Below are 144,179 nucleotides of genomic sequence, written 5' to 3' on the forward strand. Positions count from 1 at the left end.
CCCTGGTCTTCGCAAGAAGCCTCCAGGTTACGTTGGGTGTGGAAAGTCCTCTGAGAGCTGAGATGGCGCCTCCTTCGATCGGAGTTCAGGTTTGCATGGCTTAACCTGCAGCACCCAGCAGCATGTCTGGGACTCAGGAGACGCTCAGCAAAGGACAGCTGCAGAAGAGGGGTTAGAGTGATAGGTAAAGCAAGCTGAGAAGAGAAGAAGTAATGAAGTAGGCTGTGGCCCTTCTCAGCTCTTCATCAGGTCCGGAGAGGGCACCCGCTGAGGCTGAGGCTAACCCTTACCCTTGAGATGGTATCTGATTTCAAGGGTGCAGGCTCCCTCAGGGCACCCACTTTGAATGGCTCTGTTCGGTAGAGTCCGGTTTTGGAACAGGTGTCAATTTGTTACATATAGTTAAACAGACCCATGAGCACCTGTATGAGTGTTTGTGTGCATCCATACACACATCTATGTACATCATCTCTTTAAGTATGATCAAGACTTAAGATGGAATGATTTTCTCTGCAGGAGCCAAAGGGAAGAGAAGAGAGCCATCTCTGAGACCCAGATGGGAGCCCGTGGTTGTGAGGGTAATGCTAGTCCTGCCCCCCAGGCTCTCTACCCAACCACCTTTCTCTCTTCCTTCCAGGTCCCTGCCCACTGTGACCTTCCCCCACTCTTCCTCCCTTTCTTCACATGCTTGTCTTTCAAAGCCTTTCATCATTTCCTCACGATGGCCACGACCACAGTTGTTCAACTCCTTCCTGGGCTGGGCAGGGACAGAGGGGGTTGAAACACGGGGTCATGGAAGCCATACCTTGCTGGGCTTTGTTATTTAGGTGAATGTGGTCAGGACAGCTGGGTGTTGGTGTCATTAATCAGTCAGTGAACAAATATTTATCATTTCCATGTTCTAGGGCTGTGCTAAGTACTCACTGTTCTTTGTTGTCTCTGCTCATTAAGTGAATAAAGGGGAAACAATAGAAGATGGTTCTTCATCAGATCCCTTCATTGGGCTGAAGACAGGGGTTTGGACAGAGCCATCTAGGGCTCTGATCCTGACAGCCACTAACTAGTTGCGACAAGACTTCACCACCACCCCGACACACCCCTACACCCCACCCCTGCCCCTGCCAGGGAGGCCAGGGACTGCAAGGCTCTCATTCTCAAGGTGGGGATTTTCCACTGTGCCAGCAAAGGTGCCAGAGCCTGACAGGGACAGCCTGGGGCATAGGAATGCCTCGGATACAGTCTTTTCCAACTTGACCTTCTATAATTCTAAGTTATTTCTGTCAATAAGTGGCCAGAATATGGTGGTTAATAAGACAAATGGAATTCAAGCAAGCAATAAAAATATTTCACTGCAATTCAGGCAAGGAGAAGAGAGTTTTGATTCAAATTAGTCAATTAAAATTCATGTGGGAGAGGCTTGGCTGGCTCAGTTGGTGGAGCATCTGGTTCTTGATCTTGGGGTTGTGAGTTCAAGCCCCACGCTGGGTGTAGAGATTACTTACAAATAAAAAAATCTTAAAAAAAATAAAATTCATGTGGACGGTACCTTGGTAAACGATAGAGGTTACCATTCAAAAAATCAAAACAGTGATAGAAGATGCACAATATTCTGAGAAAGGTATAGGACTAAGACTTTATTACCGTAAGAAGGATTCAACTTATTAATGAAGGGTTCATCTAGAATGTTCTTGGAATTATTGTGCAAGCCTTGTTTCCCCATCCAGAGTCTCAGACCAAGCCCTGATTCTGAAATGTCAGTTACTGCAGTCATGGGACTGAGATGGTTTATAAGTTTCCCTTGGTCGGATGAGAAACACATGTAGTTCAAATTGTACAAAGAAATTGTACAAAGACGCAGGGTGACAATAAAGGCATGAATACAGGATCAATACCTTGATAAACTGTGTTCATTCAGGTAGAGTAATTTGTCTTTGTGATGCTGCCTTGGTTGTACTGCGTCACCTTACCACATTTAGCAGGCTGGAATGTTTGATTTACAAGACTTGTCTACCTGTTTGAAATATTTTGCTTATTAGATTTGTAAGTCTTCCCTGCCAGAAGTTGGAAGCATTGGAGAAAATCAGGTATTTAACATTTCTAATTGTAGGTAGAGATGTCTAATAATCTTTGATGATTTACAAAGCCCTCCCTGATCTTTGAGTCCCCTTCTTTCCTCCTACAATGGTGAATGGTGGGTTCATTTCCCTAGCGTGACAGAACTATATGCCTGCCTTATCTCTGGAGGTATCACTTACATCTCCATACTTCCAAGACCTGTGACACTTATTATGATGAGGCTCTGTCCCATATAGGAAACAACAAATGACAAAAACCCTCATACATAGTTGGAATTCCTCAGCAAGGAAGGTAGGGAATTTGGGGAACGATGAGAAGACTGGCCTACTCTAATCACACAGGCTATCTGTCTGAGAGCACTATGGAAGTAGGAACCTGGAGATAAGGCTCTCATTTGAGTGTGAATGAAAGGTGAACTCTACCTGCTTTGTGAGTTTGGGCAAGTTTCTGAACATCTCTGAGCCTGTTTCTTCATCTATAAAGCAGGGATAGTAATACCTAGCTCAAAGGATTAAAGTAATGTTTATAAAATGCTTAGCACAGTGCCTGCACATATGAAGAGTTCAATCCGTGAGCCTTGTCTGTTCCTATTATATGAATGGCCAAGGAGAACTAGGAAATTCCTAAGTGTAATCAAGGGGTTAGGACTGTAGTTCAGGTCAACAAATACGTGTTGACCGCATGTTAATGTTGTAGTCATACTGCTGGGAATTTATTCATATTTGATTTAAAAATTTTTTTTTAACATTTATTTACTATTATTGGGAGACAGAGAGAGACAGAGCATGAGCATGGGAGGGCCAGAGAGAGGAGGAGATACAGGATCTGAAGCAGGCTCCAGACTCTGAGCTGTCAGCACAGAGCCCAACGCAGGGCTTGAACTCACAAGCTGTGAGATCATGACCTGAACCAGAGTGGGATGCTCAACCGATTGAGCCACCCAGGCGCCCCTAGAAAGGTTTTGTAAAAAGTGAGTAGACACTGTTAAGTGAAAGAAGTCAATCTTAAAAGTCTACCTACTGCATGATTTCCATTCTATGGAATTCTGGAAAAGGCAAAACTATGAACACAATAAAAGGATCAGGGGTTTCCAGGGGTTTCACGGGAGGGAAGGAGGGATGAGTAAGTCAGTGGAGCATAGGCTTGGGAGTGGGGTTTAGGGCAGTGAAACCATTGCATATGATACTGTAATGATAAATACATGTTACTGTACATTTGCCCAAACCCACAGAAAGTATGGGACAAAGAGTGAACACTGATGTAAACTATAGACCTCACTTAATAATAGTGTATCAATATTGCCTTATCAATTCTAACAAATGTACCACACAAATACAAGATGTTAATAATAGGGAAAACTGTGAGGGTGAAAGTGAGGGAATATGCTCTGCACTGTACTTTCCTTTCGATTTTCGTGTACCTGACATTGCTCTAAAGCTTAGTGTATTATATTTTTTAAGCAAATAGAATTTTCCAAATTCATTTTATCTCCCAGTCCTAGTTCCTGGAGATTATGAGACTTTATTTTACCAGCCAAAATGCAAGTTTCTCCTTCATGTTTCTAGACTGCTATGTGTTTCTATTCATCCCAGTACCTCTGCATTATATTTTCCCCAGAGGAATGCAAACTCTGTGAGGGCAGGGACCATGCCTAAGTCAGCTTTGGGAGATCCTGTCAGTTTTCTGCTCAGACCTCCCAATGGCTCCCCATTCCAACTGCTTTACATATATTAACTCATTTAATCCTTAGAACAACAATCCTTAGGAAGTAGGTGCCCTTCTTACTCCCACCAGATAATAAGAAAACAGAATCAGAGAGGTTAAGAAGCTTGGGCAACTGAACAAAGCTGGTAACTGGCAGATCTGGGATACCAACCCTAGGTAGTCGGACTTCAGAGTTTGCAGAAAAAGTACCAGAAAACTCCCAATTTTTTTATGCTGTAGGTCACACACATTTTTGGGTTTGTGTAATGATTTTAGGGTACCTCAATTATGTCTTTTTAAAAATGTTTACTTTTTTTTGAGAGAGAGAGAGAGAGAGAGAGAGCACAAGGAGGGGAGGAGCAGAGAGAGAGGGGGACAGAGGATCTGAAGTGGGCTTTGCCCTGACAGAAGAGAGCCCGATGTGGGGCTCGAACCCACACACCATGATATCATGATCTGAGCTGAAGTTGGACGCTTAACTGAGTCATCCAGGCGCCCCTCAGTTATGTCTTTTTATTTTTTTATTAATTAATTAATTAATTATTTTAATTTTTATTTAATTTTTATTTTTTTTTATTTTTATTTTTAAAATTTTTTTTCAACGTTTTTTATTTTATTTTTGGGACAGAGAGAGACAGAGCATGAACGGGGGAGGGGCAGAGAGAGAGGGAGACACAGAATCGGAAACAGGCTCCAGGCTCTGAGCCATCAGCCCAGAGCCCGACACGGGGCTCGAACCCACGGACCGCGAGATCGTGACCTGGCTGAAGTCGGACGCTTAACCGACTGCGCCACCCAGGCGCCCCAGTTATGTCTTTTTAAAAATGCAGCAATAGAATGGAAGAAAAAAGGAGAACTATCTTGCAAAGAGTAGGAGTGGTATTGTCCTGTGAAACTTCTGTAGTTTTTGTATATTACATGCGTGTGTATTTGTGTTGGAAGCCATGTAAAATGTATTTAGAGAGCTCACTGCCTTAACCTGTCAAGAGAGCCATTACCTAAGGTAGCAAGAGGTGCTCCCGGCTCCTGCCAGCCACACCGGGCTCCTGCCTCCTTACTCTGAGAGCACGTTGGCTTTGTTCTGTGCATGTGCTGGCTTTGCCTCCGCAGCTCTTGCCCTCCTCAAACCCAGTGATGGCCAGAGGCAGAAAAACACCATCCCTTCTAGGGAAACCCATACCAGACATCCCCAGCAGATCGCTCCTCGACTAGAACAGATAATGTCCTTACCAGCCAGAACTGGGTTGCATGCCCACTATAAATGAGGCTCAAGAAAGGAGACTGGCGCTACGATGCTCAGATTCCACCCATGTGATACAACTCTGGCCAAAGGCTGCCAGCAAAGTAAAAGGCAGAATGGGTGTTAAGCAACCTCAGTAGAACCCAGGGGAACAAAATGTTTCAAGTGATTTTCTGTCTCCGTAGAGATGGAAGTTTAGGGCAAACTACCCTTCGACTCATTCATTCATTTATTCACTCAAGTATTTACTGATTACCTCGTGTGTGCCTACACTGTTACCAGGCCCTGGGGACACAGAGTTAGGCAAAAGAGACACAGCTGATGCCTCTTGGGGAAAACTCTAGAAAAGGAAAGTGTAGTTGAGTAATCTCAAGGTTATCCAAATATAGAGCACAAACTCCTGTCTTAAAGGGAGAGATTTTAGACCTTCGGCTCCAGAAGCTCTTTGTTGTAATATAAAAGGTCATCTTTGTTTCCATTATTCAGATGTGCTTTACTAATCCTGGCCATTATTGCTTTTTCCTGGTGGATCTATGGGTTATTGTCCTAATCATTTGTCACAGGAGATCAGAAGCCAAGATTCCAAGATGGTTTGAAGGCTAGATAGTTGAGCTTCTGTTCACCTCAAGCCTTGAAGAGGAATTGTACGGGACTACTGATAATGTTATTCTGTACTGGAGAGCCCATCCTTTGGAGATGATTTTGATTTTGTTGTTGTTCTGGTGTCTTGGCACCAAAGGACAAGATCACACCCTGTGTGGGGGTCAGCATTCTCCCCTGTGTGTAATAGACATTGTCATCGTCAATCATTCTAGATATGTGAGTATGGAGGCAGGGATGGACCCCAGGGTATTTCTATCGCAGCTAGGTCAACTGGCCCCTGCAACAGGGAAGGCAGGCAAGGAAGTGTCCAGGAGAGGACCCGTCTGCAGACCCAAGAGCAGTGATACTTTGCTTTTAAATTCCCTCTTTGGTAATATCCTTCGCGTGTCACTAAGCCTTCAGCATAGTCTTAACAAACCTTATTTCCTGATCTTAGCAATCACCTTATGGAACCAGAGATAGGGTCAATATCAGGTTGGACAGAACGGCACAGGGGAGAGCAGGAGCAGTCTGTCTTGAGACAAATGGGCATAACTGGGGAAGGAGAAAGTAGTAGTTGGATCCCAATGACAAACTCTAATGACAAGCAACTACCCAGAATTGGTCTGCAGACCTTGTAAACACTCTTTAAGCATTTCTCAGAAATACCTGGAAACAGGAGCCTGGGAAAAGACAGTATTTGTGCCATGAAAAGAGATGGAGTTGAGGCCACAGTGATTTGGGCATTACAGGGATGTGTGAAGTTTGGACATTCGGATTACCAATCTATTCTTTCCAGCGCTCACAACCACCTGCAAGATGATTGTATCATCTTAGAGGAGAGCAGGGCTCAGGGGAATGCCACCCTTAGGCTACAGGGCAAGTAAGCAGGTGGAGTTGGGTCCAACGTCAGTCTATTCCGCCATGCTACCTCCCTGGATAAAACTCACTTGGGAGCTTCCTTCTGAGACCTCCGAGAAAGAAAAGCTCATGTCATTTTCTTCCACTCCAGGGCCAGACTTTGGGAGAATAACCTGAGGAATAGGTGGGGAATGGCAACTACAGGAAGAAAAGAAGAAAAAGAAAACAAACAAACACCTTTCACTTAGAAACTGAGGTCTCTTGTATCGTGTAACTTCCCACTTCCTCATGCAAATCAGCATCTCTTTTTTTTCTCCTTCAAATAAAGTTCTCTTTTCCCTTTTGAAGCCAGTCTCATACCTAAGCCTTCTCCCTTCCTCTCAGACCTTGATCCACCTGTCTCTCTCTCTCTCTCTCTCTCTCTCTCTCTCTCTCTCATACATTATATCTTGTCCCTGCTTCCCATCCCTATGCATATAAATATCTTCTCATCTTTCCCAGTTTAACCCACTGCTTCAAACCCATATGTCCCTCTAACTATGCCACAATTAACTTTCCTACAGTTATCTGTACCTTCTCATTCTCAACTGGCTTATACCTCCATTTATGTCACCCTACGGTCCTGATGAGTATTTTTTAAAGTCTCTTAAAATTAAACTCCGGGCACATGGGTGGCTCAGTCATTGAGCATCTGACTTCAGCTCAGGTCATGATCTCAGAGTTCATGAGTTCGAGCCCCATGTCGGGTAAGCTTGAGCCCCAAATCAGGTGAACACGAGCCCCCTTTCAGGTAAAAACACGAGTCCCACTTCGGGTGAGCCCCAAATTCTATCTATCTCTTTCTGCCCTTCACTCACTTGTGCCCTCTCTCTCTCTCTCTAAGAAAAATGAAACATATAGAAACATATAGAAAAATGCATAGAACTGGACAATACAAAGAATGATCACACAGTGAACACATTTATGTATCTGCCACTATGTTAAGAATGAGGACATTCCAGCACCCAGAAGCCCTATGGTATCCTTCCAGTCATTATTTCCTCCTTCCTCCGTAAATCTGCCATCATCCTGGCTTTTCATACTATATATATTAGTTTTGCTTGTTTTTAACTTTATATATTGGTGGAACCTTACATTATGTGTTCTTTCATGTCTGGTTCTTTGGCCCAATGTCACATTTGTGTGACTAGCCATGTTGTGTGCCACAGTGGTTTATTGATGTTTTTCACTGCTGCATAGTACTCCATTGTAAGAATATGCCATAGTCCATCCATTTCACTGTTTATGGACACTTGAGATTATTTCCAGTGTGAGGCTATTTCAAGTAGGCTTTCCATGAATATTTGTGTATGCCTTTTTAGTTGTACATGTGCACATATTTCTTTGCCTGTTTTTAAAGGGAGGAAGTGATTTGGTCTGGACCGCCATAAAATAGGTTGAGAAAATTAAGGCACGACAATATTCAACCGACTGGACATGTTGATCATGAACAACTGTTGTACTTACACAGAGATGCATAAGACACCAGCCAAGAGGAGATACTTGGGGAGGAGGTGTCCTTGTGTGTGGGAACACACAGAGAATAGGGAACAGAAACAGACTGTATAATTAAGTACAAAATTGCATATGCCCAGAGTAGAGGCCAACTTTTAGAACCTCCTGGCAAAGACTAGACAGTTTAATACCAGGGCTGGATTCTCCACTCCTGCTCACCCACCCTGTCTGTGACAGGAGAGGTACCTGGAGGCCATGCGTGGGTGACAGAAAGGAGGTGTAGGTCTGAGGGTCCTTTCTATGGAGCCCAGACATATTTCTGCCAGTGTCTTCTGCCTTGTGCCTCTCACACGTGAAACTGAGGCTAAAACCTCTGTGAATGCAGAAACTTCAGATAGACTCTGCACACGCCCCACCCTTCCCACCCTACAGGTGCAGGTCTGGGAGGAAGAGGAGAGCCAGGCAGGAGGCCCAGAAGCAAGTGGGGCTTATCAGATGCAAATTTTCATGTCTGACAACTAAAGCTTGAAGTCTCTGCGTGTTCGTTCGGAATTCAATGAGTACGAGAAGGGCGGAGGAGGAGCTGAAAGGCTCTATGGGGATTTCGGATTAGACCAGGAGTGTGGATAGCTGCAGCTGACATCACCATCACCACCCTCATCATCACCATCACCATCACCATCCCTTACATTTGTATCACATGATAGTCTACAAAGAGCTTTCTGTTCCTTAGCGTTCACATGTCTGTGGGCTGGCGGGGCAGGGTTTACTCCCACTTTGCTGAGCTGCCCAAGCACACTCTGGACGCAAGTCAGGGTCAGATCCCTAAGGGTTCCTCCAGTCCCTCCTCGGGAGCCCGAAGGGCTGTCGTTGGCTCGTTGGTTCTTAGGGAAGTGAAATAGGGAAAAGAGCGAGGGACACGTGCCCTATGGGTGCAAGGACACAGAAAGCATAGGACACAGAAGGAAATGGCCAGAGGCTACAGCAGTTGCGAGGTGGGGAGAGATGGAAGGGTGGAAGGTGTGCCGACTCTGAGATAAGTGGAGCCACCTGGAAAGGGCCCCGGTGCCCACAGGGCACTCCCAGCCGGTGCCGAGAAGGTAGGGCGTGACCGCGTCGCACCCGCGCGTTTGGGGACTGCGGGCTCAGGCAAGTCGAGCTTCCCGGGGCGCCCCACTGAGGGTGGGAGCGCGGTGGCACCGCCCCCTCCCGGACGCGCGTCGAGCGCCCTCTGTCACCCCACGCCGCTCCGCCGGGGGCGGGGGGGGGGGTGCCCAGGGCAGAGGCGGCCCGCCCAGGTGCGCCGGGGTTTGGCCCGCCGTCCGGAAGGTGCGCCGCCGGGTCCCGGGCCTGTGCCCTCGGCCTCCCCCCCCCACCCCCCCGCGTGAAAGCGAAAGTGCCGGGTCCGCGAAGGGCGAGCTCCGGGGGCGGGGCCGGCGCGGACCCGGGACGGGCGCCGGGCACTCGCCGGGCCATGGATGGGCTCGGCCACCGCCTCCGAGCCAGCCTGAGACTGAAGCGCCGCCGCGGGGGTTAGTGCGGGGCCGGGGCGCGGGGGCGGGGAAGCCGGGGGCCGGGCCTCGAGGCTGGCGGGGCGGGGGCCGGGAGAGAGGGTGGGGGGGAAGCTTGTGGGGGGGGGCGACTGAGGGCCACTAGGAGCGCAGGCCCGGCGCCAGGTGAGCCGGAGAGGGGGCGCAGGTGGAGGGGACGTGGCGAGGTGGCGCCGGGGTCGCAGATCGGAGGGGCGCCCAGGCCCGCGGGGGCGAGGGGGAGGCGGCGGGCCGAAGGAAGCCGTTGTGGGGCCCCGGGGCCACGTGTCCTCCCAGCCAGGAAGCTTGTGGTGCAACCGCAGTGTGCTTGAGGCGCCCTCCTGGAACCCCAGCCCCGCCCCGCCCGCTGCGCTCCACGGAAACTCCGCTCCCCCGACGTGACCGCCCCCACCTGCGGGCGGCGGGGCCCCGGAGAGTGTGGCCCCCGGCAGACCTGGGAGTGTGCCTGCTCTGCGGGGCCTTAGAGCCTGCGAACCAGACAGGGCACGCCTGCCCTGGCCGCTGACACCCCCACCCCCAGGTGAGGGGGAAAGAATTCCTCCCGTCCAGGGTTGTGGGGACTCCAGTAGAAGTCACTTCCTTTCTTCCTAGCAGGGGCGCTGGGCTTTGCAAGAACACAATTGGGAATTCATTCATGTTTTCATTCATTCAACAAACATTTATTTCGGCTTGCCGGTAGCCAGACCTGAAGTGAAGTGTCCTTTAGATACTTTGCCCAGAGGTCGCACCTTCTGAGCAGAAAGGAGTCGGTTGGAAGGTAAATCGGGTCACTCCCAGACAGCCTTCTAACATTGGCAGTTGAAAAGTCCCCTTCCTACGCCAGGCCCCCGAATTGGGCAGATCTGGGTGAGACACAGGTGCTCCTTCTGCCCTCCCTCCTGCCAACCCCCACCCCCCTCACTCCCAGACTATTTCAGAGACAGGAATGGGGGCAGGGCTCTGGACGGCAAGGGTTGGCACAGAGTTCGGCCATTCTGACCTCGCTGGTGTCCTCCTTTCTCTGGAGAGTACTGGCCTGGGCTTTCCTGGACTCCCTCAACCCTCAGAAGGCTGTGTGAATGGCAGAGTTCTGCTTTTGGCAGCCCAGAGGAGACATTCCAATTGTTCCCACCCCAGCCCCCAAAGTGGGCTGATCATGGTGTCTGGGCATCAAGGAGGAGCTGTGAGGTGAGCAGCCTGTGTTCGCTGTCCTGAGCTTGGCCACCTGTCAGGCCAGGACAGTGTGCTCTCTTCATCTTGCATACCATCCTTCACCTTTCTGGGGAGTTCCCGCATCTTCTTTTCCCTTTTGGCCTCAGGGCAGTTGTGTGGTAAGAAGTGTGTGTGTGGGTGTGTTTATGTGTGTGCACGTACACGCATGTGTAAATCATCCTGGTGGGAAGAAGTGGCAGTGGTAGTGGTCCTGAGTGGAGAGCAGCTGAGCTAGAAAAGGAAGAGCCAGCCTTCTACGTCAAAGTTCTAAAAAGTCCCCTTACCTATAGTCTAGCTGGTTTTGTGACTTTAGTCAGGTGGCCGTGGGAGGGGCTTCCTGGTGGAGGAACAAGTGTAACCAGACTCTCGACTTCCCTAGAAGGGGTGGCTCCCTCCTCAACTAAAAAACTCAGGACTGTGATTGCACTCCAGGGCACCAGGGATTAAATGAGATGACCTATATTAATAGGATGAATGTTTTCCTTCTTTTTTTTTTTTAACTTTTTTACATTTATTTATTTATTTTTGAGAGACAGAGAGAGACAGGGTACAAGCGGGGGAGGGGCAGAGAGAGAGGGAGACACAGAATCCCAAGCAGGCTCCAGGCTCTGAGCTGTCAGCACAGAGCCCGAAGCGGGGCTCAAACTCACAGACCTCGAGATCATGACCCGAACCGAAGTCGGACACTCAACCGACTGAGCCACCCAGGCGCCCAGAGGATGAATGTTTTCTGTTCAGCTTTTCTCTTCTGTTGATAAACCTCTTTGAAAGGGAGAAGAAAGCAATCCTTTTCTGGATTTCTTGGGCTTCAGCCCAAAAGTCTGGTAATCTCTTTTGTTTGATTTTGTGAGTTTTGCTGTTCTCCTGGCTCTGCTGATAAAGCAGGAGGAAATGGGCTGAAAATGCAACCCAAAGGGTTCAGGGAAAGGCATAATTTCCTGAGGTTCTGGAATGGTCAGTGAAAAGATTTGGGTTCTCAAAGACCTTTGTAAATGGGAGGCAGCCCACATTTGTGGAATGTTTGGTGTGTACTATATCTAAAAGGCAGGAGCATAGACATGGGACTCTCATAATTCCTACCCCCCCCCCATTCTGTTAATAGTCCCTGAATAGCCCCTGACTTGTTCTGTGACTCAGTTTCCCCATCTGTATGAGGAAGATGCTTGTTCCTCAGGTGGTGAGGGTTGTACAACAAGTCTGTGCAGGTTGTAAGGTGTGGTGACAGTTCTGAGTATTCTGGGTCATTGTCCTCACCATGACAGAATCTGTCACATCCTTACTTGTGGGTTCTCCCCACGAGTCATGTCTGGGGCCCCTGAGTCCTGGCTTTTACTAGTCCCACAAAAGCCAATCTGGAGCTCTTAAGAAGAAGGCAGCCATCTCCCCCTTTCAAGCAACCCACTTTTCCTCCAGCGGGCTGCTAATTCTTTGCTGGAGTGGCAAACACTGATACCAAACCCTTTTGCTTCCTGGTCCCTTTTAGAGTCAGCTTTCTGACAAAGTCCTCTCTGAGCCCGGGCATTTACTCATTCGTAGGTGACTTATTGTTATTTTTCTCTCTTCCCCAGCCTCCTAGCTCTAGATACCACTAGAGCCCAAGGGGCCACCTGCTCTGCTTTTAGCTTGGGCAGAACTATTGACCTGGCTCAATGGGGAAAAAAGCCTGAGCAGGAGTGGGGGTAGGGCAGAGATCACCCAGTTGCTTTCCTTTGTCACCGAATGCCCCTCAAGCTGCTGAGGCTACTGGTCCGTCCCCTACTGTAGGCCAGGGAGACTGTCCTGAGTCAGTGCTTCCTATTTGGGAAGTGGGATCCTTTGCTGGAGCCCTGGAACGGTTCCCGTGAGAGAAGTCAGACTTCGGATATATTGCAGGGGTGGGGGGATGGGGGGGGGTGCGGTGAGAGATGCATCGCTGTAGATCATCCTGAAGTATCAGGAACTCTCCAGCTCAGAGATGGATTTGTTCTCTATTTTACCTCCAGGAGAGGAGGCTTTTACGTTCGTATCAATTTCCAGACTCTCTCATGCTAGAACGGTTTTTTTCCATTTAGAGAATTCATGGACTGGGTCTATTTATCTTAATCAAGGGAGGCAGTGGTATGCTGGCTGTGGGGAATATTTGGTCCTATCCTCTTGCTTGCAGTCCTGAAGTCCTGGAAACTCCTGAATGCAGCATGGGGCCTTGCAGGGGTTTGGGGCAGTAGCGGACCAAGTTGAGATGTGAAAGGTCAGGAGTCAAAGTTACGGGGATATAAGATCCCTGTCCTGGGGCTGGTGAAGTTCCGGTGCCCACAGTCTGATGCTCTTAGGCATTCTTCACTGTCCTGAAATTGTAAATAAACCCGTTGCACAATCCGCAGCCCAGAATTCACAGCCCTTAGCCCAGAAAGCAGCTGGGCCTTGGAGGTGTTTGCTCACGACCTTTTCTCTCGCCACACCCTGGGGCTCTTGGGAGGAGCTGAGGTCTGAGCTGCAGTGCCAGGATGCTGCCTCTGTTGGTGCGGGCCTTCTGCTGCCTTCCTGGGTCCCGTCACATCCTTCTTGCTCAGCCATTGGGTGCTCAGCATGGAAACTGCCGTCCCCTGTTTGGAAGGCAGCACATGGCTTGGCTTCACGGAGTTGTGGTTGGAGACTGAAGCGGCCCCTCTCTCAGACTCTCTGTAGCCGGTCTGTAGGAGGAAAGGGAAGCACTCCAATGCCCTGCAGGTTCGAGAAGATGGAAGGACAAGTGGTAGGCACGATGCTCAGGCTGTTCCGCAACCGGCTGCCCCGACTCCGAGCAGGTCTGGACTGGATTACCCACTTCCTGTTTCCTAGGGTGACCCTCTTGGATGGGGCTGTTTCTTCCTCGAAATGCTTCTTCCTTTTCTTACATGTAGAATCTTTATAGTTTGACCTCCATCTGGTCCCCCGTGTGACTAGACCAGAATACTTCCCCTACTGGATTTTAGAGCTGGTCATGCCCCACCATGGGGGGGTTTGTGTGGTCACAGGCACGTGGCTCTGGGACCTGTTCTGCTTTGGATACATGTCCGCTCAGGGCTTACTCTTTCAGGTACTGCCCTGGGCACCTGTGGGTGGGCACAGTCTCTGCCTCTGGGGCAAAGGGCCTCCCAAGCGGCTCCCCAGTCCCTTTCCTTGGCGTCCAAATCAGTGGCTTCTGTCCCCCTCTTGGCTCCCTGGGTTTTCAAATCTCCCAGGGCAGGCACGGAAACTGCCCAGTTGGTTCTGACCCTGTTGCAGGCCCCTGAGGAGCGGGGAAGGCTCCGGGGACCTTAGCGTTGGCCTGGCGGCCCCGAGATGCACAACTTGCCGGGAGCCACACAGGCTCCACCTGGGGCATGGGCTGCGGAGATACCAAGTGGGGTCTGGTGTCTTGGTTTCAGGAAGTCGCCAGGACAACCTGAGGGAAGCTTCGAAGGAACCAGAAAGGGCCCCGGAGCACTGTCTGTCCACCTTTGCTGGAGGGCAGCACTTCTTTGAATACCTCTTCGTGGTTTCCCTCAAAAAAAAGAGTTCAGGGCATGACTATGAGCCCACCATCACCTACCAGTTTCCCAAGGTAAGGACTGAAGGAGGGGGCAGGGGGAGCCCGGGTTTGGGTGTTTGAGAGGGGGGCGGTGCCAGGGCTCAGGTCTAGAGCCGCCTTGCGCTGCTCCGCTCCTGTTTCCTTCAGGCCCAGCCCTGTTTCCTGTTATCACCCACAGAATCTAGGTCTGGCTTCTTTGTGAGGACCTGACCTGGGCTCCCTGGCCGGGAGACCAGGCTGGTTCTTCTGCCCCTTTTGGGGCCTCCTAGTTCTTCCAAATTCCATCCTTAGTCATCCTTCTCTGTAGAGAAGCTTACCTTCTGCCAGACCTCCTTGCCGGCATCCCCTCCCTGGGGTGGGTGGGAAGGAGAGGGTGGGGCAGGCACACAGCTGGTGGGCAGGCTCAGCCTGTGGCCACAGCCCAAACACCAGGCTCCTTCATGTCTGCTCCCACACTTCGGTCAGGGGCGGGCGTAGGGCATCCTCATTGACCCTGCCGGCCCGGCAACTGAGCTGGCCACCTGTCCTCTCTAATGGGGTGGCTCTCTCACGTGGCCCCTCCAGGAGGCCAGGCAGCCTCTGGGCCTTTCTATACCAAGTGAGGCCCTGGCCCTCTTCCTGCCTATGTGGGTCCTTAGGATACTGATGTCTAACTCAGGCTCGTGTAGACTCAGCCGTGGGGCTGGTCGGACCCTGAATGAAGTCTCTGTGCAGAGTGACAGGCAGAGGCACGTTGAGCCCCCATGCCAGCAGGAAAGCTTATTCTCAAACTGCTTTAGAGCCTCAAGAGCAGCCTGCCAGCCCTCAAGCCCTCTCCTCCTGCCCCTGCCCCCACAATTCACTGGGCTTTTCCCCTGTTTCCTATAGCGAGAGAACCTGCTCCGGGGCCAGCAGGAGGAGGAGGAACGGCTGCTCAGTGCCATCCCCTTGTTCTGCTTCCCAGATGGGAATGAGTGGGCACCACTCACTGAGTACCCCAGGTAATTGCCCGGGCCTGGGACAGAGGAACCTGGGACTGGGGGAGAAGGGACAAGTGTGAGCCATGTGGGTCCTGTGGCTCCCTCACTTGGTGTGGATGCCAGTTCTCACCAGCTTCTCTCCTGATGGGGAGGGGCTGTAGTCAATCCATTTATAAACATCTCTCCTGGAGTCCCCCAAGGCCAGGGATCTTAGCCAACTCGGTCAACCAGCCTGTCACCTCTGTCCAGAGAAGGGCGAGGTTCTCTCACCTGTCCTGGGAATGACAGTCGCCATGTTTTGGCTGCTTCTGGAAGAAGCTGGACTCAGCAGAAGGCCTTTGGCTTCAATGAAGGCGATGTGGCAAAGTCCCTTTCAGCATCAGCCCTGGTTTTTGGCTGCCTGAGTTCACATTTTGGCTTTACCACTTTTGAGTCGAATGACCTTGGATAAGAACCACCTTTGCGGCCTCAGTTCCTTTGTCTTTCAAGTGGGGATCGTAATTGAACCTACCTCAAAGGGTTGTTTCGACAATTAAACGAGGTGGTGCGTTTAGAGCTGGGAGCCAATAAGCACGTAATAAATTACTGGTGTTATTATTACTCTCAGGATTAATCAGCAGCTCCCCTCTGCCCCCCTGACCCTGCTCAGCATCTCTCTGAGGCTGTCGCCTTCCTGTTTTAGGGTCTAGTGGGCAAATGCAAACCATGTGTGTGCTCTTCTTCAGGGAGACCTTTTCCTTCGTTCTGACCAACGTGGATGGGAGCAGGAAGATTGGATACTGCAGGCGCCTCTTGGTCTGTGCTGCTCAGAACTGCCCCCTCCTCTCTGCAGCCCGCTCGGCTCCACAGCTGGGCTTGCTCAAGCTTCAGCTGCAAAAGCCAAGGCTCCTTGGCAGTGGTGGTTGCGGGGAGCGCACGGCCCAGCACCTGCTGCCATGTTAGTGCCCTCTGCAACCCTGCAGGAACGGGGACACTTGCCCCTCCTTGCCCACCCAGGGGACCTTTGCTGGCCATGCTTTGGTCTCTTCTCTCCCCAAGCTTCTGACATCTCCCTGTGTGGGAGGCTCCTGTCTAATCCCCTCTCCACCTTCTGTACCCAGGCCTGGCCGCCTTGGCCCCCAGAGCCTCCCAGAGCATAGACTGGGGCTGGACGATGATTCTTGGGTCTCAAGAGGATTCTCCAAGTCACTTTTACAGTGCTGTCCTCCCTCCCCATTCCCTCATCTCTACAGCACACTTGCTCCCTTTCTGTGCGGGCCCCACCTGGTGCTGGTGCTGACGGTGGCAGGGCTTGGCCCCCTCAAGGCCATCTTCTTTCGACTGTGGTGGCTGTTCTGGCCTCCCTGCTGCCTGCGCCACGAACAGAAGCTCTGCACAGCCAGGGGCTTCTCTGTCTGGCCCGCCTTTCCCCATGAGTCCCCTAGTCCCAGCCACCAGCCGTGTGCCCCGTCAGCCCCAGTTGGGAGAAGCCCTGGGGAGGCTGCGGCATTGAAGGAGCCTGTCTGTCCCTCCCCAGCCCGCCGGCCGTGGCCCTCGCCTTCCCAAGGTTTACTGCATCATCAGCTGCATCGGCTGCTTCGGCCTGTTCTCCAAGGTAGAGGTGGAGCGGGATTCCTTGGGGCCTGTTTGGCCTGTTCAGCCTCCAGGTCGGCCTGGCCGCCTGACCTGTCTGTGCTCCCTGGGCCCTCAGTGGACTTCTTTTCTCACAGCCGGGGTCGATCCTAGGCACACTTGGGGAAATTGAGGCAGAGAGGAGCTTGGGCTCAAGAAAACTGGGACTTTCTCCCCTGCAGAGAGCCCATGCTCCCCCTCTGGTCAGGTAAGAAAGCAGCTGGAGCAGGACAGCAGGGAAAGCCCCAGGTTAGGGGGCGGGAGTTTCCCGTTTCCTCATCTGTCAAGGGCGTACAGTGATGGCTCACCTCCCTGGCTTAGGGCCTGGCACGAGGCTCGAATGAAGCAACATGAGAAATGCAGAACACTGAACAAGTGTGAAGACGGCTGCTCTACAGGGGGGTCCCGAGACTCCCCGTGAGCCCTCTGAGGGGGGAGGTCCCTAGGACTTCTGGAGCTAACTGCAGGGCCTGTGCACCCGAGTCAGGCCTCAGAATGGACAGGCATGTCTTGGTGGCCACGAAAGAGCTTCAATGTGCTCTGCCCCCAGCAGGATCTTCAGAGGGTGAGGGCAGGACGCTGTGAGCCTTTGCTTGGTGGAGTGTTCATCTGGGCTGGGTTCTTGGGGATGCAGTCTGGCCCTGGCCCTGGCGAGTCTCCGGTGGAAGTCGGAGGGCAGAGTAACACCCAAGAGGCCCAGGGTTCTAGGCTCCCACTGCACCCAGCATCCCAGCGTGACTAGACATGGTACCACTGTGTGCGGTGGTTGGCTCTGGGATGACTGCCGGGGGGGAAGGCGGTCACGTGGTGCCAGGAAAAGGGAGGAACGGACTGGTAGGGAGAGGGTGAAAGGAAGAAGGCTACAGGCCTCCTGCAGGAGAGAAACAGCAGACTGGGCTCTGCTGGGGAAGGGAGGGAAGCCTAGAAGGTCCACGGGGATTGGCTGGATCAGTGCAGGGCGGGAAGACGCACGCACAGGGGTCTCTGCCACTTCCCGGTGGCATCCCTCTGAGCCGTTTCCTTGCAGATCCTGGATGAGGTGGAGAAGAGGCACCAGATCTCCGTGGCTGTCATTTACCCGTTCATGCAGGGCCTCCGAGAGGCGGCCTTCCCTGCCCCCGGGAAGACTGTCACCCTCAAGAGCTTCATCCCCGACTCGGGCACTGAGGTGGGTTATGGAGTGCGTGAGCCCCAGCTTCGGTGCTACCGCTGTCACAGTCATGCCGTCCCCCCCCCCCCCCCCTCCCCCCCGGTTAACACACCCAGACTGAGCCAGGCCAGGACCGGGGCCTGACTAGAAGGATTGACAGAGCCGAAAATCAAACCCACGTTTTCTGACCCTCCCAACCTGATGCTCCCAGGGACCTACTTACTGTTCGAGCCACCAAGACTTGTATCTATAATAAATAAAACATGTAAGCTAAGGTTCCTGGTGCTAGAATGGACTGTGCCCCCAGCCCCAAACAGCCATTTCTCCCCATTACCACCCTTATCTTCCCATGTGTGTGTCTAGTATCACTCCCTCATGGCCTCCCATCTGTCTACTTGTTATCATCCCTCCCCACCCCTGTGTCCCCACCCATGCCACACGGGGATGCTGTCACTGCAGGCACAAGGCTGTCTCTTCCAGTCCTGCCCCCTGGGACTGTGGAAGGCTGGCCTGCCTCTCTGAACCTTGGCTTCCCTATGTAAAAATGAGGGGAGGAGCTAGGCCTTTTCACAGCCTCCATAGAATGCTTGCCCTACACCAGGCCATGCAATTTTCTGGATACAACTCGGTGAATACAATGAATAGGATTCCTGACCTCCTGGAGCTTAAAATCTAGTGGAGGAGACAGACGCTAAATAAGGAAAGACACAAATAAGTATGTAATTTAAAGTGACGAAAGGGGAAAAACCAGATGCTCCATGTGAAAATGATGGAAACACACGTCCAATTAGGCGGGCCTCTGAGCCGGAGGGGGGAGGAGACAAGCAGAAGGGTGACCTGACCTGTGAGGACCCTCAGGCAGGAAGAGCAGACTGGAAAGGGGGACGGGGTCGGCATGACCCTGAGAGCTAAGGGAAACCACCGAAGTGCTTCCAGCAGGGGAGAGGCGGGATCAGATGTAGCCAGGAGAGTGGAGGGGAGGCAGGTGGAGACCCAGCGTTCCAGGGTCTGCGAGTTTTCAATGTGGTGACACCTTCTCTCTCTCTGGTTCCCCTGCAGTTCATCTCCCTGACACGGCCCCTGGACTCCCACCTAGAACACGTGGATTTTAGATCTCTGTTGAGCTGTCTCCGTTTTGAGCAGATCCTTCAGATATTTGCCTCTGCAGTGCTGGAGAGAAGAATCATCTTCCTGGCAGAAGATCTCAGGTGGGTCCAGCCGCTGGGCCGCTTCCCCGGCCGTCTGGCTCCCCTGGGTTGAGGGGACGGACCGGAGGGTTCTCTAAGGGAATCAGCCTGTAGGACCTTGATGCCCACCCTCCTGCCTCCAGGTCTGATTTTGCACTAAGCCTCCTAGAGAAACAGCTGTCGCAATTCCCCTGCTTCTGCCTCCAAACTTGATTGCTGCCTAAGGGTGAAGAAAGATCCAGATTTGGCTCCAGGCAGAGACCAGTCAGGGTGGGTGCAGATGTGATTCTGCTCCTGATGGCTTAGGGAGGGGAAGAAGGCGTATATAGGTTTGGAGGTCAAGAGCCCATCATCCCCCCCCTTTTTTTTTTAAGTTTATTTATTTATTAGAGAGAGAGAGAGAGAGAGAGGGAGCGTGCAAGCAGGGGAGGGGCAGAGAGACGGAAAGAGAGAATCCCAAGCAGGCTCCATGCTGTCAGTGCTTAGCCCAACACGACGCTCAATCCCACAAACTGAGATCATGACGTGAGCCAAAATCAAGAGTCGGACACTCAACCGACTGAGCCCCCCAAGCTCCCTAAGCCCATCATCCTTAATGGCAGACACATCTCATCTATCCGTTTTTTCACTCATTCAACAAACATTTATTGTGTGTCAGCTGTCTGCCAGATGCCAAACGTCAGGAAGATACAGACAAACAAGACATGGTCTTTGACCCTAGGGGATGTAGGAATCTGTAGTGGTTGAATGCACAGGTGTTGAAATCAGCAGGGCAAGGTTCAAGTCCAAACCATTCTTCTATCTTTAACTGTGTGCTTTCCCTTAGGGTAGTTTCTTGACTTCCTGAAGTCATAGTCATATCTGTAAAATCACAATAAGGATCGTGCCTACCTCATAAGCTTCTGCCGAGGATCAAATGACACAGTGCACCACCTCCCTGCCGGGCATACACGTAGCCCGGAGTGTTATATTAATTTCAGGTGTACAACATATTGATTCGACAGTTCTATACGTTCCTCGGTGCTCCCCAAGATAGGTGTAGTCACGGCCAGTCACCCTGCAACATTATTACAATGTTGTGGACTCTCTTCCCTACGCTGTACTTTTCATCTCCGTGACTTGCTTATTTTTATAACCAGAAGTTTGTACCTCTTGACCCCCTTCACTTATTTTGCCCATCCTCCCTCCCACCTCCTCTCTGGCAACCACCAGTTTGTTCCCTGTATTTATGGGTCTGTGTCTGCTTCTGTTTGTTGTATTGTTTTTTAGATTCACGTAGAAGTGAACTCATGCGGTATTCGTCTTTCTCTGTCTGACTTCTGAATTTTTTTTTAATGTTTATTTATTTCTGAGACAGAGAGAGACAGAGCATGAGTGGGGGAGGGGCAGAGAGAGAGGGAGACACAGAATCCGAAGCAGGCTCCAGGCTGTGAGCTGTCAGCACAGAGCCTGACACAGGGCTCGAACTCACAAACCATGAGATCATGACCTGAGCCGAAGTCGGTCGCTCAACCGACTGAGCCATCCAGGCGCCCCTGTCTGACTTCTTTCATTTAGCATAGTACAAGGTCTAGGTCCATCCATGTTGGTATGAAATTGAAGGGGCGCCTGGGTGGCTCAGTCAGTTAAGCGTCCGACTTCAGCTCAGGTCACAATCTTGCCGTCCGTGGGTTCGAGCCCCGTGTCAGGCTTTGTGCTGACAGCTCAGAACCTGGAGCCTGCTTCCAGTTCTGTGTCTCCCTCTCTCTCTCTGACCCTCCCCCGTTCATGCTCTGTCTCTCTCTGTCTCAAAAATAAATAAACGTTTAAAAAAAATTAAAAAAAAAAGAAATTGCAAGATTTCATTGTTTTCGTATGGCTAATATTCCTTTGTGTATGTGTATGTATCAACTCTTTTTTATCCATTCACCGATCGGTGGACACTTAGGTTGTTTTCGTATCTTGGCTCTTGTAAAAGAGTGCTGCAGTAAACCTAAGGGTGCATACAGCTTTTCAAATTAGTGTTTTTGTTTTCTTTGGATATACACACAGCAGAATTATTGGGTTCTGTGGTATTTTGGTTTTTAACTTTTGGAGGGACCTCCATACTGTTTTCCACAGTAGCTGCATCACTTTCCATTCCCACCAACAGTGAATGAGGGTCGCCTTTTCTCCACATCCTCTCCACCACTTGCTATCTCTTGTGTTCTTGATACAAGCCGTTCTGATTAGTGTGAGGTTATATCTCATTGTGGTTTCCATTTGCATTTCCCTGACGATTAGTGGTGCTAAGGATCTTCTCTGTGTGTCTTCTTTAGAAAAATGGCTATTCAGGTCATCTGCCCATTTTTTAATCACATGACTGTGATGATTTTTGGTGTTGACTTGTGTGAGTTCATTATATATTTTAGATATTAACCTTTTATTGGTTATGTCATCCTCAAATCTTCTCCCATTCTGTAGGTTGCCTTTTCATTTCGTTGACGGTTTCCTTTGCTGTGCAAAAGCTAGCTGTTATCCTTCATGATAAGTTCACAGTTGCATATATCCCTGTACATAGTCAAAGAAGGGGACTGTCATGTCTTGGTCTGTGCCTCTTACGGGCCTCAAGTCTGAGAAAGACATGGGGAGACATATGATAGAAGAGGAGGAAAATATCATAAAACAGTAGGAGGCTGACCTTTTATTCATGTCTGGGGAGGGAGAAAGCCAAGGATATTGGACTGACAACTCTGGTTCTATATTTTAGGGAAGAAGAAAACGAGGTTAGGTTAGGGGCTCAAATGTTAGGCCAGAGGGTCAGGGGAATGTCATGGGTATTAGGGGAAAGGAAGCGTGTAGGGCTTGAGGTCTCTGGGCTGAACGTTCTATAAAAATCAGTGACCACCAAAAAGGCACTCGTAGGCTAAATCCTTGAGGGAAGTGGTGGCATCTTCTGCTCTGGAAATAGTGTTCCCACTTTCAACCCTGTAGAAAAATACGAAGTTTCTCTTGTGGCTGGAGCTGGGCTTCCTCCTTTTCCCCTGAGATCAGTGTTTGGGAAGTGAAGGTGATTCCAGGTGCCTGCTGGCCTGGGCACGGGCCAGGGCAGGCAGGACTCGCCTCTCAGGTGCTCACTTTCTCCAGGGAGGTTGCCCCCCTCCACCCCCCCACCCCCCCCACTTCCTTCCCACACTGAGCTTGTCAGACCCCTGAAGCACAGGCAGGGAGGAGACTTCCAGTCAGCCTAAGCCCGGCTAGACCCTCAGGGACTCAATCTTTGTGACTCAGGAAGTGCAAGCTCCATTCCAAGAACTGAAACACGGTTTCTGTATCTGTTTTGATTGGCCTCGGGTTGGGTGTTGTTTGGAGAAATGGGGAGCCACGGAGAAGCTGTGGAGAAGACAGAGAACGGGCCGTGTGTGTGTGTGTGTGTGTGTGTGTGTGTGTGTGTGTTGGGGGGTGTGGTGAGGCGTCTGCCTGAGCTGTGACCGAGGCAGGATCATCCGGGGGAATGCTTCATTGGAAGGGTGGAGGGGCCACCTCTGTGGGACTTTCCGGGTAGGAATTGCCGGGCAAAGGTTCCTGGAATCTAGGAATTTCCCAAGCTCGCTCTGGCACCAACCTGTTAACTTTAAATAACCTCCGGTGGCCAGAGGGAGCCGTGAGAGGTAAAGACTACATATGGGTGAGGGTGGATAGCCACAAGGAGGAAACACGGCTTCGCCTCTCTGCTGTGCCTCACTGTTTACGTTTGTCTCCTTAACTACACTGTGAGTTTGTTCAGCGGGGTCAGCGCCTTGTACTTCCTGGTGTCCACATCCTTAGCGCAGTGGTGAGCGTGTAGAAGGGCTCACTCAGTAAGCTGCTGGAGTGAAGGCATTTCCTCTTCCCCCCTCTCTGGAGCCACTAGTGTTTTTGTGCAGCAGGGAGAGGGGGCACCAACTGGGCGGGAAAAGAAGGGTCAGACGGAGGCCCCATCCTGGATGAGAGGAGCCTCGGCCGCTCCTGGCTTCTGTCCCCCGCGCTCCCTCCCCGCAGCCATCGGTAGTCCCGAGCTCTGCGACCGGCACAGCTCTAGACTTGCTCCTGCCGTGGGCGGGGGCCGTGGGGGGTGCATCGTGGCGGAGGCGCAGGGAGGCCCCTCTGACTCGTGTTCTCTGTGCCCTGTCCCCAGCACCCTGTCTCAGTGCATCCACGCTGCCGCCGCGCTGCTCTACCCCTTCAGCTGGGCGCACACCTACATCCCCGTTGTCCCCGAGAGCCTTTTGGACACTGTCTGCTGCCCCACTCCCTTCATGGTCGGAGTACAAATGCGCTTTCAGCAGCAGGTTATGGATAGCCCCATGGAAGAGGTATGGTGCAGCAGGAAGAGGGCGTCGCTTGGAGCTGGGCACACCTGGTTTCGCACCTGGGCTCCGCCACTAACAGCCGTGTGACTCGGAGCAAGTTGCTTACCCTCTTTCAGCCTGAGCTTCTTCTCTGCAAAATGGGGACGGCAGTGTTCAAGTGCTAGGGGTTCTGGGGGAAAGAGCCTGCAGGAAAGCTCATAGCCTGGTGCCTAACGCATGGTTGATGCTCAGCACGTGGCTACTTCCTCCTCCCGGAAGATTTCCTTCTGGGCTTAAGGGGCGGCTTATTCAGGGGTCGTCCAGCCGTCCTAGGTCGGTTGGCTCCAAAGGGCAGGCCCTGGGGTGTCCCATCACTCATCTGAATGGACAAGCGCAGCTGGTCTATACCCCACCACACCCCACTAGAATTCATTTGCGTTCCTTGCAAGGGAGCTAATGTAGCCCTCCTGCAAACGATGAGCCTTGATAAATGCAGATTTTTGAGGCGAGAGTTACCTTCTTCTTTTTTTTTTTTAAGGTTTGTTTACTTATTTATTTATTTGGAGAGAGCGAGCGCATGTGTACATGAGCAGGGGCGGGGCAGGGAGAGCGGATCCCAAGCACCCTCCACACTGTCAGTGCAGAGCCTGACGCGGGGCTTGAACTCAAACTGCAAGATCATGACCAGAACCGAAATCAAGAGGCCGACACTTGACCCACTGAGCCACCCAGATGCCCCACAAGAGTTCTCTCTCTGATTACCTCAGAGCTCACTTGGCTAATGAGGATATAGGTCCAGATCCCCCTTGGTTTTGTCAGCTTCTGGCTTCTTGGCGGTGGCCCAGACACGCCCAGAGGGCTGCATGGTGAAAACGGGCATTGGTAGCATAAAGCTATCTCTAGTGTTGGAAGAACAACTCAAAACATGCACTCTGCCTGTTCCCAAGATCGCCCGTTACTATAATCTCAGTTATGAGAGTTACTTAGGGATGTCTACACTGGCTAACCGTTGACTTCTGTGCAAAGGGCTGACCAAGGGAAGAGGTGAGGTCTAGTAGGAAGCTACTGAAGAGGCAGGAACCAGCCTGAGGGGGAAGATTTCCCCCATTTGCGTAAGAAACAATGGAGGTCCCAAGAACTGAGTTGACTTATTCGAGGCCACACAGGCAATGATGGAACCTAGCACAGATAGAACCAAAGCCCCTCTTATACAATGTGTTGCTGGGAAGTAATGAAGTCAGCTACTTCCCTTCCCGACTTCCCTGGCCTTCCCAGCCCTCCTCGTAAGTGCTGAGTAGACAGGACTTTTGAAGGAGCCTTTGCCATGTGACTAACTGGGTCAGAGTATTAGCCCCACGTTTAGCAAGGACTTAAAATATCCCAACCCTAGGAGTTATGAAACTTGCTGACACTGCAGTTCCGACTCCTCCCTGACAGCCAGGCAGGACGACACCCCAAGGCCTGCTGTGCAAGAGCCTTGGCCTGTTTTCGTCCTCAGCAGCTGCTCTGCGAAATGGGCAGGGGCCAAGGAAGGGGGAAGGCCAGGGGCCGCTGGGACTGTGGGGGGATTCTCTGGCGGCCCACATAAACTCTCTGGAAGGGATTACTCAACAGACCGTAATATAGCGATTACTAGAAAGATTCTGGGGAACAACTTCACAAAAAAAATTCTTCATGCGTACTCTTAGCTCCCTGAAATGAACCGCCTTCCCTGAATGAAGGCATGTGAGCCTATGTAGTCAAGTGATTTCAGGCCTGGACTAGTTCAACGTTTTCTCCCCTGATAATGGATATTTACAGTGCCTACTCTGTCTTTTGGCACACTTTCCGGTCCCTCTTTCCTTTTATTTGGAAGAACGGAGCATAGAAGGGATCATTCACCATATTGGCAAGACCAAGAGTCCACAAACTGCAAAGGGGGGCCCAGCAGGCCTTTAAATGACCAAGCCAGGCTTGTGGATCATGGCAAACTGTTGAGCACGTGCCCTACCTAAAGGGGGCAGCTGCACTCAGTTCCATCTGAACGTGGTCCTTTAGAAACACGGACCAACCAGGGGTGCCTGGGTGGCTCTGTCGGTTAAGCGTCTGACTCCAGCTCAGGTCATGATCTCGTGATCTGTGAGTTCAAGCCCCGTGTCAGGCTCTGTGCTGACAGCTCAAGCCTGGATGCTGCTTTGGATTCTGTGTCTCCTTCTCTCTGCCCCTTCCCTGCTCATGCCTCTGTCTCTCTCTCTCAAAAGTAAATAAACGTAAAATAAGTTTTAAAAAAATAAGGAAATGTGGACCAACCAGTGTTAGAGTTCCTGACTTTTCAGGAGTCCTAAAACCAAGTTTAAGTGAATTTTCCCATTTTGAATATTGGAAAACAACTCAATTGTTTAAACGTACTCTGAGGATCAAAGAAACAGATCAGCAGGTTGGAATCCCACCAGCAGGATGCCAATTTGTAATCTCTAGTCTGGACTGAGGGCCCCTTGGACAGTGAGGGAGCCGGTAGCAGAACTCAACTGCCAGCCCTGTGCGTGCCTTCTCTGCAGCCTGCAGATACACACACGGTTTCCTCACCACTTCTCCTTCCCTATTCCTGTTGCCCTGGGCTCATTTCCTTCTCTTCCCATTTCCCGTGGGAAGGTCCAGAGCTCCCAGAGAGTTTTTAAACTAGGACGCCAGGAGATCATACAGAAAGTTGTTGCAAGCATCAAAAGATCAAAAGCCATCCACTGCTGTCCTAAATCTGACCAGAGGGCAGGGAGTTGAAGGAGGGTGGTGGAGAAAGGGATGCAGAACGTAGGACCCATCTAGGCTTGGAAATGGGCTCTACTAGTTGTGAGACCTTGGACAACTTTCTTGTTTGTTCCCTCACCTGCAAAATGGGGATAGTGCCTGCCTCTCCAGGACCGTGGGGAGAATTAACTGAGAGAAAATGTGCAAAGCCCGATCGTGTGTGCTGTGTGCTAAATGTTCCAGATCTAGAAGCCATTCCTGTGATCCGTGTTTCATTAAGAGTGACTGGCTGTGATTTCTCCCATGTTGTATTCCTTCCTACCTTAGCGCTCCTCCCCACCCCCTTCCTACACCCTCATTTCTTTTCCCCAGGAAGGGAACTGGGGTTTCCAAGGAGGGGAAGGGTGAGAAAGGAGGGTGTGACGCAGGAAAGGAGAATTGCAGTTGCCGATCTTGTTGCCATTTGGGCTGACAGGTACGGCCACAGGCAGAAATGCAGGTGGTAAGTGTCCCTGTGGTCTCTGATGGGAAGAGGGAAAACCATTCGCTCTCTTTATTTCAGGTCCTATTGGTGAATCTTTGTGAAGGAACCTTCTTAATGTCAGTAAGTATCTGGGCTCCGACCCCCCCTGCAGGCCCACCACCTGGTCTATCACACTCGTCTCTCCCGTGCTCCACCTCCTTCCACGTAGTTGAAGTGCATTTGCTGGGGGAGAACCCACGCTAAGACCATTCTATGAGGCGATCGGTGTTGATGCTTCTAAAGCAGGGATGTAAACCCAGTACCCCAGGGATATAGAGAAGACTTGCTAATGTTTGCACTCAGACTCAAGACCCAGAGGCAGTGTCTGTTGTTTCTCTCTTACATGGCCAATTATTTGGGGGTAGAGTTGGGGTGTAGAATTCACACCCTCTTCACGCTATCTGCCGATACACCTCCTGTGAAGACACCGCCTCCCTGACAGCTTGACGTCTGAGCTCTGTTCTGTCCTAGGTTGGTGATGAAAAAGATATCCTACCACCCAAGCTTCAGGATGACATCTTAGAGTCTCTTGGCCAGGGGATCAATGAGTTCGAGAGTAAGTCCTTGGTCCTCCTTATTTGGGTTTCTCCACAGAGCCTGAGGGCAGGATTCCCGACCACCCCTGCCCAGACTAAAATGGACTCACTCAGCAGTCCTGGGCCAGTCCCAGGTGCCTAGATTCTAGGGCCAGTCTGAGTGCAAGATGTCATTCTTCCTAAGCAGGGGTGGAGAACCCGTACCCAATCTCCTATTTTGATCGGTAATTATGAGGCCTACCCTGGCTGCTTTCCTGCCGTGAAAGCCACCTGGAGGCAAGAGTGGGTGGTTCTTCTGAGACGGCCTCTTGTATATCTCCAGCAGCTTCCGAACAGCTCAACGAGCATGTTTCGGGCCCATTTGTGCAGTTCTTTGTCAAGACTGTGGGCCACTATGCTTCCTACATCAAGCGGGAGGCAAACGGGCAAGGCCGCTTCCAAGAACGGGCCTTCTATAAGGCTCTGACCTCCAAGACCAACCGCCGATTTGTGAAGAAGTTTGTGAAGACACAGCTCTTCTCCCTTTTCATCCAGGAAGCTGAGAAGAGCAAGCACCCTCCTGCAGGTATGTGGTGACGGCCCCTATCATTCCAAGCCCAGAGAGGGTCACTGCCTCCAAGTCAGGTGTGGCCCGAGGATGAACAGCATGGTGTCTAGAGGCCCACAAAATAAGATGTAGTCTTGTCAGTGGGGTTGGAACAAAGTAACTTGAAGCCTCAGAAAATGCCTCTGGGCTGCCATTTGGTAGAACTTGCTCTTTGTTTTAATCTGGAGTTAATTTCTACTAACTATTCTATTTGTAGCCCCAGATTGGGGCCAAATTGAATACCTGGATCTCCAGAGGCCTGTGAGAACATGGGAGTCCTGGTGGGAATGTGGGTGTGGTTGCGGAGGAGACAGAGAGGGTATATCTGATCCCCGTTCCTGACCTCATCGTCGTCCACCTGGCCGGATTATATGCCTCTAACACCGGCTTCTGAACCCACAGGCTACTTCCAACAGAAGATACTTGAATACGAGGAACAGAAGAAACAGAAGAAATCAAGGGAAAAGACTGTGAAATAAGAGCTGTGGTCAAAAGCAGGGGACTGGACTCACGGGTCAGTTTTGGACTTTGGCCCCTGCCAGCACGGTGGGATTGGCAAAGCTCGTGGCCCCCCAGAACCCACGGCCTTCTTCCGAGTCCTGGTAACCAGGTCTGGCGTCAAGCTGGTGTCTTGGGTTTGGGATCCCTGGAATCAGCTTTCCCAGGACCGTGGAAGGCTCGGACCTCCGTGCTCACGGAGCTGGGCTCAAAGCTACATTTTCTGCGCAGGTGACACAGCACAGTAGCACAGGTGCTGTGGAGCCTTAGAAGTTGCTGTGAATGCCCTCTTCCAGGAACCACTATGATGAAGTCCTCAACAGGGAAAGTACTTGTGGCCCAAAGGCTCAGTCTCTCCACGTAAAAAAGAGGTCTGTGGACATAGGAAGATAAGAATAAAGATGAAAGTCTTGTTTACGTGTTATCTTTGGCCTCCACGCTGGGGAGAGAAACCAGGAGCACAAGGCAAAAAGATAGGAGAATAAACTGCATGGGGAGTGGGAGACCTGGCCACTGTGGCCCAGAACTTTGGGGCTGTGTTTGGAATGGGGGTCAGCTGCTCTGTTTCTAACAGGAAGGGTGGGGATACCGGGAGAAGCGGCAACGGCACTGGGACAGGGCGGCAGTTCTTGGGTCTGGTCAGGTGTGCCTTCCAGAATCCGGGAGGAAAGGCTGCTAGCCACCGAAGTATCTGCATTCCAGGGAAACTCGAGGTAGGAAATTTCAGTTCCCAGAAGCCGGTGAAGAGCTCTACATTGCTTCCATAGGCAGGTCTGTCTGCCCATCACAACTGAAGGTTTGGAACCTTCAGTTGTAGACATCCAACTTCCTACTTGGTTATTTTGGGAAACCAAGTTCAACTCTTTTAAAAATTAAAAAAAAATTTTTTTTTAAACATTTATCTTTGAGAGAGAGACAGAGTGTGAGCTGGGGAGGGGAAGAGAGAGGAGACACAAAATCTGAAGCAGCTTCCAGGCTCTGAGCACAGAGCCTGACGTGGGGCTCGAACCCATGAACTGTGAAATCGTGAGCTGAGCTGAAGTCGGATGCTTAAACAACTGAGCCACCCGGGCATCCCTAAACTTTTTTCTGAGTTTGTTTATTTTTTGAGAGAGACAGCAGGGGAGGGACAGAGAGAATCCCCAGCAGGCTCCATACTGTCAGTGCAGAGCATGATGCAGGGCTCAAACCCATGAACCATGAGATCATGAGCTGAGACGAAATCAAGAGTTGGACGCGTCACTGACTGAGCCCCCCAGGTGCCCCCTTAGACACCAATTTCAACTCTTTAGCTAATGGTGGAGGGATTGCTGCATTGCTGTTTCCCCCTTTCAGAAAAGAGTATTATAATCTTAAGGGTCCAAAGGAGTCGAGTGGTCACCTGGTCCACCTTCCCTCTGTACTTCCAATGACAGCTTCTGTTTCAACACTGAAAGGGACGGGAAACTTTTAGAAGCCTCTTACCTTTCAAAACTCTCATCTTTTGAATGTGTGTGTGTGAGCGTGGCCCTCGGAGGCCCCTGAATTCTATACGAAGAACACAAATGTTTTCGGGGGGTTCAGCAGACACACGCTGCGGGCGGCAGATGTTCCACTGTTCACCCACCGCCTGTAGCGATGCTGCTACTCTTCACGGGTTCTAAGAGTCAGCGCCGTTCCTAAACCTCGCTGTACCTCAGAAGGTTTTAGAACATGGATTGGAGTCCTGGGAAGCTTTTGAAAATACTTTCTGAGGCCTCATCCCAAACTGACTAAAGCATCTCTAGAGATAGGACCTGGGAACCTGTAATTTCTAAAGCTCCTTCAGGTGATTCCGACACCCAACTAGGTATAGGATCAAAGAGGAGGCGGGCCAGCTGAGGTTGACTATAAGTGTACCCTTGATCTGATGACGATGTACCTGGAGCTAAGAAAGCACACACGGAGTATCTGAGCATTTTTCAGATTCCCTTTATGGCTGAAAAAGATTTGAGCATCTGGGTTTATAGCTTTAGCCCACAAAAACCTACTATGGTGTGAGGAGAGAACACTGGACCAGGATTCAGAAGATACGGAGTCTAGTCCCTATTTGGAAAAGGAACAACTGTGTGACACTGATACACCACTTAGCCTCTCGGCAGACCTCAATTTCCACTGCAGGTAATTACCATCTGCTGTGTCTATTGTACTACTCAAGGAGGGCAGTAGGTGCAACTGTTCCAAATAAGTAGAATTATCCTTCTTCGTCCTAACCTTCAAAACTACCCCAGATGCTGGAGGAGTTGCTAGCCAGCAAAAACAATGAGAGATTTCTCTCTACTGCTACAGTCTAGCAAGGAACTTGAAGGTTTCACTGTCGCTCCTATTCAAGATTACATGGGATTAACGGAAGCATTAGAAGTGCAAGAGAGCAGAGTTCCGACTCCCAGCTGAGGCAGAACGGCTGTTGTTTACCCATGATTACAAAAACAGGGTATAAATACAAATCAACAGGAATCTATACAAATCAATAAAAAGATACCACTAGTTTCTTTTCTGCTGTCCCCCTCCATTCAAGCATCTGGACTATACATACTGCGGAAACAGATCCGGCTTATAGTCACTGAAGACAGCTGGTTCTCATTTCAAACTGTAGCATACCGAGGAGGCAGAACAGGAGCACAACTTTTCGGTAACTGCCTAGGGAGGCCGAAGCCTCTCTCATTGAAAATTCTGGGGAAGGGTTTGAGATTCCTAAAAGATTTATAATCTGAAGGGTGACAAATGCAACGAAAAAAACCTATCAAGAAGGAAAACGAACACAGTTCCATATTTTAAGTTAAACAGAATAGATCGCAGGACACATAATGACAAAGCAGATGACCGAATTTCCTCATTTATTAAAGAACAGAAATAAATTTTGCTTAAAAAAAAATGACATTAAAACTTAGTCTATCTTTCCACTGAATAAAATTGAGAAAAAGGCTGGCTTTCAGGTCATATATTTATTTAAAAAAATAAAATGGATCAACAAAGTTACCACATTATTCTGCATGCTAACAGGAAATCCCAAGCCCATGAGAGATACCATTTCTTGAGCAATAAAAAAAATTACCTCCTCAACAATGTAAAGATAGGAAACCTTTCAATTCAAATTCAAGGTCTTTATCACTAACTCCATTGCACAAGCTAGTAGGATATATCTGTGCCACAAGCTGAGCTCCTTAGTAAAGAAAGCTTGAGAAGAGACTAAACAAGGATGTCACTAAAAGATGATGATTTGTTAAAATTATAAAGCAACCATCTTTTGGCCTGCAAATATTCTACATGAGAAATCTCCACCACTGGGAATCTGCTCCCCAGGACAATTTTATTCTGAATCCAAGATAATTACAAACACATGGCAATTTTTCCTGCATGCTTCCTTGGGCCAAACCCTGTATGACAACATGTACAATTACAGGATGGGATTGAAATTCCCATTCTCACACAGGATAGTTAAGGAGTGTTACCAATAACAAAGTAAAGTTATACAACATTGATTATTATAAATTATATTTGTTCTTATCCACCCCATTCTCCTTAATATGTTCTGATTCTTTCCTGCAGAAAACGTGAGTTTCCTATATGACACCAAGTATGTCATTAGTGATGATTAGAATGAGCTGTCGAGACCTTGATTCTGAAGACATGTATGTGCAGGTGAGACGCAATCTGATTGCAAACACTGACACAGTAGCGGATCAAATCAAAGAAGGAGAAGACCTGGAAAGAAAAGAGAGTGTCAGATTCTCAGGACCTGCTTAGGTGATTCCTAAGCTTCCTACATAAGGAGTGGCTTCCTTCTTCCCTTCTTTCCAGACATGTCTTCAATTCCATACAATCTAATACTTCAAGTTCCTCATGGATTTTTCCTTTACGCTAAGAATCAACAAACTCTTTCTCAGAGACACAGTAAATATTTTAGGCTTTGTGGACCATACCGTCTTTATCTTAGCTGCTCAACTTTTGCCATTATAGCATGAAAGCAGACACAGACAATACCTTCATGAACGGCCACGGCTGTGTTCCAGTAGAACTTTATAAAAACAGGCCTTTGGCCCACAGGATGTAATTTATCAGTTCCTGCTTTACAGTCAGAAATCTGGAATTTTTGAGCCCAGATGTAGGACTAATAAGAATAATGCAAAAAATGGCTCAAAGATGAAGCCACGAAGAACTCTTTACAAAGTCCCATAAATATGGTTTTCTGACATTCCAAATCATTACAATCATAGTATCTATTTTCCAGGACTGACCCACAGGAACAAGAAAACAAGTGGCTTCCAAATCATGAAACAGGACACAGAACGATACTTACCAGGGCAATCCAAAGTACAATATATTCATCGATAAAGCTGTTAAAATATTGGTCCAGAAACAAAAGTGCTGGGCCTATGAATGCTGTGTCATGCAAATGCATTTCACTCTTAGTCATGTGTGCCACCTGAAAACAAAAGAGAACCCGTGATGCAGGCACTCTCATACTAGAGCAACCGTGAGTCACAGTAAATCAGTTTTGTGCTCAAGTTTCAAGTTGTGTTCACAAGTTTTGAGAATTATTTGGCGATACTGAATAAAAAGCTAAACTTCCAAAAAAAAAAACAAAAACCCCAGAAAACTGACAAGAATTATGTGTGAGAGCTATACACCACAGGGACAGACCATGTCAACCAAGCCCCCCCCCCCACCCCCGCCCCAGAAGATGCTTTTCATAAACACCCTTAATTCGAGGTTACAGATGGAGACTGAAGAAGGCAGATAAACTAAAGCACCAAATGAAACTGTAGCAGAAAGAAGGGCTGTGGAGGTCCAAGAAGCTTCTGGTAACCTCCAGTTGTAGCTTCACAGAAGAGTGAGAACAGTTCCCATGTTGATGTCCAGGGATCTTGACTGGAGGAGAGCAAACTCTAGAGCTGCTCAGGAAGCTGTGGGATGAAAGCTATGGCCATAAACCCAAAATAAGAGGAATTTTAAACACAAAACAAAGAAAAACTTTAGTGCTTACCACAAGCTTATTAGTGATTTTAGCAGATACAAAACCAAACGTCAGTATATAAAGACAGGGATGCTTTTCAAAAAGCTGAACTGCCGATTTCTTATAGATCATTGCAGCTAATGTAATCACTGATCCAATATGGAGAAAAGGAGAAAGGACACTTGTTCCCTGTGCAGAATAAAGAGAAGAGAGGTACGAACTGTCAGATACAACATGGATCTGTTGTAAGGCAGATCAACTCACACTTTTAAGAACCTCACGGTGCCTGACAGCCAGCAGTTTCTGTAACCAAATACTGAACAGCTAGTGAAGAAAGCAGCAGTATGGGTTGGTCAGGCACAATCTGAGGATTTTACTTACGCTGTCAGGCTTATTTTACAAAGCAGATCATACTTTTAAAAATACATTTGTGTATAAAGGCATGCATGTGTGTCTGTGTTACATGCACAAAAAAAATGCACGTAAGCATATACAAGTATGCATGTATAGATAAAAGTGAGTTTGGGATATTACTTTTGTTTAAGACTGAGCAGAAAGTCTAAATTAGCAAATGTTTTATACAATTCAAATGGAAAGCAACTACAAAACCAAGTCCTAATATAAACAATTGTGGGGAATCTTAAGATGTACTCACTGCTATCGTTGATCCATTTTTTCCAACACCACCTGTGAAGATTACACGGAAGTAATTTGTACAGGAAAATATGGTCCCTGCTACAGTACAAAGTGCAGGAAAAATTTTCATTTGGATATTCAGCACTGGAATCTTTAATGGGTGGAGAGAAAGAGAACAATTAAAATATATACAAATTGAAATAAGAAAATACAACACATGTTTGGTTCATATTCCCATATATCCTCCATATTCCTTCCAGTTTAGCAAATACTTAAATTCATGAACATTTCCCTCTTTCTATTAGAAGCAATATAACAAAGAGACGAGGCTATGTAGAAATTAATCTCATTTCTCACGCCAACCTTTAAAAAAATTACTGATTCAACTTTATTAAATTGTGTCACAAGCTAAGTAAAGTTCACCTAATGTATCCCAGAAGTCTGGCAACAGTGGAACAGGCTGTCTTCTGGACTTTTTATAAATGAAGTGTACTTTGCTTGTTTCTTTGTACATTTTTGGACCTCTGCCTTTAAATCTGTACTTTGTTACTAATTGTTATGAGAGACAAAGTGTGGAGCATAAAAGACTAGAAATATCTGCAGCTAGATTAAAAAAGCATGCAAACTAGAGAATGGAAGACAAAAGCTGTACTCAGAGGAGTTCTCAACTCCAAACTGTTAGGATACAAGCAACTAGAAAAAGCAGAGGGCAGCCAAGAAGACATTCATATGCAGGGCAAAAAGACGTCAAGCACCATCCAAGCAGGTACAATTGTGTATCCAAAATTTTAACATGTTAAATTTTCAGAAGAAGCAAATAATATATTTTTATAGCATACTGAAAATACAAAAGCATACTGAAAATGCAGATTAATTTACCTAAAGTGGGGCGGGGGAGAGCGGCTGAGTGCACTGGGATCAAGTATTCAATCTTGCAAGTACAATATCCATCATTTAAAATGAAATACACTTGTGCTAACTTTTTAAAATCATTTAAGATTTTCTTTCTGTTTGCACCTCTCATTTAGCCTTTCTGAAGGCTCATATTTTGTCCAATATGGGTTGAAAATAAAGCAACATAAAATGATATATTCTATTAACAGAAACAAATGAGTATAAGTACAAAATTCCAGAAGCCCACAGGGTTTAATAGGCAATGAGTTCTTATAATGAAAACATTTTAACTAGGGCTATTTATACTTTTTAGGGCTACCATTTAAAAACCAAATAGGACATGTCACATTTCCTATTTTTTTTTTTTTGTATACATAAAACCCAAGTAAAATTGGTAGAGACAACAATCCTAATGTTTAGATACTGTATTTCTTCAAAACTCTGAAGAACTCAGTTTGTTTATACAACTCTATGACCTCTTGCAAAACTGCAGCTCTGAAAAAAAATTGTAATCAACTGTTCAAATTTCAAGTTGTACTGTGGCAGTGTTTAATTTTCTAAAATGAAATAGGTCAACTTAAAAGTTAAGCCCAGAACTTTACAGAGCATCCTAAATGGTCTTCTTCCTTCCCTAATTCATTTCTAAACCCTACAGCCCAAATTCAACACTTGTTTACAGTGAAGGAGAAAATCCACACCATGGTTGCTTTGAGCTCTAAGATTTTCCTGCTCTGGTTCAGAAAACTAGGGATATTACAATCTTAATCTGATGCACCTGAATTAAATTTAATACCCTGGCTAGTTTTCTTTTTTCCTCCAGAGACAAAGGCCCTGTATGGCAATGGGGGAAATACTATACTCCCTCAGATTTCAAAGGAGACAAAGCATTCATCCATTACAGCGGCATGCCTGTATTAGGGCCAGGGTATCGAGTAAGTGCCAACTCTGGCGTAGCAGTCATCTGTGCCACAACTGAACTGAGTATTACCACAACTATAATTAAAATTTGGTGAAAATGCGGTAGGTTCATGGAAACTGTTGGCTATTGAAAGAAGAAAGAATAAACTGAAATATTAAAGAAGCCAGGCAATTTAGTAAATGCCTTGAACCACAAAATAAGTAAGCAAGCTACAGACTTAGGAGCAAAGTATCATAAACATTCCTAAGACCCTCTCGGCTTCCATCATATAGGATAGCTATATACACCAAACCCTAAGTTTCTGAGTATAGGATTTTGTTTGCATTGATTTTTTATATTCTCTCTGGAGCCATGCATATTGTAAGTGCTCTATATACACTTGTTGAAGATTAAGATCTTCTCCCTTTCTCTTACCCTCTATGTAGAATTACTGTTATGGGAGAATAAGAAGACATATCTTGCTCCCACATTAAGAAGGAAAAAGAATGTTAGCTACAAGAAAATCTGAGGCAAAGTGAAGGGAGCTGGAAGGAAAGGAATCACAAGCCTTATCAGGCAATCCCTTAAAAATCAGCACCAAATGAACCACTTATAAAAAGCACCAAAAGCGTTGCCATTTTCACCTCCCACCCAAGATCAAGGAAGGTGGACACATTCTGTCTTTTCCCAATCTTTCCCTTTCTGGCCTTCTCATCTTGGAACTCGCCCAAGGTAGCTAACATGCATTCACTCTACAGAAATACAAGAAAGCTATATTGAAAACATACCTTTATCAGAGCTCTGGGTCATGGTGTCTGCTCTATAGCCAGGGGCAAACCCTCTGGATTTATGCTATCAAATTATGCATCTAAATAATATCAATCTAATGTAATTCATTTTAAATTAGGTTAGAGATGGAAAAGCAGGTATTAAATCTCAGATTTACCAGATTACAATGGACACGTTCTGATTCAATAGTTTGGATTAATATAGAGTATCAGTTACTAAACTGTTAAGACTAGTTTTCTTAGGGGCATAATAAAATGTTCTTATGGGCTTTGTAAATTTCAGCTGAAACACAAAGTGTCATTTTGAGGTTAGATACTACTAACCTTCTTCCAAACAATGTGGCAATGCCTATTTAGAAGTACTTTGAAAAGAAGTGATTTCCATCAAACTTTAATATAACAATAATTACAGCATCTACCAAGTATTTAAAGAAAATCACCATGTCTAAATTATTTAAGTCTAAGTACACTTCTTCAGTCTAAGGAATGAGACACAAATAAATTACACTGCATAGTAAGTCTTTATTTAGTTCTGCCTAAGGAATTCTGAAACTTCACCTGTGGTCTCACCACTTGACTTGAATGGATTCCAGAAGGTATCTATCTCATGGTTTCCTACACATTTAATCAACTATTACATTTAAAAGAATCAAACATCAGGGGGTGCCTGGGTGGCTCAGTCTGTTAAACTCTTGATCTTGGCTCAGGTCATGATCTCATGGTTCCTGAGTTCGAGCCTGCATGGGGCTCTGCACTGACAGCATGGAGCCTGCTTGGAATTCTCTCTCCCTCTCTCTCTGCCCATACCCCACTCGTGCTCTCTCTCTTTTCTCTCTCAAAATAAATAAAAACAAACTTAAAAAAGAAAAAAAAAAAAGAATGAAACAGCAGTGAAAGTAACCATGAGGGGATTGCATGTGGGTCCCTTTCAAGTGAGGATGATTCTCCTTAAAACAAAAACAAACAAAGAAAAAAACAGTGATAGGATAAAAGATAGTTTCAAGACATTCCAAAAGAATATATTCTTCTGGGAAAAGCAATACAGAAAAATTAACAATATGGATTTTTGTTTTGTTCCTTGCAATGTGTAAACCCATGCACAGACTTTTGTGCATGAAAACAATTTTTCCTTAAAAAAAAGAAAAGAAAAAAACCACAAACAACCCAAACCAACAGAACTAATTACAAACTTTGGTAAAAACCCACCTCTCTGAAGAAAAAAAAAAAAAAAACCAAAAAAGCAGCAAGAAATGGGTAATCCATAGGCTGCAGATATAAATCACTTATCTTTGCAAAACAGCTGATATTCTGAAATCAGCTTTATAAAAACAATTGTATATATTTTTTAAAGCCATAGATTTGCTTCCTAACTATCAATGAAAGCCTTTTAATGAGGATTTGGAAAGCAGTGTCCATTTCGTGCCTTCAACTTCAAGAGAGATGAAAATTTGATGCTCCAAACGGGTACATTTTCTCCATTTTGGCACACAAATTATTACATGTAATCTTTCCTAAACTAACATAATACAATTTGAAGCAGTATATTCAGCATTGAACCCATAGGGCCAAATAAAAAGAAAAAAAGAAATATAGTGGTCTGAGGTCAATTATGGGACTCTCTACTGGGAATTGCTCAAAGAACACAGAATATTTCTTTTAGCCTCCAAATATCACCAGAGAGGTCAGGCCCTTCCCTTTTACTTTAATGATGGTAACAGCAGGGCCACTAACAAAGGCCTGGGATCTGCATCTCTCCCGCAACCTGGCCTCACTCCTACTGCAGTTAGATTGTTGGGCCTGGGGATTTTACTTCAGTCTCGGATCTGAGAGTTCCTACAGTTACTTTTTAAAACATATAATAAAAGAGGATGATTATATTATCTTAATTATCTATAAAGATAGGGCAAACGATTCGATCCTTTTAAAAGAAAAAAAAAAAAAAAAAACAACCATCACTTCTGTTAAGTTCATGTATATAAATCCTAGTGAAAAAGGTAACAAGGATACCTGAAGCAAATTCACCACCAGGCACCACTTTAAAAATATACGCATACAGGGGCGCCTGGGTGGCGCAGTCGGTTAAGCGTCTGACTTCAGCCAGGTCACGATCTCGCGGTCCGTGAGTTCGAGCCCCGCGTCAGGCTCTGGGCTGATGGCTCAGAGCCTGGAGCCTGTTTCCGATTCTGTGTCTCCCTCTCTCTCTGCCCCTCCCCCGTTCATGCTCTGTCTCTCTCTGTCCCAAAAAAAAAAAAAAAAAAAAAAAAAAAAAATATACGCATACAGCCTATAACTTCATTTGCAATAATGCCTTATGTATTTCCATACTGATAAGGATAATATGGTTTATATACCTGACGCTGACTTGTTTTGCAACGATCAAGCCAGAAATCACAATTTTTGGTAACTGGTATGATGAAACTGTATAGGTAATTTATATAAAGATATTCAAAATAATTTTGGAGAAGGGGAGACTTTGGTATAAAACACAAAGTCTATGAACATAACATAGTCAAGAGATACAAAAAATTTAAGTCAACATACAATTGACCCTTGAACACCACGAGGGTTAGGAGTGCCTACCCACCCAGCCCCGTGCAGTTGAAACTCTGCCTATAATTTCTGATTCCCCCAAAACTGAGCTATTGTTGACCAGAAGGCTTACTGATAAGACAGTTGATTATCACATATTTTGTATATGTATTATATACTATACACTTACAGGAAAGGATGCTAGACAAAAGAAAATGATATTAAGAAAATCATAAGGAACAGAAAACACATTTATGGCACTGCACTGTATTTATAAAAAAAAGTGTATAGTTAAGGGACCCTTGCTTTAACAAACCTGTGTAGTCCAGGGGTTAACTGTATATATAACATATATTTATTATATATATTTATATATTTTATTATATTTATTTATATATTTTATATATATTTATATATGCTTAACTTGCTGGAAAACAAGAATAATAAAATTCTCTCCCTGTATCTATGTATCTCTCTGTATACCTATATCTGAATCTATGGAGCTCAGATTTCACTAAAATATATCTTAGATTTCACTAAAGACCCTATCAGCTTTTGAGACTCGTGTGTAGGAAAGATGTGAATTTGAATGATATTACATACATGACTAGATAGCTTCAGAATTTTCCTGGCAGACTATGGATTATTTTTATTCCTTTATCTCCTCCCTCCTCACAACCCTATCCTCCTGACAAAAGGTATTGAACAGTTTCTGGTAATGAATACTCAGGGAAGTATGTCAATTACACCTCCTCAAATATCTGATTGACCCTCATAAAGTGAATTAGGTATGCGAAAGATCTCGTTCCATAAATTTCCCATATACCTTAAAATTAATCTGATTTTTAAGAATTATGTTTGTTTAGGAGTAGTAAATCCTTTGGTGAGATCACACCAAATGAATGGCAAATTCTGAAAGCGTGGTGGTAGTGATCAGCAGTAAACTGGACCAGACAGCACAAACAACTGTGACTCAGATCTGGAAGAAGATCTGGCAATTGTAAGAGCAGCTTTCACTTAGGGCTTATTACTTGATACACACGGTTCTAAGTGCTTTATATGTACTACTCATTTAACAAAAAAGAATAACCCTATGAAATAGGTATTGTTACTGTTCTCATTTTACAGAGGAGGCAATTAAGCCACAGAGAGCTGAGTAACAGATGACGTTCACACAATACGCAGAGGAGCCCGACTGAACTCAGGCAGTCTGGTTCCTAAGCCTGTGCTCTTGGCTTGCATATTATACCTTTCATGTACCCTGTTTTGACGTTTTGTGAAAAAAAAGAATGTGTGTTTACAGGTCAGGTTGAAAATCAAGGTCCTGGCTTGTTAAAACCATTCTATGGCACCGATTTCAATAAGCATTTATTCTGTTTTAGGGCTAGTTTATTTGCTACCCCAAATTTGTTATTCAGCTTTAAGCATATGATAGAAAACTAGTAGACTCCTATAGCTCAGAAAGAAAAACAGTCTGATTTGATCTAGTCATTGGTTAACCAGCTATAGTATCCGCTGTCTCCTCAGATGTAAAATGGGATGACGAATAATAATTCAGATGGCCTTCCAAAACAATAGTCCTGGAATGGACCTCAAGTTCCACCTGACTCCAAGTAGTAAAATTCACCACGACCCAAAGAGAAGTTTGTGTCCTACCATTGCTGTGGCTTTTCATTTTCAGAAAGAGTAAAATAGTTTTACATATCACTCTTTAACTGGATTATCCTATATTAGAAAACACAAGCAAAAGACAACATGCATTACATGGGATACACAATGTGAACAAAGTTACCATAGATTGCCAAAAAGGTGGTCCTCCAATCACTGCCAGCAAATGCATGATTATTATGAAGATTTGCACTTCAGTCACATCAATTCTGATTAGGTACAAAAAGCCAAAAAAGCAGAATTACTCAAAACAATTTCAAGTTAATTACTTGCGAGCTTAGCAGCATTCCTCTATCATGCACAATAGAAAAAAATCTCAAATATTGAGGAAAGGGGAGAAGGAGGTGTCAAAAATTTGTTATGAGCAAAATCAAATAAAATCCAGAGGCTTTTAATTTAATTTGATGAATTTCACAGAGCAATAAAAACCCCTCCTTTCCATAGGAAATTTCTGACTCACTGAAGTTGGGCTGAAACTATAGCTTAACCTTTCCCACCAAAAAAAGGACAAAAAGAAAAAAGGAGCAGGGGCAGGGCATGTGTGTGTTAAATTTCGAGTGTCAAGCAGAGGGGACTGCATTACACTGCTATAGAATATGAAATCTTGAAACCAGGGCTTTGTAGTACCAAATAGAGGAAATGGTGAGTTTTTACTAAAGTAACGTAAATCACTCAGATCTTATAAAACTTACTGCCCTTTAGTTATATTCACTTAATGCCTTCCATAGTAGGGGTGTGAAAAAAAAATTTCACCCAGCTCTCAAATTCTTACACTTATTAGGTGAACTACCCTAAGATTTCTGGAAAGAAGAACTGAAAAGCAGCCAAGAATTAGTTTGAGGTTGCTGAAAATGATCTTACAGTCAAGAAAAGACAAACCTGGTACAAAAACAGGGCAGTAGAAATTAGAAGTCTGAAAGTCTGAAAAAAAGAATATGGACAAAAAGATTGAGGAGCAAAGCACAAACTGACATTCTTTTCCTTCTACAGACCAGCACTTTACATAATCTTGAGATTATCATTCCAGATTATTGGATCCAAAATTAAAATTCTCACAATTTATCCTACAGATATACTTGCACAGTGTTTGTACAAGGTTATTTATTACAGCATTCTTTATAACAGCAAAGCCCTCAATGAGGGAACAGTTAGAGAAATTAGAGTACTTCCACACAATGGAGTATCTGGTAGCTTTGAAAAAAGAGTGGGTTGCTCCCTACAAAGTGATATGGAAAAATATCAAAGATATATTAGGTGAAAAGAAATGTTGCAGAATGTATAAGTGCTATTGTGTGTGTGTGCGTGTGTGTGTGTGTGTGTGTGTGTAAAAGAAGAAAAATAATATTCTCTATTTTTGTCAGTAATTACATAACAAATTTCTGGAAGGATACATTGTAAACTAAGAACAGTGGTACCTACTGGAGAGGACAGTGTGGGGATGGACCGCTGGGAGAGGAGGATGGGAAGGAGACCATACACTGCATACGTTTTTTTATAATGTTAGTTTTAAACAAAGTGAATAACTTATATTAAGGTAAATTTAAAAAAAAATTAGTCTAAGAAAAAAAGACACCAACAACAGCAAGGGGATTCGATTCCCAGAGCAGAATGGAGCCCCCATTTCTGAAACTGACACTTAAAACATATAATGTGAGCTAGATATGCAAGTTTCCATGCCCAACATAAATAACTAAGTTGATACCAGTCTCTCACAACTAAAAAAAACTGAGCTTTGTTTGCTCCAGATTTTTTTTTTGAACAGAAGCTTATTAAGTTGTAAACATATAGTGATGTAGTCATCTTTACATACACATTTATTGGGGAAAAAATGGACCGAATTAGGCTAAAAAGAATCTGTAGAGCTGACCTGATGAATGGTGTTGCCAATAAGGGGAATTACACTCAGTAGCAGATTCAGGAGACTAAGCAGGTGTCAAAGATGATCGAGTCTGTCTTGGGTGGAGGAGGGTAGACATCTTACAACATTTTGCTGGATATATGAAGTAGCCTTTTGGGAGGGGAAGGGCCAGAAGTATAGAATTACAAAATAAAAATGGAGGGAACCTCATGCAATTAATCTTTGTACCCTGGATGAATGTAAAAGAGAATGGGGAACATGAAAGATCTTTATAAAGCTCAGACTGGGATTCCTAGGGAAAGTTTTATGGGTTTGCCTGTTTAAAAATTTTAGAAGACAGAATTTCCTAAACCATGCAGATACTGTCATTGTATTTAGATCCACGATGCCTTAATGTTAGGAGGGAAAGCCAGGGAAAACTTACCAGTTATAGGTAGTTAAGAGTTTTTTTTCCTGTTTGCTTATTTGATTTAGAGGAATACTCAGTACTCCCGGATGAGACCCTCCTGCACTGAATCATGGCCTATCCCCACTCCTGGAGGTGTGGCTCTAAGCTTGACTGTCAATGAAGAAGGGTGCAGTAAGAGGACATCCCTAGAGATAGGAACTAAGGGAACTAAGAGGGACAGGTGGCAGAAGTGATTAACAATGAACAAAAGAGTCAATGAATCTACTTAGACAAGAGTTGCTTATATGGCAGTCCATTTTCCTACCTTTCCACTAAGAAGTCTCCTAGTGGATGAATTTATGGTAATATAAATTCATCATTTACTACTTTTGGCTGAGGGGGAAAGACAGTTATCCAGAAAGGAGAATGTTATGGAAAGGCAGGAATGTGGCATTTCTGTAGTCACTTTCTTATTATTCATTTCAAAATAATAATATGGGTGGGAAATTCCCAAATGTTGGGACTACTACTCAAAAACCAAAAAAGCATCCTCCAGAACTACACTAAAAATAAGCCCTTCAAGATACAAAGAATATGTGGCAAAGGAGCATCCAAAACACCAGAGTGATTTTTTTTTTTTTTTAAAGACATATGGGAAAACAAATCTCTTATCTACAGCATTAGATTTCCACAGCCTAAAAGTTTCAGAGGGGGGAAATTAGATGAGAATGCACTTAATTTTCTGTAACCATGAAGGTATTTAAATATTCTGACTTGTTTGGCTTTAAATAATTTCCTGTTTCTATTTTAGTATAGGTTGTCAAAGTACAGAAAGAACTTGCCCAGTTGCTATGTATAATCTCTTCAAATGACAACAACAAGCCAGCCATAAACAACATTCTAATGGCTGTCACGGAAGAAAAATGCAAAGAAGCAAACCAGCTGTGGAGACTAAGCTCCCCCATTCTTTTGATGGGGAGGCTGTAAGTGTGGCAGTCAAAATAACTGAATATTTGAAATAAATCCCCTGGGCCCATCACTCCTAGCAACATCTTAATGGTCTACTGACTAAGAGGTAAAGAGATCATGGTATCTTAAATGAATAGGAGTAATTTTAACTTCTAAACAGGGAACAGAAAATCTCTCCAGCTGGGAGTGAGGAACTCCGAGGGTCTCTATCACAACAGAAAGGCAGCCTAGGTCAGTTATTACATCAGAATTAGAGGTTTAAAAAGTGATTAAGGGGTGTAACAACCTCAAACTTCCTAAGTTAACTGACTATTAATAAAATTTCTATTTTAAGTTTCATTTTCATTGTTCAGTTTTGAGAGAGATACTTAACAAATGCATCTGATTTGAATTCCAACAAGACTCAGGAGTAATGGGAATGTGAAGGGATTTAAATGACATTCTGTGAAAGCTGGTAAGCATGCTAATCATCTTTTCCCTAAAATTTTTATGTCTTTCCACTCACTCTAATATGAGTTAATCTATTTTTCTTCTGTGTCACATATGCATTCAAAGAAATATTTGCAGTCAATGTATAAAAGCAATGTTGTTGTTGTTAAACTCTACACAGCAAATGTAATTGTATTATAATTTGGGTTGGTTGTTGGCTTGGTTAAGAGAATATGCACTAGGGCTAAATTCAAGTGTCAGAGAAACCCAGATTTGTACAATTTGACTTGTGAGCTATTTATTATTTAAAAAGAAGAATTTTGTTTAAAAAGACATCCACTGAGGGTGTCTGGAACCCTATTCAAAGATTAGATTGTTATTAATTACAGATTTGCACTTACTTGTCAATGGATCTGAAGTTGTAGGGAACTTCTGCATGACCAGAACATTTATTATACCAGAAAAATCATGGGTGGGGTGAAGTCTTGGTAGACTGCAACCAAGACTGACCTAGAAACTGACCATACTGCCTTCCAATATTTTACTTTCTACCCTTGATAATGAACAATCTGGGCATGGCAAGCTTAATGTTAGGTAATATTAACCAGACAGCTGAATGGTTAATGATATTAACTATGATATTATAGTTAGTTAATGATATATAACTATGATATTTTAAAACCAAGTGGTACAGGGCACCTGGGTGTTTCAGTCAGTTAAGCATCTGACTCTTAATTTCAGCTCAGGTCATAATCTCACAGTCGTGGGATTGATCCCTGATTTGGGCTCTGTGCGGACAGCATGGAGCCTGCTTGGGATTCTCTCTCTCCCCTCTTCCTTTGCCCCTTCCTGTTCGCACATACACACACACTCTCAAAAAGTGTTACATACAGAGAAAGTCTAAGCATCTACTTTTGAGATAAGCTGAATTATTTAAAACCATATTTATTATCTACCACAAGAAGGACTAAATGGATCTTTAGATTATCTGAGAAGACTAAAAAACACCACCCGCAACAACAACCCATCCAGTGATTTTCGAGTAAGAAGAAAAATAGCCAAAGGCTAGAATGTAAGTCCTCTAAAAGGAGCTAAAGTTTAGGTCTCACAATTCAGGGGACAGCCTACCCTTATCACCCTTGGAAACAGAAGAATTAGGAGAGTCCTCTCACCTCATTTAGTAATAATCGTGATGAAGTTAAATGAAGGGATCATGGACCTATTCTTCCTCTCAAACTAGCACAATCAATTCTGGAAGAAATCTAGCAACTTCTGGGAGTTACTAACACAGGTCTTAAAATCAATAAAAATAATAGTGGTAACAAACACTTACATGCCAGTCACTAAAGCTAGCACATTACATTTTGATACTCTTAATCTTCACAACTATCTAGGAGGTAGGAACTATTGCCACCATTTTATAGATGTGGAAAGTCAGATAGGTTAATGGACTTTTCCAAGGTTACCGAGATAATAGGTGGCAGAGCCTTGAAAGAAAATGTAAGTGTTGTACCTACATGGTGCTAAAACTCTGATTTTTAGTTTACTAATCAACTGGAGTAAACATCTGTGCTAAGTTTTTACCTTGTTATCACTAAGGTGTCCATGTATGATGTTTCTTGTATTCTAACACAACTTTCTGTAAAATGGTAATAGCATTCCAAGTTTAGATGCTAATAAATTAAATTAATTGGAAACAAATTATAATGAACTCTTTCTTAAGCTTATTTTCCCCCTGAACTCTGAAAAAATGGAAAAAGAAAAACCCACAAACATCTGACAGTCTCATTGCAATGATCAAACCAGTTAAAGCAACAAATATTAAAAGCAAAAAAAGTCTCTGCAAGTTAGCAACTGGTAAAAGAACAGATTTGCATTAGTTTCTAGAAACATTTTAATAGGAAAGGTTCTATAAATACAGGTACTTTTTTATCATACACAAACAAGGTGAAAGTAAGTAATATAGTCAATATCCTGACTATTAATTTCACTAAGAACACTGGGAGAAAAGACCTTTGGTGAGTACAATTAAAAATAGTAAATGAGCTATCAAAAATTGTCTACCTAGACAACTGCAGTGAGCATAAAGTTTTAGGTCTTTGGAGAAAGAACCAGAAGACAGGTTATGGGTAGAGGGGGACTAAAAATGACACATTCTGAACTATGCACATTATTCTACCCCAGGAAAATAGACCCCACAAATAATTCTGCAAGTACATTGTAAATTCAAATGAAAAAAATGGCTTTTGTTTTGATTCTAAATCATGTCTATAGTACTTTTCAGTATTCTCCAAAGTCTAAGCTTCTTTTGAAAAAAAGATGTAAACTATCCCTCACTATTAATCTGTCCCCAAAGATGTCTCTACTGCCACTGAATAAGTGGATTTACAATGCTGCAAGATACCTTTCAGAAAGAACTCTGCTACCAGACTTACTCTATCACATTATTGAAACATTTTGGAGCATGAGGATTCAATATAGGAAACCTAATGCAGCCCCGTATTGCTAGAACAATATGTTAGGTGTCCATATGAACAGTCCCCAAACACTCCATGAACTGCAAAATAAATGGAATTTAAGCTCTACTTTGCTTGTGAATAAACCTTTCATACTAAAGTGTGAAAGATTCTGGACTATTCTACTGGGAAACTATTTCCTAATAAATATTTTTGAACTTTTAAAAGTCATAAAGTCTAAATTATAATTTTAACATGAGAGAAAAAAAAGATGTATTATTTACTCAGCATTAATTAAGGAAATATGTATTTACTAAAAACAAACCAAACCTGAAAAAGGATGTTATTCAACAGATGGCTATAGTAACATGAAAAGCAAAGGATACTTAGTTTTAAAAGCACAACAAGAGAAGAAAACAGTAAACAATACAAATAGGAATAGCTTCTAGCATTAATTTTTTTAAAAACTAAGATCGTTGAAAACAGAAACAGAAGAATCGGTACTAGATTGCTTAAAGAATATTCTAAAGGAGTTAAGGGAATAAACAGAATCTTTCCTACATTACTATTAAGCATCTTCTCAACTTGCTTATCTAAAGGGAAACTCTGCTTGCTTTATTGTTTTCAAAATATAAATTAAAAAAAAAAAATCTAGTTAATGGTGGAAAGGTATTTGTTTTAAAAATATTACAAAGAGCAAAAATGATATTAGGTACAGTAGGGTAAGTGAGAGAGATAATTGTTTCTAGCATCAAATCACCAGGAATATTATTTTCAAAAAATTTTAATAGGGTGGATTTTTATTGCCCTATATATATTAAAATTATTTGTTTTCTAATAACCTGTTTGTCTGTGAAATACCACCAGAAGACTTTTTATTTTTTTGTATTTTAATTACTCTGTGCATGACAAAGGTGCTGTCTTTATTGAGTTCACGCCACTGTTCATTGGACAGCATGAATATTCTAGCAGTTACCGTGAAGTTCCAGAACCAAGGTCCCAGGGTTCCTGTGAGAAGCTGGCATATTATAATTATGATCTGGGACTCTGTAACATCGAATCTATGCATAAGGAAACAAACATTTCAAAATAACTTTACTCAGAGCTTTTGCCAAAGAGCCCTACAGGTAGCAAAAACATTTAAAAAGTAGCATTACCCTTATAAAGACATCTAAAGATTCAATAACAATTTATACAGTACTATTACTAACCTTATGCAAACATGTATATTTCTTACCCAAACCAAAATAGTAGAAAAGTGTAAAAATTCAAACTATAACACATTGAATACATGACTTGTAAATAGGCAGCTGGAAACACTAGAACTAAAAATGCAGTTAATTCTTAGTTACCTAAGTAGTGAACACTACTTGCCAAAGAATCACATTAGCTGTGACATAGGTCCCTTCTCTGCGAGAACCTATCCAGACTTCTCTGTCGAGGAGTGCTTCCAGAAGCCCCAGTGTACAGTTATCTAGGTGTTTGAAAAACCACTAATCATCTCATACCCCTTCACTGCCCCACATCTCATCATGCTCCTGCTTCTGCTATTCAGTAAAAAAATGCACACGTATGTGAAAAGGGCAAGGGGGAAACTATGACTTCTTTGGATATGGTCAGAACAAAATAAAACTGGTCAGCTCCTTGTCACGTTTCCTGATAATTTCTAGTCTAAAATCTTATCCTTCTTCCTCTTTCTCTTTCCTTAATTCCATACCAGCATTATAACTCTCTACTATATTAGATTAGTTTATTAGTGGTAAAAATAAGTAACATGTCTAATGTGATCACTAAAGGAGGTTGGCAAAAGGAGTGGCAGTATAGAACAGACTTCAAATCAAAGCCATGTAATCAAAATTAAGAACCTAGGAATGCTAAATGTGATGGAAACAGGTCTAAGATTTTACCCGATGATCTTAAAGTCCAAACTGCAATCTAGGCTTTACATTAATATAAACAGTTGTTTTAAGATCTTATCTCTAACAATTTGATAAAATTAAAATAGGCACAGTCCAAATGAATGACTTACTAACAAAAAATACACAGGGAAACTAGAAACTGAAAGGAAAATCTTTGATAGTTATTAGTTCACATGGTAAGTCTTAAACTTCTAAAGGTATGAATATCCTATATGGGCATTAACAGGGAGCTTCCTAATTCTTAATCCACAAAAAGTGGATTATACATTAGCAGTTTATAACATTAACAGTTTTTAGTTACTATGATATCTGCAAATACTTATACTTTAGAGATTTCTTGGGTAAGAACTGAACTGGATTTGCCAGACTACCAGAATACATAGCCTATTAACTTTTTTCATTTAACTAGAAAAGAAAAAGTCAGAAGTTATGTATTTACATAGTTTTAGCTAATGTAAGTGTGAAAAAATGAATGGAAAAATGTACTAAATACTTTACGTGCTATAATTATAAATAGTAAATACACTGAAAATAGCATCTGTAAAATTAATAGGCTCATAGAAGGAACCTTAGATACCATCAAATCCAAAACTCTGACTTACAAATTAGGAAATGAAAGTTCTCGGCCTTGCTCAAGCTGATATACAGACAATAGTCTGGAGGTAACACTTGAGGCAAGATATACTGATCTAGTTCAATTTATTATAATTTCTTTCTTTTTTCACTTGTGAAAAGTTTTGTTATTGTTTTTTTTTTCTGAAATGATAATTTAAGAGTTCTACCTTTCACAGTGTGGAGGATTTCTTTAAGGTCAGTATTTTGCATAAATAGTTTTATTAGAGATTGTCTAGAATTTCTAAGCATTTGATTTCTAAAAAATGATTCTACATATACATCTACAAATTATATATTTTAAAATATCTAGATATACACGGTTTAAGCCTTAAGAGAGGAAATGTGAACTCTTCCATTTAGTATAACCCATAAACATTTTAAAGTATATTTTACAAATGTTTACAAATGAACTTCGATTCATAATTCTCATCTTCTTCGGCCGACCCAATTCTTCTGTGAAGTTCTAGCCTCTGAGCCCACTTCCCTCCCCAGTCTTTCAAATCCAAGTTAGTAAAAACCCTAACAGGCTAAGTTGGGTCTAGAAGGGTCCCAGTGAGCAGTACTCATCTCTATCAGACCTCTACTTGCTTGGTCCAGAAACACTGTCAGAACAGGGGTCTGTCTAGATGTGACAGGTACTAATATTCTCTGTACAAGGCAGCTTTCAGTTGTGATCAGAGCAAAATGCTGGAAGATTTAGTCATAATATCAGAGATGATGTATCCAAAACACATTGACTTTCTCATAATATCTGACTTTGAATGGAAATTACTTAGTTAAAAATGAATTAACTATGGTGCCTATTTTTGGTCAAGATATGAGCAAATTTAATAGCCACTAAAATTAGTGACACTAGGCGATTAAGAAAAATCAATATCTCTTATTTGACAAATATGCTATATAGTTATTAAACACACAACAACCTAAATTGATCATACATAAAAAAGAAATCCTCATGATTTTTTTTCATTTGTGCATAACCACCAAAATAAAACAATTAAAATAAAAATATTTTAAAACAAAATTCCTAAGGTGCCTAAGGGCCGCTTTCATGTTTTTCCAAAAAGGAGTAAGAAAAGTAAGGGATTTAAAAAAATTTCTTTAGTCAGGGATGCCTGGGTGACTCAGTAGGCTAAGCATCGACTTTGGCTCAGGTCATGATCTCATGGTTCCTAAGTTCAAGCCCTGCATCAGGGTCTGTGCTGACAGCTCAGAGCCTGGAGCCTACTTTAGAATCTGTGTCTCCCTCTCTATCTGCCCCTCTCTCTCCCCTCAAGCTCTGTCGGTCTCTCTCTCAAAAAAATAAATAGTAAAAAAAAGTATTTTTAGTCAAATTACACTTGAAAGGTTATCTTATTCTTTTCTAATTAAACAAAATTTAGACTTTCTCCTCCACACATATAAACTTTACTTCAATATTCAACCTATTATACATCAGCCTATTCTACCTGCTCTTGAAAAGAATGTGAAATCTTAAATGGCATTTTTAAAACTTCTTTAGGAATATCTCTATTATTCCATATGCCCCCATTACATTGGAAAAATATCTCCTTAAATGTGAGTACTTGCAGCACATTTCTTTGAATGTTGAGATCTGCTTTTATTTAAAAAAAAAAAATAGCGTTGCCTTAATATGAATGCAGGATTTCAGAAAATTGTATTTAATTTTCCAAATCAAAACCAATCCCTTGTAATACTAATATGTAATTTAAATTGAGATATTAAATTTAAACTGGCTCCAATATTTGTGTATCTAGTTTCACACCATTACAAAGAAGCACTATAGTCTCAGTGGGACAGTGTCTTCCCACCTAGTCCCTCTGCCTGTTACCCTAAACATTGTTCCTGCATTTTCATCAGTCTAGCTCCGTAGATCCATCTCTCTCTCTTTTCTCCCCCAAAAATCTTCAATCTCTTCTCTAGCCAATTTCTTCTGTGTAAATTCAAAACCCTCCTTCCTTTGCACCTATGTTCTTTCTTCTAACAGATGCCTTGCTTCTTCCCATCGCAGCCACACATTCTGTACATCACCTGTACCACATGCTTATTTAGTCCCTTCACTTCCCATCCCCTACAATCTGGCTTCTACCCCTCCACTACAGAAAACTACTCCGGATGGCCTCAGATCGCCAAATTTAGTGTACAATTTTCTGTCCTCATTTTGAGTCTTGGCAGCATTCAGCGTTGTTCTCTTTAGAAATCTCTGGCTTTTCATTCTGGTATGCCTCCTTCTCTGGCTGTTCAATAATTTTCATAGGCTTCTAAGCTTGCTTTCTAAGTTTTCTAAGCTATTTTCATTCTATCTGGATGCCTAAAATCCCTCACATACATGTGCCGATAGAACTCGCCCTTTCACATAGGTTCTTCTGCGTGTAGGGCCTTTCTCTACCCCCCATCCAGCCACCTAGGGAGGGGAACTGGGAGTTACTCCAGTCTCTGCTCGCTCATTCATTCCCCACGTGCAGATAGAGATTACGTCCTACAGTTTCTACCTCTTCAGCCTGTCTCCAGACTATGACTTTCTCTCTGATAGCACTGTCATCACACTAGTTCAGGTGTGAGCATTCCTCATGTTAATTATGTCGATGACTCCGACAGGACCTCCTTACCTCTGTACTAGCCCATGCCAATTCACCCTCCGAATGCTGCCAGACTGCTCTTTCCAATTGTCCTTTTGTCATTTTCCTGGTTTCGGTTTTGTAAAGGCTCCCCACAGATTCAGGAAAAAAGCTCGTATTTCTTGGCAGGACATAGAAATCCCCTGATTTTCTGGATCTTCTCCAGCCTTATCTCCTGCCACTCCCCTACAGGCATCTTTGGTCTAACAATATGGAACTGCTCACAGTTCTCTAAGTGCATATTTTATCAAAGGAATACACCACAAGGGACATTCTAAGACTGGCAAATTGAGAGCTGTGCTAACAAATCGCTCCTAAAAACACTGTTTACTCTTCCCCTACTTCCATGGTTCACTCCCTCTCCTTCCCTCAGTTCCCATACTACATGGTTGGTGCTGCTTTACTTGAAAGGGAAAGAGAACTTATTAGGGCTGATGATAAATAAACTTTCAAAATAAGGGCTTGCAAGTTAACTAAGAGATAATAACCACTGAAACAAACTATGTCAAATCCAGATATTACAAGTTCTGCTATTTTTGAAAACAATCACATCACTAAAAATTAAAACTGAATTAGGGCAAACCAAGTGATCTTGGAAGTCCATTATGTTTTGTGGTTTTACCAATGCAGAGTAATACTATGAAAACTTGAGATATAGGCTATAAAAACAATTTGAAAAAAACATCTGCACACAGTATTTTCAATTACTGCTTTTTTTTTTTTTTGTATCAGAAATCTACAATATTTCCTGAGCACTGATCATTTTTAAACTGATTAACGCACAAGCATACGAGTTTCAATTGGACATGCATGTCTACTATTGTCACCTTAAGATGGGCCTTAAACATGTCTTCTAACCCCTTTATTATAAAATTCTTCCAGGACATGTCTTTTAGTTAACATCCAAAATAATAATTATTGTTACTGTCATAAGTTAAGAACATCTTAAGTTCTGTTTAAATAAGTTTAGCAAAAACAACTTGAACTGAATTTGTTAAGGAACAGCTGGATTTCTGTGCATTTGGCTCTTACAAGAGCTAGAAAACTAAGTTTACTAGGGATCTAAAATTTAAATATCCATTAATGATTCATCTTAAAGAGACTAGGTTAAGGTGTTCTATCATTTGCAATCAGAGATTTTATTTGGATATTTCATGAAGTATTCAGAGTCTTTTCTCAAGTTCTTTCTCTTTTACTTCGACACCATGAAAAAAATAAGACTAACTCGAGCCGTGTAAATCGGATCTGTGGCAATTAAACACCAGTTGGTGAATTTCACCCTTTACCTTGTTCCAAGATGAGTTTACTCATTAATATTGATGAACAAGTACTGATCAACAGGTAGGAACTATACGTTTTGGAGTCTGAAAGGAGTTTGTATTTCACTTTTTAAATTCTTGGGCATTTGTTGGTGGTAGTAACCTATATGGTGTGTTTATGTCAACTGAATTACTAAGAGCTTAGATTTTTATAGACTCACAAATAATATGAAAAGAATAAAATCTAATTCAGCTATTATATTGAGAGATGAGAGTTGCTCTCTGCTGTCATAAACTATCTAATCTTTCCTGAAAATGCATTTTCGTATGTCAAAATAAAACATGGAGTTAAGGTAAATACAGGAAAAATACAGTGAATTTATCTGAGGGAAAGACAAGTGGGTATGAGCGAGGAGGGGCCACTGCTTTTCATATTATTTTAAAAATATTGGTTGGGAGGTCCTAATATTTCCTTCTAAACAGTGTGATAGACGGACAGAGACCATTAGGCAGCTACAATAATGAGAGTTTTAAACTTCTATTTGCTAAACTAATTTAGTGCTTTGATGAATTCCTAATACTGAGATATGTAAAAGCAACATTCTCCATATCTGAAAGAGAAAACAAAAAATCACTGTTAAGTGTTACTTACATTCCAAATCGCAATGTTCCAGAAACATATGTTTGCCAGTGTGCACAATAGAACATGAATGTTCCAGCAAAACAACAAAAAAACATCCAATCAGGGTTTGTCCCCAGCTGCACTGCAATACAAGTTCCAAGAACCACAAAAACTGCAAAAGAAAGATCATGATAATAACTGAACAATCTCAATAACCAACATTAACTGAGCTGGAAATGCTTTTAGATGAAACAAAAAAAAGAAAAAAAAAAAGAAAAAAAAAAAAAAGACGTGCTATGAATGTACAATCTTGTTTCAGGTACCTATGGTTCCAGGAAAGCAGGATATAATCTTTTACATTATCTTTCACCCCATAATTTCACTTCCATTTTTCACTATACCACTCAGTGGAACCAAAGGTCTTGAAAGCAACTAAAATACTTGAGCATTTTTTGGAGTATCCTCCCAGTTTAGTGATAGTGATGAACAGTAAAAAATTACAGGACAGAGTAAAAAGAAAGACTTCCCCTGTGCCTCAGTTACCTCATTTGTAACATGATAAAAACCAGACAAAATAAATCAATATTGTAAAGGATTTCAAACAGTGCCTGAAACATATTAGATATCGCATTAAGTGATTATTGGCGGAGGAATAAACACTAAAGACCTACATAATTCACAAAAGGACTGATTGTTTTTTACATCCATAGCTATCTTTTCATATGTAGCAGATATAATTATGGGTGACTTATACAGAAAAACATGTCCTATAAAAGTTTGGAACTCAAAGTACACCACAAAAAAGATTACCACTTAAAAGAAAAAATAGGGGGGTGCCTGGGTGGCTCAATTGGTTGAGTGTCCTACTCTCATTTTCGGCTCAGGTCATGATCTCTCAGTTACGAGATTGAGCCCCACATGGGGCTTCAGGCTGAGTGTAGAGCCTGCTTGTGATTCTCTTTCCTTCTCTCTCTGCCCCTTCCCCTGTGGTACACACGCACGCAAGTTCTCCCTCAAAATAAATAAATAAACAGGTAAAAAAAATAGGATACACTTGATTAAATTAGGTGCCCATTAAGCCTTTGTATTCAGTAGAAGTCTTGAGTGTTTCTTGAGTCCTTTGAATTATGAGTGCTTAGCTATTCATTCTCCTCTACTTAGGAAGCTGTTGTCAGGACACGCTGAAACAATGACTTTCACAGGAACCTACATCTGCATATCTGAGTTCAGGAGGTAAAGCTACCATGGGTTTTTGTTTCTTTAAAAAATATTTTAAATGCTATGCCAAATGACAAGAAACCAACAGAAAAAAACTAAGTAAAAATGCGTGTTGTGAGGGCATGGGGTGTTCCTACCAGGAAGGCTAGTTAGAAACTGTCATTTAGTTTCTAAATCTCTTTTTTCCCTCCAAATACTAAAATAGTATTCTTAAAACAGTACAAGATGTATTGCCTATAACCTAATATATAACTCATCTATTGACAGCACTTTAGTAAATATTTTTCTTTCCAGTCTTTAAAAAAAATTTTTTTTTAAATATTTGAGAGCAAGTCTATTATGAGTGAGGGAGGAACAGACAGAGGGGGAGAGAGCAGAGGGGGAGAGAGGGGGAGAGGGAGAGAGAGAGAGAGAGAGAGAGAATCCCAAGTGCTGAAAGAGTGGAGCCTGATACCGGGCTCGATCCCATGAACCACACGGTCATGATCTGAGCCGAAATCAAGAGTCAGATGCTTAACCGACTGAGCCACCCAGGCACCACTCTTTCCAATCTTTTTATCCAAGCCCATTCATTGCCAGTTATACTGCAAGTCTACAACATAATTTTAAATGTCTACAGAATATCCACATAAATATAAAGACCACAGATTTCCTGGTCTCCCACTATTGTACTCTTGTCTACAATTTATGAGATTTTTGATGATAATTATGTCCTAAGATTTTAAATATCACAGGTGCCAAAAGAATAATATTTAGGCTAAAAGTAATTTAAGTAGAAATTTAATTTCTAAATCTCCCAATACAGCCAATAATGAACAAATATTAATCATATTTATAGTCTTTTGAAAACATTAAAATTTGATATAAATCACTTATTCTGATACCATAACACCATAAACCTTTTATTCTAACATTGTTTATCATATTAATTTTATCACTATTAATCATTAACACTAAAAAATCAACAATACCTGTTGATAGTGAATCACAACCATGATCAAAAAGTTCTCCCAAAGGAGAACTACTATTGGTTCTTCTTGCCTGTTTCCCATCTATAGCGTCCAAAGACTGGTAAATGAAAAGGCCACATGCACACGCAATATATGCCCACAGAGGTGCCTGTGAAACAAAAGACACAAGAATTACTAAGACATTTTCGTTACTATGTTTCACTGATAATGGTTTACTTGCAGATAGTTTGTCTTCATTCTCCAGAGAAGTACAACTAGTTGGAAGCTAAGAGAGAGAATGCAAGGGTTACATAATGAAAAACTTTCTGAAACAATCAGAATTGTAAAAGAATCACATTCTTTGCTTTGGAGGGCTGCTCACCGCAGATGCTGGATAACTGCTTTGTAAGGTTATCTAAGAGATTACGCTAGGTAACGTCCATAAGATTCCTCCTAACATTTAGTTAGAATAACTAATATTTAGATGCTGAGTCAATTAATGAATAATCTAGTACAGTTTCTCCCAAATTGGATTTTGAGGATGTTTATAGGTATTGCATGAAGAAAATGAATTCCATGCTTAACACATGTGGGAAACACTGGGTTAAACAACATTAAACATTTCTTCACTGCAGGACTCCTTCCAGCCCTTAATGTTGCTAATGCACACTGTGAATATCCGAGAAGGGAGACACAACATACTGCCATTTTCTAAACTCATTTGAGCACGTAACCTATTTTTCAACACACCTCATCAGTGTTCAATGGAACAACAGTAGGGAAATGATGATCTAGCACACGGAGTGCTTAGAACATTATTTTTCAAATATTTATGGTCACATTTTCAAGGAATAATTTCTCTTTTCCCAGGCAGAAACTGAACCACTAATACTGACTTTAAATGCTATGTGTTAAAAAAGGAGAGCTTCTATTCGGTGTGTTCTCTTTAAGAAAGTAGAAGAGTGTTTTATATCACTTTTCACTATTTTCCCATGCCATGAAAAAATTTCTATGATCACAAGGTACTTTCTCAGATATTGGTTATCAAGTTAAACTGAGTATTAAGTGCTCAGAGCAGCAAATTAAAACTATGCAGAGCTGCAAATAATATTCATATTCTTCACTGCAAAGAGGCTGCTCTCAGACATCTATTTAGTTACCAATATTAAAGGTAAGGATCTTTTCTTAAACATTTTCTTTAGAACACTGAAGCTATCAAAAGGACTAGAGTGTAAGCCTCCCCTACGACAGAGTTACAAACCCTGAAAGCAATCACTGTGGTTACATAACCATACTTGATGCGCAAGTTCACTGAGATTGGTTAACCTCGTGTGACTAAGAAGCCCCACCTTCTAGACTTTGAAGCTACTGCTTTTTGCCCCTACAGGAATCCAGTAACTCTAGAGCTGCACTGTCCTACATAGTAGCCATTAGCCATGTGTGGCTATTTTAGTTTAGATTCATTACAATTAAATAAAACTAAAAACTCAGTTCTTCAGCTACACTAGGCACATTTCAAGTGCTCAACAGCCAGACGTGGCTATGGTTACCATCCTGGACCATGCATTTAGTAAGTCAGATCAAAAGAATTTCATTTAGCAATATAAAACAAAAACAAATGAACATTACAACTAAAAACTCTTGGGGTGTGTGGGTGGCTCAGTCGGTTAAGCGTCCGACTTCAGCCAGGTCACGATCTCGCGGTCTGTGAGTTCGAGCCCCGCATCGGGCTCTGGGCTGATGGCTCAGAGCCTGGAGCCTGTTTCCGAATCTGTGTCTCCCTCTCTCTCTGCCCCTCCCCCGTTCATGCTCTGTCTCTCTCTGTCCCAAAAAAATAATAAATAAACGTTGAAAAAAAAAAAAAACTAAAAACTCTTATGGTCATATTTCAAAAAGTTTTAATTAAACCTGATAGAGCTCTTACTGGTGACAACATACAGCTCAGTTAGTTCTAGTTTTCCTGTGTATGAAATAGCTAATACCAATTTCCTTAATCTGTCTTAGGCTGCAAGGGTAACTCAAGCATATGTAACATATATCAAGCTGCAAGATAAATGCCAAATTAACTTATGATAGTAAAATCAAAGCTACTAGCTAAGGAGACTTAAGTACGTAGTATCAGAAATAAATCACAAGTATATTTTGGTATACATATAAAAAGGGATGGGGCACCTGGGGGGTCTCAGTCGGTTAAACATCTGGCTCTTGATTTCGGCTCGGGTCATGGTCTTGGGGTTGCTGGGTTTGAGTGCGGTGTCGGACTCCACACTGACAGCTTGGAGCCTGCTTGGGATTCTCTCTCTTTCTCTCTCTCTGCTTCTTGTGTGCACGCATTTGCAAGCTCTCTAAATAAATAGATGAGCTTTTTTCTTTTCTTTTTTTTAAAGGGTTAAGCCTATAGTTCTACCTTAGTAATTTGAAAAATAAGGACTGATTTTCCTTTCCCATCTACTGGAAAGTTTTTTTTCTAACAAAAAAGGCAAACTCTGCTGAAACCATTACAATAGTGACATTCTTTTCTATTAGAAAGACTAGTATCTGAAACTCTAATGTATGAAAAGAAATCAGTTGGGGCGCCTGGGTGGCGCAGTCGGTTAAGCGTCCGACTTCAGCCAGGTCACGATCTCGCGGCCCGTGAGTTCGAGCCCCGCATCAGGCTCTGGGCTGATGGCTCAGAGCCTGGAGCCTGTTTCCAATTCTGTGTCTCCCTCTCTCTCTGCCCCTCCCCCGTTCATGCTCTGTCTCTCTCTGTCCCAAAAATAAATAAATGTTGAAAAAAAAAAATTAAAAAAAAAAAAAAAGAAAAGAAATCAGTAACATAAATATATGGAAAGTTCACAATATCTGGAGACATGAAATTTAATGCTCACCCACTGGAATAAGGCCCAAAGGAATTAGAATCATAATGAATGAGAATGTCCCTGGGTAATAAGTTTATGGAACTCTCTGACTCCAAAACAGTGATAAAGAAAAAAATATCCATGCTTTCATATATAAGTATTTTATTAGAAGAAATGAGGAATGGGAGGAAAATTGTGGAGAAGAACATATTACATACTTAATCTTTTTGACCAATGAAATAATAATTACTTATGGAGCATTATATGTTATGTACTATAAATGGATAATATTACTTCTTTCAGTACCACAAAATAAAATTTCAAAGAATAAACTGTGACTTAGAGAATTTATGTAATTTACTGAAGATCACAGAGATAATAAGAGCATATCATGGAAGACAGCCATGACCTATTTTAATGCACTGTGATCTAAAGCTTAACAAGGATTTCTACTGTGCAGCTATAAATGTATCCATGCCTAGCCTTTGTGGGACACTACCTTCCCTTGCAGAGCACCAAACAGCAGCTCAGTCGTGTTCTACCTTCATTCCTCCTAGTAGCCATTCTGAAAAGTTCTATTTGATTCAACTAGTTCTCATTCTGGAAGTTTCCTCAAAGATTTAAACTAATTCTAAGATTATTCCAATAATTCCAAATCACTTAAGCACAGAGGCTGAGGAAAAGTATTATAGGGAGCATGGTACCTGGTACACTCTGGGGTGTTCAATAAATATTAGTAGCTGAGCTCTACCTTTAAACTTGCTCTCATTCCCTGACCCCTATTGTGGAACTAGCTTAGGATTGTTGGAGGGCTTCCATTAGAATTAACACACACCCCTGTTGTTCTGCTGTAACTCTAAGGATGTGTGAGACCTGAACCAAGTTCCTCTGGAAGTGGCTATCAGGTCCTCAAATAAGTCACAGGTAAAATAGTTCAAAGGACATGTGATAAAGAATCCCAGGACACATTTAAACAATCATACTGGTTTTTAAGTTTCCTGATTGATATGAAGCAAGATAGTTAAGGAAATGATAGAAAATCAGAAATATATTCACACAATCTGTTTGGAACTGTATTTGTACAGGAGAAGAGGAATTAAAGTATTCAAGGGTGATTAAGAAATGAACTGGAAGAAGGAAAAAAATGTGTTTCGTAAGTAACTGTGACATTCAGTAGCCATTTACTTTAAGAGAGGTATGTAGGGGCGCCTGGGTGGCTCAGTCGGTTAAGCATCTAACTTCGGCTGGCTCAGGTCATGATCTCACAGTTCATGAGTTTGAGCCTTGTGTTGGGCTCTGTGCTGACAGCTCAGAGCCTGGAGCTTGCTTTGGATTCTGGTTTTCCCTCTCTCTCTGCCCCTTCCCTGCTCACACTCTGTCTCTCTCTCTGAAAAATAGGTAAATATTAAAAAGAGAGAGAGAGAAACAAATGAATTGATAAAAACAGAAAGGGACAAGGGGTTGGATGGTGATAATTTTATCACAAAGAATGAATAATCTGAAAAGACTACTTAAAAATGATTACTTCAAGCTTAAAAGAAGAGAAGGAATCCTTGTGACCACTATGATTTCATATGGTTCAGAGTCACGTTTGACACCTTTTGTTGAGAATCACCTTGTATCTTCTTGGTGTGACTGATCATTCGGAGGGGCACAACAAATGTTATGCCATCTACTTAACTACTTTAGTTCCCTTTTTATCAAGGAAGTTTCAAAACCAAAGAGATAAACATCAATTTACCTATTCTGATGAAGAGCTCTAGTTTCAGTTTTGGTTTTAAGTAACGGGTACAGAGGGTAAAAAGCGGGACCAGCAGTAGACAGACTTGTACTGAAGGGCCCAAGCAGAGAGTCCTTGTCAGCAATAACTGCTGCTCTTCTTCAAGGCAGCCATTGCAGGGTACAGAACAGAACTTCTTTCGCCTTGTTAGAATAATAGAGATATATCTGAGGTCTATAGGTCACATGTATTTACAGGACGAGAAAAGGGATATTCAAACAATTCTCACTGGAATGGAGACGAAACCACTTTTTAATTTTTTTTAATGTTTATTTATTTTTGAGAGAGAGAGAAAGAGAGAGAGAAACAGAGTTGTGAGTGGAGGAGGGGCAGACAGAGAGAGAGAGGGAGACACAGAATCCAAAGCAGGTTCCAGGCTTTGAGCTGTCAGCATAGAGCCCGATGCAGGGCTCAAACTCATGAACCATGAGATCAAGACCCGAGCCGAAGTCGGACGCTTAACAGACTGAGCCCCCCGGGTGCCCTGAGAGGAAACCACTTTTGATAAGACTGATTTACAGCTGTGCCATCTCACTACCAGAGCCTTTTTTCTCTGATCATTTTCAACTTTGCTAGGATTTCACTCAGCAATTAAAAAATTAAAAAAAAAAAAAAAACAGCCATTAAAAAAACTTTTTTGTATTGAGATTTACTGATTTTAAAAGGATTACCTTACATGTTAATCTCTGATGACATTAATATACCTACCAGAATCAGACTCCACCCTTTGCTTCTGGTTTTCATAAGCGGAGTATACAAAATAGACTGTAGTTATAAGATTTATTAATAGTATGTGTGATACAATCTTTTAGAACAGTTGATAAATAATTGTCAAATCATCTTATCTTTAGCAAAAATGACCTAAAATCCCAATTACATCGTTTTGGGTATATAACAAATGCTCAAATCTGTTAAGAAATTCACCTTACCTGCTCTGTGGCTGTGGGACAGTAGAAGACTAATAAAACAGTTGTACAGATGTTTATTGACAATCCGATGATGGTGATGAGATTTGGGGCAATCCAGGAGGGAACTCTTCCAACTAGCCATTCCCAATAGCCCTGCATCAAGGGCTCAAGCAGGGACCGTCCAGCACTCTGATATCTGTGTTCCTCTAGCCGCTTTAGTTGATGTCTTGACAATGGTGGTGTAGGTAACTGAAACAATTTATTTAATACACACCCTGGAGTACTCATATGCCCGAAGCCCATAGGGGACTCCGGGTGAGAATCTCCACATCGTTTCCTTGTTGACCGATGCCCACTCATGGATCTTGGCTGTCTTTTATTTGAAGAGAATAATTTCTTTTGTTTCACAGCTTTTTGTGGCTGGTCTTTACCTGAAAAAAGAGAAAAAGATGTATCTATCAGCCACTATTTATGTCAATGTCAGTAAAGTTTAAACTGGTAACAGACTAATGCATATCAAACAGGGATCAGAACACCAGGGACCTGTTTTTAGTTCTAATTCTTACTAAATGTGTGAGCCAAAAGAAGTCATATAACTTCACTTTCAGGTGAAAAATATTAAGGGAATTAATAGTAATATAGCTCCCGAAACCTTATAGTTTGTCTGACTGAATTCAAAGCTCTCACTTTCTTTTTTCTATCTCACTCTGATTTCAGTAATATAATGGAATAAACCTTAGATATGATCTAGTCATTTCACATGTATGGACACTGAGGTCCAAAGGCATACCCAAAGATAGCTAGCAAATCAGTATTAATATCAGAGGAATGACTTGAATAAAATGGGTTTTAAATCAGATTATTTATTTGATGCTAATAGCTAACATTGAGCACTTACTGTGTACTAATGCTTCAAGCATGTTTCACATATTAACTCATTTAATCCTCACAATAACTCTAGGTCAGGATTATTAATTATCCCCATTTTTACAGAAAATGAAACTAAGGCACAGGGGCTAATTAACTTGTCCAAGCTCATAGAGCTGGTAAGTGGGGTTCACACAAACACAGGGCTTCTGTCTAAGCTAAACTGAAAGATAAAAAAACTTATTAGTGGAATGGGATATTGAGAGTATTTTAGGCAGGGGTGAAGAGCAGTAACAAACCTAACTTTAAGAGGACAGAATACATGTATTAGCAGAGTGACCTGATGAACTGAGGTAGTAAGAAAAAAAGTATAAGTGTATTAAGTGATGACTGTTCATAAAGGACCTTAAGTTTAATCCCAAAAGTACTTGCACTTGACTTAGAAAAGATTAAAGATAACATAATTATTGTAAATCACTAAGCAACATAAGAAAATGACAAGAATATATTCAAGACTAAAGGGGAGTCATGTATATATGTGTGTATATGCGTATGTATGTGTATATACATACATACATGCATATATATATTTATACATACATATATGTATATTTATCAGAACAAAGAAAGTGAGAACACTCAAAAGTTAGTATGGTGACCTCAAACATTTGACGAGGGTAGTAAAAATGGAAGTGTGAAAGTCGAATCTGTATGTAACTTCTATTTAGAAGGAAGAATCCTGGGAAGGCACTTAGGAATTAGATATGAAGGCTGGAGGAACAGAAAACATGAATCAACAGTCAGAGACTAGTGGTACTACTGTCAAAAAGGGAAGTGAGGAAAGTAAACCAGTTATTGTGGCTTGAAGGGTGATGGAAGGGGATTTAGGGATGGAGGTAAGAAATACACAGAAGTAACTTTTAAGCAGACATGCTTCAGACAAGATCAAATACCTGGAGTTTGAGCAAGAGATGAAAATTTCAAGTTATCAACTTAAAAGTTAAAGTCTAGTTCTTTTAGAAAGTAGAAAATTTCTCGAATGGATTGTGAAGAAAAAAGGAAAAGAGTAAGGAACTTTGCAGGAAATTCATGGTTACAAAGCAGAAGAGAGGGAAGCCATAAGAGGATTAAGGGGGGAAAAAGAAAGGAACAATTTCAATAGAACTAAAAGGGTAGTGGCAATGAACCAAGAGAGGTATACTTCAATCTTCTGGTAGAAAGCTATCCAAAATGCAATATGCAATTCCCAGAAATGTTGCACCATGGGAATAAAGAATGTGATACAGGGACTAGGACATCTCAGCAATGGACCCGGTATTAAACATGTGCAAGACTTCTTCCTCCTATTCCCATACACATCAAATTCTAAAGGTTCAATGTCACTAATGATCTATAGTGACATCCAAAATCTCAATCATGTATCTCAATAACTGGTTCAGAAAAGTTACTGTAATCATCAACTACTTTAAATACATTTTCAAAAATCTTAGAATCGCCAGTGCTAACTAAAGTGCTCTGAAGTATAAAAATACTGAAATAATTTTTTAAACTAAGGCAAACCAAAGATAATATCTTATTATTTCAAAGAATTCTTTCATACACCCAACTGTGTCACAAAGCAATTGATTAATGCCAAACAACTGGTTTGTAATCATTTTAGAGAAAGTGACAGGCCACCAAATACTTAGCCTTATAGTAGTCATATTTTCTGTGGTCAAATGATTCATCTTCACATTTGGAAGCTATAATAAATCAGTTCTTATAGAATTCAACTTAAAATGGGAAGAAAAAGTCTAGTCAACTCAATTTACATTTTATTATTGTGGTGTTCCATTTTCCTATTGTAAAAAAACACACACACACAAACCAAAACAAACAAACAAAAAACAGGTGACATGCTGAAGGCACTAAACAACTACAAGTAACTGATCCTAATGGTTTTAAATTTGAGCATTTGGCAGGATTATATGATACACTGATACCTCCCTTCTGAGTGTTTTCCCTCTGTGCCCTACATTTTTTTTACCTTTTATTTCTCTCTTTAAAAAAATCTACATTTTGACAAACCTTTCTAGATTTTTACATAGATCTAGCCTTTGCATAATTCATAAAAGAAAAAAGGCCAAGGAGTTTTTAAACACTGCGATTTGGCAACATTGTCTCTCTGTGAAGCTATTAGCAACAAGATTGCAAATATAAATTCGGATACATGTAGCCCCTGACATACAGACACCTACTTTCACTACATTCAGGTAGACACAGAGGTTGTCGTAGCTGACACAAGCCCATCTCTACTCTCCCTTCATCCCATAACATCTGGGACCTAGACGCTACTGCAATTCAAACCATCTCAAGAAAAAAACAGGAGCTTTTGCATTTTAGCTCATGAAAAGCAAGCATATCTCAAGGGAGTGCAACAGGGTAGGTGACTGTAATAGGAAGATCGAACTTTATATGGAGAGAAAGGGAAATAGGATGTGGGATGGGAATACGGAAAGGAGAAACAAATACTACTAAATTATTCTAGCCACTTGAAATTTTTACATAGAGTCAGGCCTATGCCACACTAAAGGAACTAAAACAATTAATGTAAGGAGTTAAAATCACTGCTGGCTAGCCTACCAACCACCAGTCATAAGTTTTTATGAGAAAATGAACTCCAAGTTCCAAATGCATTCAGCCTATATTGGTGCAGTAAACAGGACAGACAACGGGAGTCCCGGTTCCCATGTCCAAATGGAAAATAACTAAAAACAGGTAAATGAGCAAACAGCATTACATACTATGATGAGGGCTATGAGGAAAAGAGTGTGCAGCCAGAAAATAGTTAGGGGTGCACATTTTAGATAAGGTAATTGAAATCTATGAAGAGGTAGCATTTGTATCAAATTCAGAGGAAGAAAAGGAGGTAGCCATTCCAAAAGCAGGAGAAAGAACTGTCCAAGGGAATAAGCCCTGAGTCAAGTCTTGTTCAGGTATCTTTGGGATCACTGTGACAGCAGTAAATCAGATGGAAGTCTGAAAAGCCAGACAATGCAGAGGTTTGTAGGAAGGAACTGAGGAAGGTTTATAGGTAAGGAACTGAGAATTTATTCTGTTTTGAAAGGCCATCAATGAGCTTATAAATTTGTAATTTTGTAGCACAGCTTATTAACTGGGGATATGTTTCATAAATCATAATAGTAAAAGTGAATATTTTAAACTGAAAAACTTCCCATTATCTGGAATCTAGTTTACTATAAATATTGATCACAGGCCTACAGCTATTGTAACCTTTCTACTTGTAATCAGCAAATTCCCCTTCCTGGCCCCAGTGCAATATTCCTTTCATAGCACTTACCACATTTTGACCTTTTTTGTTTGTTGTACTGTTTTTGGTCTTTTCCCCACACTGGTCTATAAGCTCCACGAATGCAGAGACCACACCTGTCGCAACATTCTTTTCCAAGAATCTTATACCATACCTAATACTAAGTGGGTAATTAGGACTTATTTATGGAACAAGGAACAAAAATGATTTATGTAGTATTTAATGAGCACCTAGTTATTCTTGACCCTGAGGAAACAGAAAAACTGAAGTGTGCCATCCATTCCCCCAAGAAGCTCAGGGCGTGTGTGCGTGTGTGTGTGCGTGTGTGTGTGTGTCTTATAAACAGCTAGGTTACAATGTGCTCTGAACAAACTGTTGTGGGAGTCCAGAGGAGGGGGCACATATGGTCTAACAAAAGATTTTCTCTGTGCAGACATGAATATTTATATGAAAAGCCCAATGAAGGTACAAAAATATAATCAGAGATGTTTAACGAATACCTTTACTAAAATTACACACATTTTGTGGACATACATCTACGGCATAGAACATCTGTGCTTATAGCAGCTGAGGATAATGGCATGCTGCCTACATTATTCCTGGGTTCAGCTTTGGGGAACATCTGACAAGCATCCCACTAAAAAAGGAATCTCCAACTGCTCTGCAGAGCATAAGGTAAGCTTACACAATATCCAACCTGAAGTGTGAAATTCCAGATTTCCCACCCCCCACATCTCAGGGTGCCAAGTTTTGAGCTGCACTGATTCAGCAGTATGTTTATAGTCTTTTCACAGAAATTGGTGACAACACAGCTCTTTCCGACCTTTATGGCACTACTAAAGGAAAACTGTAATGGCCAACACTATTTGGGCGGCAGAGCAAATCATAAAAGGTTAAAAAAAAAATAAAAGGAAAACTAATAGGATCACAGGATTACATTCAGCATTATTTAACAAGTGATAACAGAACAAGTTAGCAAAAACAAAAGCCTTTTCAGCAGACTTGGAAGCAAAAACAGTACTGCGTAACACAATTTAGATCTACTGTTTTGCTGAAGCGAAATCTTGCATTCCTTAAAAAAAGGAAATGACTTCCTCCAGAAAAAAAAAAAAAGCAAAGCAAAAGCGTGCCATTTTATAGATTATTTTCATATTCCATCAAAAGACAGCACAGCATGACCCTCAAAAGAACATCACCAAGCACTTTTAGCCAGCTTAAAGAACATGTCTGTCTACTGCCTCCTAGAAAACAGACTATGCAATAAAATGTAATTTGGGTTATAACAAAGTTTAGAGTTACACATCTCAAATGAATAAATGTTGATAATGTAAATTTCAGGAGAGACTGGGTGTGGGAAAGAGAATAAATTTATGAAACCACAGTGGTGAATATTCAGTAATAATCTATCAACTGGACAAGAAATAAAGGTGCCTCTGTCGGAACGGGTTAATACAAAAGGCAGATTCATCGAACTTATTTCTCAATTGGAAGCATCGTAGGGACAAGTTGTACAAGGGGCTTTGACTGGTTTTTCCCAGCACAGAATAAGCGGCAAAATAAATGCTTTTAGAACTTGGATAGCTGGAACTTTATGTGAACGCCAATGGTTCTAAAGTAGTAATGCTAAATGTCCTTACGACAGTCTAACTTGTGTTGTGAGTCAATTAAACACAAGCATTGAACACATTCCTACTAGCTCGAGAGTCGAAACGGAATCTCTACTCTCTGGCTACATACAAGACACTAAATTTGACTATCATAATATGGATTCATTAATGAACTAAAGAGACTTCAAGAAAAATTACATATCCGATACCAAGGATGCAAAATAGCAAAACGACACAGAAACGCCAAGCACCGAATTGGAGAAAACAGGTTAAACGCGGCTAACTGTAATCCCATTCATCCCAGTGATCCTGGGAACACCGGCAAACACTACCAACCCTCCCGTCCTTCCTCCTTCCAAGAACGCTGCTGAAAGAAACCCTAGCTGGCGATCTCGGAGCTTGTCAATATACACTGAAATTTCTAGAAAAGTTGCTGATGAAGAAGCGTGGCCCAGCCCGCATTCCAAAAAGAAGGCCACCCCGGCACCGGATGCAACACGCCGGTGGACTTGGCAGCACCTGGGCAGGAGGGTGTGGACCTGACTAGGCAAGGTCGGTTCCACTCGGGCAGCGCCTCCACCCCTCGGCCCGCCCAGCCCCGGCCCGCCGAGGTTCTCCGCATCCCGACTCCCCCTCAGCAGCCCCCGGGCTCCCGCGCTGGCACTTGGCCACCTCAATCTCTCCACCTGCGGCCAGAGGAGCAGGCGCCCCTCGCCTTCCCCACAACCCCGCGCGCGAGGGCAGCCGGCGCGAGGAAGCACTGCGTTCGCCTCGCTCGGGTCCCTACACACCAATATTCAACGCCCCACCCCAGAGCATGCAGCTCTCTCTCTCCACCCCGCTCGAGAGTCGTGCCCCCAACACGTCGGTCACACCCGGCCACCTTCCCCAGGCCGAGCCCGGCAGCCTTACCCCGACCCCCGAAAGCACACGGCTAGAAATAAGACCTCCTACTCCAGGCGACTGAGTGACTCTGATCCGCGGCGGCCCGTTCGCGACACTTTCGCGATTGCCGTAAAGGGAGACAGGGTCGGAACGAGCGGCGGCGCGGGCGCGCTCCTCGGGGCGGTAAGCGCGCCCCAGGCCTGGCCTGGCTGCTCGGGAGCGCGCCCCGGAGGCCCGCCCTGTCTTCGTCCGGCGGGACCGCTCCCGACGCGGCGGCCAGCACTAGCCGGCCCATGCAAGCAAGGTAAGCCGAAAAGGGGATGAGGGCCGGCCCCAGACCGCTGTCGGAGGGTGTGTCAAAGGATGGGATAGGGCGGGTCGGAGAAGTGGAAGCCGCCCGGAGCCCGCCCGCCACCCCCCTCCCCCCCCCCCCAAGGTGGCCCGCGCACGAGTCGCGTGCCAGCTGGCCCTACGCTGTGGGAAGCGCGGGAGAGGGACCTGGTGGTGGTCGGGGCGCGGGCGGGCTCCGGGGGACCGGGGCGGGTGTGTGCACTGGGCTTAGGTCTCCGCGCTTCACCTTTGCGCCCCCATCCTTGGGCGGTCCCCCTCCCACTTCCCTCCCCCTTGCCCCCTATCCGCGAGCCGGGCCAGGCTCCGCCCCCCGCATTTTTCCTGGCCCCAGGTGTTAGTCCGAAGGCTTTGCACCTCTGAAGGAGGCAACGGTGTAAATAGTGCCTTGGTTTTGTTTTAAACGGCTACTGAGAACCTTCGCCTCAGTCCCACAAAAACTGCAATTTTCACTCCCAGGTTCAGAGTTCTTGGTAGGGTGCTTGGGGGCAGGTTTGAAATTGAGATCTGTGTTGACCTTGTGTTTACCCGAAGCTTGTCCACCACGCGCAGTTCTGCCGCGGGGCGGAGTGAAGGGTGTGTGAGCCCATTACGGAAAGGTAAATGGCTGGTCCTTTGTATCCTCACACTGTGCTTTCTTTGCATTAGGATACATTTGAAAAACAGGAAACACACCAGGGAAATTTTTCCAGTTCTCCCAAATTTTAATTTATAAATTAATGCCCTTCTGTAATTCTTGTGGCATCATCAGATTCTCCCCTATTTCTCTCCCTATAACATTTGACCCAACGTATAACAAAGTTACTTAATCTTTTAGACTCTATAGGATTTAGCAATTACAAGACTATCACATTTGCTAGAAGGCCAAGTTAGAGTTTAGACAAATAACCGTTTTCTGTTTTGCTTTGGGCCTGATGGTTCCATAGAATTTTTTTTTAAGCTTTCTCTCTTTTTTAGGCTTTCTCTCTTCAGTTGGAATATCTAGAATTTACTTTCTTGTTGTTTCTTAGCAGTCACCACTTAGAGGAGACCGTATAAGGAATTCATCTTATTACCAGTGGCATTCAAACATTTGTGAAATTTAAGAATTGTAACTGCAGTTCTGATTCGTGGATCTTCAAAGAAAGTAGAGAAGGTAGGTGAGAGACGCAACAACATTTTGTTAATCACTCTTACTACTCTATGAAGATTATTCCTGCTTATTTTCAAAGGTTTCCTTAAATCATTAACCATTAAAATTTTAACTTTATTTGCTTGGCACTTAGCCAGCCATACTTCCAGCTTTCCACTGTGAAAATACATGAGCAAAAGTAGTCTTCCTTACCAAGTCAGTGCACTTAAAGTTTTCAGTTGTCATTAGCAAATTGGTAAATCATTTCAAGCCCTGCTTCTCATCTAAACTGTCAGTTTAAACAATGAGAACCCTCAAAGCCTAAGGAGATACAACTCCAAGATGATTCACACATGCAAAGAATTGAGTGTTGTTCCCCATCCCTGTGGCTAGTTGTACAGAATTGATAAATCAACTCTCATTGTTAAATTGTGTGCTTACTCTGTTCTACTCTAAGGAACAACCCTTTGATATAGCTGCTTTCCAAATCAGAATACTGTAACTCAGAGAAGCTTAGTAACTTTCCTAAATCACACAGCTGGGACTTGATAAAGCTAGGATTTGCACTTGGCTAAATGTCACAACTGATTTCACAACTGTGTTCTTTCCATTGCATCACACAAATTAGTGATTTTTTTTTTCCTCCTCTCACAACTGTGTGTGTTCTTTCCATTGCATCACACAGACTAATGTTTTATTTTGCTTAATAATAAACTATTGTTCTTTCCTCATTTTTGTCTTTCCTTTTGTAGGAGGAAACTCAGTGTTTTTCCTTTCATTTTATCTTTTTTGAGGTCAGTGAAAGTTGTCTAATGGGAGAAAGGATAGGAAAATTGACATCCTGGATTTAAAATATTACTTAATTTCTGATGGTACAACATCATTATAAAACACACTAGTACACTTATCTTGAGCACTGAGTAATGTATAGAATGGTTGAATCACTGTATCGTATGCCTGAAACTAATATAACACCGTATGTTAACTATACTAGATTTAAAATAAAAAAATTAAACATACAATTATCAACTCTTTAAAGAAAAATAAGTTATTAATAATTCTATAACATAGTGTTCTGCCCATGAACAAATATTGATGCCTTGACTTGAAATTGTACATGTTTAAAAGAATGCAGTTTGAAATACCCCTTTACTCTCTTTGTATGTAGATTTCAAGATTTACAAAGGTGCAGGTTTGTGCAGATTTGAAGACGTATCTTATGAACTTGTAAAACAGGTAATTCATCTTTTGCATTCTACAAGAGGAACAACCATTTATGGACCATCTATGACAGTATTTCACTTATATTAATTCATTTAGTTCTTGACTAAACCTCTGTGCAGTGGGCATTATTTTAAACAGTTAATTGTAAAAGATAGCCCTTATTATGTACTAGTAATGTGTTAGTTTCTTGTGCTATGTCAGTGCAATCCCTGTGATAGCTATGTAGCATGGTACAATAGAACTCTCCTATTGATAATGGAAAATGTTTTATGTGTTCACCATCTTCCATGGTAGCCACTAGACACATGTGGCTTTTGAGCACTTGAAATGTGGCTAGTGTGAAAGACTGAATTTTAAGTTTTATTTTAGTCATTTGTAATTTTAATTTAAATAGCCACATTTGGCCGGAGGATTCTGTATTGGAACATAGGGTTACTCTGAGGTTTTAGAATCTGGATAACCTAGAAAAATGGTAATACTGTTTGCTGAAGTAGAAAAGTCGTGAATCCTTTTGGGGTTTAAGATAATTTGGATTTGGCTGTTTGTTCATTCAGAAAATATTTAGTGAGGGGTGCGTGGGTGGCTCAGTCATGAAACTCTTGATTTTGGCTCAGGTCATGATCTCATGGTATGTGAGATCGAGCCCTGGATTGGGCTCTGCACTGACAGCTCAGAGTCTGCTTGGGATTCTCTGCCTGTCTCTTTCAAATAAATAAATAAACTTAAAAAAAAAAAAAAAAAGAAAAGAAAATAGGGAGTGAGTGATTACTATGGGCAAGGCCCTCTGCTATGCTTAGGTAGTAGAGTCTCTTATCAAGGATTTTATCCACTTAAAGACACTCTCCTTATCTGTCCTACTGCAGAAGATAATAGCCATGAGAGATGTGCAAATCTAGCGTTCTCTGAAGGAGTGCTTATTTCCAGATGCAAAGAGATAAGGGAAGGTTGTGTGTGGAAGATGGTATTTGAGCTCCATTGTAAAGAATAGGAAGGATGTGGGCGTTCAAAAATGATTAAAGGGAGAGGAGGTTATGCTTCTAGAAATGAGATGGACATGATGTTGTGAAAATTACTTTTGCTAAAACACCTAAATGTTGGATAAATTATATTAGCCTTTAAATGCATAGCAGGCGTGTAGAACAGAAAGGAAAATGCCCAGGGCTAAAAGTCAAAGAGAGAGAGCAGAAACCAGAGTAGTAAACTAGCAATGTGTCTTTTGCGGGGAGAGGGCATTTGGCTGATAGCAGAAATGAAGCACAATTAGAGTCAGCTCATAGGCTCCTCTTCTCCCCACCACCCCCCCCCCCACACTCCCCCCAAAGTAGGGAGGTATAATTCATACCCCTTTAACTTCTCAGGTATACAAATCCGAGAGGCACCATTCACAGGGTAGTTTGTGTAAATGTGTTTCAGGGGATGACCTTTCTCATAAAAAATAAAATGTAAAGATTTCTACTTGCAACTGTACAACTCACGGCCTTGGAGAATCACCTTCCCCCTCATTCAGCCAGGATCCTCAAAAATCCACACTCAATGAAAGGTGGGCTAGGAAATGTATCTCCTTTCTGGCAAAGGAAGATCACAAAGAAATTTTCACCCAGATCCAGGTGAGGGAGTAAAGCTCCCCCTTGAGAACCTGAAGCTACAGGGTCTGCCATCACTCAGATTCAGGGCTCAATTTACATATCTACATGGTCTGAAAAACCTGGAAGTCAAGAAATTAAAGTTGGCCTAGGTTGGTAATGTGCCAGAGTGTCTGGCAAAAATAGTTATAGACCCTCCCTGGAATGATTCACCCTTTTTTTCTTTTCTTTTTTTAATGTTTATTTTTGAGAGAGAAAGAGACACACACAGCATGAGCGGAGGAGGGTCAGACACAGAGAGGGAAACACAGAATCTGAAACAGGCTCTAGGCCCTGAGCTGTCAGCACAGAGCCTGACACAGGGCTTGAACTTGGGAATGGCAAGATCATGAACTGAGCTGAAGTCGGACGCTCAGCCGACTGAGCTGAGCCACCCAGGTGCTTCTGGAATGATTTGCCCTTAACCTAAGCCTTTTAGAATTCTCCCACTTAAAATCATCCAAATACAAGTTCATGGTCAAAAACTATAAAACAGGTACAAGGGGTGGTGGAACCAACAAATATGAAATTAGATTCCTCTAAGGATGTTGCATTAGAATTACCCAAAACAAATTAAAATAATGTTCAAAGAGAAGAAAGGAGAAAAATTAAAGACTTTAGAAGCAGTTCAAACTTTCTAGAAATTGAGAATCATTATCCCAGAAACTTATGCCGGGGAAAGCACTATAGGAATGTGGCAAGGAATTGTCATGTTTAAATTGATGAAAAGCATTGATAGAATGTTAAAGACTCAGAAGGGAAAAAAAGAACAGAAAGAAGAAGATTATGATAATTCAGGCAGGAAATTACTCAAACCATGTCTATAATGGTGACTTTGGGGATAAAGGAAAAGAAACTTATTTAGCAAGATTTAAATGTACATATTTAGCAACAAGTCAGATGATCAGAGTAAATGACAAGTGAAAAATGGCTGAGATTTCATTGTTTGGAACCTCAGTCTGAGATGCGGACGCTGAGTGTACTGGAGGGTTGTGTAGATAGGAGTTGTTCTTACATTGTTCATGGGAAATAATTTCTGTCCCTCAAACTATGAGAAGATACCCCTCCAAACATGAAATTATTTTCACATACAGAGGAGTAATTGCTTAGAATTTGAAAGTATTTCTGTATTTATTTTTGAAAAGTAAATGCATTCAGATACATTAATGTCTTAAAATTCATTATGATTACTTAATATTCTCCGTCTGGAGTTGAAGAAAGAAAGTGGTGATGTGTGTTAGGTGTGTATTTAGGTGCTCTTTTTCTTCCCCCTGCCCTTATGCATGTAATGGTGAACAAAACAGTTGGTTTCTGCTGTCTCAGAATCTAAGGTTTAGTGAAGATAAAACCAAGCAAACTAGGAACAGTTAAGTGAGATAAATTCCCTGGTTGGAGAAGTAAAGGGTACTATTGGAAACAAAGTAGGGCCACTCAGCTGAAGCTGGAAGATCTGGGACTTGAATACGTATAGGAGTTAACAGGTGGTTGTAGGGCTGGGGGGATGATAGCACAGTGTACATGAAGGTCTATGAGTGTGCAAGAGAGCATGACCCATTTGAACATCTGAAAGAAGTTCGCTATAGCAGTAGAGCATAGTGATTGGTGTTAGAATGGAAGGCCTGAGTTTGAATTCTGTCTCTACTGAGTTCCAGCTCTGTGACCTTGCACAGTTTTCTTTGTGTCTGTAATTCTGTTCTGAGAAGTAAATGAGATCATGTAATTAAGATGCTTAGTAACTTGGTGACACAGAGTAGACACTGTGTTTACTTTTGTAATGATGATGAAGATGATAACTAGAACAAGGAACTGGGAACAAATAAGTAGTCAGAGATGAATTATGGAAAGGTAAGTAGAGATCAGATAATACAAAGACCTTGTAGATCGTGTTAAGGAGGAAAGACAATTTATAAGGGCACAGGGAGGCACCGAAAGATTCTTGTAGGAGAATTAGGTGGTCAGATTGGTATTTCAGAATTAGAAGGATCACTCTGGTTATAAGGTGGAGTCTAGATTGGTCATGGTCCACACTAGAGAAGGACCATTTAGGAGATTATAACAATAATCTGGTCAAGAAATGATGGTATTTTGGGTAGAGTAGTGGCAGGGAAGATGGAGATAAAGGGTAGATTTGAAGGATATTTGAGAGATTGAATAAACATTACTTAGTACTTGATTATGTGTGGAAAGATGGGGGAGAAAGGATGTTTCTGAATATGGCAAGTGGGTGAAACTCGGTTCCATTTACCGAGAAATTGAAAGCAAACAGGTGTTAGGAGATGGTATGGGGGATGATTTCAGAAGTGGGACAGCTCATGGTGATAAGTACAAGATTGTGGGAGTGGATAGCTAAAGTAGAAGAGATGAAATACTTGTGAATAATCTTTTCTAATTTGTTTTTGTTTTTTTTTTCTACTTCGGAAGACGTGTTTGAGATGTGGTGGTTTCAGCAAGGTCTCAGTTTCCTTCCTTCTGCCCTAGTAATTTGGACAGCTGCTGCTTTCATATTTTCGTACATTATTGCTATAACACTCCACCATGTTGACCCTGCTTTGCCTTATATCAGGTCAGTGAAATATATCCTTTTATAGGAGACTGTTTCATTCACATTTTAACATTGAAGCCATTTGCAATTGCACCAAAAACCATAAGATACTTAGGAATAAACCTGACCACAGAAGTCAAAGATCTGTACTCTGCTTCATAGAACACTGATGAAAGAAATTGAATAGGACACAAAGAAATGGAAAAACATTTTATGCTCATGGATTGGAAGAACAAATATTGATAAAATGTCTATAGTAGCCAAAGCCACATTTAATGCTAACATTTAAAATTCAGATTTCATGTTTGACATTACAACAACCAAAGGGATATAAAAAGGAAGTTATGTTTGGTTCTTTCCATGTGATAGAAAAATGTGGAGATGGAATTAGATTCACTTAGTGAACTAGTTAGTGAATTACGACGTTCAAGTGTCTTGTTTTCCAAATAAGTACTTGAGGTTGTCTCAGAAGAGAGATGTGGAATTATTCTCCCCTTAAAATTCAAAAATGCTGCAAACAACAGTAATAGTATTAAAATGTAATGGTAATGGCAACTATTTCTTGACCCACTGTGTACAAGGTAATGTTTCAAGCATTCTTCAGGTCTTAAATAATTGAATAGTTACAATTACCCTTTGAAGTAAGAATTATTACCACCATTTGAGAGAGGAGGAAATGAGGTCCAAGGTTAAGTTATTTGTTCAAGGGCACATGATTCAGTAAGTGATGGAACCAAGGTTCAGTTTGACTGGATAATTTGATTCTACAGGCTCTGCTCATAATCTTTATGACATGTCGTCTCGATCTTTCTAACACATTAAGTATCAAAATTTATCAGTAATATTTTTGAAATTTCAAAACTAATAACGACATTAGTATGGGTACTCAGTTGCATGTGCTATGTCAGTAACTCTCTTTTTTTCCCAATTATAAAGGCAATATATACTTATTCTAACAAATTTTAAGCAATACTAGACTGATTATAAAAGTAAAAAATGAAAGTCTGTTTCAGCCCTCTCCAGTCCCTGCCTGTCCAGAGGTAATATAATGGTTTTGTTGATTTCCTTCCATTGTTTGTTTTGTTGCTGTAGTTGTTTCACTTGTCTATCTCCTGAAAAGTAATCTTTCCAACATAGAAAATAGTGAACTTTTAAAGGATGATAAACCAAAAGCCTAAATTTACCTTTTAAAAATATCAAGAAGAGATCAGAATGTTACCATCTACATCTGTTCTCACAGTAGCATGCTGTGGAGTAAAGGATATCAACAAATTGGGTACACTTTGGGAAGATGTACAAAAACCAAAGATACTTTAGAATTTAAGGTTCCAAGTCTAGGAATAATCTGATGAAGAATCACCACCGTTCACCACTCTGTTAGCAGAATATGTAGTTTAAGGAGCCCGTTCATTCTTTAGTAACTCTTTAGCGAGCATATATCTATGATTCCTGAGCATCGTCAGCATTTTTACTTCCCCTTCGAGAACTTGTCTGCTTTCACTTTAAAGAGCTTTTAATCATTTAAGAGGCCACTGGGTTCTTCAGAGTTTCAGTTCTGTGATGGTACTGCATGTGACTTTCTGATACATAGTACCCTAGACACTTCCTTTTCCATCCCTGTTGTTCTGCCTTTTTATTTTCCTGCTAATGACCTTAGTAATATTACCCTGGGATCTTTCTCCAACATTCTAATATATCTAAACTCAGTAGTACTTAATTTTACTTCTCAGGCTCGTTTCCTTCATCTGAAAAATGATTGAGTTAGACTAGATGCTCTGCAAACTTCCTTTCAGCTCACACACCCTATCTGAAAGGTTTAGTTGTTAATAGTCCCAAAAGACATAACCAAGTGTAAATTTCACTCCAAAGACAATTCCACTGCACATGTGCTTCAGCGGTTCCACTGCACATGTTCTCTTAGCGGTTCAAGTAGTGGACACTTAGGTAGAATGCACAAGACTAGTACTGGGGCACGAGGAGAAATTATTAGAACTTCTGTGTGTATTTTAAATCTCAATGTTTAAATTTATATAATACATACATTTTGAAGTTACACGATCAGATTTTTTTTTTTTTTTTTGATAGTGTATGATCAAAATAATTTGATGACCACCGGGTTGGGGCATCATGCTGATGAGGTGATGGACTTGGCTCTTTTCACTTGTGGGCCAGTTTATGTCATTCTGATGCAGAGCCAAGGAAGGAGCACACTTAGCCAGTCGTCTTGGAAATGCATGCTTTTGTTTACTTATGGGATAGTTCAAAACTGTAGCATCACTTGAAATACAACTATTGTGGATTATTATGGATATTTTTTTCTGATTATAAGAATATATATACATTATTTTTAAAAGTTTGAAAGGTAGAAGAAACAAACAAAACCACAATCTCCACCTCCTGAAGGTGATCAGAGTAACAAAATCTTTTGTTTCTGAAGATACATTTTAGAGTCAGAAGGAACAATACTTAGAATTGATATTTGATACTTTAGTTTTCCTGAACTTAACCCAACTTAACTCGCCAAACCTTATTGATTCCTTACCAGACACGAGTTTCCATTTCGTTTTTAATCCCATTACGTTGTGTTAGTTGAGATCCTTCTTATTTTCGAAAGAGCCTTTGAAAGTCTTTGTCTTTTTCATCTTTACTGCAGTTTGAAGGAAGGGAAAGGAGGTAACATTTAATACGCATCTCCCCTGCGTCTGCTACTTTGCTAGATCTTGACGTGTATGACCACAGTTTCATTTCCTCTTGTTGGTCTGACGAGGCTGGGAGGGAATTAATAGCCCCATTTTGCAGATAAGGAGCAGTCAGAAGGACTGAAAAGAGCATACCCAAGGTGTTGCAGTAAATGGTGGGTGGACTGTTGATCTGGATCTGTGTATTCCACACTGCCCTGAAACACAGGCATGTAAACCGATGCATTGCAATACATTGTACTAAGTGATTTCGATAGAAGTCTGGACAGAATGCTTTGTGAGTCTGCACTCTGCTAGAGGAGTTGGCTAAGGCTATGGAGGGGAGGGGACTCAAAACTGGTCTCGCGTGGAAGCTCCAGGAGGGCAAGGGCTTTGTCTCTTACTAACCACTGTATTCCTGTCCCTAAAATACTGTCTGGCACTTAGGAGGTGCTTGATAAATGTTTTTTTAATTAACAGGAAATGATTAAGTATTAATTGAATTATAGGCAGCATCAACAACAGATGCCAAAAGACAGAGTTGTGAAAGAACCTGTGGTGTTTAGGGAACGAATATTCCGGTGAGACAGATGAACACACCTGCCCAGGATGGAAGTCAGGAACACAGCCCTAACATACCCAGCATGTGCTTTTGTCTGTGTGTTTTTCGAATCATTTTCTGTTGATTTCTGTTATGTGAAAAAGAAATATGCTAAAGCGATACGAGAAAAAGTGAACCAGGTAGGATATTGTGAGCTCAAACTGTCATGTTTTCATAAAATTATATAAGAGCTGAACTTACAAATGTATAAAAAGACAAAGGATTTGAAGTAATCCCTGCTATTTTTTATTCTTTAGAAAAAATGCACATGTATACCTAGTGTGAGAAATCCACATACCTTCTTTTTTTTCTTTCAGTGACACCGGTACACTGCCTCCAGAAAAATGCTTGTTTGGGGCAATGTTAAATATCGCTGCAGTTTTATGTAAGTGATGGGAATTATTTTAAAAATTGAAATTAATAGCTAAATTAATTTCCTTCTTTAAACACTACTCTGTTCGTTGTTTTACTTTCTGTTTACTGGAGGGACTGTTATCACTAAATTATTGATCGCAGATATGTTTCTTTTAAAAGAAGAGCACTTTCTAAAAATGCTAAATTACAGAAATCATAGACATATCTATGAGGCTATTTAACTTCTCATCCAAATAGAAGTTGTAAAGTACAACCAAATATTTCTTGAGGCCTTAAGTGGATTTCTTAAGGAACCAATAGAGGACAGAAAGCTGTAAACACACTGCTCACAACTAACACCAACTAAATTCATTTGGGATAAACAGCTTAGAAGTTTGAGAGCAGCAGTGGAACCACGTTTTGATTTTTGAATGATGTTCTAATGCCAAAAGAATGGAGTTCTACTGGATTTTACATTCCTGTTTATTTTTTTGAACCAAACTTCATTAATGATTTACTAAAATATTTTTTCTCTGTTTTGACTGTTTTAAATATTTGCATTCTTCCATATGATATTTATTACTTGCTTCAAAAATTGAAGTCAAGGAAATGATTCAGTGCATAGAAATTCTTCTTATGACTAAAGTTTTCAAAAACTTGTCTACAAAAGCATATCTCTGTTTCCTTTTCTATACTTCTGAGATCCTTGATAATATTTTTGCCATGGAAAATTTGATTTGATTTGACTCTTTCTTGACTAACAAGGATAGTAAAATGGGTTGTTGTGTGGTTTTTCCCCCTGTGTAATTGACTGCTATATCTCATTGAGCCAAATTGTAATAATTTGATGAGAGTGAGGCAAATCATCTTTTAGTGTTTTGTTTGCCTAGACTCATTTTATCCATATTTTAGCACTAATTATTTTAGACTTTAATGCTAATCATATAGAATAGTTTGTGTTTTATATAACACTTATCATTAGACATTTTCAGAAAACATCAAACTTCTCTCTTAAGTTTTATCCTGAATATTTGTAAATGTGAGGCCCACAGGAGGCCAGTGCCTTTGAGTCACACAGAGATATTACTAGTTCCATAATGCAACCTTAAAAGTTCTTTGAAATCGACAGCTGATTCTGCTTTTTGTTTTTTCTCTTCTCTCAAATAAAATGTAAAAGGAAAATCTATGATATGTGACCTTTGTTAACTGTTGGCAACTTTATTCCCTGGTTATTTATTACTTTGTTGTCATTCGGATTATCTCTTCCCAGGCATTGCTACAATTTATGTTCGTTATAAGCAAGTTCATGCTCTGAATCCTGAAGAGAATCGTATCATCAGAATAAACAAGGCTGGCCTTGTACTTGGATTACTGAGTTGTTTTGGACTTTCTATCGTGGCAAACTTCCAGGTTTGTGCTTTAGCCCAGCATAGGTATTTTCCTGAAGTACCTAAATTAAAACATGTTAAAAAGGAAACCTGAAACATTCAGTTACACAGTTACTGTTTCTTTGCCTTGACAAAGTAGAATCCCCTACCATTAAATTATTTGGCCTTCTTAGAGATCACTACATGTACAATTAGAAAAATTCATTCTCAGTAAACTGCTGAATACCTATAAATTATTCTGACCTTTTAAGGATTCACAGAACTCTTTATTTATAAATTATCCCTTTAAGGGTCCACAGGACTCTTTATTTATTAGACTCTTTATTACTACTTAGTTGGTGATTACTCCAAGACCAGAGAGAATTGATATAAATTATAAGTGACCAAATTATAGACTTAAACTTAAAAAAAATATGCCTGACACCTATTTTGTATTTATATTCTTGTTAAGATGTTCTCATTGATCACCTCTCTTTCTAGGTGTTCAGCCCCTTATATGAGTAAGTAAAGGGAGGATATGGAGCTCTTCCAGCTTTTTCTCAGGGAATTCTCAAAGTGGCAGTCAACCTTCATAAACATTTGCCAACTCTTCACATTCCTTTCTATTGACATTGTTTCAGCCACATCCTGGGCACATTGTGTCTTTTGATTAATCTCTCTACAGTCTTTATAAAGTTTCAGTTTAGACGTTTGATGCCCTATTTATACACACTCATCATACAAATATACTTATAGAGGCATATTCATGCATCTAGTGTAGTTATTTTTGGTTGATGGATGGCTTTCCTCCCACAATGATTTAAGGCCTTGACACTATCCTTCTTTGAGCTCTGCTGTTCCCTAAGTCCTTAATGTCTTCTGCAACCAGCTGGCTGAAACAATCAAAGAGAACATGCAAAAATCACACCTGCCTCTTTACATCTTTAACCTTAACTAGAATGAGTCACATCATTCTAGTAACATGTATTTGCTAGACACAGGGGTGCTAGGAAATGAAGTCTTGCTGAGCATCAGTTCCTGGGGCAATTCTAAACCATGGAAGGGACATACAATTTTTGGTGGACAGCTACCTAGTTGTCTTTGCCACAAATAGGGTCCTGCCTTCCCTGATCAGTTTCTTTCTTTCTTTTTTTTATTTATTTTTATTTTTTAAAACGTTTATTTATTTTTAAGAAAGAGAGACAGAGTGCAAACAAGGGAGGGGCAGAGAGAGAGGGAGACACAGATTCCAAAGTAGGCTCTGGGCTCTGAACTGTCAGCACAGAGCCCACTGCAGGGCTTGAACCCACGAACTGCAAGATCATGACCTGAGCCGAAGTTGGATGTTTAACCGCCCAAACCGTTCAGCAACCCGCCCCCCCCGTCCATCAGTTTCTAAAGCTCAGTGTTTAAAAATATGTTTTGGAAATTTTTAGTGTACGGATAGTGATTCTTTGCTCTGCTTGTCCCTTGATCAATTTAACAATATTTGTCACCCCCATGTGGGAAAATGAATCCCAACCTGACTTCCACACTTAATATGTTACTTCTATTAGTAACTAAAATTTGTTTATGCAATCCAGTAAATTCCAGTGACAGTTCCTGATTGCACTCACACACACTGCCTTTCTACCTTTATCTCATTCACCTACAAAAACAGTTGATATACTTTTTTGTTGTTGTTTTCAGCTTTCATTCTAATTCACTTCATCACCTGAGCCTTATAATTTTGAATCAAATTCCTTTTTCTCTCTTGGTCACATCTCTTTTCATGCAGCTTTGGACCTATTGAATTTCTTCTACATCCTTCCTTGATGGCTTCATTGCTGGGCCCTGTTTATAAGCAGACTCTGTAATAGTACCCAGATATCCTTCCTTCCTTTCTCACATAAACTGTTACTGCTTATTTTAAGTGGCGAGTGCATTGCCCCCTCTTCCCACTTCTCTCTTGCAAAAACAAACTCTAGCTGATTGATACAGGAAAAAAAGGTCCACAAACTAGATGTTTACAGTTCTAGAGCTTGACTTGGAAGAGACTCTAGCGCTGTGTTTTAAAGTAGGGACTTACTGGTCTTACCTCTTAAACATGTCTTGAAAGCATCTGCTTCTGTCCATTTTCATCTCCACTTCTCTCCCTACCATCTCCTTCTCAGCCAGTTCAGATTTCATTCTCTTTCATCTGGACTACTGCCATAGTTGCCTGAATACTTCCTCTGCACTCACTCTTGCAAGCCTTTCATTTAATATTGCTCTGGTATAATCTTTTGGACTTATATATACATCCTACTCTGTTTCTCTGTACCCCTGCTTAGAGCTGTACAGCTCCAAAGTTTCATGCAAAGACATAGAATCAAGAGAGAAAAAGGAGTTTGGCAAACTGCCTGCCAAGCTGCTTAATTAAGTCAAAGGTCTTACATGATCTGGGTGCTGTCTACCTCTTTAACCTCGTCCTGCATCATTCCCCTTCTTTTTTTTTTTTTTTTTTAGTTTTTTAATGTTTTATTTAGTTTTGAGACAGAGAGAGACAGAGCATGAGCAGGGTAGCGGCAGAGAGAGAGGGAGACACAGAATCTGAAATAGGTTCCAGGCTCTGAGCTGTCAGCACAGAACCTGACACGGGGCTCGAATTCACAAACCGCGAGATCATGACCTGAGCTGAAGTCGGACTCTCAACCGACTGAGCCACCCAGGCGCCCCTGCATCATTCCCCTTCTTGATGTCTTCCCTAGTACATAACACTGGACTTTCTTTGTTCTTTAAATAAGATAAGTTATTTCACTCCATTTCATGTTTCCTTTGTTGGACATTTCACAACCCCAAGCCTAAACAGATCGAGGTGTCTTAAAGATCTCAGTGCACGCTGTAGTTCCTCAGGGAAATCTGTGAATAGAGTTGCTTCTGTGTAGTTTGAGTTTTCTTTATTTGTATTCTTTGTGTTCTCTAAGCTCTGGAAACAAATTCCTCACAGTACTTCTTATAGTCTAATTTTATATCTATGGTTTTTAAAAATTTTTAGTTGATCTAGTTCTCCATTAATTGTGAGCACCATGGGTTTATTCACCGTTGTGTATATTGCATATTTAGCACCTAACATAGTACTTACCACCAACATGTTCTCATTGTTTAGTAACTTCGTGAAGAGGCTTCCCTTCGTGAAGGGACTAAGCAGGATGGCTAAAAATTCTCTTGTGATTATTGTGGTCGTCTATATATTTTTATTATTTTATTTTAATGTTTATTTATTTTTGAGAGAGAGACAGAGTGCAAGCGGGGGGAGGGGGGGCAGAGAGAGAGGGAGACACAGAATCTGAAGGAGGCTCCAGGCTCTGAGCTGTCAGCACAGAGCCTGATGTGGGGCTTGAACCCACAAACCGTGAGATCATGACCTGAGTCAAAGTCAGACGACCAACCAACTGAGCCACCCAGGCGCCTCTTTTGTGGCCGTCCATGTGTAATATATGTATATATACACACACACACACACACATATATATATGTGTGTATGTATATACACATACATATATATATGTGTGTGTGTGTGTATATATATATGTGTATATATATATATAAATACATGTAATTTATTATCAAATTGGTTTCCATACAACACCCAGTGCTCATCCCAAAAGATGCCCTCTTTAATACCCATCACCTACCCTCCTCTCCCTCCAACCCCCCATCAACCCTCAGTTTGTTCTCAGTTTTTAAGAGTCTCTTATGCTTTGGCTCTCTTCCACTCTAACCTCTTTTTTTTTTTTTTTCCTTCCCCTCCCCCATGGGTTTCTGTTAAGTTTCTCAGGATCCACATAAGAGTGAAACCATATGGTATCTGTCTTCCTCTGTATGGCTTATTTCACTTAGCATCACACTCTCCAGTTCCATCCATGTTGCTATAAAGGGCCATATTTCATTCTTTCTCATTTCCATGTAGTACTCCATTGTGTATATAAACCACAATTTCTTTATCCATTCATCAGTTGATAGACATTTAGGCTCTTTCCATAATTTGGCTATCGTTGAGAGTGCTGCTATAAACATTGGGGTACAAGTGCCCCTATGCGTCAGCACTCCTGTATCCCTTGGGTAAATTCCTAGCAGTGCTACTGCTGGGTCATAGGGTAGGTCTATTTTTAATTTTTTGAGGAACCTCCACACTGTTTTCCAGAGTGGCTGCACCAGTTTGCTTTCCCACCAACAGTGCAAGAGGTTTCCCGTTTCTCCACATCCTCTCCAGCATCTATAGTCTCCTGATTTGTTCATTTTGGCCACTCTGACTGGCGTGACGTGATATCTGAGTGTGGGTGGCCATCCGTATTTAAAGAGATTTAATGAGATTTGAAAACTCTGACTAAAAAGATACAAATTTAATTTCTTTTAAAACAACCGTGTATGATAATATTCAGCAAAGCAAACACATATGTCCTCAATGCCTACTTAGAGGAATTTTTCCCCTCCTAGGAAATTTACCCTCAAGGAAACTTGGAAGGGTCAAGTAAGCAGAAATCTATGTTAATTTCATAAGGCTGCCATAATAAAATACCATACATCAAGTGGCTTAAGATAACAGAAATTTATTCTCTCAAAGTTTAGGAGGTCAGAAGTCTGAAACCAAGATGTTAGTAGGGATGGTTCCCTTTTGGACACAGGCTATTCCATGCCTCTTTCTTAGTTTCTGGTGGAAACCAGTAACCCTTGGTATGCGTGGCTCATGGCATAACTCTGTAATATATGCCTCTGTTGTCACATGGCATTCTCTCTTTTTGTAAAATTTATCCTCAAGGACACCTGGGAGAGAGGATAAGGATAAGTAAGCAGAATATTAGTTCCTAAGTTTCATTAACTGCTTTTAGGTAAAGTTTACAGATATAATCAATATGTAATTTATAACTTCTTTATCAGACATTGGCTCCTGACCACACATAATCTCTGTAATTTTTCTTGTCTTTGTCAAAAGATAAGTTTTTGTCTTTGATAAAGGATATATTTTTAAAGAGGATAAATGTGTCAAAGACTTTATTTAACTTATTAATTCATGAGAGAAATGCTAGGAATTACAAATCAGCTCAAAAGAGAAGTCAAAGTACCACACATTTATTGTCAGATAAGGAATGTAAAATAAATTTATGATGCAAAACTAGCCATTATTCACAGGGTAATAATTAATAGCATTCAAAAGGACACAGTTTGCATTTATGCAGATGTGGATTATTTGTATTACTATCAGTGTTCTATAAGTTAACTTCTGTCTCTGTACATAACTTTTTTTTCCAGGTACAGAACACTTTAATCTAGCTTATGCAAGAGATAGGTCTATCATTGCCCTTTCTAGTAAAATGAGTATAAAAGGTATAAATACCCTCTTTTCCATAAGTGTAAGTGAGTTTCTGTGACTTTCAATCAAGTTTCAATGCATTTGTGCAAAAGCATTACATAAAATATGCCCAAAGAACAATGGTTAGAATAAATATGAATAGAATTCTCTTCTGTTCTCTTCCTTTACTCTTCTTCCCTGTGAACAAATATAGAACTATCTACACCTCAAAGGATGGTTTATTTCATTTTCAAAAGTCGTATGCAAAATATTTACCTATGAATTCTAAGCTACACAGCTTTATCATTACAGAAGTTTTCTGTGAAAAGTAGCCTAATCCAAGCCAAGTAAAACTCACATTTGTGTAGAACCAGTCCCAGAGGCTCTAGCATTCCATAGGAAGAATGCTGTCTGACCTATTTCAAGATCTTTTGCTGTTTCTCTGGTCTCAAAAATATGACAGAATTTAATGTACAAGCTGAAGCACTGCCAGTTAAAATCAGTTTTATATGCCTTTATTATAACTATAAAAATATAGTAATGTTCTCCATTTTTTATTTTTACTTTTTAAGTCACAGGGTTTTATTGATGGGACTGTGTACTCGTCCCAGATGGTCATCAATCAGGTTCTATCTCTAGCTTCATCACGATATGAGAATATTTTTAAGGGGAAAAGTTCACTCATATTCCTTCTCATAGCCCTAAAATAGTTAATTTCATTTTTGTCTATATTTTTCCAGCCTTTATCCATACGTACAGATAAATTCCCATATGAAGATAAGATAGTACCATTTTGTTTTATTTTTTATTATTTTTTGTATTGTTTTACAGGTGCTGAAGGGTTTTTTTTCTGTTACCCAAAGTGGAAATGACAACGCATTTTTTTCCCTTCTCAGTACTCATAACTCATTGCCAGTTATAACACCGCAAACTGGATCAAAGTAGCTTTTTCTCTCCAAAAGAAAACCAATGGCGTTGCCAAAAACGTTATCTTTTACTTCTTTATACTGGAAACTTCCTGTAGCTTCAACTAAGAAAGTTGGGTTCTGTATTTGTGAATTAGCACAGTTGACTGAAAGGAGGGGCCCAAGCCCTACCTCTCCCCTCTTGCTACCTCGTGATGCCCTCCGTGCCAGATGCTGTGCAGTGCCTTCCCAACCACATGAAATACAGACGGTGCCAGCTTCGAGAATTAGAGGGGCTCAACTGAAGATGTTTGTAGGATTTTTGGAGAGCCACTCTTGTCACTTTTAAGCAGAGGGTATATGTAGTAAAAAGTAAAATGTAAATGGATACCGGTAAGAGTGAGGTAAAGGGGGAAAAATTATAATTTATGATAATCCCGTGTATACTTTATCAAAACCAATCAACTAGAGCCAAGGTGGGGTGTTTAAATTTTTTGAGGCTTTAAATTGCTTTTGGATTTAAATTGGGTTTAAGTTGAAACTCCCTCCCTCCAGCTTTCCAACCTGCTAATCTCCCTTTGTCGTGCATTACTCTTTTTCTATAATCCTTATCACCATCTAACATACTATGAATTTTACTTGCTTCTAAAGTTTGTTATTTATTGTTTTTGCTTCTTCACTTGAATATAAACTCTGAGGGCCAGATGCTTGCCTGTTTTGTTCACTGATATATCTGAGTACTTAGAACAGTGCTTGACACACAAGAGGCACTCACAGAAACATGGTATTCAATGAGTAAATGAACAACTACTGTCATATTTTCAGTAGTAGCATATGAATAATTTGGTTTACCGTAGTCCTCTGGCTTATGCTGAGTAGTCTAAGAGAGAATTACTTCAAGAAGTAATTTTGTAGAATTCGCAGTATTTTTGCACTCAGTGAATGTTCTATTGAAATTGCTGGCTTATGCTTTTAAATATTGTGTTGGTAATGTGTTTTGAGTTTACCTTATTATTTCTTCTTTCTACCTCTTAGAAAACAGACTTTTTTCCTGTACACATATGTGGAGCTGTGCTCACCTTTGGTATGGGCTCGTTATATATGTTGGTTCAGACCATCCTTTCCTACCAAATGCAGCCCAAAATTCACGGCAAACAAGTCTTCTGGATTAGACTATTGCTGGTTATCTGGTGTGGAGTAAGTGCATTTAGCAGTATCCTTTGCTGTAAAATGTGGCTCCACTTGGAAGGGAATTGAATAACAGAATTTAAGTGAACACTGTTGGCATACTGTAAGCAGGTCTTTTGTGGGTGAGATTCTTGGGTTAGTAAATTAAAAGACTTGAAATGTGAAATTCAAATTTTACATAGGACCTCAGTAATTGAACTAGGAACAAAGCTGATGTTTAGCCTGATCATACTCACTTCAGACATCTGAAGGATGAGTTTATGTCCTTGAGAACAATTATGGAGGATAGTACTGATTTACTGAGCAAAGGGGAGTTGACTCTGCAGACCATTTCATAGTAATCCTCCAGGCACATTTTAATTTACACTACTGCTATGTGACATCTAGTCTTTAAGAAAATGGGTTTGGACCTTGGAAACAAATGTATGAGTAATCCTTTGGGACCTTTAAAGTTATTTTTATTTTGAATCTAATTTAAATGCACAGGTTTTGTCCGAGATTCTCCTTGACTTACTTTTTTTTATAGTGCTGACTTCCTCATCATTGTTGCACAGTGGCAATTATGGCAAAGATGTAGACCAGAAACTCCATTGGAACCCTGAGGACAAAGTAAGAGCTTGGAATCTACAAAACTTAGTTTTATATTAAAGATGACTATTTGGGTTGGTTTTGATGTATTCTTTTGTGTCATCACCAAAAATGAAACTTTTTCAGTAGAATAGTCAATTCTGTTAAATTAGGATTATTTACTATGTATGATTGAGTTTGTGTAGAATTACCTGTGTTATTCTCTCACGTCTGATCAGTGAACATTTTCAAGACATGAAGAGAATCGTGATGGCAAAGAGTTTTCTCAGAAATTGTCTCTCCTAAATATGGATGTAGTGTACAACATACCCAACTGAGATCTTTTATTATTAGAATTCGTGTTTTCTGAATTATTATCTGGAAGTTTATTATTATGGACTCTACATTTGGGTTCCAGTATACTGGATATCTGAATGGAGATAGCATCTTTGATCCTGAGAAAAAAGTGGAGGGACATATACTAAATAGATGATAAAATAAGTTCATCTGTTTTCACAAACCTCTCAGTGGCATTTCATTTTAAGTTGTTTTTAAAGAATTAGCCCTGGATAGGACATGTTTATAAGAATGAAAGAATGGAATAATTTATTAGATTCTTTCAGTTATTTTTTAAAAATATTTTTTAATGTTTATTTACTTTTGAGAGAGAGAGAGAGAGAGAGAGAGAGAGACAGAGCATAAGTGGGAGAGGAGCAGAGAGAGAGGGAGACACAGAATCCAACTAGGCTCCAGGCTCTGAGCTGCCAGTGCAGAGCTCAACGCGGGGCTCGAACTCACGGACCGTGAGATCATGACCTGAGCTAAAGCTGGATGCTTAACTGATTGAGCCACCCAGGTGCCCCATTCTCAGTTGTTTTTTTTATTGTATATATTTTTTTATTTTAGAGAGAGATATATGAGCAGAGGAGAGGGACAGAAGGAGGGAGAAAGAGAATCTCAAGCAGTCTCAATGCTCAGTGCAGACCCTGACCTAGGGCTTGATCTCATGACCCTAGGATCGTGACTTAAGCCAAACTCAAGAGTTGGATCCTCAACCAGTTGAGCCACCTAGGAAACCCCTGGATTCTCTTAGCTATAATCCATATATTATTTAATGCTCTAAAAATGACACCACGCTTACCATGAGCATTTTTTACCTAAACATTTTTAGTGACATTTAATGAATCTTATGGTTGTGGGAAAGACAGTAACTTCCCGATCATAGAGTAGAAGTTCTCCTGTCTTAGTTCTCAGATGGAAATTTTATTTGCTCTGGATGAAATTTACAGTAGGTAAATCATTTAGAAGGAACTTTCTAATGTCTGTCTTTAATTCTCGAGCTAGGTTCAATAAATTAAGGATTGGGTTTTTTTCCACAGAAAGTTCAGACATGGAATTATTTATAAAATATAAATGGAATTAAGTTTTTAAACAAATCCGAATTTAGATAGTTTATATTTACAGAAGAATTGTGAAAATAGTACAGAGGGTTCTGTGTTATCAATGTATTCTATACCTTCTCCTTTTATTAACATCTTTAATTAATATAGCATGTTTGTTATAGTTAAACTCAAATGGACACATTTTTAACAAAAGTCCACAGTGTATTAAAATGTCCTTAGTATTTACCTGATGTCCTTTAATTTTCATAAGGCAGATTGGATTATAAATTTTATGGGTTTTTTATTTGAGAGAAATTATAGATTATTTGAATGAAATTTCACAGAACTGTTCTTTTTTTTTTTTCCATTGTCACTCAAGGGTTATGTGCTTCACATGATCACCACTGCAGCAGAATGGTCTTTGTCATTCTCCTTCTTTGGTTTTTTCTTGACTTACGTCCGTGATTTTCAGGTAAGAAAACACAGCGTTAGATTTATGCAGTCAAACTTCCTGCAGGTGGAATAAGAGAAGTTTCTATAGGCAAGTCTCCAGCCTTTTTGAAAATTAACTTCATAAGCAGCAATGCCAGAAGAGGAGCGACTCAGGGAAATTGTTTCTGTGTTTGGAGAAGTAGTGTATTGTTAGTAAGGTATTCAACCTTGAAAATAGGGCTGTAGAACAAGTAAATTTGCAGAAACTTTTTCACAGAATTTTCATCAACTCCGCCTACGTTTCCTGATTCCTCCGCCTACTGATTCCTTTTAGAAACCAAAGAAAAATGAAGAACTTCTGAGTAGAGAAGCTTGGTTTTCCCAACTCTGTTGGTACTACAGTTGATACCTTTGTCAGTATAGCATCTGTCTCACTCTTGTTACTCATTAGAATTGATTTACATCCTCAATCCCATAAATGTTCCTCAGAACATATTGAAGATGTGATGTTGAAGACATTGAAGATGTCTTTAAGGAACAAACGTCTATATATAATTTTCTTTTCTGTTACAGAAAATTTCTTTACAAGTGGAAGCCAATTTACATGGATTAACCCTCTATGACACTGCTCCTTGCCCTGTTAACAATGAACGAACACGGCTACTTTCCAGAGATTTATGATGAAGGGATAAAACATTTCTGTGATGATTATGATTCTCAGGGATTGGGGAAAATGTTCATGAAAGTTACTTACTCTGCTCTGAAATTTTCAACCAGTTAATCAAGGCTGACAGTGACTTTGATGAACACTGATAAACAAGAGACATAAATAAAGCCGTTTGATAAGTTATTTTAAAGGATATCATCAAGAAGAGCATGGGAAAACATTTATGCCTATACTTGTTTTTAATCCCAGAAAATAAAACCAAAGGACTACAACATTGTAGATTTTTTTTCCTACTTATGAGAAACAACCAGAAGTGTACCAAGCAGTCTACAAAATCCAGCCTTTCATATTTTCTAAATCATCATAAAGCGTGTTTTGTTTGGAGCACTTTTATAAGAGACATTTTCCAGGACCCCGGATACTCAGCATTGCTCAGCAGCTCCTTTCGAATTGGGTTTTGAAGTAATAGTTTTACCATATCACTACATTTCTTACAGTCTTTATAAAATTTTTTTCTTCTGGAATCCACTTATTAAGGGGAGCAGACCTGAATTCATGTAAGCACTTTCATTGCTTAGGCTTTGCACAAGTGATTCTGTAGGTGTTGATTTAATTCCTGCCATAAGGCCAAATACTATGCCAACTAGTCTGTCACACATCCTTGCAAGAGGTTCATGAAGCTTAGTCTCTGAAATGGGATTTTAATCACTTCATGCATGAGAGAAGTAGCTATAGGTAAGTTTACTTCAGTTGTGATCCACACAAAACAAGGGCTAGTGTTCATACATAAGGCTGAAAGGTTGTGAGTAATAGCAGATATGATTAATAGAAGTTACCAAAAACTGCTGTCAAGAGCTTCTTAGATTTTCATTTATATAGAAATTATAATTATTTGTGAAAGTAGTCTTGAATGAGCAAATACTAACCCTTTTAAACAAGGTGTGATCTTTGTAGGAAGGACAAAATCAATCCAAAGGGGAGAGAGGGGGAGAAAACTAGGTACAAAATAGTTGTGATATTCGTATCCACAAAAACAACTTTCTCTCTCTCTCTGTCATGCAAGTGATTGGATAGCTTCTACTTGGATCCATATCTGTGCAGATAAAGAATGGTTTACAGATCCCAGAGAAAATTCAAAAGAAGAAAATGATCATCCAGAAGGTTCCCAGTGACTGGTTCTCAAAAGAATCTTTGAAGAAGATTAACAGGGTTTATCATTTTAGAAGAAATGATCCCATGGCCAAAATAAAAGATGGTGACAAGTTTAACGTATAAGAGGGAGCACTTTAAAAGAAAATGGTTATCTGATGGAATTAGAAATCTCAATTAGGAATAAGTTTCTAGATATAAGACTGTGTAAATAATACTGCTGAAGACTTCTGGGCTAATAAGACAGAAAGTGGAATAAAATACTATTTACATAGGTCACACAGTAGTGACCATGGGAGATACTTCAATAAATATCGATGCATTGAAATTTGACATCACTAGAAAAATATTTGGATACAAGCCATGAAAAATTTCTTTCATGCCTCTGAAAATCATAGTGCAACCACACCTGAGAAACACTGGTGGGTCCTGACTCCTGTACATCAAGGAAGCTGAAATTCAAGTTGTGAAGGACCACATATGGTGAGAGGGGGATTGATAGAATCAAAGTTTATAAATTACGTGTGGGGAGGATGACACAGGAAGAACTTGGACTTACAGGTCTGTACTAGAATATTAGGTTTAGAAATATGCACTAACACATTAAATTCTCATAAAACAAAAAGTTACTTCAATAGTATTTTAATCCCATTATGTAACTTTTACTCTTAAACATAACAGAGGGTGAAAATGTTAATTCAAAAAGGGATTATAAATAGATTTTTGAATGTGTGTTTATCCCTCACTTACACTGAAGTAATGGAAGAGAACCACACCCTCCCTTAAAATATGACTTGCCTCCAATGTCAGTACAGAAGCTTGTATAAACAGATAAGGCATTCCTCTTCAATTCAATCAACGTTCCTGTATTGAATATTTAGCTTTAAGGATAGAAGGTTTTTAAGCTGACAAAATTAACAGATTCTATGAACTGAATGTATTTCTTTTTTGTTCTGGATACACAGCAAAACTGCATTTCCCAGCCTCCCTTTCAATTAAGAATTGCATGAGACTGAATATTAGCCACTGAAATGTAAGTGAAATGGATGTATTTGTTGTTTTCATATTAAGATTCTGAAAAAGGGGAATGCCCGTCCCCTTTTTTTTCCTCTTTCCATTCAATGGATATTATTGATGATAAGATTTTAGGAGATGGCAGAATCACATGGTAAAAGGAACCTGAACTAGTCCACTTCTAATTTTAGATTTTAGAAAATCAAACAAGATCTTCTATAATTTAGGAGCTCCATTTTTATCCATCCCAGTTACTGAGATTATATTTTGCTGGAATAGTGTCATATGTTGTAAGTGCTCAGTGGATTTATGAAAGAGAAAGAACTTCTCTTATCTCTTCTGCCTTGTCCTGTATAGACTCACTGTGAAATGAAGTTCAGTAAACATTGGCTTATCTTTATAAATCCGTGATTTATGTCTTGCTTCCTTTCAATCAGCCAGATTGCTAGTTTTAGAAAGAATGTACTCACTTACCAGGAAGATAAGAACATAGAACAGAACTAAAACAGGAAAAATCTTTCTGAGGCATTGTGAGTGTAAGCAACTGTATCCTCCAAAAGACATGGTAATTTGAGAGAGTTCACCTTCTCAGGAAGCCTGAGTAGAATACAAAGAGAAAACCTCAAATTCTAACTTATGCCTTTGGAATGTAGTGCAAAGAGAAACTCCACATGTTTGGAAAGCTGGCGATTTAGCTGAAAATCACAAAGGTTCTACTAAGTTCTCACCAATTCTCAGATCCCAATTCCTGCTGAAAGGAAATCTTCATTTAAAATATTTGAAGCAAGTGGTAAAACTAATCAGCACAGCTCATCTCCACATCAACCACAGATTAGATTGATGCAGCTTCCCAATCTAAGAGCCTGACAAGGAATAGGCACACCCTTTTGTGGGGGTAATTATTATTTATTTTCATACCTACTGTTCTTTTATAGAAAATATCCAGCATGCAGCAAGAAATTATAAGACCTTCAAGGAGCAGAGACATTTGATTTGATTCAGAGAGAAGTCAATAGAAGTGAACTCAGAGATTGCCCAGATATTGTAGTTATCAGAAGTAGATTAACTATGATAAATTGCTGAAGGAGGTAGTAAGAAGGGTGGAAAACATGCATGAAAAGATGGGGAATCTCAGCAAATACATGTAAACTATGGGAAACAGAAAGAAAATTCTAGAATTGAATATGATATGACTACATAGGAAATGATTTGATAAACTTGGAAGACAGGACAATTGAAAATAAAAAGCTGAAAATCAAAGAGAAAAGGGAGTGAAAATAAAAAGGACAGAGTATTTGAGTTTTTTTTTAAAAAAATTTTTTTTTTTAACATTTATTTATTTTTGGGACAGAGAGAGACAGAGCATGAATGGGGAAGGGGCAGAGAGAGAGAGGGAGACACAGAATCGGAAACAGGCTCCAGGCTCTGAGCCATCAGCCCAGAGCCCGACGCGGGGCTCGAACTCCCGGACCGCGAGATCGTGACCTGGCCGAAGCCGGACGCTCAACCGACTACGCCACCGAGGCGCCCCAGAGTATTTGAGTTTTGAAGGCAAAATCAAATGGCCTTGCATCTTGTAATTGAGTTTCACAAGGTGAAGAAAAAGAGAATGGCACGGAAGAAATGTTTGAAGAGATATTGACAGAGAACATATCCACAATTGATGGAAATTAACACAGAAAATCAACAAAAAAGTGAGACTTTGGAAATGATTAAAATTGATAAACACCTAGCAGGATTAATATGCTGAGCTGAATGGTATTCTCTCAAAAGCCATGTCCATCCAGAACTTTAGAATGTGACCTTATTTGGAAGTAGGGTTATTGTAGATATACTTAGTTATGACATCATACTATATCATATTAAATCCAATGATTTAGTGTCCTTATAAGAAGACCGTAAAGAGACACAGAAACAGAAGGCCAAGTGAAGATAAGGCAGGGATTGGACTAATGCATCCTCAAGCCAAAGATTGCTAGCCACCAGAAATTAGTAAGAGGTGAGGAGCAATCCTCTCCTACAGCCTTTAAAAGGCTCCTTGATTTTCAAAGGAAAATGTGACAGAGTACATTTCTATTATTTTCAAGCCACTCAGTTTATGGTTATTTGTTATAATAGCTTAGGAAACAAAAAAACTGATCAAGTAAAAGAGAAAACAGATTAGTAATATCAAGAATGAAAAGTGAGACATCAATACAGAACATGTTGACATTAAAGATAATAAGAGCATGTAATGGACAACTTTATACCAATAAATTCAACAACTAAGATGAAATGGACATATGCCTTTTACTTTTTTTGTTGATTTTTATTTTTTATTTAAATTCAAGTTAGTTAACATACAGTGTAGTCTTGGCTTCAGGAATAGAATCCAGTGACTTACATACGACACCCAGTGCTTATCCCAAAAAGTGACTTCTTAATGTTCATCACCCATTTAACCCATCCCTCCACTCACCCCCTCCAGCAACTATGTTTATTCTCTGTATTTAAGAGTCTCTTGTGGTTTGCCTTCCTCTCTGTTTTTATATTATTTTTCTTTCCTTTTACCTGTTCATCTGTAGAGTTTCTCAAATTCCACATATGAGTGAAGTCATATGATATCTGTGTTTCTCTGACCGACTTATTTAGCATAATAATACCCTCTAGTTCCATCCACATTGTTGCAAATGGCAAGATTTCATTCTTTTCCATTGTCAAGTAGTATTACATTGTATCTGTATATATACCACATCTCCTTATCCATTCATCAACCGATGGACATTTGGGCTCTTTCCATAATTTGGCTGTTCTTGATAGCATTGCTGTAAACATTGGGGTGCGTATGCCCCTTTGAATCGGCATTTTGTTTTTTTATCCTTTGGATAAATTCCTAGTAGTGCCATTGCTAGGTCAGAGAGTAGTTCTATTTTTAATTGTTTAAGGAACCTCCATAGTGTTTTCCAAAGTGGCTGTACCAGTTTGCATTCCCACCAGCAGTGCAAAAGGATTCCCCTTTCTCTGCATCCTCACCAACATCTGTTGTTTCCTGAGTTGATAATTTGAGCCATTCTGAAAGGTGTGAAGTGGTATCTCATTGTGGTTTTGATTTGTATTTCCCTGATGATGAAGGGTCTTTTCATGTGTCTGTTTGCCATCTGAATGTCTTTGGAAAAGTGTCTATTCATGTCTTCTGCCAATTTCTTCCCTGGATTATTTGTTATTGGGGTGTTAAATTTGGTAAGTTCTTTATAGATTTTGGATGTTAACCACTTTATCCAATATATCATTTGTGAATATTTTCTCTCATTTTGTCGGTTGCCTTTTAGTTTTGTTGATTGTTTCCTTTGCTATGCAGAAGGTTTTTATCATGATGAGGTCCCAATAGTTTGTTGTTGCTTGTATTTCCCTTGCCTCTGGAGACGTGTCAGTAAGAAGTTGCTACGGCCTAAGTCAAAGAGATTGTTGCCTGTTTTCTCCTCAAGGATTTTGGTGGTTTCCTGTCTCACATTTAGGTCTTTCATCCATTTTGAGTTTATTTTTATGTATGGTGTAAGAAAGTGGTTCAGGTTCATTTTTCTGCATGTCGCTGTCCAGTTTTCCCAGCACCACTTGCTGAAGACACTGTCTTTATTCCATTGCATAGTCTTTCCTGCTTTGTCAAAGATTAGTTGGCCATATACTTGTGGGTCCATTTCCGGGTTCTCTATTTTGTTCCATTGATCTGAGTATCTGTTTTTGTGCCAGTATCATACTGTCCTGAGGATTCCAGCTTTGTAATACAGCTTGAAGTCTGGGATTGTGATACCTCCGGCTTTGGTTTTGTTTTTCAGGATTGCTTTTGGCTATTCTTTTCTGGTTCCATACAGATTTTAGGATTGTTTGTTCTAGTTCTGTGAAGAATGACGGTGCTATTTTGATAGGGATTGCATTGAATATGTAGATTGCTTTGAGTAGTATTGACATTTTAATAATATTTGTTCTTCCTATCCAGGAGCATGGAATATTTTTCCTTTTTTGTGTGTCTTCAGTTTTTTTCATAAAATTTCTGTAGTTTTCAGTGTATAGATTTTTCACCTCTTTGGTTAGATTTATTCCTAGGTATTTTATGGTTTTTGGTGCAATTGTAAATGGGATCGATTCCTTGATTTCTCTTTCTATTGTGTCATTATTGATGTATAGGAATGCAACCGATTTCTGTGCATTGATTTTATATCCTACAACTTTGCTGAATTCATGGATCAGTTATAGCAGTTTTTTGGTAGAATCTTTTGGGTTTTCCATATAGTGTATCATGTCATCTGTGAAGAGTGAAAGTTTGAACTCCTCCTGGTTGAGTTGATGTATTTTATTTCTTTGTGTTGTCTGATTGCTGAGGATAAGACTTCCAATACTATGTTGAATACCAGTTGTGAGAGTGGACATCCCTATCTTGTTCCTGACCTTAGGTAGAAAGCTCTCAGTTTTTCCCCATTGAACATGATTTTAGTGTTGGGTCTTTCATATATGGCTTTTATGATCTTGAGGTATGATCCTTCAATCCCTACTTTCTTAAGGGCTTTTTATCAAGAAAGGATGCTGTATTTTGTCAAATGCTTTCTCTGCATGTAATGGGAGGATCATGTGGTTCTTGTCCTTTCTTTTATTGATGTGATGTATCACATTTATTGTTTTCTGGATATTGAACCATCCCTGCATCCCAGGTATAAATCCCACTTGGTCATGGTGAATAATTTTTTTAAAGTATTGTTGGATTTGGTTGGCTAATATATTGTTGAGGATTCTTGCATCCATGTTCATCAGGGAAATTGGTCTATAGTTCTCCTTTTTCATGGGGTCTTTGTCTGGTTTTGGAATCAAGGTAATACTGGCTTCATAGAGTTTGGAAGTTTTCCTTCCATTTCTATTTTTTGGAACAACTTCAAGAGAATAGGTATTAACTCTTCCTTAAATGTTTGATAGAATTCCCCTGGAAAGCCATCTGGCCAAGGGCTCTTGTTTTTTGGGAGATTTTTGGTTACTAATTTGATTTCTTTATTTGTTACAGGTCTGTTCATTATTTCTATTTCTTCCTGTTTCAGGTTTGGTAGTTTCTATGTTTCTAGGAATTTGTCCATTTCTTCCAGATTGCCCATTTTATTGGTGTGTAATGCTCATAATATTCTCTTATTATTATTTGTATCTGCTGTGTTGGTTGTGCTCTCACCTCTTTAATTCTTGATTTTATTTATTTCAGTCCTTTCCTTTTTCTTTTTGATCAAACTGGCAAGGGTTTATCGATTTTGTTAATTCTTTCAGGGAAGCAGCTTCTGGTTTCATTGATCTGTTCTACTGTTTTTGTTTGTTTGTTTGGTTGGTTGGTTTTGATAGCATTGATTTCTGCTCTAATCTTTATTATTTCCTGTCTTTTGCTGGTTTTTGGTTTATTTGCTGTTCTTTTCCAGCTCCTTAAGGTGTAAGGTTAGGTTGTGTATCTGAGACCTTTCTTCCTTCTTTAGGAAGACCTGGATTGCTATATACTTCCCTCTCTGCTGAGTCCCAGAGGTTTGGGGCTGTGGTTTTATCATTTTCATTGGCTTCCAAGTGCTTTCAAATTTCCTCTTTAACTTCTTGGTTATCCCATTCATTCTTTAGTAGGATGGTCTTTAGTCTCCAAGTATTTGTTATCTTTCCACATTTTTTCTTGTGGTTGATTTCGAGTTTCATAGCATTGTGGTCTGAAAATATGCACGGTATGATCTCAGTCTTTTTGTACTTGTTTAGGGCTGATTTGTGTCCCAGGATGTGATCTATTCTGGAGAATGTTCCATGTGCACTGGAGAAGGAGGTGTATTCCTTCTGCTTTAGGATGCAACTGCTTTAGGATGCAATTTTCTGAATATATCTGTTAAGTCTATCTGGTCCAGTGTGTCATTCAAAGCTATTGTTTCCTTGTTGATTTTCTGTTTAGGTGGCCTGTCCATTGCTCTAAGTGGGGTGTTGAAGTCCCTACGATTGTGGTATTATTATCAATGAGTTTCTTTATGTTTGTGATTAATTGATTTATATATTTGGGTGCTGCCACATTTGGAGCGTAAGTGTTTACAATTGTTAGGTCTTCTTGGTGGATAGACCCTTTAAGTATGATATAATGCCCTTCTTCATTTCTTGTTACAGTCCTTATTTTAAAGTCTAGATTGTCTGATATAAGTATGGCTACTCCAGCTTTCTTTTGTTGACCATTAGCATGATAGATGGTTCTCCATCCCCTTACTTTCAATCTGAAGGTGTCTTTAGGTCTAAAGTGGGTCTCTTGTAAACAGCATATAGATGGATCTTGTTTTCTTATCCATTCTGTTACCTTATGTCTATTTATTGGAGCATTTAGTCCATTGACATTTAGAGTGAATACTGAAAGATATGAACTTTTTTCCATTGTGTTGCTTGTAGAGTTGGAGTTTCTGGTAGTGTTCCCTAGTCCTTTCTAGTCTTTGTGCTTTTGGTCTTTTTTGTTTTGTTTTGTCTTTTCTCCCTTCAGAGAGTCCCCCTTAAAATTTCTTGCAGGGCTGGTTTAGTGGTCACAAACTCCTTTAAGTTTTGTCTGTCTGGGAAACTTTTTCTCTCTCCTTCTATTTTGAATGACAGCCTTGCTGGAGAAAGAATTCTTCACTGCATATTTTTTCTGATTCAGGACAGTGAATATATCCTGCCACTCCTTTCTGGCCTGCCAAGTTTCTGTGGATAGGTTTCTGCAAACCTGATCTGTGTTCCCTTGTAGGTTAAGGACTTTTTTTCCCTTGCTACTTTCATGATTCTCTCCTTGCCTGACTATTTTGTGAATTTGAGTATGATATGCCTTGTTGATGGTCAGTTTTGTTGAATCTAATGGGAGTCCTCTGTGTTTTCTGGATTTTGAGGTCTGTGTCTTTCCCCAGGTTAGAAAAGTTTTCTGCTATGATGTACTCACATAACCCTTCTACCCCTTTTTCTCTCTCTTCATCTTTTTGGGACCCATATGATTTTGATGTTACTTTTTAATGAGTCGCTGATTTTTCTAATTCTTAAATCATGCTCTTTTGCCTTAGTCTCCCTCTTTTTTTCTGCTTCATTATTCTCCACAAGCTTGTCCTCCATATTGTTGATTTACTGCTCTGCCTCATCCATCTTTGCTGCCGTGGCCTCCATTCATGATTGCAGCTCAGTTATAGCATTTTTTTATTTCTTCCCTGACTAGCTTTTTCTTCTTTTATATCCTCAGAAAGAGATTCTAATCTATTTTTGACCCCAGCTATTATTCTTATTATCATGAGTCTAAATTCTGGTTCAGACATCTTGCTTGTATCTGTGTTGATAAGTCCTTGGCTGTTGTTTCTTCCTGCTCTTTCTTTTGGCATGAATTCCTTCATTTCATCATTTTGAAGGAAGAAAGGGAATTAATAAGGGAAAAAATTTAAAATTAAAAAATTAAAAACAACACAGACACAGAAACAAAAATCAAATAAATGATGCTAGGTCATATGTCTTTTGGTCTGGTTGTTGAAAAGAGCTTGATGGATTAGGGAAGAAAGGAAAAAAATAGAGACAAAGGAAAAAAATGGAAAATGTTTGCAAATTTAAAAAATAAATACAAAGAAATAGAACAAAATGAAATTATGGAGGTAAAATAGAATTTGAAATATTTTCAAAAAAGTGGAAATATAGTAGAATAAAATTAAAGAAAAATATTTTTAATTAAAATAAATTTTTCTTTTTCTGTATTCAAGCAAAAGAAAAGAAAAAGAAAACAAATTGAATAGCTGGACCAGTGAAAAGTGAAATTACATGTTTCCTCTAGAAGTCAAACTATGAAGCACTTTATAAAATTCCTTAAACTAAGCAGGCAGAGGGGTGTTCCTGAAGAGCCAGGTTGTCCCTGTTGGGCGGGGCTTAGTGTAACCGCTCCATTCTCCACTAGATGGTGCTGCTTAGCTTACTGGGTTGAATTGTTGTAGTGCTTGTAGGTGTGTATGCACACGCATGGGAGGGATGAAAATGGCATCACCCAGCTACCCAGTCTCTAGTATCCAAACTCTGTTTCCCCAGTCAGCAATAGCACACCTGTCCTTTGTCTTTGGCTTCCATCCACTCTCTGCTTTTACACTATGACCAAGCTGTCAGGTTGCCAGGTGGCACCTCCCTCCTGAGTTTTATCTCAGATGCAGCTGTTTTTCCCAACCCCTCGCTTCTGAGGGACTGCGGATTTGACCTGTTATGACCCTCTACGGGATGGTCTCACCCAGCAATGGCCAGGTGCCAGCCTCCCCAGGGATGTTCATGGGACCATGCTGTTGCGGATGTCCAGAGACTGCAGCTGGGTCCAGCCCGCCCCGGAAAAAGTTCATGCAATCGTGTAGCAGCAGCATTTCAGGGATTATGGAAAATCACAACACACATCTGGCACCAGGCTTCACCCTTAACGACCTTGTTCCAGCACCAGCAAATGTGATTGCTCTCCAGACTCCATTACGACCTTTGCCTGTGGGGTGGCCACACAGCCTGTACCAGATGTCCTCCCAGAAGGGGAACCACCTCTCTCCGTGTCAGGAGGACCCCCTGGACCTCACTCTGCTCCTGGAGATTTGCCTTTCCCACCAGAGTACCACCAGGTATCTAGCTGTGGAGTTCAGACTGCACTCCCCCTGTTTATAGAGTCTTAATGGAATTTAAACCCTCTCTTTTCTCCTTTCTCCCTTTTTAGTTCATTCCCTGTGGCTGTTTCCACTTTTCCACTTTCTCTCCACCTCTTTTGTGTGTGTGGGTGCTTTTCCCATACTCTCCCCCCGACTGCATCCTCTCTCTGCAAGCAGAAACACTCCCTGCCCTCCATGGCTTCTCTTCCCCAGTTCACCTTTTTGTGCTGCATACCTGCTGGGTTCTGTGATTCAGGTTGTGCAGATTGTTGTGTTACTCCTCAAATCAGTTTTCTAGGTGCGCAGGATGGTATAGTGTTTATCTGGCTGCATTTCATGGACACGAGATGCCAAAAACATTCCATGCTGTTTCACTATCTTGGCTCCTCCCCTGCCCATTTCTTTCCTGGATTATTTACTCTTTGGGTGTTGAATTTTATAGATATTAGATACTAGCCCTTTATCAGATATGTCCTTTGCAAATATCATCTCCCATTCTATAGACTGCCTTTTAGTTTTGCTGATAGTTTCCTGTGCTGTAAGGAAGTTTTTTTATCTTGATGAAGTTGCAATAGTTCATGTTTGATTTTGTTTCCCTTGCCTCTGGAGACATGTCTAGTAAGAAGTTGCTGTGGCCGAGGTCAAGGTGGTTGCTACCTGTGTTCTCCTCTAGAATTCTGATGGTTTCCTGGCTTACATTTAGGTGTTTCTCCATTTTGAGTTTATTTTTGTGTATGCTGTAAGAAAGTGGCCCCATTTCATTGTTTTGCCTGTTGCTGTCCAGTTTTTCCAACACTACTTGTTGAAAAGACATTTTCCCATTGCATATTCTTTCCTACTTTGCCAAAGATTAATTGTCCCATATAGTTGTGGGTTCAATTCTGGTTTTCTATTCTGTTCTTTTGGTCTAGGTGTCTGTTTTTATGCCAGTACCATGCTGTCTTGATGACTACAGCTTTGTAATATAACTTTATGTCTGGAATTGTGATACCTCCAGTTTTCTTTTTTTCAAGATGGATTTGGCTATTTGGGATCTCTTGTGGTTCCATACGAATTTAGGGTTGTTTGTTCTAGCTCGGCAAAGAATGATGGTGGTACTTTGATAGGAATTGCATTAAATTTGGGTAATTGAGACATTTTAACAATATTTTTCTGCCAATCCATGAGCATGGAATGTTTTCACATTTCTTTGTATCCTTTTCAGTTTCTTTCATAAGTGTTTTCAGACTCCAAATTTTTTACCTGTGCAGTTAGGTTTATTTCTAGGTATCTTATGTTTTTTGGTGCAGCCGTAAGTGGGATCAATTCTTGATTTCTCTTTCTGCTGCCTCGTTATTGTTGTATAGAAATGCAACACATTTCTGTATGTTGATTTTATATCCTGTGACTTTATTGAATTTGTATATCAGTTCTAGCAGTTTTCTTCTGGAATCTTTTGGCTTTTCTGCAGAGTCTCATCTCATCTGCAAATAGTACAAGTTTTACTTCTTCCTTGCCAATTTGGGTGCCTTTTATTTCTTTTTGTTGTATGACTGTCGAGGCTAGTACTTCTGGTACTATGTTAAATAACAGTGGTGAGAGTGGACCCCTGTCTTATTCCTTAGTCTAGAAGGAAAGCTCTCAGTTTTTCCCCATTTAGGATGATATTAGCTGTGGGTTTTTCATATATGGCCCTATGATGGTGAGGTATGTTCCCCTTACCCTGCTTTGTTGAGGGTTTTAATAATGCATGGATGTTGCACTTTGTCAAGTGTCTTTTCTGCATCTATTGAAATGATCATGTTCTTATCCTTTTCTTAATCAATCACTTTGATTGATTTGCAAATATTGAGCTACCCCTGCAGCCCAGGAATAAATCCCACTTTATAGTGATAAATAATTCTTTTAATGTATTGTTGGATTCAATTTTCTAGTATCTTGTTGAGAATTTTTGCATCCATGCTCATCATAGGTATTGGCCTGTAATTTGCCTTTTTAGTGGGGTCTTTGGTTTTGGAACCAAGGTAATGCTAGCTCGATATAATGAGTTTGGGAGATTTCCTTCTATATAGATGTATATATTTTTTTAAATTTTATTATTATTATTTTTTTTTTGGAAGAGTTTGAGAAGAGTAGGTATTAACTCTATTTTAAATGTCTGGTAGAATTCCCCCTGGGAAGGCATCTGCCTTGGACTTTTGTTTGTTGAGCGATTTTTGATTACTGATTCAATTTCTTTGCTGGTTACAGGTCTGATCAAATTTTCTATTTCTTCCTGTTTCAGTTTTGGTAGTTTTTATGTTTCTAGGAATTTGTCCATTTCTTCCAGATTGCCCAGTTTGTTGGCATATAATTTTTCAGAGTATTATAATTGTTTATATTTTTCTGGTGTTGGTTGTGATCTCTCCTCTTTCACTGATGATTTTATCTATTTGGGTCCTTTCTCTTTTCTTTTTGGAGTCTGGCTAAGGGTTTGTGAATTTTGTTAATTCTTTCAAATAGTCAGCTCTTACTTCCATTGATCTGTTCTACTGTTTGTTTTTTGTTTATTTGTTTCTATATCATTTATTTCTGCTCTTATCTTTATTATTTTCCTTCTTCTTCTGGCTGTAGGCTTCATTTGCTGTTTATTTTTTAGCTCCTTTAGGTGTAAGGTTAGGTTTTGTATTTGGGACCTTTCTTGCTTCTTGAGATAGGCCTGAATTGCCATATATTTCCCCTTACGACTGCCTTTGCTATATCCCAAAGTTTTTAGATGATCATGTTTTCATTTCCTTTTGCTTCCATATATATATTTTTTATTTCTTTAATTTCTGGCCAACCCATTCTTTCTTTAGTAGGAATTTCTTTAACCTTTATGTACTTGAGGACTTTCTAAATTTTTTCTTGCAGTTGACTTCAGGTTTCATAGCATTGTGATCTAAAAATATGCATAATATTCTCTCAATCTTTTTATACTTGCTGAGGACTTATATGTGACCCAGTATGTGGTCTATTCTAGATAATGTCCCGTGTGCATTCGAGAAGAGTGTGTATTCTGTTGCTTATCTGTTAAGTCCATCTGGTCCAGTGTGTCATTCAAAGCCCTTGTTTCCTTACTGATTTTTTGCTTACACGATCTGTCCATTGTTGTAAGGGTGGTGGTAAAGTCCCCTACTAACATTGTATTATTTTCAATAGTTTATTTACATTTGTTATTAATTGATTTCTATATTTGGGGTTCCATGTTGGGGACAAAAGTATTTACAAATGTTAATGCTTCTTGATGGATAGACCCCTTAATTATGATATAATGCCTCCCCTTTTTTTTTATCTCTTTACAATCTTTGTTTTAAAATCTAATTTGTTTCTTGTAAGTATGGCTACTTTGGTTTTTTTGACATCCGTTAGCATCATAGATGGTTTTCTATCCCCTCACTTTCAATATTCAGGGGTCTTTGGGTCTAAAATGACTCTCTTGTAGGCAATATGTAGATGGATCTTGTTTTGTTTGTTTTTTGTTTTTTTATCCGTTCTGATGCCCTGTGTCTTTTGATTGGATCATTTAGTCCATTTACATTCGGAGTCACTATGGAAAGATACAAATTGAGTGCCATTGTTTTACCTGTAGAGCTGGTGTTTCTGGTGATGTTCTCTGGTCCTTTCTAGTGTTTGTTGCTTTGGTCTTTTTTTTCTCCACTCGAGAGTCCTCCTTAAAATTTTGTGCAAGGCTGGTTTAGGTGGTCATGAACCTTTTAGCTTTTGTCTGGGAAATTCTTTTTTTTTTTTTTTTTTTTTTTTTTTTTATAATTAGTAAAATCTATTATTAAGTAAGTATTGTTTGTAAAGAACTTCTTTTTTTTTTTTTTTTTTTTTTTTTTTTTTTTTTTCTGAAATTTATTGACAAATTGGTTTCCATACAACACCCAGTGCTCATCCCAAAAGGTGCCCTCCTCAATACCCATCACCCACCCTCTCCTCCCTCCCACCCCCCATCAACCCTCAGTTTGTTCTCAGTTTTTAACAGTCTCTTATGCTTTGGCTCTCTCCCTTTCTAACCTCTTTTTTTTTTTTTTTTTTCCTTCCCCTCCCCCATGGGTTCCTGTTAAGTTTCTCAGGATCCACATAAGAGTGAGACCATATGGTATCTGTCTTTCTCTGTATGGCTTATTTCACTTAGCATCACACTCTCCAGTTCCATCCACGTTGCTACGAAAGGCCATATTTCATTTTTTCTCATTGCCATGTAATATTCCATTGTGTATATAAACCACAATTTCTTTATCCATTCATCAGTTGATGGACATTTAGGCTCTTTCCATAATTTGGCTATTGTTGAGAGTGCTGCTATGAACATTGGGGTACAAGTGGCCCTATGCATCAGTGCTCCTGTATCCCTTGGATAAATTCCTAGCAGTGCTATTGCTGGGTCATAGGGTAGGTCTATTTTTAATTTTCTGAGGAACCTCCACACTGCTTTCCAGAGCGGCTGCACCAATTTGCATTCCCACCAACAGTGCAAGAGGGTTCCCGTTTCTCCACATCCTCTCCAGCATCTATAGTCTCCTGATTTGTTCATTTTGGCCACTCTGACTGGCGTGAGGTGATACCTGAGTGTGGTTTTGATTTGTATTTCCCTGATAAGGAGCGACGCTGAACATCTTTTCATGTGTCTGTTGGCCATCCGGATGTCTTCTTTAGAGAAGTGTCTATTCATGTTTTCTGCCCATTTCTTCACTGGGTTATTTGTTTTTCGGGTGTGGAGTTTGGTGAGCTCTTTATAGATTTTGGATACTAGCCCTTTGTCCGATATGTCATTTGCAAATATCTTTTCCCATTCCGTTGGTTGCCTTTTAGTTTTGTTGGTTGTTTCCTTTGCTGTGCAGAAGCTTTTTATCTTCATAAGGTCCCAGTAATTCACTTTTGCTTTTAATTCCCTTGCCTTTGGGGATGTGTCGAGGAAGAGATTGCTACGGCTGAGGTCAGAGAGGTCTTTTCCTGCTTTCTCCTCTAAGGTTTTGATGGTTTCCTGTCTCACATTTAGGTCCTTTATCCATTTTGAGTTTATTTTTGTGAATGGTGTGAGAAAGTGGTCTAGTTTCAACCTTCTGCATGTTGCTGTCCAGTTCTCCCAGCACCATTTGTTAAAGAGGCTGTCTTTTTTCCATTGGATGTTCTTTCCTGCTTTGTCAAAGATGAGTTGGCCATACTTTTGTGGGTCTAGTTCTGGGGTTTCTATTCTATTCCATTGGTCTATGTGTCTGTTTTGGTGCCAATACCATGCTGTCTTGATGATGACAGCTTTGTAGTAGAGGCTAAAGTCTGGGATTGTGATGCCTCCTGCTTTGGTCTTCTTCTTCAAAATTCCTTTGGCTATTCGGGGCCTTTTGTGGTTCCATATGAATTTTAGGATTGCTTGTTCTAGTTTCGAGAAGAATGCTGGTGCAATTTTGATTGGGATTGCATTGAATGTGTAGATAGCTTTGGGTAGTATTGACATTTTGACAATATTTATTTTTCCAATCCATGAGCAGGAATGTCTTTCCATTTCTTTAAATCTTCTTCAATTTCCTTCATAAGCTTTCTATAGTTTTCAGCATACAGATCCTTTACATCTTTGGTTAGATTTATTCCTAGGTATTTTATGCTTCTTGGTGCAATTGTGAATGGGATCAGTTTCTTTATTTGTCTTTCTGTTGCTTCATTGTTAGTGTATAAGAATGCAACTGATTTCTGTACATTGATTTTGTAGCCTGCAACTTTGCTGAATTCCTGTATCAGTTCTAGCAGACTTTTGGTGGAGTCTATCGGATTTTCCATGTATAATATCATGTCATCTGCAAAAAGTGAAAGCTTGACTTCATCTTTGCCAATTTTGATGCCTTTGATTTCCTTTTGTTGTCTGATTGCTGATGCTAGAACTTCCAGCACTATGTTAAACAGCAGCGGTGAGAGTGGGCATCCTTGTCGTGTTCCTGATCTCAGGGAAAAAGCTTTCAGTTTTTCCCCGTTGAGGATGATGTTAGCTGTGGGCTTTTCATAAATGGCTTTTATGATCTTTAAGTATGTTCCTTCTATCCCGACTTTCTCAAGGGTTTTTATTAAGAAAGGGTGCTGGATTTTGTCGAAGGCCTTTTCTGCATCGATTGACAGGATCATATGGTTCTTCTCTCTTTTTTTGTTAATGTGATGTATCACGTTGATTGATTTGCGAATGTTGAACCAGCCCTGCATCCCAGGAATGAATCCCACTTGATCATGGTGAATAATTCTTTTTATATGCCGTTGAATTCGATTTGCTAGTATCTTATTGAGAATTTTTGCATCCATATTCATCAGGGATATTGGCCTGTAGTTCTCTTTTTTTACTGGGTCTCTGTCTGGTTTAGGAATCAAAGTAATACTGGCTTCATAGAATGAGTCTGGAAGTTTTCCTTCCCTTTATATTTCTTGGAATAGCTTGAGAAGGATAGGTATTATCTCTGCTTTAAACGTCTGGTAGAACTCCCCTGGGAAGCCATCTGGTCCTGGACTCTTATTTGTTGGGAGATTTTTGATAACCGATTCAATTTCTTCGCTGGTTATGGGTCTGTTCAAGCTTTCTATTTCCTCCTGATTGAGTTTTGGAAGCGTGTGGGTGTTCAGGAATTCGTCCATTTCTTCCAGGTTGTCCAATTTGTTGGCATATAAGTTTTCATAGTATTCCCTGATAATTGTTTGTATCTCTGAGGGATTGGTTGTAATAGTTCCATTTTCATTCATGATTTTATCTATTTGGGTCATCTCCCTTTTCTTTTTGAGAAGCCTGGCTAGAGGTTTGTCAATTTTGTTTATTTTTTCAAAAAACCAACTCTTGGTTTCGTTGATCTGCTCTACAGTTTTTTTAGTTTCTATATTGTTTATTTCTGCTCTGATCTTTATTATTTCTCTTCTTCTGCTGGGCTTAGGCTGCCTTTGCTGTTCTGCTTCTAGTTCCTTTAGGTGTGCTGTTAGATTTTGTATTTGGGATTTTTCTTGTTTCTTGAGATAGGCCTGGATTGCAATGTATTTTCCTCTCAGGACTGCCTTTGCTGCGTCCCAAAGCGTTTGGATTGTTGTATTTTCATTTTCGTTTGTTTCCATATATTTTTTAATTTCTTCTCTAATTGCCTGGTTGACCCACTCATTCGTTAGTAGGGTGTTCTTTAACCTCCATGCTTTTGGAGGTTTTCCAGACTTTTTCCTGTGGTTGATTTCAAGCTTCATGGCATTGTGGTCTGAAAGTAAGCATGGTATAATTTCAATTCTGGTAAACTTATGAAGGGCTGTTTTGTGACCCAGTATATGATCTATCTTGGAGAATGTTCCATGTGCACTCGAGAAGAAAGTATATTCTGTTGCTTTGGGATGCAGAGTTCTAAATATATCTGTCAAGTCCATCTCATCCAATGTCTCATTCAGGGCCCTTGTTTCTTTATTGACCGTGTATCTAGTTGATCTATCCATTTCTGTAAGTGGTGTATTAAAGTCCCCTGCAATTACCACATTCTTATCAATAAGGTTGCTTATGTTTATGAGTAATTGTTTTATATATTTGGGGGCTCCGGTATTCGGTGCATAGACATTGATAATTGTTAGCTCTTCCTGATGGATAGACCCTGTAACTATTATATAATGTCCTTCTTCATCTCTTGTTACAGCCTTTAATTTAAAGTCTAGTTTGTCTGATAGAAGTATGGCTACTCCAGCTTTCTTTTGGCTTCCAGTCGCATGATAAATAGTTCTCCATCCCCTCACTCTCAATCTAAAGGTGTCCTCAGGTCTAAAATGAGTCTCTTGTAGACAGCAAATAGATGGGTCTTGTTTTTTTATCCATTCTGATACCCTATGTCTTTTGGTTGGCGCATTTAATCCATTTACATTCAGTGTTATTATAGAAAGATACGGGTTTAGAGTCATTGTGATGTCTGTATGTTTTATGCTTATAGTGATGTCTCTGGGACTTTGTCTCACAGGGTCCCCCTTAGGATCTCTTGTAGGGCTGGTTTAGTGGTGACAAATTCCTTCAGTTTTTGTTTGTTTGGGAAGACCTTTATCTCTCCTATTCTAAATGACAGACTTGCTGGATAAAGGATTCTTGGCTGCATATTTTTTCTGTCTAGCACCCTGAAAATCTCTTGCCAATTCTTTCTGGCCTGCCAAGTTTCAAAAGAGAGATCAGTCACGAGTCTTATAGGTCTCCCTTTATATGTGAGGGCACGTTTACCCCTTGCTGCTTTCAGAATTTTCTCTTTATCCTTGTATTTTGCCAGTTTCACTATGATATGTCGTGCAGAAGATCGATTCAAGTTACGTCTGAAGGGAGTTCTCTGTGCCTCTTGGATTTCAATGCCTTTTTCCTTCCCCAGTTCAGGGAAGTTCTCAGCTATGATTTCTTCAAGTACCCCTTCAGCACCTTTCCCTCTCTCTTCCTCCTCTGGGATACCAATTATGCGTATATTATTTCTTTTTAGTGTATCACTTAATTCTCTAATTTTCCCCTCATACTCCTGGATTTTTTTATCTCTCTTTTTCTCAGCTTCCTCTTTTTCCATAACTTTATCTTCTAGTTCACCTATTCTCTCCTCTGCCTCTTCAAGCCGAGCTGTGGTGGTTTCCATTTTGTTATGCATTTCGTTTAAAGCGTTTTTCAGCTCCTCGTGACTGTTCCTTAGTCCCTTGATCTCTGTAGCAAGAGATTCTCTGCTGTCCTGTATACTGTTTTCAAGCCCAGCGATTAATTTTATGACTATTATTCTAAATTCACTTTCTGTTATATTATTTAAATCCTTTTTGATCAGCTCATTAGCTGTTGTTATTTCCTGGAGATTCTTCTGAGGGGAGTTCTTCCGCTTGGTCATTTTGGATAGTCCCTGGCGTGGTGAGGACCTGCAGGGCACTTCCCCTGTGCTGTGGTGTATACCTGGAGTTGGTGGGCGGGGCCGCAGTCAGACCTGATGTCTGCCCCCAGCCCACCGCTGGGGCCACAGTCAGACTGGTGTGTGCCTTCTCTTCCCCTCTCCTAGGGGCGGGATTCACTGTGGGGTGGTGTGGCTCGTCTGGGCTACTTGCACCCTGCCAGGCGTGTGATGCTGGGGATCTGGCGTATTAGCTGGGGTGGGTAGGCAAGGTGCTCGGGGGCAGGAGGGGCAGGCTTAGATCACTTCTCCTTAGGTGATCCACTTCAGGAGGGGCCCTGTGGCAGCGGGAGGGAGTCAGATCCGCTGCCGGAGGTTTGGCTCCGCAGAAGCGCAGGTTGGGTGTTTGCGCGGAGCGAGCAAGTTCCCTGGCAGGAACCGGTTCCCTTTGGGATTTCGGCTGGGGGATGGGCGGGGGAAATGGCGCTGGCGAGCGCCTTTGTTCCCCACCAAACTGAGCTCTGTTGTCAGGGGGCTCAGCAGCTCTCCCTCCCTTTGTCCTCCAGCCTTCCCGCTTTCCGAGCAGAGCTGTTAATTTCTGACCTCCCAGACGCTAAGTCGCGCTTGCTGTCGGAACACAGTCCGCCCGGCCCCTCCGCTTTTGCAAGCCCGACTCGGGGGCTCTGCTTGGCCGGCGAGCCGCCCCTCCGCCCCGGCTCCCTCCCGCCAGTCCGTGGAGCGCGCACCGCCTCGCAGCCCTTCCTACCCTCTTCCGTGGGCCTCTCGTCTGCGTTTGGCTCCGGCGACTCTGTTCTGCTAATCCTCTGGCGGTTTTCTGGGTTATTTAGGCAGGTGTAGATGGAATCTAAGTGATCAGCAGGACGTGCGGTGAGCCCAGCGTCCTCCTAAGCCGCCATCTTGCCGCAACTCTCTGGGAAATTCTTTATCTCTCTTTCTATATTGAATGACACCCATGCTGGATAAAGAATTCTTGGCCACATATTTTTCCCATTCAGCACGTTGAGTATTTCCTGCAACTTGTTTCTGGCCTGCTGTGTTTCTGTGGACAGATCTGTTGCAAAACTGATTTGTCTTCCCTTGTAGGTTAAGGACTTTTTTTTACCCTTTTGCTGCTTTCAGGGTTCTTTCCTTGCCTGTATATTTTGTGAATTTGACTATGATATGCCTTGGCAATGATCAGCCTTTGTTGAATGTAATGGGAATTCTCTGTGCTTCTTGGATTTTGATGTCTGTTTTCTTCCAAGATTAGGGAAGTTTTCAGGTATAATTTGGTCAAGGGTACCTGGTTGGCTCAGTCAGTTAAGTGTCCAACTTTGGCTCAGGTCATGATCTCACAATTCATGAGTTTGAGCCCTGCGTCAGGCCCTGTGCTGACAGCTCAGAGCTTGGAGTCTGTTTCAGATTCTTTATCTCACTCTCTCTATTTCTCTCTCTGCTCCTCCCCCACTCGTGCTCTGTCTCTGTCTCAAAAAAATAAACATTAATTTTTTTTTTAATTTGGCCAAATAAACCTTCTGCCCTCTTTCCTTCTCTCTCTTCATCTTCTGGCATCCTATGATACGAATGTTAATGTTATTGCATTTTAATAAGTCACTGAGTTCCTTAAGGCTGCCTTCATGGTCCATGACCTTTCTTTCTCTCTTCATTTCATCTGTGCTATTTTCCATGATTTTATCTTCTGTATCACTGATATGCTGCTTTGCCTCTGCTGTCCTTGATTTTACAGCCTCCATTTGTGATTTCATCTTAGTTATAGTATTTTTAATTTCAGCTGGACTAGATTTTAGTTCTTTTATCTTTGCAGTAAGGGATTCTCTAGTGTCTTCTGTGCTTTTTTCAGGCCCAACTAATAATCTTATAATTGTTTTAAATTCTAGTTCAAACCTCTTACTTATATCTGCATTGATTAAATCCCTGGCCATCATTTCTTTCTGTTCCTTTTAGGTGAATATCTTTTAGATGAATTCCTCCATCTTGTCATTTTGGAGACAGAGGGAAACAAAAGCAAAATAAAACAAAATAAAACCTAAAAATTGAATTAAATTAAAAATTAAAAATAAAGTACACAAAGGAAGCTAGATCCTACGTGTGTTTTAGTCTGCTTGTTATGAGAAGCTTGATAGAAAAAAGGTAGAAAGAAAGAAAAGGAATGGATTACATTACAATTTTTAAATACATATATAAAATTAACAAATATGTAAAAAATTTTTAAAAACTTAAAAATTGCTTTCTCTATCAGCAAAACAAAATAGTGAAACAAATACAAAAAACAAATAAAGGAAGCAAGATCCTTTTTCCCCTAGAGGTGAAGCTTTGCAGCAGTTTATGATCAGTAGACTAAATCACTATGGATGAGGGGTTTGTGCTGGTCTTCTGGGGGAGGAACCTGCTACTCTGATTCTCAGGTGCAATTGCTGTAGTGGAGACGTGCCTGCAGGGAGCAGGAAGGTAGTGCTTGGTGTAGTGGCTTCTGTCTGCTTGGTGGCGCTGTTTAGCTCACTGAGGTAGTTCAAGCTGGTGGATAAGGGGAAGACATTCTTTACCCTGTTCTCTCTTGGGAGCAGGAAATGCAGCCATCCCTGTTCAGTGAGCCGTCAGAGACACTCAAACAGTGACCCCCACCTGTGTCCCTGGTTTCCATCAGATCTCCACCTTCATCTTGTCTCTGAGCTGTCAGCCTGCCAAATGCCACAGCACTCCTGTTTTTTAACTCAGGCATGGCTGTGTTTCAAAACCCCATGCTACAGAGACCCTTGTACAGAGACCCTTGTAGAAGACCCATACTGGTCTTCCGGGGGGAGGGTAATACTGCATTGTGGCTAGTGCCATCTTGTCATAGAAGACCGTAGAAGACCGTCACCCAACCGTGCATTGTATCAGAGTTTATGGTAAATCGCAACACATAGCTGGTGCCAGGGATTGCTGCTCTCAGTCACCATCTTTGTTCCTATTATGGTGAGCAGGATAGCTTGATGATGCCCACAGGGTCCTTTGTCTGTGGAGAGGCTATATCATTCTCCAAAATGCACTCCAAACAGGAGAATCACTTCTCACCGTGTGACCCTGGGGACCCTCAGGCTTTCTGCTACTGGGGCTCAATACTGTTCTCCCACCAGAACAATGCTCAGCTCCCCACGCATGAACCACAATTTCATAGACCTCCAAAACTTTGGAATCTGCACTCTGTTGTTTATAGAAGACTGGCAGTGTCGTATTTTTCCTTGTCAAAGGTTTTGGGGAGTAGTTTTCTTGTACAGTCCTCTGTGCATGTTTTCATTTTTTTTTTTTTTCCTGTGCTTTCTTTCTCCTCCTTCTCTCTCCTTATTCCCAACACAGTCAGGGCTCCCTCCCCTGGGGTTTGACTGCAGCCCTTTTCTCCCATGAACTCTACCCAGGTCCTACCTTCTACAAGTACTTTTTCTGGTTTGTAGAAATGCAGCTTTGTTCTCTAAGATTTCCAATTGATTTCTTGGGTGTTCAGAATGATTCAATATTAATCTAGCTGTTGAAGTGAAGAGATGAGCTTAGGGTCACCCTGCTCCTCTGCCATCTTACCTTCCTGCAAAATTACTGTTTCTTTAAAAGGTGAGTTTTCCAGGGCACCTGGGTGGCTTGGTTGAATGTCCAGCTCTTGATTTTGGCTTGGGTCATGATCCTAGGGTTGTGGGATCCAGCCCTGCATTGGGTGAGCATGCTCTCTCTCTTAAAAAAAAAAAAAAAAAAGGCTTTTCCAAACTATTTTTGCAAATGTTGTATTCTTTGTCATGTGTGACCATGATGTCTCTGTTCTACTATCTACATGTTTAGCCAGTGTCCTGACAGAGTTCTCCTTAAATACTTGGACCCAAAAGGAAAATACAGGTGTTTTGTCCCTTTAAATTCTTTCTTCAGACAGTAGAAATCACTTCTGAGTTTAAAATGGTCACTCTCTGTGCTGTTTCTTAAATGAATAACCAAACCAATCAGATCAAAATGTAAACCTAGATTTTGGAGGACAAAGCTCATCTGGAACTAACAAGCCACAGCAGGATATGGAACAGAATCTCAATTTCTAGCTTCTGCATGGCTGGGGCTTAGGGCTGATAACTACTATGCTAAGCATTTAAATTTACCAATATTTAAATGCCAAGCATTTTTTTTTAATTTTTTTTTCAACGTTTATTTATTTTTGGGACAGAGAGAGATAGAGCATGAACGGGGGAGGGGCAGAGAGAGGGAGACACAGAATCGGAAACAGGCTCCAGGCTCTGAGCCATCAGCCCAGAGCCTGACGCGGGACTCGAACTCACGGACCGCGAGATCGTGACCTGGCTGAAGTCGGACTAAATGCCAAGCATTTAAATTTACCAGCCTCTTTCTTCTTCAGGGACTCCACTGATCACTTCAAATTTTCAACTAGAGTAGGTTTCCAAAATAGTGATTTTTGACAGTTTTTATCATTTCAGTATTGGTTTTGCTGGAGGGATGGATTCTTGGAGCTTCTTACTGCACCATTTGCCATTTTGTGACTCTTTGTTCTCTACATTTCTGTGTCTTTATTTTTTTCTCCATTTCTGTGTTACTCGCTTCTTCTGTATTAAATAGGTATTGTTGGGCACCTGGGTGGCTCATGATCTTGCAGTTCGTGAGTTCAAGCCCCATGTCAGGCTCTGTGCTGACAGCTCAGAGCCTGGAGCCTGCTTCAGATTCTCTGTCTCCCTCTCTCTGCCCCTCCCCACTCGTGCTCTGTCTCTCTCTCCCTCAAAATAAATAAACATAAAAAAAATTTTAAGAATAGATATTGTTTATTCTACTTGTTTAACTCCTATATATTTTTGTGTCACTTTTTACTTACTTCCTTAGTGATAACTCTGGGATTATAAGTCCATTTTAACTTAAATCATTTTAGTTCACATTAGTACCAACTTAATTTCAATTGTATACAACCATATTGCTCCAGTATGGCTATGTTATCTCCCCATGCATTTGTGGTACCATTTTCATATATATTATGTCTTTATAAGGTCGTCAATTTTAAGCCCTTCAACACAATTTTGTAATTACTCTTCTATGCAGTTATGAATAGAAGATTCAACTGCATACATGTCTGACCTGTTAGAGACAGATTGTCAGTTTTTTGTTTGTTTGTTTGTTTGTTTGTTTTGGTCTTGGATGATCTTAATTTCACCTTCATTTTTGAAAGATAGTTTTTATGGACTTAGAATTATTGGTTGATGGTCTTTTCTTTGATTTTGAATAAGTCATTCCATTGCTCATGGGTCTTCATGATGTCTGCTGAGAAGTCAGTGGTTGATCTAAATGTGGATCCCTTAGGAGTAATTTTTTTCTACTACATTAATTTAATTTAATTTTAATTCCAGTATAATTAACATACAGTGTTATATTAGTTTCAGGTGTACAATATAGTCATTCAACAATTCCATGCATCACACAGTATTCTCATGATGACAAGTGCACTCCTTATTCCGCATCACCTATTTTACCCATCCCTCTGGTAACCATCAGTTTGTTCTCTATAGCTGGGAGTCTGTTTCTTGATTTGCCTCTCTCTCTTTCCCCCTTTGCTCCTTTTTGTTTGTTTCTTAAGTCCCATATATGAGTGAAATCATATAGTATTTGTCTGTCTCTGACTGACTTCTTTTGCTTAGCATTATACTCTTTAGGTCCCTCCACGTTGTTGGAAATGGCAAGATTTCGTTGTTTTTTAGGGCTGAATGATATTCCGTTGTGTATATATATAAACTACATCTTCTTTATTCATTCATCTGTAAATGGACACTTGGACTGTTTCCGTAATTGAGCTATTGTGAATAATGCTGCTATATACACAAGAGCACATGTATCCCTTTGAATTAAGGTTTTTGTATTTTGGGGGTAAATACCCAGTAAGGTGATTACTGGATCATAGGATAGTGCTATTTCTAACTTTTTGAGGAAACTCCAACCTGTTTTCCACAGTGGTACGCAAGTTTGCATTCGCACCAACAGTGCAAAGGGATTCCTTTTTCTCCACAGCCTCATCAACACATGTTTCTTGTGTTGTTGATTTTAGCCATTCTGACAGGTGTGAGGTCTCACTTTAGTTTTGATTAGCATTTCCATGATGATGAGTGATGTTTTCATATGTCTGTTTGCCATCTGGATGCCTTCTTTGGAGAAATGTCTTTTCATTTCTTATTCATATTTTTAATTGGATTATTATATATTTTTTTTTGCTGCTTTCAATGTATATATGTCTGGCTTTTGACAGTTTGACTTTGATATGACTATGTGTGAATCTCTTTTTGTTTATTGTAATTGAAATTCATTGCTTCTTGGATAAGTAGATTACTATTTTTCTTTAAATTTGGGAACTAATTGGTCTTGAAATAGTTTTGAAATGTGCCCCTGTCTCCTTTCCTTCTGGGACTCCTTTACTGTACAGCTGGTGCACTTGATGGTGTTTCAGTGGACTCTGACATTTTGGGTTTCTTTCTTCTTCTTCTTATTTCTTCTTTCTTCTTCTCTTCTCCTCCCTTCTCCCTTCTCCTTCTCCTCCCTCCTCCTCCTTCTTCCTCCTCCCCCTCTGTCGTCCCCCTCCATCCTCCCCCTCCCTTCTCCTCCCTTCTCCCTTCTTCTCCCTTCTCCTGTCTTCTTCTCCCTTCTCCTTCTCCCTTCTCCCTTCTTTTTCTCCCTTCTTCTTCTTCTCCCTTTTTCTTCTTCTCCTCCCTTCTTCTCCCCTCTCCTCCCCTCTTCTCTTCCCTCCTCCCTCTTCTTCTCTTTCATCCCTCAGATTAGATCATCTCAATTGACCTATCTTCAAGCTTACTGCTATTTTTCCCTGCCAGTTCCAATTATTTGTTGACCTTATTTAGTGGCTTTTTAATTTCAGTTATTGAACTTTCTGTCCAGAAGTTTTATTTGGTTTCTTCATTGAAAGTTTTTTATACGGTGAGATGTTATTCTCATGCTTTAAAAAAATTTTTAAACATGTTTTTTCATTTGCTAAGCATATTTATAACAGTTATTTTAAAGTTTTTATCATGTAATTCCAACATTTGAGCTCCTTGGGGACAGTATCTAGTGACTGTTTTGTTTTGTGTGGACTGTACTTTCTTACTTCTTTGCATGATTCATACTTTTTGTTAAAAACTAGTTATTTCATTTTTTGAGTTTTAGAATTCTTCCACATTTAAATACGCATGCAGCAATGGCTCTACAACGCAAGTTGTAAAAATGGATTAATGCACAAATTCCATGTTCTGAAGAAAAATTTGCCCTTAAATAATTTTAAAAATACTGAGACCCACACATTCCCAACTTAAACCCTCATCTACACAAATTTACGTTATTTATAAATAAGTCACAGGCTAGCCCTGAATTACATTTGTCACAAATTCATTCTAGAGCAACACAGAGAAAAATACCATTGAAGCTAAGTAACATAACACAAAGTTAAATTTTAAACTTACACATGACAAAAGATACCAACATGACATATTAAAGAAGGTAACCTAACGCAGGAAATCTATAGCAATTTTGATAAACGCCATTGGAGTGCAACACAGAGCTAAGTTGCAACATGTAAGGGTCCAAGGGTCATTTCCCTGCAGCCACAGCTCTTGGTGCAGGGATTTCCTAGGTGGATGGTCAACACAGGATGTAGGAAATGACACAGTCCCCACCCCTGAACAAGTCCAGATTCTTTCTTTGGGGTCAGGGTCTGCAAGCGCCTGTCAGCTCCAGCCTCTGGCTGCTTGCCCCTACCTTGGGAGAGAACAGCAAGCGGACAGGCTGAGGTGGGGCTGCAAGCCCCTGCTGTCTGCCATCGCACCCCAAACTGGACATCTTCCCAGTCTAGGCCAACACTGCCTGAAATCCAGTGACAAGCATTTGTACCCGGACATCATGTGTTGTTCTGGCAAGTACCATGGGTCTCCCAGACCCTGAACAAGATGCTCTTTGAGTGAGGCCCCATGGTGGCCACTGGGGTGTACAGCCCAGGGTGCCTACCAGAGTTGGGATCCAGGAGCTGTCCACTGCTGCTTGGCTTCTGCCTGAAAACCCCATTTGGCGCTGAATAAACCAGGTCTCCTGGGGGCTGGACTCATTTTGAACCACTAGCCAGAACCTGCCAGCTTTGTCCATGCGAGGCCAGTGGGAGGCCACTCATCATCTGCCCCACCGGCCCCTGAATGCCACCTCCCAAAGCATCTGTCCTGGCTCCCAACAGTGCTGTTGTGACTGTGGCAGGTCAGCTAGGCTGCAGCTCAGGGGAGGCCCTCCTTCCTCTGACAGCATTGTGGGGGAGGCGCCCGCCAGTCGAAGACGTAGGAAATGCGCAGCTGCATGTCCTGCTTGCACAGGTGGTCCTCTCCCATCAGGGCCTTGCGCTTTTTCAGCATGTCCCCCAGGCTCAGCTTGCATGTCACTGGGTACAGGTCACTACAGCCACTGGACTTAGACTCGGTGTGGAAGCAGGGGTCGTACTCGTGCCGGACAGCCATCGACGCCGGCCAGGTGCCCAGGGACACCTCCTCGCTGTGCCACGTGTGCAAGTGCTCAAGCTGCGGCACAGGTAGTGCACCAGGTCCGCTGAGAGCACAGAGCCACTGCTCGGCGTGTACGGCAGGTAGTAGTCACAGAGCTGTCAGATGGCTTTGTGCCAGTGGCCCCGAGGCTTGGCGCTGCCATGGCCTAAAAGGAAGCCCCAGTTGAGACGGTGACCGTGCCTGGGGTCACGTGTGCGCAGCTCTGCCTGCAGCTCGCCTAGGCCCGCAAAGGCGTCGGCATCCGCCTTTAGCATGAACGCAAAGGCCACGTGCCCTCCAGCCAGACCAGCGTGGCCGGTACCTTGGCCGTGAGGTTCTCGCACACGTGGTGCAGCGCGGGGAGCAGCAGGTCACCGTGCTGTGCCTGCTCACGTGCCAGGGCTAGCCGCTCCTCGGCGCCCAGGCTGCCTGTGCCCACTGGCAGAATGTGCCCGCATGTCACCCTGGCTGCTGGGCCGTGCGGCCACCTCCTTTGTGTGGTGCACCACACAGTGCTGTGCGGCCGCCCACGGCGTGCGAGCCAACGGTACCGCCAGGAAGGTGGTGGCCCCTGCTGGCCCAGCGGGAGGTGGGCTGCGGCCTCTGGCAGGCTAGGGCCAAGAGCTGCACAGCAGGCCAGGTAGAGAAGTCTGGCACTGCAGAGCACCAGGCCACCCAGGCCCAACACTGTCCAGTGCCACCAGGTGTGGTATAGTAGCTTCAGGACACTCCCCCGGGACATACCAGAGGCCCTGACCCTGCCGCACAGGCAGAATCCGCTGACAGTGGAGGCTGAGGGCCAGGGCAAAAACTAGTTATTTTACATAATATAATATAGGGACTCTAGAAATCAGCCCTCCCCTCTCCTCCGCCCCCCCCCCCCCCCCACTTCCAAAAGCTTGTTAGTTTGCTGTTTGATTACTTATCTGGATCAATACAATGCATTCCCTATTCTGTCTAGCGTGGAGCCGACAATATTTTTGGTCAACTTCATAGTCAACTAGTGATTGGCAGAAACTTCAAAGCAGTGCCGGGGCACCTGGGTGGCTCAGTTGGTTAAGCGTCTGACTGGCTCAGGTCATGATCTTGCGGTTTGTGAGTTGGAGCCCGGCATAGAGCTTTGTGCTGACAGCTCAGAGCCTGGAGCCTGCTTCGGATTCTGTGTCTCCCTCTCTTGCTGCCCTGCTTGTGCTCTTGCTCTCTCTCAAAAATAAAAATAAACATTAAAAAAAATTTAAAAAAAAACACAAAACTTCAAAACAATGCCTTAAAGCAATGAATCGTCCCCATTTGAAAAGAGGCTCTGTGTACATGTTGCAGCATGCCCTCGGTGCTCTGGTGGTTTATAGTTCTTTCTTAGCTTTCATTTCCTGCTTGTGAGAGATTAGGGTCTTTTACATTGTCTTCCTGAGCTTCCATGCCTGCTTGCATGTGTATTCTGCCCTCTAGACCTCTACGTGTAACCATGTGTGCACATCGATTCCCTGGATTTTCCGATATAATTTTCTTGGCCATCTTTCTAGCCCTTCCTAGTTTTTCTGCCTGAGGCAGCTGCAATTTGACACAATCGCTGTTATTTATTTTTGACTAATGGCCAGATGTTTCCTCACTGTGTGAACTCTAAGTCAGTTCAAAGCTGGTGAATGGGCATTTCCAGGAAGCTTCCAGACAGGTCAAACAGTGACAGTTCTCTGGTAGTGGGCTTTTTTGGAAACTTCCCAAACAATTGTCCCTTCAGTACCTACTACACTGGGTTTCTTTCCTTTTCCCTTTCCTTTCCTTTCCTTTCCTTTCCTTTCCTTTCTTTCTTTTTCTCCCTTCCCCCTCCCCCTCCCCCTCCCCTTCTCTTTAGTTGCTCTTGCTCTTAGGCCTCTAATTTTTAAGACTCCACTGATCTGTGGAGGTGACTAGGAAAGAGCATCCTCAGAGCTCACAGTTCTTACTGAGATTCACTTGTTGTTCTTGAAGAAATGCTCTCCAGCTTCTTGAAGCCTTGAGTAATTTCCAAAGTTTAGAAAAAATTGACGTTGACCATTTTGCCACTGTTCTCTCCCCCCACCCCCCCCACCCCCGCCCCACCACACCCCTCTCAGAGTGGATATTCAGAAGTCCTTACTTGACTGTTCCTAAAGTGTTCTCCAAGACACTTTTGAGGAACAAGTTTAGAGTTTGAAAAAGTGGGCTGAAAATACACAGATTCTTGCCAGGTGAGCCAATTATTTAAAATAAATCTCTTTCTCAGGAATCTAGTTTTGGAAGCAGGAGGTGAGAAAATGAGTCTTACTTACAAAAACCTATGAAAATAATGCATCTGGTCTATGTATTTTTAACATGGGTTCTAAAAAATTCAATGAAAAAGAAGAGTTTTTTTTAAATCAAATAGTGCTGAAACAACTGAATAACAAAATAGAAACAAACTGGCACTTAATCTAATACTTCACACAAAATATTTACTTTATATAGATATCCATTTAAGAATGCTAAAACTATAAAATTTATAAAAGTATGAGTAATTTTAGCAGTATTGGGGGTAGACATAGTTATATATATATGTAACATAAAAGGCTTGAGTTATTACAATGGATAAGTTAGAGTTATCATAATTAAAATTTTCTGCTTCAGACACTCTGATGATTGATTTCCTGTGTCCAGCTTGGCTAAGCTATGGTACCCAGTTGTTTGGTCAAACACTAATCCAGATGTTGCTGTGAAGGTACTGTTTTAGATGTGATTAACTTAAAAAAATTTTTTTAAATGTTTTTGTTTATTTTTGAGAGAGAGAGGGAGAGCAAGTGGGGGAGGGGCAGAGAGTGATGCAGGGCTCAAACTCATGAACCATGAGATCATGACCTGAGCCAAAGTTGGACGCTCAACTGACTGAGCCACCCAGGCGCCCCTAGATGTGATTAACTTTTGTAATCAGTTGGCTCTCAGTAAAGCAGATATCCTCCATAATGTGGGTTAGCCACATCCAATCAGTTAAAGGTCTTATGAACAAAAACTGAAGTTTCTCAAGAAGAATGAATTCTACTTCAAGAACATAACAATTCTGAGTGAATTTTCAGTCTTTTGCTCTGCAATGGAGATTTTGGACTCAATACTGCAACATCAAATTCTACCTTAATTTCCTATTTGCTGGCCTCCCCTATAGATTTCCAACTTGCCAGCCCACACAATCATGTGAGACAATTTTTTAAAAACTCTAACACCTCCCACCCCCCACACACATAGGTGTCTCTGGGGAGCCCTATGCACACCCTAAGAAAATGAAAAGAAAAACTAGAGAGTGGGGAAAAACATTTTAAATATATATCTTGCAAAGGGTTTATATCAAAAATATATAAAGTACTCTTTTAATCCAGTAATATAAAGATCCATAAAGAAGGGGAACAGATTTAAACAAATACTTTGTAACATGAGATCAAGAAATGGTCAATGAGCATATCAAATTATAATGAACATTATTTGTCATTAGAGAAGTGCATATTGAAATATCAATATAATTATACTGCACACCAACCAGAATTACTAAAATTATATAGCTGACAATTATAAATATTGCTAAATATGGAGCACTTAGAATTTTCACATGTTTCTGGTTAATGTAAAATTTATAACCACTCAAATATTTTTGATGGTTTTTTATAAACTCAAATTTACAATTATGATATGAGTCCACTGGATATTTACCCATGGTAAATGAAAACTTTTGTCCACAAAAGACTTATATTGGTATTTCATAGCAGCTGTATTAATAATAATTATAAACTGGTAATAATGTGAATGTCTGTCAACAGGTAAATGAATGAACACATTGTGATATATCTGCACAATGGAATGCTAATCAGTAAAAGGAAACAAATTTCTGATATATGTAAATATATAGATGAAGTTCTAAACGTGTTTAGACACAAAAGAGAACGTATGTTAATACAGTTCCACTCATATGAAATTTCAGAAAAGGGAAAAAGCAAATTGTAATTTGTAATTATAGAAGACAAATCCATTTGGGACTTGGGTGTTAGGGGATTGACTGCAAAAAGAATTTTGAGGAATGATGGAATACCTTTACTTCCTAATTCTGGTAGTGTTTACATTGCTGTACATAGTTTTCGAAACTCATGTAACTCTACACTTATAATGAACACATTTACGTGAACTATATTTCAATAAGGTTTATACTAAAAATCATAAATCTGTTAAAAGGCATCGAAGATTTGCATAGGTACTGGCAAATTTGGAAGCCAAACTTTAAAAAGAAGGAATGCTCAAAGAAGCGAGCCTGTCATCGATGCTGCTTTTTGCTCAAATTATAGGAATTGCCAATTCTGAAAGGAGGTGCTGACGTGGTACAAAACCAAGCATCACTTTCTGTGGAGTCAATAGTAGTACACTGACAAATACTGCAGTAATTGGCCCAAGGAAGGAGGTGAGACCTTGGGCAATAACCCACTTTCAGTCGGGACTCTGAAAGGCGTGAGGCTGAGGTACATGTAGAATTTCCATTGTACAGTTTGAAGCCAAGCTTCAGATCATATATTCCTTAGATGAGTCCGCCTACTGTGGGATCTCCAGCTCCTTTAGCCTATCTTCCTAACAGAAGCATGAGCAAATCCGATCTGGAGAAAGGTCCCATCACCCAGAGTCTCTAATTATATCTACAGTTTTTCACATTAAATATCACAGTACGGGGCGCCTGGGTGCTCAGTCAGTTAAGTGTCCGACTCCAGCTCAGGTCATGATCTCACAGCTCATGAGTTCGAGCACTGTGACGGGCTTTGTGCTGACAGCTCAGAGCCTGGAGCCTGCTTCAGATTCTGGGTCTCCCTCTCTCTCTGTCCCCATCCCCCACTCGTACTCTCTGACTCTCAAAAACATTAAAAAAAAGTGAAATACCACATTAATATATCTGACAACCAGATGAGTATATGGGCAGGTGAGGGGGGATGACAAAATACCAAGAACTTATTTTAGATAACCAAGAAAGCCAAATAATGGAGTTCACAGACATGGACTTTAAAACCATACAAATGGATTTGTTAGGCTAAGACACATAATACCTGAAAATAATATTCACTTAATAGATAAGATGTAAAGGAAAAGAGAGTAAAAAATTTGTCAAAAGAAAATATTACAGTGATGCCATAGAGAAGCAAAAAGATGGATGTCAGAAGAAGGACCATAAGAGATACGTGGACTACATAGTGAAAAAGACTGATTGGAGTGAAGAACAGGGTGGAGAGAGAATGGGGCTGAACAGTACTTAAAGAGATGTGGCTGAAGGATGTTAGAAGATTGAAGAAAGATCAATCTGCAAATTAAAAAAAAAGTTTTATAAACATAAATTTATGAAGGTAAATTAAAACATATGTAAGTATATTACAGCAAAGCTAGTAAAAATTAATGACAAGGAGAAAGTCTTCAAAACATCCAAAGAGAAGAAACATTGTGTTTAAAGGGGGAACATGGGACACCTGGGTGACTCAGTAGGTTAAGTGTCTCTTTATTTCAGCTCAGGTCATGATCTTTCAGTTTGTGAGATCGAGCACCATATAGGGCTCTGTGCTGAATGTGGAGCCTGCTTGGAATTCTCTTTCTCCCTCTCTCTCTGCCCCTCCCTGACTTGCATGCACACGTGTCTCTTCCTTTCTCTCTCTCTCTCAAAATAAATAAACATTAAAAAGGGGGGGAACATAACATTTACAAGTGACTTGCTAACAGAGATGATGGAAATCAGAATGCAATGGAATAATGTATTCAAAGAACTAAAAGAAAATAATTGCCAACTTAAACCTGTCTATCAAGTCAATCTATCAAGATTAAGTAAAAATAGCAACATTTTTGGACCTATAAGGCCAAGAAATTTCACCATTTGGTCTTCACTAAAGAAAATATTAAAGGGGGTTGTTTGTGCAAAGTTAAGATTCCAGAGGCAGTATTAGAAATTAAAGAATAAACAGGAACAGAATGGATATATAAATGAGTAAGTCTAAATTACTGTTGATTGTACAAAATCATCATCATCATTATCAATCACACCTGCCTAGGCCTAAAATATATGCAGAAGCAAAATATATGAAAAATACACAAATCAAAATAAATGGAATAAAAATTTTTGAGGGGCACCTGGGTGGCGCAGTCGGTTAAGCGTCCGACTTCAGCCAGGTCACGATCTCGCGGCCCGTGAGTCGAGCCCCGCGTCGGGCTCTGGGCTGATGGCTCAGAGCCTGGAGCCTGTTTCCGATTCTGTGTCTCCCTCTCTCTCTGCCCCTCCCCCGTTCATGCTCTGTCTCTCTCTGTCCCAAAAATAAATGTTGAAAAAAAAAAAAAATTTTTTTTGAATTTCCCTTAATTGCTCAGGAAATGTACAGATTTTGGTTTAAATTTTTTTTTAATGTTTATTGATTTTTGAGAGAGAGAGAGACAGAGCATGAGTAGGGGAGGAGCAGAGAGAGAGGGAGACACAGAACCTGAAGCAGGCTCCAGGCTCTGAGCTGTCAGCACAGAGTCCAACGCAGGGCTCGAACTCATGAACTGTGCGATCATGACCTGAGCCAAAGTCGGATGCTTAAGTGACTGAGCCACCCAGGCACCCCCAGATTTTGATTTTAGTAAGGGGTACATGCTGGAATCTGTAGGGAACCCCTAAGACATTAGTATGAGAATGTGTAAGAGATAATAAAAGGAAAAATGGAATAATAAAAATTAAGCCAAAACAAAGCAAGAGGATTGAAAAATAATAGTGCAACTGAGATAAATGTGACTGTATCTCTATTTCATGGATTTAAGTCAAATGTATCAATAATTATAATAAATATTAACTATAAATTCTCTAAAAGGCAAACACTGCTACAGCTCAATAACAGAATAGCAAATAATGTGATAAAAATGTGCAGAGAACTTCTTAAATTTATTTATTTAAATATAGTTGAATATAACATGATATGAATTTAAAGTTTACAATGCATTGATTAGATACAGTTGTATATTGCAATATGTTTAACATCTTAGCATTAGCTAATACTTCCATCATATCACATAACTATCATTTCTTTATTGTAAAAACAATTAAGGTCTAGTCTCTTAGCGCTTTTGAGGTTTATAATACAATATTGTTGATTATAACCGCTCTACTATACATTAGATCTCCAGAATGTGTTTATCTACTAGTTTCAAGTTTGTACCCTTAAACATCCCAGTTATCCTACTCCTCAGTCCCTGCTACCTTCAATTCTATGCTCTGTACAAGTTTAGCTTTTTAAGATTCCATATACAAGTGATATAATGCAGTGTTTCTCTTTATCTCTCTAACTTACCTCACTTAGCATAATGCCCTCAAAGTCCATCCATGTTGTTGCAAATGGCAGGATTTTCTTCTTTCTCCTGGCTGAATAGTATTCCATTGTATGTGTACACATCCACATCCACACATCCACATCCACGTCTTCTTCATCCATTTACCCACTGAGGGACACTTAGGGTGTTTCCATATGTAAAAATGCTGTAGTAAATAGTGCTGCAATGAATATGGAATTGCAGGTATCTTTTTGAAATCCTGATTTCATTTCCTTTGAATGTATACCCAGAAGTGGGATTGCTGGATCATATGATCACTCTATTTTTTGTATTTTGAACTTCCATACTGGTTTCCATAGTATCTGTACAAATTTACATTCCCACCAATAGTGCACTAGGTAGGGTTCCTTTCCCACACATTTTCACCAACAGTTGTTATTTTTTATCTTCTAGATGATAGTATTCTAACAGGTGTGAGGTAGTATTTTATTGTGGTTTTGACTTAGATTTTCCTGATGATTAGTAATGGTGAACACTTTTCATGTACTTGTTATCTATTTGTATGTCTTCTTTGGAAAAATACCTATTGAGTTACTTTGCCCATTTAAAATTTTTTTTTTACATTTTTTTATTTTTCAGAGAGAGACAGTGCAAGTGCGGAAGGGGCAGAGAGAGAGAGGGAGACACAGAATCTGAAGCAGGCTCTAGGCTCTGAGCTGTCAGCACAGAGACTGATGTGGGGCTCAAACTCACAGACTGTGAGATCAGGACCTGAGCCGAAGCTGGACACTTAGCCAACTGAGCCACCCAGGCGCCCCTACTTTGCCCATTTTTAATTTGATTTTTTTTGTTGTTATTGGCTTGCGTGAGCTTTTGGATATTTTAGATATTATCCCATATGCAATATATGGCTTGAAAATATTTTTTCTCCTTTTCTGTAGGTTGACTTTTCATTTTGCTGATTTTGTCTTTTCCTGTGCAGAAGTTTTTTTGTTTCATGTAGCTTCACTTGTTTATTTTTGCTTTTCTTGATTATGTTTCTGATGTCATATCCAAAAAAAAAAATCATTGCTAAGACCAATGCCAAGTGAATTCTTCTCTGTGTTTTCTTGTAGGAGATTTGCAATGTCAGGTCTTATGTTTATGTTTTAATTTATGTTGAGTTATTTTTAATGAGTGCTGTAAGATTGCGGTCTGATTTCATTTTTTTGCATGTGATGATCCACTTTTTGCATCACCATTTGTTGAAGAGGCTTTCATTTCCCCATTGAGTGTTCTTGGACCATTGTCAAATATTAGTTGACCATATCTGCAGGGGTTTATTTCTGGGCTCTCTTCCATTGGTCTAAGTGTCTATTCTTATGTCAGTACTATACTATTTTAATTACTAGAGCTTTGTATTATAGTGTGAAATCATGAAGTGTGATGTCTCCAGCTTTGTTTTTTCCCCCCAGAATTGCTTTGAATATTTGGGGTCTTCTCTGGTTTCACACAAATTTTAGAATTATTTTTTTCTCTTTCTGTGAAAATTGCCTTTATGATTTTGATAGGGATTACATTGAATTTATAAATATACTTAGTGGCATGATATTTTAACAATATTAATTCTCCTGACCATGAACATGGGATATCTTTCCATTTATTGTGTCTTCTTGAACTTATTTCATCAAAGTCTTGTAGTTTTCATTGTGCTGAATGTCCACTTCCTTGGTTAAATTATTAAGTATTTTACTGTTTTTCATGCTACCATGAATAGGATAGTTTTATTCCTTTTTTCATATATTTCATTGTTAGAGTATACAAACACAACTGATTTCTCTATGTTGATTTTATATCCTGCAACTTTCCTGAGCTTGATTGGTTCTACAGGTTTTGGGTTAAGTCTTTACTATTTTCTACATATAAGACCATATCACCTACAAATAATGACAATTTTACTTCTTCTTTTCTAATTTGGATGCTTTTTATTTCTTTTTTAAAAAATAATTTATTTTTTAATTTACATCCACGTTAGCATATAGTGCAACAATGATTTCAGGAGTAGATTTCTTTTTTTTTTTTAAGTTTATTTATTTTTGACAGAGACATAGTGTGAGCATGAGCTGGGGAAGGGGCAGAGAGAGAGGGAGACACAGAATCCAAAGCAGGCTTCAGGCTCCAAGCTGTCAGTACAGAGCCTGATGCGGGGCTCGAACTGATGAACCGCGAGATCATGACCTGGGCCGAAGTTGGACGTTCAACCGACTGAGCCACCCAGGCGCCCCTCAGGAGTAGATTTCTTAATTCCCCTGACCCATTTAGTCCATCCCCCCTCCCACAACCCCTCCAGTAACCCTCTATTCTCCATATTTAAGAGTCTCTTATGTTTTGTCCCCCTCCCTGTTTTTATATTATTTTTACTTCCCTTCCCTTATGTTCATCTGTTTTTTATCTTTAAGTCCTTATATGAGTGAAGTCATATCATATTTGTCTTTCTCTGACTAATTTTGCTTAGCATAATACTCTCTAGTTCCATCCACGTAGTTGCAAATGGCAAGATTTCATTCTTGTTGATTGCCGAGTAATACTCCATTGTATATATATATACCACATCTTAATCCATTCATCCATAGATGGACATTTGGACTCCTTCCATACTTTGGCTATTGTCAATAGTGCTGCTACAAACATTGGAGTGCATGTGCCCCTTTGAAACAGCATACCTATATCCCTTGGATAAATACCTAGTAGTGCAATTGCTGGGTTGTAGGGTAGTTCTCTTTTTAAGTTTTTGAGAAACCTCCATACTGTTTTCCAGAGTGGCTGCATTAGTTTTCATTCCCACCAGCGGTGCAAAAGAGATCCTCTTTCTCCACATCCTCACCAACATCTGTTGTTGACTAAGTTGTTAACTTTAGCCATTCTGACAGATGTGAGGTGGTATCTCATTGTGGTTTTGATTTGTATTTCCCTGATGAGTGATGTTGAGCATTTTTTCATGTGTCAGTTGGCCATCTGGATGTCTTCTTTGGAGACACTTCTTTGGAGAAGTGTCTATTCATGGCCATTTCTTCACTGGATTATTTGTTTTTGGGTGTTGAGTTTGATGATTTCTTTATAGATTTTGGATACTAAGCCTTTATCTGATATGTCATTTGCAAATATCTTCTCCCATTCCATCAGTTGCCTTCCAGTTTTGCTGATTGTTTCCTTCACTGTGCAGAAGCTTTTTATTTTGATGAGGTCCCACTAGTTCATTTTTATTTTTGTTTCCCTTGCCTCCAGACACGTGTTGAGTAAGAAGTTGCTGTGGCCAAGGTCAAAGAGATTTTTGCCTGCTTTCTCCTCGAGGATTTTGATGGCTTCCTGTCTTACATTTAGGTCTTTCATCCATTTTGGGTTTATTTTTGTGTATGGTCTAAGAAAGTGGTTCAGGTTCATTTTTCTGCATGTTGCTGTCCAGTTTTCCCAGCACCACTTGCTGAAGACACTGTCTTTATTCCATTGCATAGTCTTTCCTGCTTTGTCAAAGATTAGTTGGCCATACATTTGTGGGTCGATTTCTGGGTTCTCTATTCTGTTCCATTGATCTGAGTGTCTGTTTTTGTGCCAGTACTATACTATCTTGATAGATGAGAGCTTTGTAATACAGCTTGAAGTCCAGGATGGTGATGCTTCCAGCTTTGTTTTTCTTTTTCAAAATTGCTTTGGCTATTTGGTGTCTTTTCTGGTTTCATACAAATTTTAGAATTGTTTGTTGTGGCTCTGTGAAGAATGATGGTGTTATTTTGATAGCTATTTCATTGAATATGTAGATTGCTTTTGGTAGTATTGACATTTTAACAATATTTGTTCTTCCTATCCAGGAGCATGGAATATTTTTCCATTTTGTTTGTATGTCTTCTTCAATTTATTTCATAAACCTTCTATAGTTTTCAGTTTATAGATTTTTCACCTCTTCAGTTAGATTTATTCCTAGGTATTTTATTGTTTTTGGTGCAATTGTAAGTGGGATTGATTCCTTGATTTCTCTTTCTGGTCTTCATTGTTGGATGTATAAGAATGCAACTGATTTCTGTGCATTGATTTTATATCCTGCAACTTTACCGAATTCATGGATTAGTTCTAGCAATTTTTGGTGGAATCTTTTGGGTTTTCCATGTGGATTATCATGTCATCTACAAAGAGTGAAAGTTTGACCTCCTACTGGCCAATTTGGATGGCTTTTATTTCTTTGTGTTGTCTGATTGCAGAGGCTAAGACTTCCAGTACTATGTTGAATAACAGTGGCAAGACTGCACATCCCTGTCTTGTTCCTGACCTTACAGAGAAAGCTCTCACTTTTTCCCCACTGAGGATGATATTAGCATTGGGTCTTTCATGTATGGCTTTTGTGATCTCAGGTATGATCTTTCTATCCCTACTTTCTTGAGGGTTTTTGTCAAGAGAGGATGCTGTATTTTGTCAAATGCTTTCTTTGCATCTATTGGGAGGATCATGTGGTTCTTGTCCTTTCTTTTATTGATGTGATGTACCACATTGATTATTTTGTGGATATTGAGCCAGGCCTGCATCCCAAGCATAAATCCCACTTGGTCATGGTGAATAATTTTTTTAATGTATTATTGGATACAGTTGGCTAATATATTGTTGAGGATTCGTGCATCCATGTTCATCAGGGAAATTGGTCTATAGTTCTCCTTTTTCATGGGGTCTTTGGTTTTGGAATCAAGGTAATGTTGGCTTCATAGAAAGAGTTTGGAAGTTTTCCTTCCATTTCTATTTTTTGGAACAGCTTTAAGAGAAAGATGTTAACTCTTCCTTAAATGTTTGATAGAATTCCCCTGGAAAGCCATCTGGCCAAGGACTCTTGTTTTTTGGGAGATTTTTGATTACTAGTTCAATTTCTTTACTTGTTATGGGTCTGTTAAATATTTCTATTTCTTCCTGTTTCAGGTTTGGTAGTTTCTATGTTTCTAGGAATTTGTCCATTTCTTCCAGATTTCCCATTTTATCGGTGTGTAATGTTCATAATATTCTCTTATTATAATTTGTATTTCTGCTGTGTTGGTTGTGATCTCTCCTCTTTCATTCTTGATTTTATTTATTTCAGTCCTTTCCTTTTTCTTTTTGATCAAACTGTCAAGGGTTTATCAATTTTGTTAATTCTTTGAAAGAAGCAGCTTCTGGTTTCATTGATCTGTTCTGTTGTTGGGTTTTTTGGGGGGGGGTTTGTTTTTGTGTGTGTGTGTTTTTTTGTTTGTTTCAATAGCATTGATTTCTGCTCTAATCTTTATTATTTCCTGTCTTTTGCTGGTTTTTGGTTTATTTGCTGTTCTTTTCCAGCTTCTTAAGGTGTAAGGTTAGGTTGTGTATCTGAGACCTTTCTTCCTTCTTTAGGAAGACTTGGATTGCTATATACTTCCCTCTTATGACCGTCTTTGCTGAGTCCCAGAGGTTTGGGGCTGTGGTGTTATCGTTTTCATTGGCTTCCAGGTGCTTTCGAATTTCCTCTTTAACTTCTTGGTTATCCCATTCATTCTTTAGTAGGATGGTCTTTAGTCTCCAAGTATTTGTTATCTTTCCACATTTTTTCTTGTGGTTGATTTCGAGTTTCATAGCGTTGTGGTCTGAAAATATGCACGGTATGATCTCAGTCTTTTTGTACTTGTTTAGGGCTGATTTGTGTCCCAGTATGTGATCTATTCTGGAGAATGTTCCATGTGCACTGGATAAGTAGGTGTATTCCGCTGCTTTAGGATGCAATTTTCTGAATATATCTGTTAAGTCCATCTGGTCCAGTGTGTCATTCAAAGCTATGGTTTCCTTGTTGATTTTCTGTTTAGGTGGCCTGTCCATTGTTCTAGGTGGGGTGTTGAAGTCCCTACGATTGTGGTATTATTATCAATGAGTTTCTTTATGTTTGTGATTAATTGATTTATATATTTGGGTGCTGCCACATTTGGAGCGTAAGTGTTTACAATTGTTAGGTCTTCTTGGTGGATAGACCCCTTAAGTATGATATAATGCCCTTCTTCATTTCTTGTTACAGTCCTTATTTTAAAGTCTAGATTGTCTGATATAAGTATGGCTACTCCAGCTTTCTTTTGTTGACCATTAGCATGATAGATGGTTCTCCATCCCCTTACTTTCAATCTGAAGGTGTCTTTAGGTCTAAAGTGGGTCTCTTGTAAACAGCATATAGATGGATCTTGTTTTCTTATCCATTCTGTTACCTTATGTCTATTTATTGGAGCATTTAGTCCATTGACATTTAGAGTGAATACTGAAAGATATGAACTTTTTTCCATTGTGTTGCTTGTAGAGTTGGAGTTTCTGGTAGTGTTCCCTAGTCCTTTCTAGTCTTTGTGCTTTTGGTCTTTTTTGTTTTGTTTTGTCTTTTCTCCCTTCAGAGAGTCCCCCTTAAAATTTCTTGCAGGGCTGGTTTAGTGGTCACGAACTCCTTTAAGTTTTGTCTGTCTGGGAAACTTTTTCTCTCTCCTTCTATTTTGAATGACAACCTTGCTGGAGAAAGAATTCTTCACTGCATATTTTTTCTGATTCAGCACACTGAATATATCCTGCCACTCCTTTCTGGCCTGCCAAGTTTCTGTGGATAGGTTTCTGCAAACCTGATCTGTGTTCCCTTGTAGGTTAAGGACTTTTTTTCCCTTGCTACTTTCATGATTCTCTCCTTGCCTGACTATTTTGTGAATTTGAGTATGATATGCCTTGTTGATGGTCAGTTTTGATGAATCTAATGGGAGTCCTCTGTGTTTTCTGGATATTGAGGTCTGTGTCTTTCCCCAGGTTAGGAAAGTTTTCTGCTATGATTTACTCACATAACCCTTCTACCCCCTTTTCTCTCTCTTCATCTTTTTGGACCCATATGATTTTGATGTTACTTTTTAATGAGTCACTGATTTTTCTAATTCTTAAGTCATGCTCTTTTGCCTTAGTCTCTCTCTTTTTTTCTGCTTCATTATTCTCCTAGAGGACAAGTTTGTCCTTTATATTGCTGATTTACTGCTCTGCTGCATCCATCTTTGCCTCCGTGGCATCCATTCGAGATTGCAGCTCAGTTATCCATTTTTTAAATTTCTTCCTGACTAGCTTTTTCTTCTTTTATATCCTCAGAAAAGGATTCTAATCTGTTTTCAACCCCAGCTAGTATTCTTATTATTGTGATTCTAAATTCTAGATCAGACATCTTGCTTGTGTCTGTTGATTAAGTCCCTGGCTGTCATATCTTTCTACTCTTTCTTTTGAGGTGAGTTCCTTCATTTCATCATTTTGAAGGAAAAGGAATTAGATAAAAAAATTAAAATTATAAAATAAAAACAACACACACAAAAATCAAATAAATTATGCTAGATCCTAGGTGTGTTTTGGTCCAGTTGTTGAAAAGGGCTTGATAGATTAGTGAAAAAAGGGAAAGATAAAAAAAGAAAAAAGGAAAATGTTTGAAAATTTGAAAAAAATGAATACAATGAAATAGAATTAAATGACATGATGGAAGTAAAATAGAATTTGAAAAGTTTACAAAAAAGTAAGAAATATAGTAGAAAAAAATTAAAGACAAATTTTTTTATAAAAATTGAAAATAAAAATAATTTTTTTTCTCTTTCTGTATTCAAGCAAAAGAAAAGAAAAAGAAAACAAATTGAATAGATGGACCAGCAAAGACTGAAATACAATTGAAATTACATCAGTTTCCCCTAGAAGCAAACTATGAAGCACTTTATAGTCCATAAACTAAGCAGGCGGAGAAACCTGTGGTGGAGAAACTTGTGTTCCTGAAGAGTGAGGTTGGCCCAGCTGGGCGGGGCTTAGTGTGACAGCTCTGTTCTCCACAGATGGCACTTCTAGCCTACTGCGGTGGATTGTTGTGTTGCATGTAAGTATGTTTGCGCATGTGTGGGAGGGGTGAGAATGGTGTCACCCAGCTATCCAGTCTCTAGTATCAGAAATCTGTTCTCCCTGATCAGCAATCCCGCACACGCCCTTTGTCTCCAGCTTCCATCCACACTCCACTTTTAGACTGTCTGTGACCAAGCTGCCAGGTTACTAGGCGGCACCTCCCACCTGAGTTTTATCTCAAATGCGGCTGTTTCCCGACCCCTCACTTCTGAGGGACTGCGTCTTTGACCCACTCAGACCTTCTTGGGGAGGGTCTCACCGAGAAATGGCTGGGTGCTGGCCCACCCCCAGGGACGTTTGGGAGACCGCGTCTCTGCTGATGCCCAGAGACCACGGCTGGGTGCCAGCCCGCCCCAGGAAAAGTTCACACGATCATGTAGCACCAGCATTTCGGGGATTATGAAAAATCACAGCACATATCTGGCACCAGGCTTCACCCTTCATGACCTTGTTCCAGCACCAGTGAATGTGGTTGTTCTCCGGGGTCTGCTGGAACCTTTGCCTGTGGGTGTCTGCATAGCCTCTACCAGATGTCCTCCCAGCAGGGGAACTTCCTCTCCTCTGTGGCCCAAGGACCTCCTGACCTCACTCTGCTCCTGGGGATTCGCCCTTCCTACCAGAACACCATCAGGTATCAAGCTACAGAGTTTCAGACTCTGAGGTCCCCCTGTTTAGAGTCTTAATGGAATTTAAACCCTCTTCTTTCTCCTTTCTCTCTTTTTTTCCTTCACTTCCTTGTGTGCTTTTCTCTTCTCTCCAGCTGCTTTCAGGCGGTTGGGGGTGGGATGCTTTCCTGTACTCTCCCTACCCACCCCCCATCTCCATCCTCTCTCCACAAGCAAAAACAGCTCCTTGCCCTCTTTGGCTTCTCTCCCCTGGTTCACCTCTCTGCCCCACGTACCTGCTGAGTTCTGTGATTCAGGTTGTGCAGATTGTTGTGTTAATCCTCAAATAAGTTTTCTAGGTGTGCAAGATGGTTTAGTGTTGATCTGGCTGTATTTCAGGGATGAGAGACGCAAAAAAAATATTCCATGCTGTTCTGCCAACTTGGCCCCTCTCAGAAAGCCACTTTTTGTTTCTTTATCTTCCTAATTTCTCTATCTGTGGCTTCCAGTACTATGTAGAATAAGAGTGGTGAGGGTGATCTTAGAGGAAAACCTCTCATTATTTCACCATTGAGTTTGATGTTAGCTGTGACACTGTCATATATAATCCTTGTTTTGTTCAGGTATGTTTCTTTTATACTCAGTTGACTGAGGGTTTTTTAGCATGAAATGATGTATTTTGTCAAGTGCTTTTTTTTGCATCTATTCATATGATCATAGATTTTATTTTTTCATATTACTAATATGATGTATCACATTTATTGATTGTGTTTGCTGCATCCCAGGGATAATCCTGCTTGGTAATGTTGTATGATATTTTTAATGTGTTTTTGAATTCAGTTTCCTGATATTTTGTTTATAATTTTTACACTTATATTCATCAGGGATGTTGGCCTTTAGTTTTCTTCTACTGGCATTTGTATGTGGGTAATGCTAACCTTGTAAAATGAGTTTGGAAATATAACTTCATTTTCAATTTCTTGGAAGAATTTGAGCAAAATTGGCATTAACTCTTTAAATATTTGGTAGAATTCACTAGTGAAACCATTTCATACTGATCTTTTCCTTGTTGAGAGGTTTTTGACTAATGATTCAATCACTGTTCTAGTTTGGGTCTGTTTAGACATTCTATTTCTTCATGATCTACCTGTGGTTGATTATGTTTCCAGGAATTTATCCATTTCTTTTAGATTATCCAGTGCTTTGAGATAAATAGCTTTTTCTTTCTTTCTTTCTTTCTTTCTTTCTTTCTTTCTTTCTTTCTTTCTTTCTGTTTTTTAGTTTCAGGTATAGAATTTAGTGATTCATCGCTTACATACAATACCCAGTGCCCATCACAACCAGTGCCCTCCTTAATACCCATCACCCATTTAACCCATCCCCCCACCCACCTCCCCTCCAGCAACCCTCAGCTTATTCTCTATAATTAAGAGTCTGTCTGATGGCTTGCCTCTCTCTTCCACCCCACCAATGTTAATTTGTTTCATTTCTTAAGTTCCACATATGAGTAGAATCATATGGTATTTGTATTTCTCTGACTGACTTATTTCACCTAGCATAATAGTTTCCAGTGCCATGGCAAATGGCAAGATTTGATTCTTTTTGATGGCTGAGTAATATTCCATTATATATATATATAATATATATGATATATATTATCATATATATATTATATGAATATATATATATTCATGCCACAAGTTCTTTATCTATTCACCATTCAATAGACATTAGGGCTCTTTCCATACTTTGGCTATTGTTAATAATGCTGCTATAAACTTTGGAGTGTGTGTATCCCTTCAAATCAGTATTTTTGTGTCCTTGGGGTAAATACCTCGTAGTGCAATTCCTGGATGGTAGGGTAGTTCTATTTTTAAGTTTTTGAGGAAACGTCCTACTGTTTTCCAGAGTGGCTTCACCAGTTTGCATTCCCACAAACAGTGTAAGAGGGTTCCCCTTTCTCTGCATCATCACTGACATCTGTTTTCCCATGAGTTGTTAATTTTAGCCATTCTGAAAAGTGATCTTTTTATTTGTGTCATTAGTTCTCATGTTTCTTTCATTTCCAATTTTATTTATTTGAGTGAGTTTCCCCTCTGTTTTCTTAGACTAGTGAAGGGTTTGTCAGTTTTATCTTTTCAAAAAGCCAACTCTTAGTTTTTTAAAAATCATTTTGCTATTTTCTATTTCTTTGACTTTTTCTCTAACCTTTGTTATTTTCTTCCTTCTGCTAACTTTGGATTTGGTTTATTACTATTTTTCTAGTTCCTTGAATTGTAAAGTTAGGTTGTTAATTTGAGGTTTTTTTTAATGTATTCATTAATCACTATGAATTTCCTTCTTGGTCCTGATTCTTCTACAGCCTCTCTGGGGAGTCCACCATAGTGATGGCTGCTGGTTACCTCAATGGAAAATAGCTGCTGGTGTCTTCTGAGGAGTAGACTGTCAGGATCCACACTAACAAACATTTTAGAGTCCTCAACTTTGAACAGTATAGGAGCCTGGGGTTGTTTTGAGGGCTCCTGAATTCCTAGGCAGTAAAGCCTGGAAGAGTCCTCTGCAGAGCAAGCCAATGGAAAATGTGATGGCACCCACCACATAGCTAATACTGATAACCCCACCCTTTTACTTTGTTCCTAATCATCTCCAGATATCTTAACTAACACAATCTTCCCAGTGACCCTTTCTGTGTGGTTTATCTTAATTTTTTGCTCCACTGTGTTGCTATAGAATCTTAATGATACTTGGGAGCTCTCTAAGGCCTATTTTCATTTATGGATAACTATTTAAATGTTATGCTTTGTGGAGGGATGAAGATTGATATATCCTATTCTCTGTCTAGCTGACATTATTCATGTTCATTATACTCAACAGTGGAAAGTTGAAAACTTTTCATCAAAATAAGGAACCAGGTAAGAATGCCTTATCTTACTGCTTCTACTCAGCATAGTATTGGAAGTACTAGCCAGAACAATTAAGCTAGAAAACAAAATGAATCAAAATTTGAAAAGAGGAAGCAAAATTGTCTTTGTTTGTGGATGATCTTATATGTGGAATACCCTAGAGACTCCACCAAAAAATTTTTAGAACTACAACCAGACTCAGTAATGTTACAGAATACAAAATCAACTTGCAAAAATTATGTGATTCTGTATACTAACAATGAACTATCTGAAAGAGAAATTAAGAAAACAATTCCAGGGGTGCCCGAGTAGCTCAGTTTGTTAAGTGTCTGACTCATGATCTCAGCTCAGGTCTTAATCTTGATGTCGTGAGCTCAAGCCCCACATTGGGTTCCATGCCAGGCATGGAGCCTACTTGAAAAAGAAAAAAAGGAAATAATTTCACTTACAGTAGCACCCAAAACAATAAAATGTTTAAGAATAAATTTAACAGAGAAAAACTTGAACATTAAAACTCTAAGAAATTAAAGAAACAAATAAATGGAAAGATAGCCCATGATCATGATTGAAAGAATTAATATTGTTAAAATATTCTCTCTATCCAAAATGATGTACAGAATCAATTCAATCTCTATAAAAATTACAATGGCATTTTTCACAGAAGTAGACAAAACAATTCCAGAATTCACATGGGGCCACAAAATACCCCAAATAACTAAAGAAATCTTGAGAAAAAAGAAGAACGACATAACACTTCTTGATTTCAAGCTATACTACAAAGTTATAGGATCATAACAGTATGGTACTGGCATGAAAACAGACACACAGACCAACAGAACAAAAAAGTAATCCAGAATTGAACCTACATATATAGTCTACTAATCTTTGGCAAGATTGTCAAGAATACGCAATGGAGAAAGGATAGACTCTTCAATAAATAGAGTTAGAACAACTGGTTATCCACATACAAAAGAGTTATCAACAGTCTACTTATCCTAACTGATAAGGAGTTAATATTAAATATATAAAAAGAACTCATAAAATTCAATAGCAAAAGAAAAAAATCTCATTAAAAATTGGGCAAAGGACCTAAATAGAAATTTTTCCAATGAAGGTATACAGATAACCACAAGTACACAAAAAGATGCTCAATATGACGAGGGAAATCTTGGTTGAAACCACAATGAAATACATCTCACATCTGTTAGAATAGCTATTAACAACAACAGCAACAAAAGAGTTAGTAAGGATGTGGAGAAAAGAGAGCCTTGTATACTGCTGATGGAAATATAAGTTGGTATAGCCATTATGGATAACAGTATGAAATGGAGGTTCATTAAAAAATTAAAACTACCATATAATCCACCAATCCCATTTCTGAGAATATATCTGAAAGAAAAAAAAATCAAGCAAATTTACTCTTCTTTTTCTAATTTCCTGTAGAGGAAGCTTAAGTTATTGTTTTTTAGATCTTAAAATATGCATTCCATGCTATAATTTCTTTCTAAACACTGCTGCTATAGACTGAATGTTTGAGTCTTGCTCCCCCACCCCAAATTCATAAATTGAAACCTAATCCTGACGTAAGAGTATTTGGAGGTGGGGCACTTGGGAAGTGAGGTTATTAGGGAAGACCCCTCATAAATGTGATTAGAATCTTTATAAAAGAGACTGTAGAGGGGCACCTTGGTGGCTCAGTCGGTTGAGCGTCTGACTTCGGCTCAGGTCATGATCTCACGGTCTGTGAGTTCAAGCCCCACATCGGGCTCTGTGCTGACAGCTCAGAGCCTGGAGCCCATTTCAGATTCTGTGTCTCCCTCTCTCTGACCCTCCCCCGTTCATGCTCTGTCTCTGTCTCAAAAATAAATAAAACATTAAAAAAAATTAAAAAAAAGAGACTGTAGAGATTTTCCTTCCCTCTTTTGATATGTGAGAACATAGCAAAAAATCTATGAACCAAGAATTAGACTCTCATAAGACACTAAATCTGCCAGCGGCTTTATCTTGGATTTCTCAGCCCACAGAACTGTGAGAAATAAATGTTTCTTGTTTATAAACCACCCAGTCTGTGGTATTTAGTCATAGCAGCCCAAACAGACTAAAACAACGGCCTTTGCTGAGTTCCACAAATTCTGATAAGTTGTATTTTCATTCAGTTCAAAACATTTAAAAAATGTTTGAGCTTTCTTCATTGACCCATGTGTTATTTAATCTTTACGTATATTGGGATTTTCTGGCTATTTTCCTGTTGTTGATACATAGTTTAATTATGTTGCAGTCTGAGAGCATACATTGTATATTTTCATTCTTTTTAATTTCTTAAGGTGTATTTTGTGTCAAAGAATGTGGTCTATCTTAGTAAATATTCCATATGAACTCGAAAAGTCTGTGTATTCTACCTCTTTTTGATTAGTAGTCTATTGATGTCAATTATATTGAGTTGCTTCATGGTGCTGTTGATTTTAACTATGTCCGTACCAGTTTTCTTCCTGCTAGATCTGTCCATTTCTGATACTCAGTGTTGAGGTTTCCAACTATATTAGTGAATTCGTTTATTTATCCTTGCAATTTTGATTTCCTATATTTTGATGCTCTGTTGGTAGGCACATGCATGTTTTGTATTGTTATGTTTTATTGGACAATTGACCCATGTCTCATTATGTAACACTGCTCTTCATACCTGATAATTATTCTTGCTCTGAGTTCTGCTCTGTCTGAAATTAATATAGGTACTCCAGCTTTCTTTTTTGTTTGTTTGTTTGTTTGTTTATTTATTTATTTATTTATTTATTTATTTATTTTGAGAGAGTACAAGCAGGGGAGGACCAGAGAGACAGAGAGAGAGCAAATCCTAAGCAGGCTCCAAACTGACAACATGGATCCCGATGCAGTTCCCTAACCCACGAATCGTGAGATCTTGACCTGAGCTGAAATCAAGAATTGGACGCTTAACCAACTGAGCCACCCAGGCACCCCCTAACTTTCTTTTGATTAGTGTTACCATGGTTATCTTATTTGTTCTCTTACTTAACCTACATGTATCCTTATATTTAAAGTGGGTTACACATAGATAACATGGGTAGGTTTTATTTTTTACATACTCTGATGTAAAAATTCCAGAAATAGCAAAAGTAAAACAACTGGATCATAGTAATTAGTAAGAGTTTATTATAAACACAAAAACAGTTCACAAACTGGGAGCTCTGAAACCAACAGTAGAAAGAGGCTCAGAGGAATATTATTATAAGATAGCTTATATTGTAAGAATGCAGAGGTTGCATCTTTACAATAAGTTGATTACAGTATTAGAGTTTTCCTACTAATAAGGGACTGCCAGTTTGGGGGAAGAGCTTGTTTCATTTATGATTTTAAGAGGCATAAGAATGGCTCAAGTTTGACTTGCGTTGCAGAATTGGCTGTATTAAGTTTTCCTTATGTGGTTTAAATTTTTTTTTTCAACGTTTATTTATTTTTGGGACAGAGAGAGACAGAGCATGAACGGGGGAGGGGCAGAGAGAGAGGCAGACACAGAATCGGAAACAGGATCCAGGCTCTGAGCTATCAGCCCAGAGCCCGACGCGGGGCTCGAACTCACGATATATTCAGAACATTCCATCTTAAAACAGCAGAATACACATCCTTTTCAAGTACACATTGGAGAGTCTCCAGAACACATCACATATTCAGAAATCAGGCCTCAGCAAACACAAATGAATAAGATCATCACATGCATATGGTTAGTATTCAAAATATATAAAGAACTTATCAAATTCAACACCAAAAAATTAAATGACCCAGTTAAAAAAATGGGCAGAAGACATGAATAGGAAATTTCCCAAAGAAGATGGCCAATAGACACATAAAAAGATGGTCAACATCATTCACCATCAGGGAAATGCAAATTAAAACTACAATGAGATACCACCCCATACTTGTCAAAATGGCTAAAAATAACACAGGAAACAACAGTTGTTGACAAGGATGTAGAGAAAGGAGAACTGTCTTGCACTATTGCCAGGGACGCAAACTGGTGCAGTCTGGAAAATGGTGTAGGGGTTTCTCAAATGTTAAAAATGGAAGTATTTACCCAAAGGATACAAAAATACTAATTCAAAGGGATACATGCACCTTGATATTTATAGCAGCATTATCCACAATAGCCAAATCGTGGAAACAGCCCAAATGCCCATCAACTGATGAATGCATAAAGAAGAGGTGGCATGTGTGTGTGTATGTGTGTGTGTATGGAATATTATTCAGCAATTAAAAGAATGAAATCCTGCCAATTACAATGACATGAATGAGAGATTATAATGCTAAGTGAAATAAGTCAGTTAGAGAAAGACAAATACCATATGATTTCATTCATATGTGGAAGTTAAGAAACAAAACAAGCAAGCAAGGGAGAAGAGAGAGAGAGAGAGAGAGAGAGAGAGAGAGAGAGAGAGAAACACCCAAGAAACAGACTCTTAACTAAAGAGAACTGATGGTTACCAAAGGGAAGGTGAATACGTGAATGGATGAAAAAGGTGATGAGAATTAAGGAGTGCACTTGGGTTATGAGCACTGGGTGATGTATGGAATTACTGAATCACTATACTGCATACCTGAAACTAATATGACAATGTATGTTAACTCTATTGGAATTAAAATAAAATTTTAAAAAGGAAAAAAAGAAATGCAAAAGAACTTTCTCAGAGTGAAGAAAAATAATACAGGTTAGAAACTGAGATCTACATAAATAAAGAGCATTAGAGAAGGAATAAGTGAAAGTAAAATAAAAACTCTAATTCAAAAAAATTTTTCAATGCTTATTTTTGAGAGAAATGGAGAGTGTAAGCAGGAGATTGTCCCAATCTCTCTGTCCAAGGTGGGGGGCGGGGAGAGAGAGAGAAAGAGAGAGAGAGAATCCAAAGCAGGCTTCACACTACCAGCACAGACCCCAATGTGGGACTTGAACTCAAAAACCATGAGATCATGACCTGAGCCAAAGTCAGACACTTAACCAACTGAGCCATGCAGGAGCCCCTAATTTTTTTCTTCTTAATTAACAGATAATGGTTTACTCAAAATACTATCAACAATGTATTTGATGATTATACCTTATATATAAGTAAAATGAGTGGCAGTAACGATGAAAAAAATGGAAAAGAATTAGGAATATTTTGTTGTCATAAGCTACCTGCATTATCTGTGTTGTGATATAGATTTATTCAAAAATGGACTTGCATTGGCTGTAAATGTACACTTAAACTCTAGGATAATAACTCAAAATGGTTAAAAAAACAACCTATTATTGATATAGTAAGAGAGGACATAAAGTGGGATGATATCAAATGTTCAATTAAAAATGCAATGGTCAGCAAAAGAGCGGAACACAAAAAGTTGAACAAACATTCATGGCAAGGAATAGATAACAGTAACAAATATGATAGATATTAACTGAACTATATAACAATAACTTTAAACATCCATGTCCTATATACATCAATTAGAAGATAGAGATTGATGATGTTAAAATCAAATATAGAATGGAAACAAGATGAAAATTTCCTGAGCAGAAAAACCCAATTAAACCACATAAGGGGGGCGCCTGGGTGGCGCAGTCGGTTGGGCGTCCGACTTCAGCCAGGTCACGATCTCGCGGTCTGTGAGTTCGAGCCCCGCGTTGGGCTCTGGGCTGATGGCTCAGAGCCTGGAGCCTGTTTCCAATTCTGTGTCTCCCTCTCTCTCTGCCCCTCCCCCATTCATGCTCTATCTCTCTCTGTCCCAAAAATAAATAAACATTGAAAAAAAAATTTAAAAAAAAGTTACTTTATACTTGCTATTAATTTTTTTAATATATTTGGTGCTTTCATGTTGGATGCATAAATTTTTTACAATTGTTAGATCTTCTGGTTGGATTGTATCCTTTATGATTATATTGTGCCCTTTTCTCTTTTTACAGTGTTTGTTTTAAAGTCTAGTTTATCTGATATAAGTATTGCTACTCCAGATGTCTTTTGACATCAGTTTGCATTTTAAATGTTTATCCATCCCCTCACTTTAGTCTGCAGATATCTTTAGGTCTAAAATGAGTGTCTTGGAAGCAGCCTATAGACGGATTTTTTTTTTTTAATCATTCGGACACCCTGTATCTTTTGATTGGAACATTTAGTCCATTTACATTGAAAGTAATTATTGATGGATAGTATTTATTGCCGTTTTATTATTTGTTTTGTCATTGTTTCTGGAAATTATCTCTGTTCCTTTCTTGTGGTTGTCACTTTTGTTCTTTTCTTTCCAAAGAAAAAAGAGACCAAAAAAGTTACAAAGAGAGAGGGAGGCAAACCATAAGAGACTCCTAAATACAGAGAACAAACTGAGGGTTGATTGGGGGGACGGGGAAAATGGATGATGGGCATTGGGGAGGGTACTTGTTGGGATGATCACTGGGTGTTGTGTGTAAGTGTTGAATCACAGGAATCTACTCCTGAAGCCAAGAGCACACGGTATACACTGTATGTTAGCTAACTTGACAATAAAGTATATAAAAATAAAATGTATATATATCTATATCTGGCAACACTGGTTAGTTGTCATGAACATCTTTAGTTTTTGTTTGTGAAACTCTTTTATCTCTCCTATTCTAAATGACAGCTTTGCTGGATACAGTATTATTGGCTGCAGATTTTTCCCATTCAGCACTTTGAATATATTATACTCCTCCCTTATGGCTTGCCATGTTTCTGTTGAGAAATCTCCAGCTAGTCTTATGGGTTTTCCCTTGTAAGTTAAGGACTTCTTTTGTCTTGTTTCTTTTAAGGTCCTTTCTTTTTCACCATATTTTGCAAATTTATTTTACAA

At 40.7% G+C, this 144,179-nt stretch overlaps 3 protein-coding genes and 1 pseudogene across 18 annotated transcripts; 2 read left to right on the plus strand and 2 right to left on the minus strand.

Annotated features, from left to right (window-relative positions):
• Positions 1–9,103: 9,103 nt before the first annotated feature.
• On the plus strand, positions 9,104–28,707 carry DENND2D (DENN domain containing 2D). 8 transcript variants are annotated; one of them, XM_047871733.1, is made up of 13 exons: positions 9,106–9,489; positions 13,352–13,481; positions 14,085–14,260; positions 15,095–15,207; positions 15,912–15,981; positions 16,703–16,780; positions 17,825–17,965; positions 19,007–19,155; positions 23,270–23,447; positions 26,710–26,751; positions 27,142–27,226; positions 27,529–27,771; positions 28,195–28,707. In XM_047871733.1, the coding sequence occupies exons 2-13, from the start codon at positions 13,394–13,396 to the stop codon at positions 28,269–28,271; spliced, it is 1,440 nt and encodes a 479-aa protein (XP_047727689.1). In that variant the 5' UTR covers positions 9,106–9,489; positions 13,352–13,393; the 3' UTR covers positions 28,272–28,707. The 8 variants fall into 8 exon arrangements, with proteins under 8 accessions (XP_047727691.1, XP_047727690.1, XP_047727689.1 ...); XM_047871735.1 differs by lacking the exon at positions 13,352–13,481 and having other exon boundaries at positions 9,104–9,489; positions 27,532–27,771; XM_047871734.1 differs by lacking the exon at positions 13,352–13,481 and having other exon boundaries at positions 9,105–9,489.
• Positions 28,708–31,234: 2,527 nt separating this feature from the next.
• CEPT1 (choline/ethanolamine phosphotransferase 1) lies at positions 31,235–68,337 on the minus strand. 3 transcript variants are annotated; one of them, XM_047871741.1, is made up of 9 exons: positions 68,204–68,337; positions 61,529–61,938; positions 56,001–56,148; positions 53,842–53,983; positions 47,755–47,839; positions 33,921–34,052; positions 33,296–33,454; positions 32,609–32,734; positions 31,235–32,013 (listed from the first exon to the last, which is right to left on the minus strand). In XM_047871741.1, the coding sequence occupies exons 2-9, from the start codon at positions 61,865–61,867 to the stop codon at positions 31,894–31,896; spliced, it is 1,251 nt and encodes a 416-aa protein (XP_047727697.1). In that variant the 5' UTR covers positions 61,868–61,938; positions 68,204–68,337; the 3' UTR covers positions 31,235–31,893. The 3 variants fall into 3 exon arrangements, with proteins under 3 accessions (XP_047727697.1, XP_047727696.1, XP_047727698.1); XM_047871740.1 differs by lacking the exon at positions 47,755–47,839 and adding an exon at positions 40,803–40,887 and having other exon boundaries at positions 68,204–68,336; XM_047871742.1 differs by lacking the exon at positions 47,755–47,839 and adding an exon at positions 40,803–40,887 and having other exon boundaries at positions 68,239–68,257.
• Positions 68,333–93,042, plus strand: DRAM2 (DNA damage regulated autophagy modulator 2). Of its 7 annotated transcripts, none has more exons than XR_007154893.1 (11): positions 68,336–68,480; positions 69,535–69,659; positions 70,804–70,871; positions 74,903–75,044; positions 78,620–78,687; positions 79,927–80,066; positions 87,275–87,452; positions 87,954–88,036; positions 89,756–89,848; positions 90,382–92,107; positions 92,590–93,042. XR_007154893.1 is itself a non-coding variant. In XM_047871745.1 (10 exons), the coding sequence occupies exons 4-10, from the start codon at positions 74,914–74,916 to the stop codon at positions 90,487–90,489; spliced, it is 672 nt and encodes a 223-aa protein (XP_047727701.1). In that variant the 5' UTR covers positions 68,333–68,480; positions 69,535–69,659; positions 70,804–70,871; positions 74,903–74,913; the 3' UTR covers positions 90,490–93,042. The 7 variants fall into 7 exon arrangements, 4 of the variants coding, with proteins under 4 accessions (XP_047727701.1, XP_047727699.1, XP_047727702.1 ...); XR_007154891.1 differs by having other exon boundaries at positions 90,382–91,210; positions 91,539–93,042; XR_007154892.1 differs by having other exon boundaries at positions 90,382–91,032; positions 91,539–93,042.
• Positions 93,043–118,369: 25,327 nt separating this feature from the next.
• Positions 118,370–119,372, minus strand: LOC125171689 (beta-1,3-galactosyltransferase 6-like; annotated as a pseudogene).
• Positions 119,373–144,179: the final 24,807 nt, after the last annotated feature.

Source organism: Prionailurus viverrinus, chromosome C1 (genome assembly GCF_022837055.1).
Source record: "Prionailurus viverrinus isolate Anna chromosome C1, UM_Priviv_1.0, whole genome shotgun sequence".
NCBI lineage: Eukaryota > Metazoa > Chordata > Mammalia > Carnivora > Felidae > Prionailurus > Prionailurus viverrinus.

What these genes read in the sequence shown, in the direction of transcription:
- DENND2D (XM_047871731.1), top strand. Translation starts at nt 12,998, where the DNA reads ATGCTCTTAGGCATTCTTCACTGTCCTGAAATTGTAAATAAACCCGTT. An exon ending in AAGGAACCTTCTTAATGTCA is followed by an intron (nt 26,752 to 27,141) that starts GTAAGTATCTGG and finishes GTTCTGTCCTAG; the next exon opens with GTTGGTGATGAAAAAGATAT. An exon ending in GAGCAAGCACCCTCCTGCAG is followed by an intron (nt 27,772 to 28,194) that starts GTATGTGGTGAC and finishes CTGAACCCACAG; the next exon opens with GCTACTTCCAACAGAAGATA.
- CEPT1 (XM_047871741.1), bottom strand. Translation starts at nt 61,867, where the DNA reads ATGAGTGGGCATCGGTCAACAAGGAAACGATGTGGAGATTCTCACCCG. An exon ending in GTCCCACAGCCACAGAGCAG is followed by an intron (nt 56,149 to 61,528) that starts GTAAGGTGAATT and finishes TTTGTTTCACAG; the next exon opens with GCACCTCTGTGGGCATATAT. An exon ending in TTGTGATTCACTATCAACAG is followed by an intron (nt 53,984 to 56,000) that starts GTATTGTTGATT and finishes TTTCTTTTGCAG; the next exon opens with TTTTTGTGGTTCTTGGAACT.
- DRAM2 (XM_047871743.1), top strand. Translation starts at nt 74,914, where the DNA reads ATGTGGTGGTTTCAGCAAGGTCTCAGTTTCCTTCCTTCTGCCCTAGTA. An exon ending in CTATCGTGGCAAACTTCCAG is followed by an intron (nt 80,067 to 87,274) that starts GTTTGTGCTTTA and finishes TCTACCTCTTAG; the next exon opens with AAAACAGACTTTTTTCCTGT. An exon ending in ATTGGAACCCTGAGGACAAA is followed by an intron (nt 88,037 to 89,755) that starts GTAAGAGCTTGG and finishes TTGTCACTCAAG; the next exon opens with GGTTATGTGCTTCACATGAT.